General features: G+C 39.8%; 1 protein-coding gene across 1 annotated transcript; it reads right to left on the bottom strand.

Moving 5' to 3' along the window:
* Positions 1-33,223: 33,223 nt before the first annotated feature.
* ccser1 (coiled-coil serine-rich protein 1) lies at positions 33,224-139,320 on the bottom strand. The gene is given in 12 exon segments (XM_034118086.1): positions 33,224-37,571; positions 82,995-83,075; positions 87,154-87,231; positions 96,543-96,620; positions 101,510-101,684; positions 119,167-119,272; positions 121,857-121,947; positions 130,030-130,214; positions 132,750-133,173; positions 133,937-134,008; positions 134,010-134,967; positions 139,116-139,320. Coding segments are annotated over 11 exon segments (3,027 nt in total). The 5' UTR covers positions 134,943-134,967; positions 139,116-139,320; the 3' UTR covers positions 33,224-36,767.
* Positions 139,321-144,179: the final 4,859 nt, after the last annotated feature.

Genomic DNA, 144,179 nt, shown 5'->3' with positions numbered 1-144,179 from the left:
TTAATCTAACATTAAGCGCAAAGCAATGACTGAGTTGAACATATTGGTAGAGGAGCTAGAACGTTTTTTCTTTTTTTACTGGAAACTAAATTAGTCAAAAGTCATACAGTAGATGAAAATGAAAAAGCTACATAAACGACTTCTGGTCAACTGAAAGGGCCCAGACCTTACGACCTAATCAAAACATCCATTTGCCACGCCATGTACTGTATATTTAAAAAAACAAAACAGATATCATTCAGAACATTCAATTAGATGAATCCAGAGTAACAGTGTAACAAGAGCATGTGATGCAAATGTATCTCTTGGACCAGAACATGTGTGAATATTGACCAAGATAAATAATCTAGCTCACTGAAGGTGAAATACTTTTAAGATCATTTGTTTTACTTGGCCTCATAAATGGAAAATCTCCATGATAAAGTGATGTTGTAAACTCAAATGTTAACTTGACTTGCCCAACACAGCTCCTTACATCATCTAGCCAGCAGCAAGAGCCACATATCTAGGTACTATAAAGAAGCACTAACTCACTTCGGACAAAACTGGTTGATGCCGGCTGATGTGGGCTACATTTAGTGTCTCCAGGGGGGCAAAAGTGAAATAAGCAATCAGTCTTTTCTCTTATAAAAAAGACTTTGATTTGTTTTAGTTCTTCCAGTTTGGCCAAGCTACTCTTGCCTTTTAACTGTAAACATGCCCCATCAATTCAACTGCTGAAAAAGAAAAATCACTTCAGCACTAATTAACAGCTTCGAAGACCACTTTGGCCAGTCAGTTGTTCACTTAACTCTGGCCTAAGGTGATGGCTTGAGTGTCTAATCAGAAGATTCAATTAGCTAAAATACAGTGGAGTAGGTAAAACATATCTTGAATTGGAAATACTTTTATATTATTATTAAGTTATTTAACCAAGCAAGATATTAAAAACATTATTGTTCCAACTCTTCTGCTTGTGTTTACGGTGTGTATTATGAACTGTTGGATTATGTTGTAATGAAACAGCAGTGCCTCAACATTGTGACATTTTAGCAAAGGACCTCATGCAATGTGGCCTAGCCTGATTGTTGAGGAAATATTTCTTCCACATTTGGTTTGTATGCATTTGTTGAGTGCTGTAAGTCCTAATGTAGGAACAGCATGGATGCTAAAAAGCTGATGTATTTCTGTATGAGTGTTGTCTTATACTGGACAGAGCGTTTACCTAACACGTTTATAGCCGTTTCCGAGTTGTTATCACAACATCTAGGGGAAGTAAAGGGTCCCAGAAAGAACTCTTGCAGCCATACATGCAGCCAAAAGACCCCACACTGAAGATCCACTATAAAATGAAATGGTTTTGTATTTAGCCCATGTTACAACCTTCGACCAACCTCTTAAGCACCAACGGTTTCTTTCGAGACTGTGTCTCAGGGCATCTATATATATCTATATATATAAACATCTATATTGATTTCTGACTTTTCTACATCCAACTCACAGGTTTATCATTACTTTGAGAACAAAGATTATTAATTTAACCCTTTTAGAAGGGAAGATATGGTCATTTGTTCAGGGAATGTCATTTTTGAGCCTGAGACCTGAAAAACAGGCTCAGGGTTGAACAGGTTAAATAAAATCAGGCAAATTGTTTTTTTACCTACTGACAGACAATAGTCAACCGAATAGAAAACATAAACTACAGAGGTAATAATTGTGTTTATATTTAGATAGTCGTGTATAAATCATATATGCACATCAGTGAGATCTGGGCTCAGTGTATCATACTTATATATGTCCTCCAAAACTGATGCATTTCTTTGGGTTGCATGAAAACAGCCAAAATTACTCATGATGACTGCAATCTTTTCAGAGTACAAAAGGCCTGTTGAGGGCAAAATGAGCCTTCTTGTTTCTTATTCAGAGCTCACATCATGTAACAGGGAAGAAAACATAGCCAAGAGCTTGCAGATGGGTATCTCTTCCCGTCAGTGAAAGTGACATTTTTATAAAACTAAATGTTGGATGAACATAAATGGAAGTAAATTACATTGTGAGGATACAATGTCCATCTATGTCCAAACTATTGTTTGCTAAAAATATTGTGTGATCAGTGATGAAATTAAAAAAATTATACTTTGTTTTTTTAGCTTAAGAAGAGCAGAATATAATGATTGAGGGCTTGAAGTATATAAACCATATCTACACAGTGTTGCTGGTTCACAGTATGTGTTTGGACCAATTTTAAACCAAGACAGGGAGCAAAGCAGGTTGGATACAGTATGCTAAGCTATTAACATTCATACACAGTGAAATGCTTCTTTGCTCGAAGTTCTCTTTAAAGGAAGGTGTTTTATAAAAGGTCTTAATGGTCTAAATGGGTTTTCAGCACCTGCATTAGCTTGGGTTATGTCTGACTTTCTGCCTTTTTGTGAGCAGCAAACTAGACATACAAAAAATGAGTCTGATTTTAAGTGGGCTGGCAGGGTGTGAGCGGATGCGTGCAATCTTTAACTTCAGGCAAGAGAGATGGTTGAAACTATGTACCTAAAGGGACTGGCTGCATGCTGCGCTGAGTGCCTGACTTTGCTGCAAAGTGAGCAATGTAACAGCCTTGCTGCCATGCAGTATTATAACACAGTTTGCTTTGGATAGTAAGGGGGGACAATAAGAGTGATTTGCACAAAATGAATGAGAGAGAGAGAGGGAGACAGAGAGTAAAGGGAGGGGGGGGCAATTACAGGAAGATGGATGAGGGAAGAAGAGCAAGCAAGAGACAGATGGGGACAATGCGAGATGGATCCAACACATCCGCACTGATTTTGACAAATGGCATTGTGACGGAAAAAGATTACTATGATACAAGCACAGACTATGAAACTAGAGGCATCAATGATCAGGTGTCACAATGACAGAAATGGTTTATATCCAAACTTAAGTTGTAAAGAATAGTAAAGTAGACTCAAGTGGCAAGTAATTGAGAGCACACAAACACGCACACAAACACACATAAGCAAACGCAAACAAAAACACCACCCGGCTCCTTCACCCCTTCACTCCAAGCTTGCAGACATAAAGGAAGCGTGTCTGTCACAGCACACTAAGTCAGCAGCTAACAGCGACATTCTGACAGAGTGGTCTGGCAGCGCTTCAAAAACTGTTATTGATCTGTCTAGGAGGAAAGATGTTACGAGAACAGTGCAAGACATGACTAGGTAAAGGTATCATTTGTAGCATTGTTGGTTCCTTTTTTTAAACACAGTATTCAAAGCTAGTGCTCCTCCCTGGCTCAATAGGGAGAGCAGTGGTCCAGCAAGCTAGACTGTGAAGGAAGAGAGGAAGTGACTCGAGCAAGAACAATGCAGTGAATCAGAGAAATAAAACCTTATTTTTTCAGATTCTTTCACAGTGGTTACATTCTGAAGCACAGCTAAAACATGTTTCCGCGACACCCTGCGGGAAGGTGCCGGATTTTGAAATAATGTACCCGAAGCCACATTTTATCCTGCTGTGTGGCCTGTCTGCTCTGTGTGGGTGTGCATTTCAGCTACCAACACACAGCAACTCTGCTTTCAACCGAGGAGAGAGATGCCAGGGAAACACTGATGCACAAGATACCCAGTAATGTAACATCCAGTTATCTGCTCTTTGTATACACACTATATAAGCTAAAGGGTGTATGTTGAAGAATTGGCGATATTTGAAAACCTCGGATTAAGAACTGGCTGCACATCCTGCTAATTGGCTGATGGTTTACACACTTATGTGGGGCCAAAGGGGTCTTTGTTGATGCACAGAAAAGTCCTGAACACAGGAAATAAGAAAAAAGGAGAAAAAGCAGGGACGCTGCAGATAGTCACCCCAACAGGCTTAATGGGATATAAGTCTATACACTGTTGGAACAAATGCTGCATATTATACATATTCCTGGTTTTGAAACGCAAAGGCAACTTCCAGAAATGTATCTTCATTTTTCTTATGTCCTGTCACAGACACAAACACATTTATTTCCAACCTAAGGATAATATTTTAAACATAAATGCGGTTTCAAATAAAAATAAAAACAATGTACATAATACTCATATGAATCTCTCAATAATTATTGAAATGTTATATTTCTTCAAAAGATAGCCTTCCATGCATGTGCCTATACATTCATTCATTTAGAAACCTATAGCAAATGTCATGCTGCAACACGTTTTAAAATCAACCAATTCCAACAAGTAACCAGTACACATCTGCATGGGATATCTCGACTTGTCATTAGATAAAGGCAACAGGTGAATCTAATATTATAGGTCTTTTCAAGTTACTTTTTAGTACCAAGTTCATGCTATCTCCCTGGCATTATGGAGCCATCATTGATTTCAATGATTTGTAAATGTCATGAAATGACTTCCCTGAGTCAGTGACTTCTGATTAAAGAAATTGTCCGTCCTTATTAGACTACTCAGAATTTCTGTTTGAGGACAGCTAGCTACTGTTAAACTACCGCATACAGTATATAGTCCTGTGTGGTGCCGAGAGACGGGAGTCGGAGGCGGGGTATCAAATGAACAAGCTAGACTTTTATTTAGCATCTGAACTTCATGTCAACAACTTCATGCACGGGAAGAGAATACCGGCGGAAACAGAAAGTCCGCCTCACTAAAATGTCCGTGCGGAACAATACCCCAACCCATAGATCTGTGGGTGGATAATGTCAATCACCACACAAGCCCCCCCAGAATTCACCCATAGTCAAAATCCTCGTGCCTGGGAGGAAGTACCACCCGACCCCGGCGCGTACGGACCACAGGGGCCGAGGAGGGCGGGGCCGCAGGCGAGGGCAGGGGCAGGGGCGCCAACGAGGGCGGGGGCATCCCCACAGGGGGCGGGGGGCGGGTTATGGGAGGGCGGCCCCGACGTGGGGGCAAAGCCAACTCCAACGGCCTGGAAACGTCCACGTGAGCAGGCTTAACCCGATCAACGGACACAGTCTCAGGCCTACCACCAACGTCCACCACCAGGCTCTTGTCCCCGTGACGTATGACCCTGAACGGACCGTCGTACGGGGGCCGCAGGGGGCCGCGGTGGGCGTCGTGGCGAATAAAAACGAAATCCGCCGACCGTAATCCGGGGGACACCCGGAAAGCTGGGCTGCTGTGCTGCGACGTTGGGACGGGCACGAATGTCCCGGCGGTCTCCAGCAGGGAGGAGCGCTGCCCGGCCGCAGACCAGGGCACAGTGGCGGTGGGAATGAATTCCCCGGGGACCCGTAGCGTCTGGCCATAAACGAGCTCCGCCAACGAGGACTGCAGGTCTTCTTTGGGGGCACACCTGAGGCCGAGCATAACCCATGGGAGCTTATCCACCCAGTTGCCGTCTGTCAAGCCGGCACGCAGCGACGCCTTCATGGATCGGTGAAACCGCTCACACAATCCGTTAGCCTGGGGGTGATAAGCGGTGGTGCGGTGCAGCTTGACCCCCAAACCCACAGCAACAGCGTTCCACAGCTCCGAGGTGAACTGAGAACCGCGGTCAGAGGAGAGGTCAGACGGGGTCCCGAAACGCGCCACCCACATGCCGATGAATGCGCGGGCGACGTCGGAAGCTGACGTCGAGGTGAGAGGAACGGCCTCGGGCCAGCGGGTCGTCCTGTCCACCATCGTAAACAGGTAGGTGAAACCGTGAGAGGGGGGAAGCGGACCTACGAGGTCGACATTGACATGGTCAAACCTCCTCTCAGGAACCGCAAAAAGTTCAAAAGGGGCCCTAGTATGGCGGTGGACTTTGGCCCGTTGACAGGCCACGCATGAGTCGTCGACCTCACGTCCTTCTTAAGCCCCTGCCACACGAACTTCTGCGACAACAACCTCACGGACGGCTTCCTACCGGGGTGGGAAAGATTGTGAACCGCCTCAAAAACGGGTCGGCGCCAGTCCGCAGGGACCAGCGGCCGAGGCTGGCCCGTGGAGACGTCACACCACAGCTTCGCGCCCGAGTCACCTCCCGTGACCGAGGCCTTGAGGGTTTGGACCCCGTGGTCAGAGGCCTGGTCAGCGCCCATGCAGAGGTAATCAAGGCCCAGCTGCACAGCTCCGACAACCGCTCTGGAGAGGCAGTCCGCGACCACGTTAGCCTTGCCAGAGATGTGTCGAATGTCCGTGGTGTACTCGGAGATGTACGAAAGCTGGCGTTGCTGTCGGGCGGACCACGGCTCAGCCACCTTGGACATGTAGAAGGTAAGCGGCTTGTGATCCACGAACGCCGCAAACTCCCGGCCTTCCAGCAGGAAACGGAAGTGGCGAACCGCCAAATAGAGACCAAGGAGTTCTCTGTCGAAAGCGCTGTACTTGCGCTCCCTGGGAGTCAACTGGCGGCTGAAAAAGGCGAGCGGTTGCCAGGCGCCGTCGACCCATTGTTCATGCACCGCGCCCACCGCGTAGTCAGACGCGTCGGTGGTGATAGCGATGGGGGCCCCGTGCGACGGGTGAGCCAACATGGCGGCTTCGCTCAGGGCGGCTTTGGTGGCGTCGAAAGCAACCTCCCTCTCAGCCGTCCAGTCTATGGCCTGGCCGGGGGACTTGTCCTTGAGGGCCTCGTACAGCGGGCGCATCGTGTGGGCCGCCCGGCGGATGAACCGGTGATAAAACGTCACCATCCCGAGGAACTCCCGGAGCGCCCGAGCTGTAGGCGGTCGTGGAAAGGCGGACACGGCCTCCACTTTCGACGGGAGGGGGGCGGCCCCACCCTTGTTGATGAGGTGCCCGAGGAATTGGATGGAGGACAACCCGAACTGACACTTCGCCGGGTTGATAATCAGGCCGTGTTGGTCGAGCCTTGCGAAAAGGACCCGGAGATGTGCCTGGTGCTCTTCGGAGGAGGAGCTGGCGACCAGGATGTCGTCTAAATAGACGAAGATGAATGGCATGTCTCTGAGCGCCGAATCCATCAGCCGCTGAAAGGACTGAGCAGCGTTCTTAAGTCCAAAAGGCATACGCAGGAACTCGAAAAGCCCGAACGGCGTAATTACCGCAGTTTTGGGGACGTCCGAGGGGTGCACCGGAACCTGGTGGTAGCCCCGCACCAGATCCACCTTGGAGAAGACCAGCTTGCCCGCCAGGTGTGCAGAGAAATCCTGGATGTGAGGGACCGGGTAGCGGTCTGGCGTAGTGGCGTCGTTAAGGCGGCGGTAGTCACCACACGGTCGCCAGCCACCGGCTGCTTTAGGGACCATGTGAAGCGGCGAAGCCCAAGGGCTGTCTGAGCGGCGGATGATGCCCAGACGCTCCATGTTGACGAACTCCGACTTGGCGACTGCCAGCATGTCAGGGTTGAGCCGCCGGGCCCTAGTGTAGACTGGAGGGCCCACAGTGTCAATGTGGTGCTCTACCCCGTGTTTGGCAGTGGCAGCGGAAAAGGTGGGCTGCGTCAAGTCGGGAAACTCACTGAGAAGGTGCTGAAACTTGTCACCCTGTGAGAGTGAGCTGGAGAGCCCGCTGAATGACGCCTCGCCGCGGTTACATGTGAACGAGGCAAACGTCAGTGCGTCCACCAGGCGGTTGTTCTTGACGTCCACCAGCAGCCCGTGAGCGCACAGGAAGTCTGCGCCGAGGAGGGCGAAGGAGATGTCAGCCGTGACGAAATCCCACCTAAACCGCTGACCCTCGAAGCACAGGTCCACTGTCTTTGTGCCATAGGTGCGAATAGGGGTGTCGTTAGCGGATGTAAAAGGTGGGCCGTGACCCCCACCGGCGGCGTCCTCCACGGTAGCCGGCAGGACGCTCCGCCGGGCTCCCGTGTCACAAAGGAGTCTGCGACCAGAGAGGGTGTCCCTGATGAACAGGAGCCGGTTGGACGTGCCCACGCTCGCGGCCACTACCGAGCGCAGGCCTTGGCGTTTCCCGTTACCTTGTAGGTGCAGGGGGGACGGCACATCTTCGCTTTCGCCCCGTAGCGTGCATGGTAATAACACAGGCCAGGGCTGGAGTCGCTGACGTCGGCCCTGGAGCTCCTGCTAGGTGGCATGCCTGTACCCGGGAAGGTGCCGCTGTGTGTCGGGGCCAGCACCTCAGGGGTAAAACGCTGGGTTGCCAGGAAGAACCGGTCAGCCTCTTTGGCCAAAGCGCGGGGCTCGGTAATAGCCGTATTAGCGAGCGCTGTCTGCACATGCGGCGGCATGTGCCGAAGAAACAGTTCAATAAACAAAAAATTAGGCTCCTCCGTACCCAGCAGGCTGAGCATCATCTCCATATGGTCGGAAGGCTTGTTGTCCCCCAGGCCATGAATAGCGAGTAGGCGTCGGGCCCGCTCCAACCGTGACAGCTTGAACGTCTTTAGCAGGAAAGCCTTGAACGCTGCATATTTATCCTGGGCAGGGGGAGATGTGATAAAACCCACCGTCCGGGTCGCAGTGGAGCTCCCCAGCGCCGAAACGACGTGAAAATAGCGCGCTGCGTCATCAGTAACTCCGCGGAGGGCGAACTGAGCCTCCGCCTGAGCGAACCATGCAGCCGCAGATGTCTCCCAAAACTCCGGCAGTTTGAAAAAAACTGCGTTATTTGCCATGTTCTGAACAGTCTCGGATCCTTCAACGAGACTTTCGTCGGGGTCACCAATGTGGTGCCGAGAGACGGGAGTCGGAGAAAGTTGGATGGGGACGGGGATGGCTGACTTACCGGTATGTGAGGGTGCTTCATGGTGGCACTGCAGTGTGTCCAGTTTCTCCACCTGTCTTGAAGTCCTTAAGCCCAGAAGACTTCGCTGGCTTTTGGGAAAAGTGTCCAACTCTCTCCTTTCCACGTGTAGGCAACTATTCCAACAAGGTCCTATTTTTCCAGTCGGGTACAGCAGGTCCAGTTTCGTATTAATGGTGGCTAACGTGTAAGGCTTCCAGGAGCTAGCTGCAAAAAAAACACTTCACATATTTTCCTCAAATGCACTATGTTGCTGCTGGATATTAAGTAGTTCACTAAAACGCAGTAGCTGACATTTAGCATTAGTAACTGTTGTTTTATTTGAATGACGTTGCTAAATGTATTTGGTTTCATGGTGCCAAAAGTTGTTCCTGGCGTCCTGATACTCCTGAAGTTCGTTACTAATTAGGGGATGCAAAAGCTACAGGAACTAACGTGCACGAGCCCGCCAGCGCGCGACTTAAATAGATTCTGAAACGTATAATCACCTGTCAATAATTGCACCGCTTCTTCTGAATTGCTGCTCCAGGCTAGCCGTCGTTGCGCTCGAACAGTGAATTGTGAAATGCGTGATGTCTCAATCTTTGTTAATGTCAGAGGGATGATCGCTGATGAATAGACAATTGCCCATTCATGTTGAAAAGGGCTTTGCAAAAAGCTTCAGCTTCTTTTTCAGGATAAAAGAGCCATAACATTGGAATCAAAATGTGATTAAATGTATGACTGAATTCCATTCAATTTATCGTTTACCCTGAAAACAATACAAAAACGAAAACGGGTCAGAATATATATATTTTACATTTATAATGAACTTACTCTGCATTGCATGTATATGAAAAAAAAGTTGTCCTGCATTTAGTATCGTTAAGGAGACTCAAATAAGATTCAAATAGCAAATGTGAGATATATATATATTTGTATATAATATTTAAATGGTTTAATATGTTTGAAAACGTCTACCTTAAAATGCCAGCAGCACCCTAAACAGAGTAGTCTTGGATTCCAATGACTGCTGGGTCAAATAATGCCACTGTGGATTTAAATCCAACAAGAAATACCAGCAAAGCTGACGGGGGGGATATCAATGGCTGATTGCCCCTTTTCCCCTGCTTAATTACAGAATAGAACAAAACTGTAAGCACCATTATGCCCCAACTTCTGTTGTGTTACACAATGGACTTTAAAAAGTAGGCTACATATGGTACGACTTGTTTGCCAATTGCTACTCTATGGTCCCTTCAATCTGGTTTTCTTTCACAGAACAGTACATTTAAGAAGTGGAAACTGGTCAGCAAATATTGTGAAGCCAGCTAAATATTTGTCATTATTGACCAAAATACAAAGTTATGCCTTCAAGTTGTGCGTTGTGACTTGACCAGCAACCTACAACTAAAACATTGAATTTTAAACGTAATAAAATAGTAAATATCCTAAAATTTGACAGGCTGGAACAATTATCTATAATTCTTTGATAGTATATAAATCATTTTCTGCTGATCAACAAATCGGTACCACTTTACAATAAGACTACCCTTATAAAGGATTCATAAAGGGTTTATAATTACAGGCTCACTATTTGGCCAGATGACTAAGCCTTATATTGGCTACTTAGCGAGAATCAACTCAATGAGATGCCAAGGATGCTGGCTGATGAAGAAGACGAAGTAAGCTAAGTATAGCCAATATAAGGCTTGGCAGTACAGATAAATGTGGGCTCACTATTTGGCAAGCAACCGGTCACAGTTGCCCTGTTTATCTCATGTCTTATAAAAGCTTATTAATGATTTATAAAGTGTTCACAACCTAATTAATAAATGAATTACAAACTATTTTTAAACCCTTTATAAGGGTACACTCTAAAAATCGATTCATGGGGTTAGTAGATTCCACTTAAAATTAAATACTTTTTCAACATAACATTTTTAGTTTTTTACCTCAACTTATTTTAGTTAGTTTACAACTCATTTTAATAAGTCTGTCAAACTGAAAAAAAAAAAAAAAATGTAACTTACATAATGTAATGATTTTGAAAAAATATGTCTGCATTCACTCAACTATAGGGATATACTAAGTTAGAGTAACTCTATTGAGTTTCAACGGTTTAGTTTCCAAACTGAACACACGCCTGGACTTGCCCGGACTTTGCTGACCGCATGTTGAGTTGGAGCAATCTGCATTCATTCTGGAAGCAGAACTCTATATAGCAATGGAACAACAGCATTTTAACCTAATAATCTATCAAGTTACACAGGGTTGCCAACTCTCACGCATCTGGCGTGTGACACACACTTTCACTCTCAATCTCACGCTCTCACGCTGCCCAAACTATTTTCACGCCAAAAACAAGAATACCGAAGACTAGAAACGGTTTTGAAAACTTTTGTCACGTAGTGATCGTCTTCTCAATATAACATCTTTGATAATGTCTTCTGGCCAATCAGAATCACGATAACGGCGTAGTGTTGTTGCAGGAAGTCCCGACGGAGAATACTTTTGCGGTAATACATCTCTATACATCGATACAACATTACGTGTTGATAGAAATCAACACGTAATGAAATAAGACCCCACGGTTTGATGATTGATAGGTGTGTGGGCTGTCTTTCATTTTGACACACAGAAGTCAACTCTTTCACTTGTGGGGAAATTGCAGGATTGGCTCCAGGTCGCCCTTTTTATTTACTACAAGACAAATGTGCCTTTTTATTTCATACAGTTCAATTTGGATTGAGACAGGGAAATAATCTAAACCTCACGCGTGGCGTTTCACTGTCGGGGGGAGCGTGTATGTAATTGCATTGCAAATACTGATTTGAGCCCCACCACTGCATGGGTTAGCCCAGCGCCATATAGATAGAAGAGTTACGACAGCGGAAGTCCAAAATGCTTGATCGTCACGTGGTTCAGGGAGAGTCAGTAGGCTTGTTTGAGACAAGCGAGACCTGCGCAGACCTGCGCAATTGCGATCAACGTCTTGCTAGTGCGTTGCATGATGGTTAGTCATTTTGTCCGACTTGCTCTGGAGGCTCGCCTACATGAGACGTTGAAATCTCGCGGGACAAAGACGCCCGCAGACTTGAGAGCGAGGCGCTGCGAGGCGGCGCAGTTTGTCTCCACGGGCTGCGGAAGCGAAATGCTTGATGGGAAACGACTCGCTGGTATCTCGAGCTGAGCGCTCATTGGTGGGTTTTACCCAAGCCCCCAGGAAGTGCGCCGGACTCAGATGAAAATATTCGTGCTGGCCAAACGGCGGTACTACACTTCCTTTGTTTGCCAGGCCCGGAAACACTTTTTCCCATTGACTTACATGGGGAAAGAGTGGTCTGTAAATCGTTGGATACTTTTTTTTAAACTAAATAAACTACCCAGTATGAACACTTGTATAGCCCTTATTAAAAACATTCGTTCCTCAAGTTGTAAAAATGTGCAAATAACGTTATTCTGTGAGTTATTTCCCTCTGCATTATGAACGCGCATCTAACCCACGGGACCGCGCCGCCCGGCACGTTCATGTTACGTGTTCAGCACTACATGCGTTTATCTTTACCCATGGATGCACAATAAGAACGGACCCATATCGCCTTACTGCCATCCCACGGAGCTGTAATAATGGATATATTGCACATGTTTGCTGTAATTCATCATTTGTAAAATATTATACCACATGGGCTGTATGATTAAATCTTGTACCGTAAATGTTGTATTAAATAAAGTTAATATTACCGACGTAGATTAACGTCCCTGTAGCTTCTTATTGCACTAAGAAGCTTATTGCACTGTATATATATATATATATACATACATATGCATATATATATATATATACAGTACAATAATTATTTCATGCTAAATGAAGCTCTGCTGCTTGGATATCACTAGATCCTGTTACAGCGTAATATAAAGTACATAACGATTGATGTGTAAATTAGCATAATTACTAGCTAACCGCTAGCTGCTAACTGCCGCCTCGTTAATATCAAATCTATCATAATAACAAACCATTACCATGCTGTCATGAACGTGCGGTGCTGTTACGTGTACGCAAATTGACGTGCTTGATGTGAACGAGCATTTTGGGGGGCATGGTTAAAGTTGCGCATGCGCTATGAGCGCACATACGGGTACTTCTCAGGCATGCCGGGTAATCTGTGACGTTTCGCTCTCTCAAAAGTTGGGCCATTTTATCATCATGCGCGAATGAGCAACTCTCATAGGAATGAATGAGGCCCCGCCTCCCACGCTGTATCCAGTTCTTATTATACATCCATGGTTCAACCTGATCTCACCAGAATGCGTGACTCCACCACGACTCCTTAACACCGCATTGCGTGGTGGAGTCACGAACTTTGCTACATTTACGTGTCTGCACCACGCAAACAACCCCAATGTAAAGTGAATGAGGCTCCTTTGTCGTGGTGCACACACGCATTTCTACAACGTCCAGCAGTGAGCTTTTATTCTATAAAACGTTTTTAAAATCTACTTTATAGCTTGTAGTAACTCACAGGAGGCTTCTTTTATTTTATTTGTATTCATAATCATTTTTATTTTTCGTCAGAATGTATTATGGTGCATTATTCACCAATGTTTGTTCTCAAAAAACAATGCATTGTGTGTAATACAACTGTGATTTTTATTAAATTAGTTCGTTTTTAAGGAAGGCCAGAGCTTCAGCTGTGTCAAAGAGATTGTTCCCTTTAGTTAACGTTATTTAAAAGATAATTATATTCCTATTTGATTAAGTCCCCTTTATTGTATTACGGACCCAAAGAGCTGAGCGTCCATTCCCATTGGATAACAGAGCATTTTACACCCGGAAGTAAGTATTCTCCTTACTGTCCATTGATTTTATTTACAGTGATATCTGCACTACTCAACTCAAAAACACCAGATTATCCTTGTTAATTACACAACATTGATTGGTTTAAATTGTGTGCAATGCTTTTGTATTTTCCCCTTTCGATTCGGAGAAACAAATATTTGTTCGTAGTGTGTGGATGGCAGAAGGCACTACACTACCCAGAATCCTCAGCTATAGGACTACACCATGTGCTTAGAACGTGTCCTACCCCCCCCTTAGGTCACAGGCTCCTCCAACAGTGCAACACAATAAAACAGATAGGCTACACAGAACAAATAGTGCAAGTAAATACAAAAAGAAAAATAGTAAAATAGTAAAAAGTGAAATAGTGCAATAAGAGTCTATATACAAGTGATTGGAATATGATATATTAGATAAATAATTTCTAAGTAGCAGCCAGATGAATGTTATGGATGTTGTTTCTAAGTTCAGGTGTTTAATAGTCTTATGGCCTGTGGGATGAAACTGTCCCTGAGTCTGGTGGTTTTAGTCCGGATGCTGCGGTACCGCCTGCCAGACGGCAGCAGACAGAACAGTTTGTGGGGTGATGGGGGTCTTTTATAATCCTGAGGGCTTTCTTTAAGGTTAACCTGGTATTTTTACTCCACTACATTTATTTTAGTTACTTTACAGATTTGGATTAATGATGTGAAATATAAACAACCCTTAAATCAGACTTTAGTTACACCGGAGTAAAATTCAGTGAATTCAGCCAACAATCAGGCGAGATATTTGGTAGTGGGTGCTTGAGAAGACTAAATATGTATCTGCAGATCCCTAAAGCATATTCATTACTCGTTATTCTCTACTAATAGTTCATTAAAAACTGTATATAATGGCTATTTTGCACATCCCTTTCAAGATTTCAAGATTTTCTAAGGTTTATTGACATATCATATACACAACTACGGTGTAGTTATGCAATGAATGAAACACTTGGGTCACAGGTTCATCAACAGTGCATCACAAGACATCTATCGATATCTGTGTACCTCCACCATTAAACATATTCTGCACATTTCTTATACTATCTACATACATCTTATAAGAGTATAATTAATATGTATAATATCAGTTAAAATAAGTGCTTCAACATAGTTAACATTGAAGGAAAGTTGATTGTCAAGTTCCAAAACAAACCATGCAATATATTAGACGTTAAGTACTTTGTCAGGCTTAATATCTGTAGATACCCCCAAAGCTTTTTTCTTATTTAAAAGACGACCTTAACCTAAAGTATTCTTTAATGTTTAAATAAAGCCTTATAAGTTTGTCTGTTTTGCACATCCTCCTATCAGGCACTAAACTGTTTTATTGTAGAGATCACTTACAGTATCTTCTTGATATTTTCTATTCTATATTATTTATATCATTGACCTTCCACTTTCCCACTATATTAAGAGTATGTACTCTTAATATTGAAATGTTTTCATCAAATATAACACATTCAAAAGTGCTTTACAAAAATGAAAGACATTAAGAAAAAGGCATTTTAAAACAGTCAATAAAAAGCAACCCAATCTACCTGCATTGCATTACTCTAAACGTGTAATAACGTGCTTTAACCAGTAGGAGGTGCGGGTTTAAAAAGCTGTCAAGTTTACAGTGTTAACAAAATAAAATATACTGCTGTTTCTGGTTTAGTTTACGACGGATATATTCTGTTATTGTTTTGATATTTGTAACACAAAAGCGATGTAAAAAACCCACAGCAACACAGAAAAGATGGTCTTAACATGACCCAGCGGTCTAGTAGTTAATAAAAAACAATAATATCAAAACAAATTATTACTACTAACTTTATTGTGAAATTAAAATAGAACGGTAAAAGAATAGTTTCCGGTCCATTCTGAGGCCCGATCTCTGTAGATAAATAAAGAACTACGACAGATGTGTAATGTTTAATGCAGCCAAACCATTCATTACAATGCATTCATGTGATGACTTTCAAAGAGTAAAGCAAGCACTGCTGAATAAAGTATGATTTGATCTTTGACGAAACGTTTTTTTCATTGGAATGCAGTTGGAGGTCAACCAATCACAGAGCTTGAGGCAAAGCGGAACAATAGCTGAGGATTCTGGGTAGTGTAGTGTCTTCTACCATCCACACACTCCGAAAACATATTTGTTTCTCCGAATCGAAAGGGGAAAATACAAAAGCATTGTACACAATTTAAACCAATCAATGTTGTGTAATTAACAAGGATAATCTGGTGTTTTTGAGTTGATGAGTAGTGCAGATATCACTGTAAATAAAATCAATGGACAGTAAGGAGAATACTTACTTCCGGGTGTAAAATGCTCTGTTATCCAATGGGAATGGACGCTCAGCTCTTTGGGTCCGTAATACAATAAAGGGTACTTAATCAAATAGGAATATAATTATCTTTTAAATAACGTTAACTAAAGGGAACAATCTCTTTGACACAGCTGAAGCTCTGGCCTTCCTTAAAAACGAACTAATTTAATAAAAATCACAGTTGTATTACTTACAATACATTGTTTTTTGAGAACAAACATTGGTGAATAATGCACCATAATACATTCTGACGAAAAATAAAAATTATTATGAATACAAATAAAATAAAAGAAGCCTCCTGTGAGTTACTACAAGCTATACAGTAGATTTTAAAAACGTTTTATAGAATAAAAGCTCACTGCTGGACGTTGTAGAAATGCGTGTGTGCACCACGACAAAGGAGCCTCATTCACTTTACATTGGCGTTGTTTGCGTGGTGCAGACACGTAAATGTAACAAAGTTCGTGACTCCACCACGCAATGCAGTGTTAAGGAGTCGTGGTGGAGTCACGCATTCTGGTGAGATCAGGTTGCCATGGTTTTACCCCGTGCTGGGGATGAAACTCTCCATTGGCTCGGCAAAAGTGTGTTGTTGTTTTGTGTCAGTTTTACGTCGCCACTTCCATTCATTTTTCATCATTGTTCCACAATGTTTATCATCATTAAATTAATATCTATATATTTGTATACTATACTTGCACTGCTTACCGTTGTCATACTTTATATATCTTAGCATATTCATACACACTGTTCATACTAGGCTAGGCTACTGTGTATATCTAGTGTATTCATACCCCTCACTGTTTATTCATCATTCAATTCATTCTATATTTTATTCTGTAGATTGTGTACATTACTTTTCACTTTACTGCTTTATGCACTCCTGGTTAGAAGCTAAACTGCATTTCGTTGTCTCAGTACCTGTAATCTGTGCAATAACAATAAAGTTGAATCTAATCTTGAGCAGGAACAAATGTATTTACTTAGTACATATCTGACATTAACGATTAAACACATTTGTCCATTCTTTATCAATCAATCAATCAATGTTTATTTATATAGCCCAATATCACAAATGTTACATTTGTCTCAGTGGACTTCACAGTTTGTACAGAATATCAGTATGACAATACGACACCCTCTGTCCTTACGTTTCACATCATACAAGGAAAAACTTCCAGAGAAAAACCCACAGTTTAAAGGGTAAATGGGAGAAACCTCAGGGAGAGCAACAGAGGAGGGATCCCTCTCCCAGGACGGACAGACGTGCAATAGAGTGGCGAAGTCACGCCCACCTACTTCCGGGTAATGGGACCTTATTTCGGAAAAATTATGCATTGAAGTCAATGGGGAGAGAAAACTTATCTTTCGATCCCGTTTGAATTGTGCCATGAATTACACATATGATGTTTGTCAATCTTAAAAAATAATTTCCATGTCAAAAAAGTCACAGTTTGTCGTAAAACTGTTGAAATATAAGACTATGAAAAATACGTAACTAGAAAGACTACAAATCCTAGAGTCGCGTAAGTGATGTCACAATTGTTTTCCTCCACCATTCAGATACCTAAGATCAGCGCAATATAGATATAATCTATCTATATGGCGCTGGCTAAGATAAGATAACTTTAACAAGATGCCTGTGTGCTTAGTACCAGGTTGTTATTATACCAGCAATGGGTCTTGCTCGTTCTTTTGCTTCCCGTCTGATGAAACGACCAGGAGTGGCTTGATCAAGTTAGCTACCTAGCTAGTAGCTAGCACGTTAGTTAGCATTACAGCCTTGTCATTTTTATTAGCCTTAACATGAAGTAACATTAAGTAACCCAAAATGTTAAACAGTAAGAGTAGTAGTCATATTTCGTGAACCCTTTGAATAGTACTGTCACCGGTGTGATCATTCTATAATACACAATTTAAGCCCGGGGGAGAAATGCTAACGCTAACGTTAGCATCGGCGATCTTCTCTACTTCATGCTATCTGCACAAATGGTTGACATTAAACATTAAAACGACCAGGCAGTTCAGAGAGAATCAAAGGAAGGCAGGCAGGCAGCTTTGCATGACATTCTTCAGGACGTGTTTCATTGTGGTGATAGTGAGGGTAGTCAATCGTTTTGTTGACAAGACAGTAGTGACGGTCATCTTGGTGACGTGTGTTGTTGACCAGAGATGTAGTTCATTGAGCGTTTCACACAAACAAATGTGTTACTTCACAGTTTTACGACACATTTTTTTTTTTTTTGACTTGCAAAATTATCTTTTAAATTGACAAACATCATATGTGTAATTTGTGGCACAATTCAAACGGGATCGAAAGATAATCTTTCTCTCTCCATTGACTTCAATACATCATTTTTCCGAAATAAGGTCCCATGGAGGTCCACCGGAAGGGGAGGGACTTCGCCACTCTATGGATGCCGTGTGCATTTATAAATGCAAACCGAGTCAAGCCGACTCCGGAGGTGGCAGTATGCACCTTAAAGTTGTTTAAAATCCGCCAAAAAACCGAGAGAACAAGAAGAAGAAGAAGAAGCCGACTCCGAGCTGTCCGACTTCAGGCGAGCTTTTTGAGACCTCCCCCGGCTGCGATCGGCTATTCTCGTCTACTTTCGAGGCGAGCCGCAGCTCGTCTCAAACAAGCCTAATAGTTCCCCGGAAGTTCGTGGCGGGACATATGAATGCATGATTACCGGAGATAGAACTACGATTTTTGGTAATAAGTAGTGAATAAAGGTCTTGATTTGCAATATGTATACAACATACCGATATGTGTATGTATTTACATCAATATGTTTTAAAAAATAAATAGAATCTGCTAATATTTATGGGTAATATTAGGAATAGTGTGAACAGCTAGTTTACTTGTTAACATATACATGTTAGGCTGTTGCCTTGGTTAAAGAGCCTGTTGCTGTTGTGTATTGCTTTGAATTATTTAAAACAAATATTATCTTCTTAAACAGGTATGGTAGTCAGGTGCATCACTTCCTAATGTTTATTGATATATTTAGAGGGAGGGGATGGCAAGGAATGCTTCAAAATTTAGATTAGATTAATTTCTACCATTTTTTTAAGTCATGGTGGTTTCAGTAATCCCATGGTACTTGAGGACATAAGTAATCTAAATGACTAATGTCATCTTTATGACTTTCAGAAAGGACAGGAGACCAACAGGTGACTATCAATGGACTAGCAGCAACATGATTATGACATTAAATGTGTTGTTTTAGGAACATCCATTGTAAATACATGGAATTCAATAAACATTGAATAGCATGTCATGCAGTTTGTCTGTGCCTTTTCCTCCGTGTTGTCCTGGCATATCGTCTCCACCATGGTTTGCTGTGCTGCCTGGGGATGATCCAATCGCTCCGAAAAAGGAGTAAGAATGAGAATGTACGGCTTCCCCACTGACACAGAGAGGAGGGAAAAATGGCTGGCTCAAGTCAGCAGGAGCAATTTAACAATCAAAACAGACAGCCGCAACAAAATATGTGAGGTAATCATATTCAAACACTGCATTTGCACTTTTTCACAAAACGAAGACCACACCATTGGGAAGCTTAATGTTTGGTTTAATACAAATAACAGGGAAAGGCTTGAAAAACTCTGAGAGTTGAGACTCAGGGTGCAGGGTGAGGGTCTCAGTGCAGGTATTCAGGCTCTATTGAATCCCCCTCTGTTTCTTGTGCTGAAAGAGGGAGAAACAGACAGGAGAAAGGGTTATACACACCTGTATATAGCAAACCTACTGGATGGGAAATTGCCTTGGGGAGATAAGGTGTGGTCTTTGTTTCCAACTGAAGTTATGGAACTTTATTATTTGTGAGTTTAACAAAGTATGACAAATGGCATCAGTAATGGATGTGATATGAATTTGAATCTGCCCCTCCACCTGTAACATCACTGCCCCTCCACCTGCCAGCACCCAGCCAACATCCCTGCTCCTCCACCTGTAACATCACTGCTCCTCCACCTGCCAGCACCCAGCCAACATCCCTGCTCCTCCACCTGTAACATCACTGCTCCTCCACCTGCCAGCACCCAGCCAACATCCCTGCTCCTCCACCTGTAACATCACTGCCCCTCCACCTGCCAGCACCCAGCCAACATCCCTGCTCCTCCACCTGTAACATCCCTGCCCCTCCACCTGCCAGCACCCAGCCAACATCCCTGCTCCTCCACCTGTAACATCCCTGCCCCCCCTTACGCAAAGAAAATATATTTCCCCATATATTAACTGTCAATATATTGCATTATTTTGTTTTCTGATTTACTGGTTAATTGAAAAGATTTAATAAAGGAAATCTTGCTGTTGGCTACACCAAGTGATACTGATTAATAATCAACATGAAAAACATATTTATTCATATCTACAAAATATATTGAAAATATATTGAAGATATATAGAATAATATATTGTGTTAATATATTACAATATATATATATATTGAATAATATATTGTAATATATGTGATAATACATCAGTAATTGCCGCTTTCCATATATTGAGTAATATATGTAAATATATATAATATATTGGTTGTGTATATATGTGAACATACATTTACTATATATTAACATTTATATGGGGACATGTACTATATATATTCACAAATATATGGGGACATGTATGCGCTATATATTCAGATTTATATGGGGACATGTATATAGAATATATTCACAATTATATGGGGACATGTACTATATATATTCACAAATATATGGGGACATGTATGCGCTATATATTCAGATTTATATGGGGACATGTATGTAGAATATATTCACAATTATATGGGGACATGTACTATATATATTCACAAATATATGGGGACATGTATGCGCTATATATTCAGATTTATATGGGGACATGTATGTAGAATATATTCACAATTATATGGGGACATGTACTATATATATATATATTCACAATTATATGGGGACATGTATGCGCTATATATTCACAATTATATGGGGACATGTATGCACTATATATATTCAGATTTATAAAAGACCATGTACGTACCATATATTCTGAACATGAGTGCAATATATGTTCACAATGAGGAGAAATGCATGTTCTGATAAAAAAAATCTTTCATTTAATTTCAAACCTTTATTTATGCAGGTGAATCCCATTGAGATCATTGATCTCTTTTTCAAGGGTGACCTGCTACAAGTAGGTTCCACATGAATACATATAAACATAACAGAAAAACAAAAAAGGACATCATACAGCATATTTACAGTGACTACAGTTTACATAGCTAGTAACATTTACAGGTTCCAACAGTTTCCGATTGGATAGCATCTATCCTTGCTTTAAAAACATTTAGTGGAACCAAATTGCTCAGCTTCCATTCCTTTTGCAGACTGTTCCAAGTTAGCGGAGCTGCGCATCTAAAAGCTATTTTCCCTAAGACAGTCCAAGCAGTTGGCACATTTAATAAAACCACAGCATTCGATCTCAGGCAGTAGCCACTTACAATTCGCCGTGAGATCAGGGAGCAGATGTAGGATGGAAGTTTCCCTAACATGGCTTTGTATATAAAAATGTACCAGTGACTGAGCTTCCGTACAGTTAGTGAAGGCAAACCTGCCCTTGCATACAGGGTACAGTGATGGGTTAATGCTTTACAGTTTGTCACAAATCTCAGTGCACTGTGATAGGCGGCATCTAACTTGATCAGGTAATGGGCAGGTGCATTCATATAGATCAGATCACCATAGTCCAGTACAGGTAAAAAGGTCACAGTGACTAGCCTTTTTCTGGCCTCAAGTGAGAAACAGGACTTGTTCCTGGAAAAGAAACCTAGCCTAACCCTCAGTTTTTTAAGCAGGTTATTGACATGAAGTTTAAAAGTGAGACAATCATCAAGCCAGATACCAAGGTATTTGTAACAGGTAACCACTTCAAGTTTTATCCCTTGCGTAGTTACAATATCTAAAACAGGCTCTGGTGTCTTTTTAGTTTTTGAAAAGAGCATTACCTTGGTTTTATCAACATTTAAAAGAAGCTTAAGCGCTGAGAGCTGAGTCTGAATAATGAGAAGCTTAATTTGTTTTTTTCTATCAATGTGTAACAGTTATCAAAATACTCATTAAAAGAAGGACAAGGAAAGAATAAAAGAAAAGGCCTATAAACAACACATTATGTAATGACTCAAGAACATTTTCATGTAATTATGTAATAAAACCCACATTTTGTAATAATCTGCTGCATTCTGTAACAGCCTGAACGCAATATAAAATACATTTCCCTGCATTTTGTAATAAATTATTACATTTTGCAATGGTTATTACAAAATGCGTGAGTTGCCCTTTTAAAAAACTGTAATATTCATTATGTAACCATAACCAAACTGTAAATATATCCCAAAATTGATGTTGATATACATGTTGGCTAATGAATATGGTAACACTTGATCTAGTTTTGGCCAATGAAAGATATTCTACTGAAATATTTTTAAATTATGATTAAGGATGATTCATGGTTGAATAAATAAATAAACAGTTGTAATGTTATTGTTTGCAACTCATTTTGTAATAACCACAGCAATATGTAATAATATATTTCAAAATGTGGCGACATGTATTACATATTTGCATTGAACTTGTTTACTACATAATGGGCAAATTATTACAAAAGGAGGTGTTATTACATAATGAAGGGAAAATGTATTACATTTTGTATAGGTATAGTTAATAAATGATGCATTGTTATTTCATACAGGGCCAAAAAGAGCAGTCTGTTATCCTATTTAACAATCTTGTTTTTGTTTCACCTGGTGACAACTTTAAACATGAGCTGATCACTCATTAAAACAAGGTCCGGAACAGGGCCAAACAGTCTTGTACCCTATTTGATCGTCAATCTTGTTTTTTTCGTGCCTTTACTCACAAATTCTTGTGTTAATGGATGTTCTTATATCTGATGTCTTGGTCCCTGGATGGTGGTTTACTACAGCATCTGTGGAACAGAACAATTACAAATAATTAGAAGTTCACAAAAGACAGCAGGAATTATAACAATATCCATAATATCTATATTAAAGCATGGGCTGGCTTGGTGAATAATGTGGGAATACAAATAGTGGAAGAATAGGCTTTGTACATTTTCGTCTGAGTGTGGCGCTACTGGTTGGTATATTTTATGGAATTTGGACCAAGCATCTGCATCTGTGACAGTTCTGTTTAAAACTTAAAAAAATGTAATTGCATTCATCTTTAAAGGTGGGGTAGGTAAGTTTGAGAAACCGGCTCGAGATACACTTTTTGTTATATTCCATGGAATACTCTTAACATCCCGATAGCAATGAATATCTTAAGTGCTTTGACAAAAAATCCATAAAAAAATATCATCTGTGGAAGCCGTGGTACTGTAAAAAGCACATCCAATCATTTTAGCCGGCCCGGCTGAAATGACTGGATGGCCTACCTGCCTGTCAGCCTTCCATCTGTGCACAGACTTATCTCGTGCCCTCATTGGTCATGTGCGCGTTCGTGTGTGTTGGAGGAGGGGCTCTGTAAGGAAGTGGCAGATTTTTTCCGGCTGTGTATTTTCAAATTCTAGCGCACTCAAGCTGGTTTCTCCAAAATTACCGACCCCACCTTTAAAAGACTACTTTTATTGAATGAGAGTTTTACCTAGCACAATGAGCCTGGGGTGGTGGGAAGGGAGAACTGGGCCTCGGCATCGGCAGGAGTGGTAGTCGCCTATGAGTATTAGAATTTAGATGAACAAAGGCATAGAAAAACCCTGAAATATGTACTGACACAAAGCTACAACCCTCGATTTTGTAAGTAGTAGTAGTAAATACATACGTATATACAATATACAACAATACGCATAATGCAATTAGCAGTACCAGTAATAAAATAACTGAATAAATAGTAGTAGAACCTTTATTTAGCCAGGAAAATCAATTAAGAACAAATTCTTATTACAATGATGACCTGACCGGAGGCAAAAGGCGTCCTGAGGGGATGGGGTTTGGGAGGAAAAAAATAAAAAGACAGACTCCGGGCACTACAGAACCCAGGAGACAACACAATGACACAGAGCAGAGATGACAGGCATAGCAGTTAAACATATAAAATCTCTAAAACAATATTGCTGTGGTTCAATCTGTCATTAAAATAATATAGAACATTCATCCATTCAATCCTTCATGGCAAGGATAACTAAGCTGAATAGTGAATAAAGTGATATGTGAAAAGTAAAATGACAGTGAAATTAAATGACAGTGCGTTCCTTACCACTGCGATCTGGCTCCTCTGTCCTCGTATCTTTTGGGTCTGATTCCTCACTACTGATGTCTGCCTCTGCATGGGCCCTCTCTCCTTATTTATTCTGTCTCAGTCACCACTGCTATCTGGCTCCTCTGTCCTCTTGACTTGTGGTTCTGCAGGCTTAGTTCGACCTATGAATTTCAACAATGCTCCTGTAAAATATATAGATATATAGTATTATGGGTCAACATTAAAATAACATACACTGGAGAGCAAAATGTGAAATGCCATTGACTGTAGGCTACATATTATCCACACAATTGTCAGCAGGGGCAATAACAACTAAAATGTGAACTAACTTGAATGCATTAGTCCACAACACATAGCCTAACGTAGAGTAGAGAATGAATGAATGGTTTCTGCAAAATACACAGAAATAGAAATAAGGTTCAAATTACAATAACTAACCAGACGATGGTTATTAATAATAAGCAACAGCAATACTAATTGTTGCTAAAACACATTAGACACGTTGCAAACACACGGCTAATAAAAGCTAAGTTAGCATCTCATCCACACACTATCATAGCTTATGTTGATAATTTGTGATCTTCTCGCTCCCAGGAAAGAAACTTAAAATAACGAGACTAATGGAGTCTCTGAAAAGGTTCAAATGGGTAGTTTAATTAAGTAACGTGGTTAAAGAACAAGCATGGTGAATGGAGAGACAAAGCCGGTGTTGTCTTGAGGGAGGCTGCAGCGAAGGGAAGAGACTGAGTTATCTTTCGTCCTGCCTTTTTATCCACGTCTCGTTGTCCCCCGCTGTGCAAATAGTGGGTGGCCCCCTACTCATTTGCCGGTTCGATATCGCGAGAGCACAGATGATTTCGACATTGATATTCTCTGCCTACTTCCTTAAGCATTTTCTCCTCATTATCTCTGTCATGACTTTCTATTTAATACCTTATAAACAGCTGTAATACTTAGTTTAGAAGTCCTAGTGGTTCCGCTCCGGCACAGTTCTTATTTTACGGAAATTCCCTCTGACGTCATAGCTTCTCACGTATCTGTAAACACTACGATCAACTAGACCTTCATTTAATATTCAGCAGTAATAATATCTTAACGTCTATCGATGTAGTGTTAAAGTCCGTACGTTTGTGTGTAACACTCCAAGTCATTTTCACTTTACATTCAGAAAACGCAACATTAGTCACAAGCTAACCGGATAAAGGATTTTTCAGAATAAAAGCTTGGCATTGATTTCCTGAGAACTTCCGGGCTTTTCCACAATAAAACAGCTTTAAACTGACGATATGTTTTAGACTGAATTATGCTGTTTAACATTGATTTTAATTTCTAACAATCCCTCCTTTCACACCATTTAAGGTGTGAACACAATACTAAAAGTAATAAGTTCTTCATCTGACTGCTTTTAAACTGACGGTATGTTTTAGACTAAATCATGCCATAAAACATTGAATTTTAATTTCTAACACTTAACTTAGCTAACTAGCTAGCATTAGCTCAATTCCTGAACAACATAGAAACTAAAAACGGGACATCAAGACTCATTAACACACTGACTCAGCAGGACACTATGCATACAATCTTATAACATTACCAACACTAAAGATCTGCATATATGCTCACATTCTTCACGAACGCATTCTCTCTGTGACGATGGTAATTATGCATGTGACGATGCGCAATAATGTCCTGAACGCACATGTGTAACCAGCTCGAAGACCCGTAGCTGAACTACTTTAGCTGTCCCTAAATGTGCCTGACTAAAACACGAACGATATAATGCAGATCAAGGAGAACAAGGGGAATTTACAAGACATAGACTAACTGTGGTTACATTACTTAACTAGCTCATCATCGTCACCAGTCAGAAAATGTCCGTTAGCCGTGGGGCTAGTTTTCGCTATGTTAAACTCCATTGACTTATGCTAAAATGTTAGCGATCTAAAGGTCCGCTATTTTTGGCTGTTTTGGGTCGACATACGGATTAAGCAACTAGACTACTTATAGTGTACATGCAGAATTATTTCAATTTAAAAAAGTTTTAAATGCTCACACACATACCTGACTCTGGTGCTGTATTTTCCTCTCGTTTCTTTTTAATTTTCCGTTTCGAAGCACCTGATGAATGCTTTCTCTTTGACACTCAGCGACAGAATCAACAGACAGAGGCAGCAACGCAGATTTGAATCTGCCAATCAGATCAATCTATTGCTGGAGAGGGGGGGGGGCTCCCCGAAATCAGCCGGAAGTGGCGCATTCGAATACTGTTTGGGCTGTCTGCCGTGGGTGCGTTCCACTCCAAATAGCCGGTCGGCCGTAATATATGCATAGATATATATGCGTGCATATATGCATATATATATATTTATATATATATATATATATATATATATATGAATATATATATGCGTGCATATATGTGTGTGTCTATATATATTTATAAACTGTATATTATTTTCCATCATTCAATGGACAATTTGTACTTTTTTTATATGTAGGCTACCATCAAACATATGTTCATATATAAAGTGGGTAACTATACAAAACGAAGTGAGATAACTGTTTATGAATATCTGTTCAATTTTATGTAAACTCATGAAAGATAAATGAGTGTTTCAATAAAACTATTACATATAAATGTATAGTGCAGTTTTTGTTTTCATTGCAATATTTTTTTTTTATATGTATCAATATATAGCCATACATGGTCCATGCATATATTGCAATATATTTAAAAATATAAGGACTACTTTCCCATATATGGAAATGTATGATCCAATATATTGTATTATATTTACCAATATATTACAATATATTTTTGTTTCATAAGGCCTCCACCTGCCAGCACCCAGCCAACATCCCTGCTCCTCCACCTGTAACATCCCTGCCCCTCCACCTGCCATACAGGAGGTTACTAATATACACTAACAAGATTACTTATATAATACAGTGATAGAATACATGTTTAGTATGCTTACTTATATACAACAGTAGTATTAAATGTACCTTGTGTTTTCACTCTCCCTTTGCCATCATTTCAAAATGAGCTGAGCTGCAACATAATACAGACAGGTAATAATCAACAGAATACACTAAAAACACTCACCCATAAATTACGTTTTTGTTTACTGTTTGGAAGTCTCAAATATGCACTCTAAATTAATATCAATAGCGATGTATCACAAAAATAGCTCTCTTCCTTATTATTGTGTAACGTTAACTTTATTATACTAGTTTGTAGGCCTACTCCAAAATGGAGATCGTAATTTCTCCACCTCCACTCATTACAATCACACGTGCCCCAATGTTATATTTAACTAATATTATATTCCTCCACCCCACAAAAAAATCACGTTTAGAAGCCCTTTTTCTCTAATTCCACAACGTTGGATGAAATAACATTAGGAGAACGGATTAATAGCTGTTCATGGTTAACGTGTGTTGCTAACTTTATCCGGTATCCTAGCCTAATCTGTTATCTGTAAACGTTCCCTAAATCTACTGATTTAGGGATAATCCACTAACATCCTTTAATACACATGTTCATTTGACTCAGATGTGCTGATAATATCCGCAATATAAATCTTTAAACGTCTTCTTACCTTTAAAAGTCCATCACGAGCGGTCTATTATGCTGCAACTCTACTGTGCTGCTGGCCGCAATAGTTCCCCGGAAGTCAGCGGCAAGCTAACTTCTGGGGAACTATTGACGGCTCCACGATCCGCCATTGCTGTAAAAAAACTGGTCCATTGGAGTGAAAGGAGATGTCGTAACTCTTCTATTATACGGCTCTGGGTTAGCCCTACCATAGATTACCCAACAAAAATACTCTGGCGCCGCAACTGCCGACCCGTATTGCGCATGCGTAGATCTAAGATCCAGTAGAAATGATAAAAAAGTAAAAGTCTGCTGCTTATTGTTCTACTAGGCCAAAATAGAGTCCAAGAGTATATGAGAGTGAGAGTGTGTTAATTAATATATTTGGCAGTTTGGAGTAAGTCTGTAGATTTGTTTGTGTGTGTGTTTCATAGGCCTCTCACGATAATTAATTTTGTTGGATACATTTTCCCGGAAATTATTGCGATAAACGATAATATTGTCGGCACCGTTGTATGACCATTTTAGACCACTGACATAATGATAATATATAATAATAATTCAAGTACATCCTTTCAAACTGCTAGTCACATCCTCATGTAAATGGCAATTTATCGAGGTCAGAAAGGTTATCGAGTTCATTTTTATTTATCGTACGATAAGTAAATTAATTGCTTATCGCGACAGGCACACAATAAAACAGTGGAAACAAACATGTTTGACTTTCATTAGTGAATGAAACTGTGTGCCCTTTATAGTCTGTGTCCATTATTGTGTATTTGTATATATTGTATATATATCCTATATGCTAAGGTCCCGCTGCTGACACGATAGCAGTCATTTCGTGCGCATATGTGTAATTAAACCGAATTAAACCCATGATATCAAAATCTCACTCCAGCCAGGTACCCAAAGTTGGCAACTCTGAGTTACCTGGTAAGTAGCCATTTTTGTTCAGCTTAATTTACAACAGCTGCTTACTGCATATACAGTGTAACACAAGCTGTAAGGTAGTCATTAGCTACTTGTTTTAAGCTACTGTAGCATGCATAGCATACTGATTAGCTAGCTGTTTGTATCCTCCTGTATCCTTTGTTTCACAGTTGCAGTCAAAGTTCATTATTTGTCATACAGTATGTATATATTTATATTTATATATATATTTTTTTTTCTTTTTTTCTTGTTAGAATTAACATTAAAGTGGACCTATCATGCTATATTTGAATAATATATTGTAGGGCCATACCTATATTAAACATGTCTGGCACGAGGCACGAGCGTCATGTTACCATGCTGTTACCATGCCACGGCAACCTCTCATTCCCCTGATAGGTGGAGAGTTGCCCACATAGGCGGAGCTCCCTGTTTCTGACGTCAGAACAATTTCAAATCTGTATCAGTCTGTGTCAGCTCCGTTGCAGCCCCGTTTTTAGAGATTTGGGTATGGAGGAAAAGAGAGAGGGTTGTGTTTTCTGACACTTGGTGAGTTCCTTGACACACCGGGGACACATATTCATGTTTAAAAGACGTACAAAAGTGCATTTTGCATGATAGGTCCCCTTTAAATTTGATAAAAACTGATTTAAAATAAATATGAAACAACTGAAAATGCCCGGCATGTTCATTTTTTGCAAACAAGCCTTTGTTTTTCTTTTAAGGATGGTTCGGTGGAAAGAATAAAAGAGGTTGTTATCCGTTGCTTGGTGGTGTGTCTTCGTGAAAAGGAGGATCTCTTCAAGGAAAACTTAAGTAAGTAAAGACGATGCTTAAATCATACTGTAACTTGTAAAACACAATGCAATGTTTTCAAATCTGATTGCACCAAAAAACACTGACATTTATTTTCTAATCTACTTATTCCAGGATGGTGAAGTGGAAGTTAGCAATGATGCAAGAATAGTGATTGAAAGTCCTTCAAATCTCGGATGCGACAAGAGCCTGTGCGATGCTGATGGGGCTAATATACACATCCAAAAGAGATGTTAAAAACGTTGAAGCAGGTTCATGCCTTTATTTTTATTTTTGTATTTACTTTTATTTCATGTTTGAGAACATTTGTTATAAAAGGTCATTGTGTAAAGAACATTTTAAAATATACTGTTAACAAGTGGAACTTAAATGCGTATATTATTTTTGACTCAAAGAAATTAGTTTCTAATACTCAAAGAAATTAAGGTAATAATTTGCATGGACATTTTTGAGTAGTATGGACTTAAATAAATAAATTACAATAGCTTAAATTAAAACAAAATGCAACTTAAAGGTCCCCTATTATACTGTTTTTCATCAATATATTATAGGTCTCAGATATATACAAAACATCCCTCTGAAGTGTTTGGCTCGAAATACCAAACAGATCATGCATTGTAGCATCCCATAAACCCCTCTGTTTCAGCCCTGTTTCAGAAGTGCTGATTCTCTGTCTGTTAGTTTAGATGAAAATAAGGGGCCACTCCCCACGCCCCTCTGCGAGATATTTGGTTAAAAAGAACACAATGGTGCTCTATGAGGAGATTCAGGTGATCAGGTGGTGGGGGTTACCTTGGTTGGTTATTGGCTAATGGTTACACAAGCCAAAAAAATCGTTATGACATCATAAAGTGGCCAAAATGTGATCAGCTCATTTTCAGACAGGTTTTTATATAAATGGATCAGGACAAAAAGAGAGCGAATCTTTTTTCCTGAAACTTTCAGAATCTCTTTACACAGAGGGGATGGTTATGTATAAAATACATGAAAAGTGGATTTTGCATAATAGGTGACCTTTAATATCACTCCATCTTTACAATTAAAATTAAGTTGGTTCAACTTAATTTAGATTTTAAAGGTGAAAGCAATTATGTTTGTAGTACTGAACTAATTGAGTTAATCAGATTATAAATGGTTCTTCGATTAATTTAAAGGTGGGGTAGGTAAGTTTGAGAAACCGGCTCGAGATACACTTTTTATTATATTCCATGGAATGCTCTTAACATCCCGATAGCAATGAATATCTTAAGTGCTTTGACAAAAAATCCATAAAAAAAATTCATCTGTGGAAGCCGTAATACTGTAAAAAGCACGACCAATCATTTTAGCCAGCCCGGCTAAAATGACTGGATGGCCTACCTGCCGGTCAGCCTTCCATCTGTGCACAAACTTATCTCGTGCCCTCATTGGTCATGTGCGCGTTCGTGTGTGTTGGAGGAGGGGCTCTGTAAGGAAGTGGCAGATTTTTTCCGGTTGTGTATTTTCAAATTCTAGCGCACTCGAGCTGGTTTCTCCAAAATTACCTATCCCACCTTTAATAATCGATCAAATTGGAAATACATAAAAAGATCAACGCAAATTGTTACCTCAATTTATTTAAGTAGAGCCGGTGTATTTTTTTTTAGAGTGTAGTCTTATTGTAAAGTGGTACCAACAAATCAATGTAATGTTTAAGCACTAGACTTTTTGGACTGCAATCCCCAAAGATGTTCATTTTCCAGCTGCAGCGAGGGCTCCCATCAACAGAATAAATACACGTACTGTCTGTTCGTTGATCTCTTTCCACTTCAAAGCTCTGTTAATAAGAAGTGTGTTTACTGATGTGTTGACCTTCAGTCGTATAAATTACAGCAAGTTATTATCAATGTGATGGCTTCTAATCCAGTGTGTTTTTCTATGTCTGCTAGTCAGAAATTCGTTACCTCACCAAAGATAATTGAGTGACTCCAGAAATGAGAAACATGCACAGGTTTTCCCTTAGGGGTAAACAGTCAAAGTCTACATCCCACACATATAAGCATGCATAGAAACTCAATCTAATGTAATTGATTTTCTAAACATTCACATCCACTGCCAAATGAAAATGTACTAAATAGGTTGGAGGCTAATGTCAAATCAGGTAACATTACCTCCGTCTGCACACACTGCTGTGCACAACCTTTTAGAGTCAACTCAAATGATGTAGCTGGAAAAGTTTTCCTCAGTCTTTTAGATTGATGGCCCTTAAGATTCTTTATTCATCGCTTTGTTGTTCGTTCTACTTTCACTCTTTGATTTCATTCATTCCTTTCTTTAGAGATCTGTACAATGAAATCTACCCTGCCTGAGAGATGGAGCCTCAGTCCCATAGATCCACCGCTTTATTATTCACTGCTTCTTTTGGTGGTTGCAAAATCCGTCTTTCATTTTCATTGCTTCAAAGTGTCCATGTCATTTTACAGACACACCTTATTTTATAATGAAAAGTGATGGAATATTCACAATCAAATCATAATCTCCCAAAATGTTTCCAGCAATTTATTTATATTATATATGAACAATAAAGAGACGAGGACAAAAATATTTTTGATAAAACATTATTCATGTGAACAGTGAGTGTAACAACTGGCAAAGTAACACTTTGGGTAAACACACACTGCAACGCTTTTAGACCTGAATACGCCCGTGAAACAATTCTACACAAACTGCTCATTAGGAATCTGTAAAGTGAAAGAAATCTGCTAAATGAAGACAGACTTTTCGATTCCTGGATTACCCCAAATGCATGTATGGGCTAGTCGGTCAGAGGATTACAGTATGAATCTACCCAACAGTTTTATATAGTTAAACGCACAACTTCAGCCTGAACTGAAAAAGCAGCTTTAACCCTCCTATTGTCTTCGTTTTCCCCCCCTTACTTTGGTGTTCGCAGTCAAATTTGACCGGTCCTGTTTTAACTGCTATTACATTAACACAAAAACCATTAATCATCACCAAATTTCATTTAACACACTTTCAAACTGTAAATATTGTATCAGACTACTGGTATACATGAAAAACTGCAGTAAATATACAAAGAATAGACACTGAACATGTATTGCGTGTGCCAGGTGTAATCCATGTCGGGGGATGGGCACTTAAGAGTGGGAAATGTGTCAAATTGCTCTGTGTGTGTGTGTTTGTGTGTGCCAGGTGTGATTCACATGGGGGGATTGGGCACATAAGGGGGGAAAACACATCTAGAGTATGTGTGTGTGTGGGTGTTTGTGTGTGTGTTTTATCTGATCCGGATGGTTACTAATTCCTTTTCTTTATGGCGGTCATTTTTGACCGGGAACACCATGGGTGTTACAAAGTTGACTAAATCATCCAAAATTCAATGACAGTGGTGGTCAGAAATGTTATATGTTCAAATGTCTACTGTGAAGGATATCATAAAGCCTTAATGCAATTGAATGTAAAACAAAAGTTATGATTGATGAAAGTAGTAAATCGGTCAGATTTGACCCGAAGACAACAGGAGGGTCAACTTTTCTGACACAGTTAGGCAAAAGTCATGTCTTTCAAAGAAACCTGAAGCAACAATAGTCATAATGCAAAGGCTGGGTTTTTTCAAAGAGGGTAAAAGGTAAACCAGCGACCCAACACCTAGGAAGGAATCAACTGGCCTGTACATGAAAAATTGAGCATAGGGTCTAAGTTTACAATTAAATATATTAATTTGATAAGATTCATTTTCTGATTATAAATGTTTGCTAGAAGCACTTTGGTAAGAGCTCAGAATTCTGACTGCATTTGACATTATTCAACAAAAGCAAATTCCCTTTTTTTAGTTCAGGCTGTTATGTGGCAACAAACAGTGTACTGTATGTGGACGCTATTCTTACGTGTCATTTAGCACGAAACGTTTGTGTTGATGAACATTGAACATTAACAGTTATAATAATTATGTACAATTTTACAGTTCAATTTCATTATTACAGCAATGTGTAAAGAAAAAATAAACGTAATTACAGTAAGAATGTAAAAAGCTAGGACAGTATATGTGATTCATTAAAATTATAATAACATCATGATTATTATAATTGTCATTTCATGACCACTTTTAAATCTGTTAGTGCCAAGAAGGAAACTGATTCTATGGCAATAAATACAAGTAAGGCAAAAAACAATAAATAACTTCCCAAAAAATAAAATGTAGGTTTTTAAATGCACAACATGCTGCTAAGTGAGAGGAAGAATTGAGGTCTGTGAGGTGCCACATTTCATGATTGTAGACCCTTGTTCCCACGCGGTGAAGTTCAATATGAGTTCATTCTTACATTAACACAGGCATTAATGTCTTAATAAAACCTCACTGACACATGTGAACTGCCATCTCAGATAAGTCTCATAATCATCATACATTTGATGGATTCCCAATATGAACAAACCCAGCTAAAATGAGCAAAGCTGTTGGAAACACATGGGAAAAAAAAAACATTTAATTATAATTTGAGTGGGCAGTGCAAACAGAGCCAAACAACCCCCTATGACATTTCACAGTGTCAAAAGCATTATGATGCACGCATTGACGAGTGATGTAAATAGTATTTCTTAAGAGGTCAGCCAGCAACACAGCATCGTCATCCTCCACATGTAAACAAGCCAAGCAGGGAATGTTTAGTTCCCCATTACAGCTGCGCCTCTCAGTCCAAGTCCTCTGGAGCCACATTACTGCTGGCCGTCTACACTACCAGGTAGTTAATTGCATTCATCCGGTGTAAAATGACTCCCTGATTAGACAGCTGGAATGAAAATTAGGCCCCAATGCCCAGGACTGAGAGCCACCGCACAGAGTGTGTTACAGATACACTGTATAACAATACAAGCCCTGGGTTAGTACACTAAGCAGGGGAAAGAGAAGGAGGGAAGGAGAGACCTGGGACATGATAGTGGGGAGAGGAAGATAACCGATTTAGTAAGAGGACAGGAACAAAAGGAGTTTGCATGCAGTAGACTGCGTGCTGGGGGATAGAACAAGGGAAATGTATAGGGAGATGTTGAAGGGGAATAAGAAATGGAAGAAATAAAGACAGAAATAGAAGAGACAGAATACAAAAGGGAGGGAATAGTTTGCAAGTGAAGCAGACCAGAGGGAGAGTAGTAGTTTCCACCAGTGGGAGCAGAGCTGTCTTCATTTGGGCTTTTCTTCACCTCTATCAGGTCCTTGCCTCATGAGGTGTGCATTACAACACACACACATACACACCATTTATACAGCCTCCCTTCAGCCAGCTGCTGTTTAGAGACAGGCAAGGGCAACAACTTCTATCAAGTCTAACATTTTCTGAACTCCTGGCCTGTACTTAGCAGCATTGCAGCCTCCCGGCTCCCGGTGGACATTAGAAGATTTGTTTACCCCAAAACGTATACGTGGAAAAAAGGGCTGTTGGACAGTTTACTCGGCAGAGGAAATATATTCAACAGTTGCAGAGTGAAGAGGTTGTTTTGCCGCCCAGTTGTTCACATTTCTAAAAAAGGTGGTTTTGTTATTTCTGAAGTTGACACATGCTCCCAAATTGTAAATAATGATACGACTCAGCAGTTCATGGCAGTTATAATATATGTAAATCTTATTCAAAGGCATGAGTCATACTGTCCAAAAATAACAACAGGATCTGCCTTATTATACCAAATGCTATGTGTTAGGTCAGCTTTTCAAAAGAACACATCTGAGACCAGGAAGATAATAGAGGGCTGGTATAAGGACTGGGTATCAGCCAGGAACCCAGTGCTGATGCTTTTTTAAAAGGTATAGTTTGTCAAATCTGATTATTTCTTTCATTATTTGATCAAGTAAACAACTTTCTGTGCAGTATGTGTTCCTTCACTTGCCTCTGTATACAGGATGTCAGCTCACTGTAATGCCATTATTTGAAACCTTATTCATTTTTTATTCTAAAAATGAATATTGATTCTGTCATTTAGCAAAGCACCAGTAGGTAGCCCTGGTCAATACCAAGCCCTGATGAAGAATTGACTGGCTTCATTACAAAACCTTACAAAAAATACATAATGCTGGTTGTGCCAAATCTTGCTCCATTTCATTGCCTGAAGTGTTTTTATTTTGTTAGATAATGTTCCGTAGTGCTAATTACTTTGTGCTACTCAGTGTTATTTTCTCATTATAAGTGCCAAATGATTCACATGGCTGCTATCTAATATTAAAAGGAAGCTTTACATGTCAGTACTGTACTAATCTAACATTGCAGATACACATTGACTCCTCTATATAATGTGACATATTTTTGCGACATTGTGATTCTATAAAAACAGTGGTCTAGTATTAAGCCAAAAGTACTTCTAATGTGTTATTAATGCATCAAACATTTACCTCTCAAAACACTCCTGTTTAATAAGTTTCGGCATGATTGATTCCCTTATTGAAACACTGAGTAGAGAGAGAGTTGATAATTAAACGTTATTAAAAGTCACCCATATCCCTCTTTTGTTGCAGTACAAAATGCTCACCTGTAATCTCCTTACAGTTTAAAAAGCATGCAGTATCAGGGTCATGGATTTGGATGATCATCTAAACATGTATTTTCTTCTGGACCTCCATCAGTTTACATCCAGGAAAATGAGAAGTTCATTGGATAAAGGATTTGGCAATGTGAGAGTATAATCTTAACAGGGCAAATTATGACCTGTCACATAATTCATTAAGCAGCACATGGTTCAACTTTTAAATAAAAAAATCATCAAATAAAAGGATAACAAAAAATCTTTAAAAACACAAAAACGAACCTCATCTTTGCACTTAGTTTTAACACCCTGTTATATCTGCAGTTTATGAGGCAAATATTTCACAAATTATGTCTGTGTGTATGTATTTCTAAGTGTGTGTGAGACATCTGTGTCTAAGTGCATGGATAAGAAGTGATGCGTCTCTCTGCACTTTGTGTGTCAGTGGGCGTAAGCACATCTAAACTGTTGGAATGACACAACGTGGGTGTTTTGATAGACAGGTGAGTGCCTTTTTTTACATACTCACAGCCTGGTGTGTGTGTGTGTGTGTGTGTGTGTGTGTGTGTGTGTGTGTGTGTGTGTGTGTGTGTGTGTGTGTGTGTGTGTGTGTGTGTGTGTGACCTGGCATATGCATGTGTTTTAGCAAGCAAATCCGAGAACAAAATGGCAGCAAAGGGTAATTCTGGATTGTGATACAAGCATGATTGTAAGCGCATGTGGAAGATGATTCAGGGGGAATTGGGACAGTGAAACACAAGCAAACTGGAACCAAAGGAGCAGCAGTTTTTCTCTAAAGACACACATTTTGTCACTAAAGTCAATATGGATGGTGTAAATGTTTTTGTGCCCTCAACTGTCTCTCTGCGTCAGAGCTTGCAGTTCGGCAGTCTGTAGGGAATGTTGGAGGAAGACATTTTTACGGCTGTAGCTGTGCAGAGACAGAGGGCCTCTCGGAGGTTGCCCTAAACGACCCGTAAACATGGAGGAGGAGGAAGAGGAGGAGGAAGAGGATGCTGGGGAAGGAGTAGAAGGTGGAGGGGAGGCCTGGATGGAGCATGAGATGCTCGGGGAGGGGCTCCCTCTGCTTACAAGACTGTGGAGGCTTGAGGACGTGCTGGACCCGGCTGCACGAGGGATATGGCTAGTGGGGTGGTGCTCTCCTCCCCCTTTCCTAGCCCCACCTGACAGACTCACTCCACCTCCAAGAGTTAAGGACTCTGAAGAGGAGGACACCCCCTCTGGCTGCTTGGAGGACATAGATGAAATTGTGGTGTGATTAGCAGCCGCTAAGCTGGAGCCTGGGCATTGATTTGGACTCAGGCCCGGATGTGAAGCTTGGAGTTGAGCTGGAGTAGTGAGTGAAGCTTGGGCTGATGCTGCAGAAGTGGTGCAGGAGAAGTAGGAGGAGCCTGGAGCCAGATTGGTAGCAGGGTTACGGGCTGCGGATTGTGCTAAGATCCCCTGGCAATGGCGCTCCTCCCAGGCAGTGTGTCGCTCCGAAGCAGGAGGGCGGCTGTGCAGAGATGGATAGTAGTGGGGGGAGTGCTGATTACAGAGGTCCCCTCCGAGTGCTGCCCCCACACCCCGCACTACCCTTCGGTCCCTTGAAGCCAGGCTGCTGCCGAGTCCTGACCACCGCCCTGGATGACTGATCTGAGGGAGGAAGACAGAGAGAACCAGGAAACACATGTTAATTAAACGTAACCATTTACTCTGCTTTCTGTCTGTCAGTGAGAGTGAGCTGTGGACTATTAGATGGATTATCCACTGAAAAGAAGAGCGTGCAGAGACAGACAGACAGGAAGGCAGCATGAGACAGAACAGTTGAGTGTTCAGTATAGATTGTTAATTGGGTGACATTTGGAGAACAATCTTTCTGGGCTCCTGCAGCTTGTTCTAATTGTTTCTAAACCAACCGGAACCCTGCTCACAAAAGAACATAAACACACGCACACGCACACACACACACACACACACACACACACACACACACACACACACACACACACACACACACACACACACACACACACACACACACACACGGCAGTGTAACAAATGCAAAGGACTGCAGATGTGCAGGTATGCAAAAATCCCTGCTTCAGAAGCTATAGATCTCTCTCTCTGTCCCTCACTCACTAAGACACAAACATACACACACACGGGAAGATGGCACATAAAGCTAGATGGCAGAAACAGGAGCCACCTGTTCTCTTTCACAGTCCACTGCATCTCCTTATGCAACATATCTCATCATGGTTCTCCTTCTATTTTCCTCTCTTAATCTCACACACACACACACACACACACACACACACACACACACACACACACACACACACACACACACACACACACACACCACACACACACACACACACACACACACACACACACACACACACACACACACACACACACACACACACACACACACACACACACACACACACACACACACACACACACACACACACACACACACACACACACACACACACACACAGCAACCCGTGGGACCAAGTCTGTACTGTTCACTAAAGTAGCACAATCTGATCTGACACTGAACCTCATGGGAGAGTAAGCTGAGTTGACATTTGCCGACACGGTGACTGTGTGTGTGTTCTTGTGTGCGTATGGGTGAGCCTGTGTGTAACTGTGTATGTGCACATACTGTATGCAAGATGGGTGTCAATATGCATGTCTGTGTACTGTATAGTGCATACATGCATGCATTTATTAAGACGTCCATGTGCTTGTTTGTGCATGAATGGGATCATGTTTTCATGTGTTTGTGCACTCAAATTCTAATTAAAACTAATGTTATCACTTCGTTAAAGTTGTCACCAAAATGCTTGTGTGTATGAAGTAGCAAACAGCTAAATTATTAAGTACAGTATAACCGTGGCATGCTCATTCAATAAAGATGTTCTTATTAATATTACAATAAACCTGACATTAAATTAAAGAGGGGGAGTCTAAATCATCACAACTTTTCCTTTGGTGAGGTATGAAATACGATCTATCAATCAAAGGCCACACACGCCTTTGCGAGTTGACATTGGTCATTTTGTCAACATATACCCCTGTCATATTTCCCCAGTGTGGACCTGCATCAACACTCCAGAGAAGCAGTAATTGTGTTGTACTTCCTGCTTGAATTGTGCCATATCGGCTGTGTTACATGACTCCTATTTCTGTCTGTATGACACCTCTAGTGTGTGCTACAGGTGTCAATCTACATCACAGGATGCAACATATACTAACACCTTGGAGGCTCCTTGTGTTTTTCTGGTGCACAGATCAGTACTTTCTGTACTGCCAGAAATTGGAGTACATGTTGGGTCATAAGAAAAAATAATCAAATCCCTTTTGTACATGGTACACACCATTAATGCGTAATTGGATGGACAAATTATATTTAATAAAGTAGTCATTTTCCTGCAGTCAAAACAGAGTAGTACTAATTACACTATGCGGTTGGAAAATGATGTTGGTGCGATGGCTTGAGAAAGTTTCCACCGTTCTGAACACCACCAGATTTTAACATCTTACTGTGAGGTGCTATTACTGGCTTTTTATGCATTTCAAAGTAGGAAAGGATTCCATTAGCATTTAGCTGCCACTATGTTGGGCTCCAATTTAGTTTGAGGAGGTGTATACAGAGTGAGGTCATTATGATAGATGAACAAGGACCGAAGACTAAAAGGATAACAGGGCCAACTCACTTTGAACTTCTGCATCTGAAAATTGTATGCATGATCAGGGTTTGGTTTAAAGAAGGCTTTTTACCTTTATAATTACGTGAAGCCACTTACAAAAGCAAAGCTGACATGTTTCCATTTGGTTAAAAAAACGTGTGAATACTGCATGTCGCTAAAGTTTGTATTTCCTCCCCCACAGAACACAGAGACAGTTCCTGTCATGCCCATATCATCATGATATGGTTTTTTAAAACACCTGAATCATAGCCAAACAATCTGCACTTTAAAAGCTCAGTCTCTGTGTCCTTTCATGTCTAAGAAATAAATAAAGACCCATCACAGTGCTCTGCCAAAACATCAAACAGTGTGCTTTCTAATGGGCTCTAATGTGTGGATAAACACTACAAGACTTCTCACAGATTGCTTGATCTAATTAAAAGGAGTGAGAATTTCCATTCCAGCAACATTTCCTACATAGTGGTGCTGTGAAAAAAAACAAGTGTAACGCTATGGTGTTGTGTATCCACCATGGTGGTGCGAGTTTATGTAGAGCGGCTTAATTAGGGCTAAATCTCTAATCATACAAAATATTCTGTAGTGCTTTCCATCCTCAGACATTTGAGAAAAACAACAGAAGGTAATAGTTAGATACAAATTGGCAGACTACTTTGAAAGGAATAATTACCAGGCCGAGTTCAAAGAGTTGGTTATACGTAGACACATATGGTCCATATCAAAGGGGCATTGTTGATCCAAGTTTGGAAGAAAAAAATAACTTAAAGATTAATCAAATGCAATGAATCAAACAGAACATAAATCTGGAGTAAAGCTGGGGCGAAGTTTGTGCACAAGAAGTGCAGATAACAGATGAAGAGAAAAAGGTCAAACACAATGAAAGGAAGGAGTTAACAAACAGTTAAAAACCGAGATAAATAATAATGCGAACTAGAATAGAACAGAGAGAAAGAGAGCAATTCTGATTTACAAACTCAGGTGTCCTTTCTCAAGTACACGCTCTGCGGCACTCAGACGGCCTCTTCTGCAGTAACAGAACAGCCAATGTGTGTGCGATCACTGGAGTCACACACACACACACACACACACACACACACACACACACACACACAGGTAAATCATAGTGATTTAAGGGGGCCCTCTTCTGCAACCTTAGTTTTTATTGGGCAGTGAAGAACACAGCAATGTGGTAATGGCCAAGTTTGCATAAAAGACCTCCTTAAAACCCTGAAACATCTCTGTACAACGCTTGTTATTGCCTGTCTTAGTCATTTTTATAACGTGATGTGATAGAGTGGAGAATTTATTTCCCCACAAAAAAACCAAAACAAACTAATTAAAGAGAGGACTGATGTAAGGTGTAACACAGGCCACAAGTAACCACTAAGTATCCCTACAATTGCAAAGCATGGCTCAGTATCCCTGCACCCACACAACGTATCCTAATGAAGGCAATGGGGCTGGAATGCAAAAGGACCCCAAAAGTTTCCAACTCTTTTTGTGACATTAAAGAGGTAAAAGTTTGTAAATGTGAATTCTTTATATTCGTTGACGCCCACATACTCTGTGAACAAAGTAATCCTGTGGTTCTTTGAAAGTGTGAAACGCCGGGGTGTTCGGTGTGGATACAATAACAGTGCAGAACACCCACACAGATGGTACTTACAAATCCTATTTAGACTTTAACCAAATACATCTTCCACTGTGATGTGTGAGCCCAAACCATCAACATCATTCTGTCTACCTTTAACAGACAAGTATGAACAGTCTTATTCATACTTGTTTGCATAGTTGTCCAGTGTGATAGAAAGTTAACATTATCAAGGTGTAAGAAACCGAGGGTCCAGACTCAAAAGAAAAAGACATAAAACAAAAAAGTTCTTATTTGCAACAAGACCTGTTTGTGTTGAAGTGGTAGAAAGAGACAAAAAAGCTGAAAAACATGATAACACTATCCTCAACTATCCTCTTGTTAGCTCAGAAAGTATATTGAATATTCACAGATACGTTTCTGCAGCAGAGTCTCCCACATCCACTGAAGGCACTTTGCAGTATAAACCTGCAACAAACAATCAAACAAGGGGTGAAACTGCAGAGTCTGGTGTCTCAAGGCCATAGCATACCTTTACTTTGAACTTGAAGGTTTTCATCAGTACACAACCCCCATAGGAAGCAAGGCTCTTGTACTGCCTGTAGCAACATCCTTGCTTCCTCTTCCCTGTCTCCATCTTGACTTTGTTGAAGTATTTCATCCTTATCTCCCTTATCTATTCCCAGCCACTCGTCACTATTTCCCCGGTTCCTCCAATTTCCAAAGCGCTGTTGCACTCTCCATCTGCCTGACATTTTTGTGCTATAAGAATACGGAAGCACAATAACAATCGTGTAATACGGTCACACTAAATCTGCTTCAGATCAGGAGAGCAGTTTTACAAATGTTAGAAGATGAGAGGACAGGACCAAACGGGTAAATAACATTTGGGGTCATCACTAATACTGTGAATGACTGGATTGGGCAGGAAGTGCAGAATAGGACAAAACAGGGCCAACGCAAGAGCATTTCACATTGTTATGCTTATTGAAATGAGCAAAACAAAAGGGGACAGGGTTATTGCTGCACATTGTCTCTTTGTTAGGCTTTCCAATTGTGTACATTTATTAGGTTTAGCCTGTTCATAATTATGCAGGTTCTCCTCTGTCAACCTGTTCAGGACCCATGTCAAAATAAACTGAAAGTGTGAGTCCAGGCAAGCACATAGCTACTAGTTCTACTCCCCATCCCCAACCTGTATCCATCATCTTTGTTTCCCTTGTCTCTCTATTAGCTTCTCTGTCTGTTTTGACCTCCCTTCTTCTCTCATATCTCACTTTATCTACCACCTTTCTTTTGTCCCTTCTTCAGTCTTTATCCGTTATGTAACTTGGTGCTTAAGAATGCCAGCGGCAGGAAGGACTGAACAGAGCCTGACAGCTGGGAGGATTGATGGTACACTACTGCGGTCTGGAGACCATACACAGAGAGAGAGAAAGAGGGGGGTGGAGTTTTATTCTTTCTTTTTTGGGTGGTGACAGTGGGGGAGGAATTGCAGCTGAGATGATGAAGAAAGATGGAGGCCGAAAGTTGAGCCTACGTCGCTCCAGCTTTCAATCCAGCCCACACTGCAGCAAACTGCCAAGCAGCTGGTTGGATGTCACATCCCAGACCTTCCTGTTGGAGGCACACACTGAGAGGCAGGACACTAATGTGATGCACTGCACAGCTAATAGTGTCACACTGCTCCCAAGCTTCAATCCTGTCAATGTACTACTGCTAAATTATCCACATTAAGCTGATATGTATATCAAATAACAGCAGCCAAACACAGTAACCTACTGCACCCATAAGAAACAAGAAGAGTTCTAATGTCTGTGAAAAGAAAATGAAAAGAAACAAGAAGAGTTCTGTGTCTCTGTAACTCAATAAATATTTAGACTTGAAATGCCTCAGACAGGGCATCTCCGCTGCATATAAATGTGGCTGAAGGCCTGAATATATTACAATGTCTGAGACTGAGTCATTTCTTCCCATTTTCACTACAAAGAAATTCGTGAAGGAAAAACAAACTTATTTACAGCAATAGCCTGGGGAAAAAGTTGCAAATTGTACAACCATATATACAGAACATAAATCACCACATGCACTTCCACATGTTAACCCTTCTCTTGCGTTAGGTCATACCCCCCTTCCCATACTATTTTCGGTCAAAATTGACCGGTGTGTTTTGCACAGCGATATCTCTGGAACCCCTTATCCAATTGTGATGGTTGACATCTCATTTGAACAGTCAAAGCAAGTAGAATCAAGGGGTGACAGACAGAATGACACCAGGGGTGAATTTCATGTTATAATTTTGCAGTAAGTTCAAAGATAGTGCTTACTGTACATTACTGTATATTATAAAAATGCTTGCCATGTAGGCTGTGTTTACTGGAGATGGAAATGTTGTAGCTGAGATTCTTCCCGTTCCAATGCTGTATGGGATGTATTGATTTGATACAAGCAAGCCATTGTTTCATTGTGTACTTGTAACTACAGTATATGGTCCGGACCCACCAGTGGGCCCATCAAGTTCAGCATTCACTGCATTCACTGTGATGGATATAAAATAAGACACTGATACTTTTCCTCAATGAACATTTAGAGAAAAATAAATATTCAGGGCTCTTCTCCCTCAGGGCTCCTCTCCCTCAGGGGCCTCTCCCTCAGGGGCCTCTCCCTCAGGGGCCTCTCCCTCAGGGGCCTCTCCCTCAGGGGCCTCTTCCTGGTCTGTTGACTGTTGGTCAGGCTCATAGTCTGGATCGCTGTTGTCTTCCATTTCTGAGACATCGTCCTCTATGTCTGGTTCAATCTCCTCTTCATCTGGTTCAAAACATTTGTCCAGAGCCTCTCTGACAGAAAATCGCCTAATCGGTCGCCTACTCATTGTGTCAATGAGTCAAATGTGAGCAAGGCACAAATATAACTGCATGAGAGACAGTAATGGAGGGGCAATTACTGCGAGAAAGTGAGAGGTTTTTCTTTCTTGAGGGGCACAGAGCTCGCACCTGTAAGAAGGTATGATACATTGTATCATACAGCGCGAGAAAGTGAGAGGTTCCCGTAACTTAGAGTACATTGTTTTGTCTGGAAGGTGTGGGGGGACATAAGCACAAGAAGTGTGTGTGTGTGTGTGTGTGTGTGTGTACATTGCGAGAGAGAGAGAGAGAGAGAGAGAGAGAGAGAGAGAGAGAGAGAGAGAGATTGTGTGTGTGTGTGTGTGTGTGTGTGTGTGTGGAGATGTTTTCCATCTGCAGGATCAACATAATACACTCATACCCATTCATTTCCTATGGTGGTCAATTCTGACCGAAAACATCATGGGTGTTTCACTGTTGAATAAATCACAAAGAATCAAAGCAAGTGGTGATCATCGATTGTATATGTTCAGAGGCCTAGTGTGGAGGATAACATAAGGTCTTGAGGCAATTGGATGAAAAACACAATATTTATGATCAAAAACAAAGTCACTCGGTCACTTTTGACCCGAAACGCAAGAGAAGACAAACTCATACAAATGGCATGAAAACTCTACTTGAACTAGTAAAGGTAAACGTAAGTGCTTTAAGGTAATATTAACTATTGCTGCTAACTTACTGCCTCTTTGAGATCCAAATCTCCCAACAGCTTTGTTCTCATTATAAAACTGAAATGTTGATGTTGGTGCACGCAAAAATCGCTTGGATTTCTTTCCTTGTCTGGTCCAAATACTTCAGATTCAAAGCACTTTATACACACTGCGCAGCCACCTTCTCCACTCAGCACCTGGGGAGAGCATGACCGGTGAAGCAAATACTGTATAATCATAATGCAAATGAGTCCAGCATGCCCTCTGATGACTTTTAATGACTTTACGAGCAGTCAGTCACCATAGTTCCTTTAAAAACAACAAGAAAAGTAAGACAAGCGATTTAAAAATCTTCACTTACAAGAATACTAACAACCTGGGGTCATGAGCTTACTTTTAGCAAGAGGTGAACAACTATTCTTTGCCTACTTAACTGTTAACAACCAAGCAAAGGAGAGAAGCCAAGGAGCTGTCGTTGACGACCATCTAGAGGTCAAGTTTGAGTTTAAGTTACATTTTAGATATTTGTAATGACTGTTTTTGACTGCCTGAAGGAAGTTGCTGTAGACAGTTAATGTGTGTCTCGCAGGCACACAACTGATTGACAGCTGATAAAACGTTGCCCAGAAACAGCGAGACGCCTCTCACTGACAGGACGCCTCGGTGTGACCTGGGTCAGAGCTGCAGGGTGGGGAGCATTGAATTTCTCCTCCGTTTGAGGCGTCCATTGAGCTCCCTGCCAAGGACTCGAGTTGCTGAACTTGTGTGTGATGAGTGAGTCTTAGTCAGTAGTTATGATTTTGGATGCTGAGAAGTACATAGCCCATGGACTAACAATTGTAAAAAGGCAGGCTGGCAAGTAATGAAGCCAGTGCCATGCTGTGGCCAGGAGGCCTAATGAGGTTTCTTGAGCAGCTCTTATGGGCATAGATGCTGAGAGTCTGGCATACCTCATCAACCACCATCCCCAACAGGTCTGTTTGTGCACGCACATAATGCATGTGTCCGTGCGTGCGTGTGTAATCACGGCGAAACTCATCGACCACCAGCCTGTGCCAATATGCTTGGTGAACATTGCCCAAAACCACAAGCAAGAGGAGTGGGATTGAAAAAGGAAGGTGAATGAGCAAGTAGAGAAAATGGAAGGAAATAAGAGAGCTTAGAGGGAGGGAGAAATGGAGGCCAGTCGAAAAAAAGAGGGGAGGGGGAGTAGTAGAGGAAGAAAAGAGGACAAGGAAATGAGAGGACGGAAAGGTGAACAAAAGAGAGAAAAGATGATTGACCTAACAAGGAGAAAGGAGTGGGTCAAAGAAAAATGGGGAGGGGATGAGACTGGGGAAATAGTGAGTTAATATTACAAAGAAAGAGAGGAAATGAAGAAAGGAGAGGGAAAATGGTCATATAGATGAAGATAACAACAGGGGCCAAGTAAGAGTAAAAGATGAAAGCACAAATCCAGCATAACATAAGATGAAAGAGGGAGATAATAGGAAAGCTAGAGTCTATAAGGGATGAGGAGAATTGTAAGAGAGGAAGCATCAATACAAGGCAAGTAAGAGACAGTGTTGGAAGTCAATGCCAAGCATCCTTGTGGAAAAGGACACAAAACATCAGGACACAAACATCAATTTTAAGGATCCCATTGGTATCGGAGAAACAGTAAGCTTTGTGTGCCAATAAAACCCTGCTAAATCATCTGTCACAACATGTGTTTTGTTCTGTCAACTTAGTTAACATCGACCTCACCAGGAAGTTCAGCATGTGTATGCCAACATCTGTGTAGGTAGAACACCAATGAAAGTTTTGTTTAGCATCATCACAAATTATATTTTAAAGGATTAATGGGAATTAAATGCTTATCACATGCTGCAGCTCATTTTGGCTCAATGGGATTGTCTGCCTGATTTAATGCCTAATTTGAGTAATAAAAATGTAATTATCCACAACACAATTACCCATTAGGCTTCAAACAACCATGTATCCATGTCACCCTAAACATAAAAACTGCCTACTGCAATCCAATATTCTCTTTTATAGTTGCATCAATAAACAACAATGGACAGCTATCCCCATTATCCTGGATCTTCAATCTATGACTAGTTATACCATAATTCCCTTCCTCGTCCATTTTATTTAGTTCTTACTCCATTAGATGGCATCTCCAACGAGCTGCTTTAACCGCCACTATTGTCTGTTCAAATTAAGGACATGCTCCATTTTCATTCTAAGGATTTTGACTTCTCTAGGAGGTTGCTGCCATGCCAATTCTATCTAATCTGCTCTCCTATCCAAAGACATGCAGGTCAGTTGAATTGGAAACTCCTCATAGCCTGTAGGTGTGAATGTGTTTGTCTGTCAACGTGTGTTACCCTGTGATAGACTGGCACCCAGACCAGGTGTAACCAACCTCCAACCCCATGTGCTAGGAAAACATCCTGCCACCCGTGTCCTTCAGTTGGTTTAGTTAATGACTAAAAGGATGTGTTACTCAACATGATTTTGCCCGCATATGAGGCTATCTGTAACTGGATTGATTGATGCACTAGGCTGCTCCCCCAGGTGTCAACATGGTCCCCACTGGTGCTGTCTAATTATTGCAGAAGCTGTGATCTATGCTCTGCATTACTCTCCACCTAATATGTTCCTGTAAGCTGTCACTACTGCTCACCATAAGCAGACAACTACTGTATTCCTCTGGACTAGGATCCACTGCTCCATCCACTTCTAACCTTCCACTCACATACTGTGTTTCAGAAATGTCACCAATGTTCACTTAGTACCCTAAACTGGCACTGCAACTTATATCTGAACCTCCAATTATGCTGACAGTATTATTTACTGAGGGTTATCCTCACAATAAGATAACCTGGCCACACCAAGAGCTGGCCTCTTGTCAGGGTACATTCCCTTGGCTTGACATCCCTTGTCTAGCTGAGACCTGGCAGTAAACAGTACCTGGGATTATTCCACCTTAATCAGGTTACCACTGTGTGCTGGCTTCTCATTCTTCCACTGCCCTCCAGGAAGCGGGGGAAGGAAAGCTGTACTGTCCCGCTCTGTGCCAGAGGCTTCCACTCTAACCCTAAATTGTCTGAATGCATGCCCATTAATCACTGACTTTCAAAACCCAAACATGTTATTGCACTTCTCATAACCTTCCTTATATTTTAAAACTCTGGTACCATGTCTCTCAATATGTTTTTTATCTGTGTCCATAAATCTTATTTTGACTCCCTGTCAAATAACTAAAATGTTATTTTATGTAAACTCCCTGTCAGCCTCCAAACATCTCAAGCACTCTTAAAACGTATTCTGGCTAGTATACTGCAAGTGCCTCTTCTCTGGACTTCTGGCAATACTAACAGGGAAACGTCTAACTCTTCTGCCTGAATTCTCCCTTGTGACATTTCCTCTGCACACTGCACCCACTCTCTACCAGTTACACTCAACAAACTTAAGGCATCTGCTACTGAAATATTTGCATTAACTTCACTGTGTAATGTGTTCCTTTAACTAAACCTCAGTAAATGCTCTCTACAAAACTTAAAAACAACTCTTTCAAAAAAGGATTGTATAAAATAGGTCAAGTTAAGACTTATAGTGGCTTTTTATTATCCACCTCTGCCTCTGGCTCATTGGGATGCTGGTATTTGAGAAAAGATGTCAAGCTGATTGGAACAGTGACCTGTATTATGTGTGTGACGTTTGAAACTGTTTACTTGTGTTTTCATGTGATCAACGATAAGATGTTGTGGCCAAACAAACATATCAGAGACTCAAAGACATCAATCAAGTATAAAGGCTTGACAGTTTGAGTTTGATAGGATAATCTGACAGCCTGAAAGTAGGGAAAACAATGGAGACTGCAGTAACGACAGTGTGGTGAGGACTGTCAGAGTGATGCATCATGTTGGAGAGCCAGGGAATTGTAGCAGTAGTGCTGCTGGAGTATTAATGTGTACATCTATATACAGGCAGTGTGTGAGTACAGTATATGTATGTGTGTGAGAGAGCAGTTGTGGTTGTAACACAATGGTGAGCACTGATGAAACCTGAAGCTGATGGGAGCCGAAAGTATTTTGCTCTATCTGTGTATATGAAAGCCTCCCCCAGACGTAGCAGCACACACTGACTGATTACAAATGCTCATGCACACCCATGATATTATGTGCTCATATTGCACACACATAAGTTGGCACCAAGCCCTATTACCAAAACATACAGTTTCACTCACACACACAACTACCCTCCTGTCAGTTGGCGCAGCGGATAAGCAGCTTTCCCCGATTCTCATCTTCTTCTGTGTGACAGCCCAGGAGAGCTGAAACAATACGGGGAAGTTGAGAGGTGGGGGTGTGGATGTGAAAAACTGAAATTGAAAAATGAAGGATGAAGAGGAAAGTGCAGAGAAAAAAAACGTAGTCGATTTTCTGGGAGGCCTGATGATAATGCTGCAGCTGCCACCTGTGTCATCGCACTGAGAAGGACTGTCTGGCCTGCTGCACCCACACTCCACTCAACAAGACACAGAGCAGGATAAAGAGTTGTCCCGTGATACAGTTATGCAAGATATTTAACAATAGCGGCTCTAATGGATCCACTTGGTGGCCAAAAGTACAATGGTGACTCTGCTGAAAACGGAAAGAAAGTACATTTCTCTTTTTTCCTTATCTTTTTGGGCTGAATGGTGAAGATATTTTTGCTCTACCTGCAGATAAGAGTATCAGAGAAATATGTTTATTTCCTATAAAAACATTCAGCTATACAGCATTAGGGATTTGTTCTTTTCTGTATTGCATACAATTGAACAGGCTCTTTTTGGTGTCCATTTGCAAGCAGCTCAAAGCTGATGAGGGATTGATATACCACACAAAAAGGCAATGAGACTGAAGTGTCACAAAAATGGTTGCCAGTGCCAAGCAGAAAATATATTGTTGGAGCTTGATTTCAAATAACACACTGAACCTAACACCATGAGATACAACCACCAGACTCAGGGACAGTTTCATTCCACAGGCAATAAGACTGCTAAACGCCTGAGCTCTGTTAAGTGCCTCCATAACCCAAAGCATTCATCTGGTTGCATCTTTAGAATGAATTTAATTTATTATCATAATATTTATAGTTAATTGTATTTCACTGTACAATATTTAACCTTACATTCTGTTTCTTTCACCTGCACTATTTTATTCAAATGTATCGTACTCTGTTCATTTGCACAATTTTTATTTTTGTATTATTATTATTATTTTGTTGTCTTATGTCCTTTATATAATATGTTGCATTGTTGGAGGAGCTCGGGACCTAAGATTTTCATTGCCATAACTACACTGTAGCTACTGTGCACATGATAATAAAACCCTTGAATCTTGAATCTACAGATGAACATATTGCTAGCAAGCAAAATGTTTGGTCATCATATGTTCCTCAGCTCAGACAATAGCTTAACAGTGAATGCCCTATGTGTTTGCTTGTTCTTGTTCCTGTGACCTTGCACCAGCAAACTAGTTATTTATTTGTGTTGAGTTCCTAAACAAAGCATTGGTTTACCTCTTGGGTGAATTTGGCCTGGATTCTCATCTCCATTATGCATCTGTCAGTGTGCCATGGCAACACAACGTTTATCAAAGAAAATAAGATTAGTTGATTTGATTGGCTATGACTGTTGCCAAGTCCTAACAGACCAACAATTAATTGTTCCTAATTCAACCCATTTCACATCTATGCCTCCACTGCGCCTCGGCTGCATCGGCACCTCAGGTCATGAAATTAGCAAGTACCTGTTTGTCACAGATAAGTGAGCATGACCCGTGAGCTCAACCCGTGGGTTTGTGAGACAGCATGCGACGTGAAGCGCCTCAATTCACAAAAACAAACAAGCCCCGTCAGTTACTTTAGGTGCAGGCAAAGAATACCAAAGGCAATGCCAGCAATTGTTAATAAGACCATTTATTTGGTAAAAAGTAGCTTCAATAGAAACTGTTCAGAGTGAGGTCTGTGGAGAATAACAATTTCAAGGACATTTCAACACAAGTCAATAAATGCAACCATGTTTTTTTTAAACAAACCTTCATGGTAGAATTCTGTATCTTAGATGCAAATTATACTAGGTTAAGCCTAGCAGAACTGCAATTGTACAGCACCTGGAAAGAATCCAAAAACATTATTTTTCCAAACGAGACACATTTTCCAAATGAGGTTGGACACGGAAAATGAGTTTGCAAAAGTTATTTTGTTCCAATTATGTTTTAATGAACTATTTTTGTTCTGAATAATGGAATCTGTCCTCATATAAAAGCCACAGAGATCATTAGCCTACATTCTACATTGGTATTGTCATTGTTTCTGCACTGTGTCCCATTTTTAGCCCCGTTATCGGTGGATACATTAAAAGGCAGTATTTAAATCACTGCTTACTGCGTAGCAGGGTGGCCACAGACCAACCAACCTCACTGGCAGATTATCTGCAGAGAGCCACAGGAGCTACAAATACAACCTGAGCCAAGCTTTTTTTTTAGGATCTGTAAAACACAAATGATGCTCTATTCATTCAAGACTGAGAATAGCGAATACAATTCAGACTGTGTTCAATTCAAATGAGTCAATCGCATCTGGTTTAAAAATATAACCACACCCTATATGAGCAGAGGTAAAGCAGCAGATAAATCTGTGTGATGCTGTATAAGATTCAGGAAATTAAAAGGTAAATTAATCTATTAATAACACATATAATTTAATATGTATAATGAATTACAAATCAGGCTATTATACTGGATGGCTCACAAATTAAATCAGTAGCTAAATATAGTTGTTTGTTTAGAGGGACACTTATATAGCACAAACAGAGAGGAGAGGACTGAGGAAAGAAAAATATCTCCGACCTTCACGGCCTCTTGGGCTGGATCTGTAAACTGTCACTCGTAGTATGCATGGTGAATGTTATGCATATCAAGGTCTGTGTGTGTGTCTACAGTATGTTTGTTCACACAGGTTTGTGTGTTTGGCTATATAACCCGTGTGTTATCAGAGACTGCAGAAAGTGTCATGTTGCATACATGTGAGCACCTAAGGGCCTTGAGATTCCGTCACTGACTATCTGTCTGTCTGTCCCTCTCCCTAAACACCAGGAGAAACTGCAGCACAGAAAACACAGTGAGGCACAACAAAAGGAGAAGACAAGACATGATATGAAAGAGAAAAGGAACAAAAGACAGAGATGGAAAGAAAAGATTCATTTTATGATTAATTATCCTCATTGTATTTTTAAAAAACACTGGAGGAAAGAAAACTGTGGGAACTAGATGAATACACACAGACTCTGACTCATTCACAATCAAGCAGAGCCAGGTTTAGAAAAGTTTGAGCAGCAGCGTTTATGAAAGTTTATTAAATACCCCCGAAGTTCTGAGGACGGGACCAGAATATCAGAAAAATCACAACTAAGTTTTCAGTTGAGGTCGACCGCCCCTCAGCTTATAAGGTTAGTACCCATCATGTCTAACTACTTTTGCTTTGCACAGTCTGTATTTTGTTATCCTTCATGAAAACAAACTCGACCCGCATTTGATTTTTGATGAGACTGCCCTGGAGTTTAGAGATCTGCAGTGTGAAGGCATAAATTGCCACGAGCAAAGAAAAACAATTTCCTATTCTCACAACCCCACTTTAATAGAAATACATTACTAACATAAAAACACTAGGACACACACATGCACACTTCTCTGACAGGTAATGTGAATGGCCTTATGCATGACTATTTTTGTTTGTAGAATGTAATGGAAACTTCTTCATTAGGTAGGGTCATATGGAAACAAACACACATTGTAACAGGCTGGTCACACTTTAAGAAACAGACTAAAAAGGGCAAATATTCAATGAATAGTTTAACATTTTGGGAAATACGCAGATTTGAGAGGGATGAAAAGCTAGAGGGAAGTCTGGACTCTCTGTTGGTCGCCTGGCAAACACACAATGAAAATGAAGCTCCAGTTGGTCTGCGCCCACCAACAAATACTTTAGTATTCTTCTCAAACAACTAAATGTTTTTACACTTTGCTTGGATTAAACAAACAAGATATCATTTGTATCATGCACAATATGAGATGATTTGCCTCTAGGGTTTTCTTAATTAAAACAATGGCAAAGGACAGAGTTTGGTAGCGTTGTGAAGTAGATCATGGGAGTTAAGATCTTTAGCATCATTGCATACAGCTTCTTTCAGGTTGGCTCCCTATTGTTCAAAGTTCAGGAGACTTTACTGGGGCCAATGTATCTGCAGAGGTCTCTTTGAAATGGTAAAGAACACAGAATAAACCAGTATCACGTAAAAAATCTGTGTTTCCACTTATTTTAAAGTTGTTAGGAAACAAATAATTTGTAAATTTAAGAATCAAACTCAATGGTAGAACACAACTGGAAAAATGTAAGAAATCAACACAATTATACGGCATAGGTCTAATGTTTTTCTAGAAATGTTTCATGTCTGTTTCCATCTTTGAGCTAATCATTGGGCAAAATGACCTTGAGTTTTCTGCTGTCCATACACACCATACAACATACTGCAGTTCAATGTAACCACCCACACATTAGCTAACAAAGAATATCCTATCAACTGAATACAATTCTACATGCTAACTCTCATGGACACATGACATCAACAGAGAGAAAGACACAACTCGGAACCACACAATTGTGTTTGTTTGTGTGTCTGTGTGTTTAGGAATATTTAGGAATATTAATTTACAATATTTGTTAGTGAGATATTCCATCTTTGTGTTGTGTGCATGCGTGTGTCTTACTATTTTGCCTGAAGGCCATCCGGAATGAGCAGATTCGAAAAGAATAGCTCATCAATATTCATATGAGTTTATGCTTTCATTAATGTTGCAGCAAATTGTTTCAGATCAAACTCACAGCTTGTTTTTGCGTCCACACTACTGTATCTCAGAGAGAAAGAGAGAGGGAGAGAAATTATGAGAGAGGGTTAGAGATGGAGAGAACAAAGAGACAGCTAGAACTGCTGCAGATGGCCCTATGTTTCCAGCAGATGAAAAGGAGACTTTGAAAGAAGAGTGGTAAAGATCATACAGATGAGTGGAGAAGGAGAGGAACAAGGGAGGAGGTCAAGAGAAGAAAGTGGGAAGAAAAAATGAGAGGAAGAGAGACCGAGTGGGAAGGAGGAGGAAGGGAGGAGAAGAGAGTCAAGTTCTAAAGGTATCTGTCCTACTTTGGTTTGACTAATGAACCCAAAGTGTCCTGAATCTGTCCTGAATCACCGGAGGCACAGTGAGACCACCCTGCGCTGAGTGTGTGTCTGTGTTTCCTCCCGCATGTGTGTAAGCATAGGGGACATCTTGATGTGTTTGATTTAATATGCTCTCTACTGTTTATTGAAGTAGTGTCTATGTGATCTCAAAGCCCTGCTGCATGTGTTTAATGAACCACTGTCACTTATATTCACCTGGCTTTATACTAACATGTGTGACACACACACAAAGCAGCACCATGTATCATTTGATAACAAAATTGTTGTATGACCCGCACGGATCAAATTAAAGCCTGGGGTGCCACACTTGCAACAAAATCGCAGTATGATCCAATGTCCAGGAAAAGAAGACACATATACATGTCAGAGCACAAGTAAAGACTAAAGGGTCGGGTTGCATAATAGCGATAATACAGAGATGCCAGCCACCGAGTCAAACTCTCATATCAGCGTTTATGTGTTTGCATATCCCAAGCGCCTTGACATGTTTCTGCATGTGCGTGTTCATGCTTCCTAATCTCTACCCTCTTGGCACCTCATGCATAATTAACCATGTTCAAAGAGGACAACTATATGAGTTAATGAGTCATGTAATTGGCTTTCATGTGCTAGATGGGATACTGTATGTACTGTAACTCAGAGAAAGAATGTACTATTGCATCTTGGGTTTGAAATCAACATGCCGAACTAAGACAAGCTGAAGAAACTAATACTGGCCAGGATTTCAAAGTTTATACAGTGAGTTAAGTCAACATAATAAATACATGTTACATTTGAAAACATTTCTCAATATTGTTTTGACTAGCCTTGGTTTTTAAGAAAAGGGATTAATTATGTGTTTGACTTTTAGAAATGTTTGTCTTAAGTGTTGAAGATAAAGTTTGATAGTGGAAAAATATATTTAAAAAAAATCTCTGAACAAAGTGTATGCTGTCACGCTGATGCCAATCAACAGCTACCATAAAAGAACATCTTGGATTTATAATGAATGAAATGTTGTAACCATCACAATTATAGCTGCAAACACATTGCAGGTGATATAGATCAGCAAAGAGTTGAGAAACCATTTGAAGACAGAAATTATACATTTTTAGATGTTCTTGATTGCTTGAAATTCAGTTATAAATGTATGTTGTATGGTATATCTAATTACCAGTGACTCAAGAACTAAATGTTTTGTAGTCCTTTTCCTAACAAAGCCTGGAGGGAAACAGGCTTCAGCGATAGCAGGCAATCTGTGTTTGTCTGTGTGTTATCACTATATTCTTCATGTGGGTTAAATATATGTCTTGCATCCGATGAGCAAGACATGCTGGCATCTCACCAGTTCTTTCTACGAATGCAAGCACACCTGTTTCGATCATCTTTCCCTATTTTTATATATGACAGCACATTCTTATGAATTCAGATGTATGGATCCTATATTTATGCGTGTATGGAGCCTCTGTTCTACTCTACATCCACGTCCGCTTTCTTTCTATGCTAATATGCAACTCCCATGGCTTTCTCTGATGCTCAAAGATGATTCTCAAGCTAATTGCTTTTCGTAATAGTTGGAACATGGTTTATTGTGTGTGAGTGTGTGTCCCCATGTGTATTTGATCAAATGGGTGTACAGATTTACAGAGATATGATCACTGTAACTTGTGATACAGGCTTTTGGACTTGTTTTCTCATTTAGTGTTTTCTATCAAAATTGCTATTTGATGTTGCTCTAAAGCCTCATTGTAATGTTTTTTTAAAGATATTAGCTGTTTGCCATAAGACTGAAGTATGAAAATATAATTTGGGTATTCCACTTCTATTTTCTTCAAATGTATTGAATGTAACTCGTGGGGATTCCTGTGTGGTAGAGGGAAATGAAGAGCATCATAATATAAATAGATTTTCGATTTCTCGCTTCTCTTTAGGGCAATATAAAATCCTTTACTGGTGTTAATGGATCTGACAACAACATGAACAGAAATAATGAGAAAACCCAAAACACTCAAACCTTAGTACAGACGTATCAGACAGAGCCATGAAGATTTAATATAAGAGATATCATCATGGAAGAAAAACTAGAGACAGAGGCAACGTGTGGCAATGCCAATGCAACACAACATGATGTCACTCTAAAAAGAAGAACAAATATATAAATAAAATAGATGCATTCAAAGTTTCAAAGTACATTTTTAAAATGACAAAAAAAGGATTATGGTTTCAAGCAGTATGTAGAGCAGTGTAGAGCTCTGATATGGGCCTCTCTTCAAAGGCAAATGGCCTTTCATCTCAGCCTGCGGAATCTCACAAGCTCTGGTGCGCACACACACACGGTGCCTATAAAAAGTATTCATCCCCTTTGGACTTTTCTCGGTGCGTTAACATTTATAAAACTGAATCACAGAAGATGCAATTATGTTGTTCTTGTTTTTTTAACACAGATTTAAAAAGAAAAGATTATTTTTGTTCTTGAAAACAAATCTATACAAATGAATATAAATTAAGAAGGCAATATAACCCACTTTATAAAAGTATTTGCTTACTCCGGCTCATTACACCTCTGTTTACGCAGAGGGTTGAGAAATACTGGACCATCTGTGCGATCACAAGGAGAGTGAGGGTGATGTCAATCAAGCATAGTCTGTTTACCCACACAGTACTAAGAGGACATATAAATATTGATAATTAAAGGATCTTTAAATATGCTCATAAAAATCTTAGTTGCCGTGACGACACTCTCAATTTTGCTGCATCACACCACTTAATTTCTGCCAGTTATTCTTGTCAGTCATCATTCCGACACGCACGCATCAAACAGGGTTCAGATAAGTTTTTGACAGCCTCCCTTCAGCCCCAGCTTGAACAAATGTTGCACATTTGGTATTTATTTATGTGTGATATTTGGAGGATTCAATAGATGAATGTGAAGATGTGCGATAGAACAGAAACATGCGGTGACTGGCTTTAATACCAACACTGATAACGTAAAAGTAACCTCAACCACACAACACCTTACTTTAAAATACTTATCTATACTGCTTTCGACTGTTTTGAGCTGAAATCCCAGCAGTGCACAGATGAAAGGATCAGGAAATCACTTAGCCTTCTAATCATCGACTCTACCTGTTTCCTAACATACATTGATCTTTAAAAACAACACTGAAAATTACATTACTGGATAATTTAGAATGACAGGAAAAGAACATCTTTGAAAAAAATCCATATATGTTCACAAAGAAAGTACTAGAGCTGCCGTTTTAAGTGACATATCTGACATCCAATTAACACTTAATCATTCAGGAAACTATGAAGTCATGAATAAGAACATCCAGCGGCTTCTTCTATTACCTGAGTTGTGTTCCAGTGTCTGCTGGGGGAATGATTTCTAGAGGGTCTTCAGGTTAAATGCCCTGGAGAATTTTAATAAGCAGTGTATCCTCCCACTATAAGGACTTCTGTTTTCTTTCAGATGGTGCCTATGGCAACTCTCTGGTTTTCCGTCTCTGCCCCAATTCTCCAGCTCCTTCTAAATATGTGTCCTAAATTCTCTTCCTTCCTGACAAACTGTTTGCCCTAAATTACCTACGCTGCACTTGTTTTATTTCCAACAAACAAACCCTCATGCTAATCTTTTTCTGTGGGGGAGTTAGTAAATGTTCCCGACAGGTGTTATCTCTTTGCAGCCTTGTGTCCTTTTAAAATAATAATAAAAAAAAACTACATGACATGCATTGAAAAAGAGTTCAGACAAGGACACGTACCAGTTATCCACCTAACCTGTTATTTGGATTTTGTAATTACAAAGACTGCTGTTCTTCTGATTCTCCCCAAATCTATTTCCCATTATGGGCCCCCATTGAGTACACCCTTTGTGTATTTATACAGGGAGAGTGAAAAAGGTCAGATGACTTAAAGAGCATCCCTTTCAAATGGGGGCTGTAAAGTAGTTTGAGCACACTGTTAAGCTAACAAAACAGGCTCATTAATGTCTTAAAGAAGCAATTGACTTGTTCTCATATAATCTTGTAAAATGTTGTCACAACATCAAGTGAAATGACAATAGTCTAACATCCAAACAAAACTGTGATAACAATTCATTGTTTATAGTCCATATATTTTCTAATTTAATCTCTGTTACACTGTCTGTCTGTCTGTCTGTCTGTCTGTCTGTGGGTGTAATATAGGGGACCCAAAGACGTCCATTGACAAAGTTTGTATAATTTGGAATCTCGACACATTGAATATCAATTTACTGATAATAAACAGACAGCGTTCTTTTGAAGAATGGAGGAGAGTATGTGTATGGTGCCTTAACAGTCAGAGGCTCATTGACTGCAGTTCACTCCTGCTGCTAGATGCTAGATGTAATAACAGCACAGAGCAGGTTACAAGCAGCCCATCTTGGGGCCAAGCAAACGGTCCGCTTTCGAAAGGGCACCCGCTATGAACGTGCACATCCTGAAAGTGCACTGTAATATGGTATTAAAGGGGTTATTTGTTATTAATAAAGGCGGAGAATTATGATAACCTATGCAAATACATATTGAAAGGGCAGTCATATGGGAGTCATTTTTATTAAGAATATCTATTGATCTGACCTTTTAATAGTTTTTCATCCATTATCTAACACAGAAACTCATTAAAGCTGTTGAGGCCCATTTATTAGAGAGCTTAATTAGCCTTTCTAAAATAACCACATTAGCCAATGCAAATCAAAGAGGACTGAACTCATTTCAGTTTGTATTGCATCACTTCAAAGCAAGAAGTAATCGAAATGGATGTACTGTACTGACAAATAGAAAGTACTGAACAACAAGTACTCCCAGAGGTTATTCAGGGTCAATCCCACCATATGTTTAATGTGCAAAATATGAGAAGATTCAGGCAGAAAATATGACATTGAGCAACCTAACAGATGCTTCCAGATGCTCTGTAATTGAACCAAATGTGTCCTGATTTATGATTAGGTAAACTCATGCTGGCATCCTGCTTTATGTTACCAGAGCAAGTGCTGAAAATCAAGCTGACTTATCTTACACAGAGCTGCACCAATGATACATAATTAATCCATCCACCCACCATAAGCCGCCCCCTCAAAATGACAGACAGAAAGAGTTCAGAAAGCAGTAAGACAGAATCACTAACAGACCCCCGTGTGTGACTTTTCTCATCAGTTCTTAAATTGGGGCAACCACCTGTTTCAGGATCAGTTAACTTGAAATGTTACCCCCTTGATACATTTTGACAAAGGGGGAAAAAACCTAAACTATTAACACATCTATTGTTAATGCTCTTTTTAGCAATTGCCTGTACGCCTTAAAATGCATAACTATACATATGCACTCAAATAAGAGTCTAATGGGGCACTTGGCATCTGGCCTGCAATTTACTAAATATGACACATTATCCTGGGTTAAAAATACATCAATTGTATCCCTCCATCTCTCGCTCTTGCACTCTATTTCACAATTCTTTCTATTCCCACATTTCTTCTCCCCTGTGTCAGTCTTTCACTCAATAGACACCATCTTCTTTCCTTTTAAGACATTTGATGCCATACATTTAGCTTAGTCCATGTATAAGTGAGTGAGTAATAGCCCCCATATATAGATGTTTATTATTTTGAGTGGTGGTTTCTTTCATTACTTGGTCTGAAAGCATGGTCGCGCCGTGAATATCTTCCCGTTCTTTAAAAAGGAAGGATATTAAAAGCATTTCTCTTCAAGTAGATTTTTCATACCATATTCGCTTAAACTGATAATGAATTTGCTGCAAAAAATAGGGAACTCAGTGTGTAAACATAGGTAATTTATAAAGCAGAAATTATACATTACATCATTTGTATTGAGGCAGCAAATTAGATGTTATTTTTTAATGAATGTAACCACCGTTTATGATAGAATAATTGCTTGTTCAGAAAGAATATCAGAAAAGAGTAAAAATGTCTGAGGCAAAGTTGGTGTCTTTAAATATCTGCGCATAAGTGTGAAACCTTTAAATGTTATACTCATATTAAAAAACAAACAACTCGAAAAAATATATGTATTGTGGAATCTTCAATCAGAATGTACCAAAAATGGGAGCATGTGTGCGTGTGCTACTGTATAAGCTTGAACAAGTGCCAAAAAATAACACAAACAGCAGCACAGGGTGTTGCGGTATGACAGATTAATGGTGTCTGATAGTGAACCTGTCTGTGTCTCATACCCACACCTCTGTCCCTCCTCTCCCCATGACCCTGCTCATAACTGCCATCTTGTCTGTATCTTTCCCTCTCCAACTTTCACACTGATCCATCCATCATTCCCCTTAGCCTTACCCTAATTAATACCTTTTCCCTACCTGCTTTGCTCTCCCTCTCTCCCTTATCCATCCATCCATCACCCTGCCCAGGTCATTACCCACTGTGATGATGATTTTGTTGCTCTAATTAGCCTAATTATGGATGTCAGTTATAACCTGGTCCTCTGCAGGGACCTTGTGATCCTACCGTGACTCTATATCCGACCTTGGCCATTGAGTGTGCGCATGGGTGTGACACGTCTGTGCTGATGGCTGACCTCAACACTGCACTACAACTTCGTGTGACTTTATTTCTTTTTCTTTCAATTTCGTTTTATATGTCACTTTTACTACTTACTCCCATAGCAGTCAAGTACAATCTTGTTTTTTGTTGCTTTTTTAATACATCATTTAGTTATATGTTGTCCTTTTTGAGTAAAACTGAAAAACCAATAAAGAGAAAAATAAAAAGTACAATATAATACTTTTACTTCTCAACCACCCAATTCAGTTGTACTTTGTTTTATGTTGCGGCTGTTTCACATTGTACTTGCTCTCTAACCTAATCTGTTTGATTCTATTCACTTCGGGGACCAAAGTTGTGAATGTCCATTTCTATTCCATTTGATTTGATTCAATAGAGGAGTTTCAGTAAACATCACACACTCAGCTTACAGTAAGTGGAGGCCATCAGCTCCGGATGAGAACAGCATTTCTTGTAATAAAGAAAGACTGGCTTGACTGACTTTGGGTCTTGAAACTGTTCTGTACATTCACATAACTGTCTTGGTCACTGGCTAACATATCAGCAGGTGTGTCTGCCTATCTGTAATAAATATAACTGATATTAAAGTAAAAATAGTAGTCAATAAAAAAAGAACGTGAGTCATGTTCTGTAAATAAAAACAAGATTGCGTGCGTTGAGATGGTGGTATTGTGATTTAAAATATATATGGGCCTTGCCTTTGTGCTTTTGACTGAAATGTGCAGCAATTGCAGATTAACATTGGCAACTCTCCAACTATTATGTGTAATTAGAACAATGTGTATTGCATTATTCTGGTCCTTACAGCCATGTGACTCCAGCAGGTCAGATGTGTGAATATACAGCCTACAAAGTGGATCAATACTACACATAATAAACCTTTGTAATTACTATTCTTCCTCATTATCTTAGTGTATTCTTAATGTTGAGCCTCTAATATGTTTTGCCATTGTAATTGAATACAAAAGTAATTTCCAGATGTATTTTTCCAGGCTATATGGTAAATCCTGAACTGTAATTTCTGCACAGGCCATTTTAAACTGGTCTTCCATGACAGTCTGTTCCATTCTACATGCTTTGAAAGTGGCTATTAGCTGGAAGCTGTTTCACCTATCCTCCGTGCTACATGCTATAATTATGATTAATTAAGTGCTTTACTACTTCATACTGGCACAGAGCAGTATGTGTTTGTGCTGGAATTCATGTCTGTGTTAGATTTTTTTATGGTGATGTATGTGATTTGTTTTATGTGATTTGTACATGTAACTGTATGGGTGACTGAGCAGGGCCTATTTCTTCACTGCATCAATCTTCATGAAATGATTCCTGTCTAAATGTCTACCATCTCTTCCATTTCTGTTCTCTTGAATTTTTCCCTTTTATTTTCTCTTTCTTGGCCTCAAACCCCCTGCAACCACCCACCATCTCTTTACGTCTGGCCCTCCCTCCGCTAGCTCTCTACTTTTCTTCCCTCTCTCTCCCAGGCATCTTTCTGCTCTCATGAAACAGATGTCCCTTCATTAATAAAGACTTTTCTCTACCGCAGTAATGAAGGAAGGACCAAGCGTGCATAAAAAATAGGGAACACGATGAGACAAAGAAATAATATGAAACATGGTTGTGTGTGGTATGCTACAAACAGCAACACATTGCACTACATCACATTCTCCCTGTGAGCAAACCCACCAACATGCAACCATGTTGGCAGGCTATAAGTCACTTCATTACATTCAATAGTTTTAGCACTATTCCTATTTTGTTGTTGCTGTTACTGAATGTTAGCATAGCATTTCCATGCCCCTACACATAAACAGGGTTATACATTTTGCATTTAATATTGAGCTATGACAAACTAATAGCCCGAAATGGTCTTAACTGCCCAGCTAAACAAGAGTGGAAATGATAACCAAACAGAGAGTATACCTGCGGCTGCAGCACAGCGTGAATCCCTCATGCCCAGGAAAGTTGACTGTAGCTAAAGGAAGTGCTTGGTTAGTTTCAAGGGGAGTTTAAGTAGCCTCCTGTTGTGCCTTGAAGATAATCTCATGTATTTTCCCCACATGCTGAGAAACACCAGCTGTTCTCCCACTCTCACACACCAACACATCTAGAAAATGGACACCAATACACATCTTTCCTGAGGCAAATATGCTTGATAACACACGCACAACTTTCAATAACTGCTCATGAATTTATAGGCTCTAAGCTGCATGCGCTGTCCATCAATTCTAGAGATGGATCAATATGTGTTTGTATAAAACACTTTGCAGTAAGTGATGTATCTTAACATAGCCACAGCAAATCAAGCAACCTGTTAGCTGACAAAAAGGTGGATGAAAAGAAGGGTCAGGGGACATTTTGAGATCTACCACACTCAACTTGATATGGTTCAGTTTGATCTCCCCCTGACTCCCTTTAATTCTGAATCCAATGCCCCCGCTCTTATTTCAAAGAGCGACCTACTGGCTTTGTTGTGTTTGAAAGCTGACTACCATTGTCTATGTGTTTGGTGCGACACACTGTTCAGTTGTTTTCTTTATATTAGTCACACTTAGTCAGCAGCACATCTTTTATCTAATCATCAGCTGTTCAAAACATGTCACATCATTCACAAAGGGCCAATAAAATGTTAACTTTCATCCCACCGAGCACACTGGAGACACACTGAGTGACATGGCCTCGCTGTCACTGTTGAAATACTTCCATCAGAGGCAGATTTACGAAGCCCCACAACGATTAAGCTTACAATCAGATCATTTATGCTCTCATCTGTAGATCATTTGCCCAAAACTGAGCTGTGTCTTGACCAGACTGACTGGCCAATTTTAAAACAAAATCAGACAAACAGTTTCCTCCAATGAAGGCAAATGCACAGAAAGGGCACTGAGCTTATTGTTAAACACTGTCTTATGTATCTAATGGAAATGTCATAAAAACTGCTAGATGACAAACAAATACTAAAATATTAAATGTTGTTGACGACGTTGCTTTATACACAATTCTCAAAATAACCTTTTGCATTGAACTTCTGTTGACAGTGTGATCTTTATTAGAAGCACAGCGTCTTCAGCCCACACAACATTAGTTGCCTCACTGGGAGAGAGAACAAAGACAGAATAACACTACAGTATAACTTCTCCAAAACAATACATGCTCCTTTTGATTAATTGATGCATTTAGGTACATCGGATGCACATAAATGCGGAATGATGTGAAAAGTCAGTTCAACAACAAATTTAGAAAAAGCTACAGTGACAAATTTGACTTGAGATGAGATATGACATCCAATTCTGCCAACAGGGCAATCCAATCACATCAATGCAAATCAGATACCATCACTCAAGACAGCCAACCTGTGGCTTCGCTCACTATGAATTACCTGTAGACAGGTAGTTAGAGAGGATAATACAAATCACTGCTGAGTCAAACAGACTCATTTCTATGAATCAAAGAAGAATCACGTACGACGGACAACAAATAGGAAATGCTGATTAGGAGTGAAAAAGAATTGACAAATGCTGATTATTAGGATTATTTTGAGTAACATCTTGACATAACGAGATTATCAAAGTCTAATGTTGACATCACATTATAAGTGACAGACGATGAAGCTGGTAGCTGAGTTAATAAATCTATTTGAAATATTTCACGCTATAAAAAGGCAGTTTTCAATTGACATGCAAGTATGGAGCCTGGTAAAGACAGAGTAGACATCAACATCTGAAACACATTACATATTTTATTCTGTTACAGTTAGAATCTACCCACATAAAAAAGTGAATTAATATATTTTTTAAAGTGTCTCAATAGTTCAAGTGGCTGTCTTGCTATAATCCATCAATGTCTTTTTCTTTTTCTCCTCTTATTCTGTAAGCTCACACATTCTGTTAGACTATCCAGATGGAATTGGATTTCCATCTTTGTGAGGAGAGGAGAGGAGAGGAGGAGAGGAGAGGAGAGGAGAGGAGAGGAGAGGAGAGGAGGAGAGGAGAGGAGAGGAGAGGAGAGGAGAGGAGAGGAGAGGAGAGGAGAGGAGAGGAGAGACTTGGCAGGGATGAGAGCGCCACTTGAGAGCACTGAGACCTACATAGAATTAGATTGCTTTGGAATACACCCATGAGGTCACATTTATCATAACGAAGGTAAATCAAATGTTCAGCTGTCTTGATTGGAGAGAGAAACAGGCTAAGCAATGAATGGAAAGCTAAATGATGGATAGATGGCAGATGGCACATACAAACCTGGGCCAGTTGTGAGCTTTCCCCTGCCTAGAGGGCGAATAGACCATTACATATTCTAAACCTGCCAGACTCAATCAATCAATTACAAAAGATAATGGAAAGATAAGAAAGAGCAACATACTCACTAAATGTTTTTTGAAATATTTTAAATAAAGAAAACATTTTCAGAACCAATTTTGTAGTTTGACCCAACCCAGACACCCATACCTGTTTCATTCCTCCGTCATACCATGCTGGTCACTGCGCCCGGAAAAATGGAGGGAGACATATGGATGGAGAAACAAAAGAGGAGACACAAGAGACATGGTGCAGTGAGATGAGGTAGGTGGAACATGAGCATGTAGTACACATAAATGGCTACAAACATATGGATGAACACAGATGGGGAGGCACACAAAGGAGCATGGAGATATGTTTAGTACATAGGAAACAAAAGGGACAGGTGTGGTAACAATGACACAAGGACAATTGAACAGTCTATGACTCAATGAGGCACGTGTCTTGTGAGTATACCAAAGGCACTTTGAAGAGCAGAATTAGTAGGAGCTGAAAATGAGAAGTCATGACAAAATGTTTTGATGAATGGATAATCTTTTTTAATTTCAATATTTAGTGCTAGACGCAGACAAAACACAGTAAATCCTTCCAACTAGTGTACATGTTTCACACACTAGTTACTCTCAAAGCAAGCTTCGCCAACAAAGCCCCAGAAAGTGTGGTAATTTGCAGAAGAGTGCTCAAGAGAGGTTCTGTACTTGTACATGTGTATGATGTGCAGAGCAAGTACCACAAGGACACTACTTGCGACGGTAAGAGAGCCCTTGGAGATGTGTGTGATTGTCGGTTATGTGTGCATGTGGCATACATACTGTATGTATAAAGGACATTTCGAAGCCTGAAAAAGTAGCCTGTGTTATACATGTGTGATATACATAAGGAAAAGGCTTAATCCACATTCAAAATATAGCAACATTACTTTTAACAGTAAAGTGTTTAAACATTGTGTTTAAAATATTAAAGCCGTACACAAAGACATCCACTCAAAAGAAAATTAATGCATATAGTAAAATGTACGCAACATAAGCACATACAAAATGCATCAGTAGTCATTTGTAAAAGGATATAGGACAACTATAGAAAACTGTGTCAGTGGAAGTGATGGTGATCTAGAAATGGATGTGAGAAAGAAGACTGAAGACAGAGAGAGAGCCAGAGAGCGAGGAGCCATGAAAGGCAGCAGCACTTGGATAAGATGCCAAGGCAGTAGGAGGTCTGGAGAAGGGACAGAGAATGGTGGCAGATGAGAGGAGGATCAAAGACCAGGACGACAGGATAAGGAGTGGAGATGCCAATTCAATTTCGAATTTCTGAAAATGGCCTCATACAATATCTATAGGTGATTAGACACACTCAGTATTTTAGTCTGTTAAAGCAGACAACAGCAATAGTGTGTTACTGCCGCCAACACCACTGTAGCTAAGATAAAATGGGGACAAAAATATACTGTTCCAAACAGGTTAAAAAACCCTACCCATAAAATGAAAAGCATGAAATGATGCGATAACAGTTAAATATGCCTACATTTAGGGCATATGTTGTGGAGTGTTTGGAACACACTGCACAGAGGGATGGACAGCACAGTAGATTATGCTGCAGGGGTTTCTGATGTGTTGTTGCAGTGAAACTGGGATGTAGAGAGAGTCTGCCGCTGTCCTCCTCCACAACAGGAAACTACAATCTTCTCAGTGGGATACTTAACATTAGGCCGTAAATGTTGGACAGGATTTTAAATTTGCTAGAAATTGTCATCTGGTGCACTCTGTCAGTTATGTGTCATTCTCTCTGCATGTGTGAACAAAAACTACTAACAGTTTGCAATTCAATCGTGCTTCCTTTAAGCCTTTGCCAATGAAGTGACGAAATGTTTTGGTAAGGGAAATATGAAGCAATACAAATGGCTGTTGCTAAAACAATTAAATGAACTATCAATTTGATTACAAATGTATTTGATTTGAATCAAAGTATCTGATTACACTTAATAAATTATAAGTTTTAGTAATCATAAATGCCCCCCTGAAAGAGTTGCCTATATCTAATATGTAGTAGTGTAAGGCTTATAGTACACACACAAAATAATTGTTCTAATTATAAATAATAGATAAAACCAGTGTGGCTATTATATAGTTGCTCTAACTTTTGTTATATGTTTAAGCAGCGTTGGAGCCATTATGAATGAATCATTCCAGATGCCTGTAAGGGTGGTTGCCCATCGGGCAGCAGAGTGAGGAGAAAATCTGTGATACAATTAAGTTAGATGGACATAGTGTGACATTATATAAGAGCAACATTTGACTTGCTAATACAAATAAATAAAACGTACAAAATATCATGGCACGAGGAAGTGAGGGAAGGAAAGAGAGGGAAGCCTTTTGACGCCTGAGTTCAAATGTTAATTTGGTCTCGATCTTTTGGAACATATCAAAAGGAGATGAGAGCCAGCAGTCTCACAGTCTCACAGTCTCACAGTCTCACAGTCTCACAGTCTCACACCCACCCACCCACCCCCCCCACACACACACACCCACACACACACACACCCACACCCACACACACACACACACACGGCTCCTAATTATGTTAACATGCTACTCGAATAAATGAATATGTGACCACAGATATGGTGTTTGGGGAGCTGGAAGGAGCTGAAGGGAGAGAGAATATGATGTAGAGGGGGAAGGACAGAGGGGCAAGAGAAACAGGTGGCGGTTACAAAACAAGGAGAGAGGGGAAGATATTCAGTTTTAAAGGAGACGAGAGGAAGGCAAGAGGCAGAAAGAACCTTCATTTTCTGAACCTGACTGCATTACAGCAGACATCATCATTGCACCCGTCTAATAAATGTCATAGATTTCATGTTTATTATATTAGACACATTTCCCAAAGATTTAGCCAGGTGTAATTTATACATTTGGTAACTTGCTAACACACTCAAGACACACTCCTCCCTCATCATTAACCTGTCTACTATTTTTCATAAATCTATTACTTTCACCTTGTCTTGTTTTCTTTTGGAACTAGAGTGCCTTTCACCTGCTCGCTTTGCTCCATTTCCTTTTCATGCTTTGCTTTTAATTGTCTCTCCCACTGTAACACTGCCCAATCCTTTTAAGACCATTTTAAGATATCCGCACATAAAGGGAAAAGAGATTGTGCCTTGGAGGTTTAACTGTGGTATTGAAACTGCCACTGGACTTGAGCAGTGTGGACCCTCAAATAGCAGCTCAAGATTAGCTTGCATAGGCTTTATGCAGTTTTACCATTCTCATGAGGTGTCTGTAACAAAACAGCTGATACCATTTTTATTCTTCCACCTTTTTCACCTTGACTTGACTTCTCTTGGTCTTCTTTACTTCGTATCTCTCCTCTCCCCCCTCCCCTAGCCTGTCCTGTTCCTTTACCCTCTCTGTCACTCTTTTCTCCTGGCCTTCTTAGATCCTCTCCTCATCTTCATTTTTTTCCTCATGTCCTCCCTTCCAGTGTCCTCTCCCCTCCTGTCCTTCTGTCCCCCTCCCGCCTACTCCGGTGTACCGAGTGTCATTGTTCGGATAATTATTTATTAACGTGTTTATGTCGCCACCGTCCCTGTCTGTTGCTGCCATCTGTGCCCAGTTAGGTGCCCGCCTCCCTGCGCCGCTCTGCCCTGCCCGTGGGGGAGAGAGCTATACATGAGAGCACAGATCAGACACTCCCACACAAACGCATACACACTCTCTTTCTCTCTGCTCTTCTTTCTTTAACGCACAAACCTGCACACTCACACCTTCTGCTGACAGCCCCCCCCCCTCTCCTCTGTGCTGCCCCTGGGGCTAGGTGGGGTTAGCTGGGATGAGAGGCACGCAGCAGTAGCCACCACAGTCCCTTCTGTCCTGTCCTGCTCTGTTCTGTCTGCTTTGTTCTCTGTCAGCAAGACGAAGGAGGTGTGAGCAGGAGTGGTATTACCTTGATTAAGTTATTTAGAGGACAAAAAAGCCAGGAAGATATAGACAACTAATTATGCATTGGTTAAAGGGCAATACAAGGCAATTTAAATTCACATTGTTGTCGCTTTGTTTTTGTCATTTATCCCCCATAGCTTATAATAAAACTAAATAGCTCCATGCCCGGGTTATTTGTAAACCTAAACAAATCCAGATTTGGGCTTCTTCTTCTGGTTCGGAGGTTTTGCGAAAGGATATTTCTATCAAATGTAACATATTGTGCGATGATGTATGACATGCTATTGCAACCTGAGCCCAATCCTTAAGGATTAAAGCATCTGACTGAGTGTCATCCTCAACATGTTGTAAAATGACAGAGAGAAGAGGAGGATGGACAAAGAGAGAGGAAAGGAAACACAGGAAGATACAGACGGAAACCAGGAGAGAGAGAAGGAGAGCAAAAGATAGATCGAGGCCGAGAACGCCTTCAGGGCTGCAGGGGGGATTGTGATCATGCATCCTGGATCTCAATAAGTAAACAGAACAAATATTCTCCATGTCTTCTCCTCCTTCTCTGTTATTCTCACAAGCCATTCCAAGTCCCCAGTCGTCCATTCTCTCATCATGATCTGATCGCTTGGCTTCTTGGCAGTCCGTCTCTCTCATCTCCTCCGCTCCCCACGGCAGCTTTCTTTCATCCCATTTTTTTTTTCTCCTTTTCTTGCCACATTTCTTCGGCTCTCACTTCAGCAATTTCTTGTTTTTACATTCCTACTTCTATCCAACTTATTTTTCTCTCTTTACGTCTTTGTATCTGTCTGTCGATGCATGGGTATCCCTTTCTCAGAGTAGAAGACTAGGAGGGAGGTTGGCAGAGGAGGTGGTCCTGGTAGCCTCCATCAAGGATCAGAAGGCAGTGTGGTACTTCCTCGGGGAGAGTGCCTCATTAGTGTGAATGGTACACAGGAGAGCATGTAGAGACTGTGTGTATATGTTTCTGTTTGAGTGCCTCTGTCTATAATTAGGAGTCACAGCGAGTAGCGCTGTGGATCAGAGTTAGATAAGTGCTCTGGCAGCTAGCCAGCACTGGAGATAGACTCATGTGCGCAAATAACACATGCATGCACGCACGCACGCACGCACACACACACACACACATACACAAACCCGCAGCTCCTACCTCTCTGGTTCTTATATGGCAGTGCAGTGTGCTTGTTGGGAATCATTTGGCTTCAGCCTCTTCTCAAAGTACCACCCGCAGATGGCAGGGGCCAGTTGGATGTTTCCAGTTTTATCCTGACAATATCTGTCTCTAGCTGGATATCCACAGATGCACACACTCACACACCTGTACTTTATCATCTGTCTGTCTAAGGCAGGCAACAAGGGAACTACCCCCCCAAAAAAGGATCAAAGACGTCCACACACACACACTGAAACACTCAAAATAGGGAATTGCTCCTGCCCTCGTTCAACACCAGAAGGGACAACTCAGGCAAATGTGCAAACCACACGCAGCACTATTCCTTCGGCATGCGTCCTTCACCTGGGTAAAGGAATCTTTCATCTCGGCATGACTGCCACTGGGCAGGCTTGCATTCCCACACCAACAGGCACACACAAAGACAAAATCACAAACAGACAAACACTCTTTCACTCTCTCCACCTGCATCCCCTTCCTCAATGTTGATTTAGATGAACCACCTCCGCCTCTCCACAAACATGTACACAGCAGCATTGACTTTGCTCAGCAACCAACACATGCAAATGTATGTTTACAGTGCATTAAATCAGAAAGAGTCAACGTATTTAAAATTCAAATGATCTGATAAACGTTCAGAAAGCTCAAAGCCTCCTCTGTCAGCCCTGTTATGTCACACTGCAAAACACTTCACACTAATGTAATGGTTTACGGCTTCAGTCAGAGTTTTTTAGAATAGATGTGACTGTGAAGCGTTATGATGCCCTAATTCTGAGAGGAGCTCAGCTTTAGTAAACCAGTAGTAACCATCACATATTTTTTTGCTGCACATTTGGCCCCAAAGATACGCTACTGTAACCCTAATGACTGCTTTATGGCGTTGTCATTTGCAAAATTGCCACCAAGACACACATAAAAACAAGTGCAATTTGCATTCGATGTTGTGCTTCTTCAGTGAAGTCAGGGTGTTTTTCCATTAACTTTGAATGCATCTAGCGGACATTATAAGAACTGCAGCATGGGGCTTTTCTGGCTTGCCCCTCGGTTTCACCTTGCTGAATAAATGAGGTTTAGCTCATTAATGTTGTTTGTCCTGCAACAGGTCCAGAAGTGACTAATAATTCAACAGCACTGCATTACTGTCAGTCCTTGAGGAGTTTAATGAGCAAAAAGAATCACAAAGACACACACCCACCCACCCACCCCCCCCCCCTACATACACACACACAAAAGGATGATGAGGGAAAATCTTGATGTTTGTGCAAAAGAAACACACCCACCCATGAAGACAGACAAACACACGTAGGCATTGAAGTGCTCTAGATGCCCTTGCAAAATGGAGAAAGAAAATGCAGCTTTGATGGCTCCTACTGTTTCTCACTGTATCGTTATGCATTGACCTTCAAACAGGTGAGTTTTATCCCTGTAAAGCAAAAATGTGAACGCACATACACACACACACGCACACACACCAAACTCGATAAACGAATCCTTAGCACTTAACAGTTAACATTAGACGTGCCCTTTTTGAGTGCATGTATGTGTGGTGTGCATGAATGAATGCCCATGTCTATTATTGTGTGTGCATGTGTTATGTCATGCGTGATAAAGTGTGGTTGAGTGGAGGGTTGTCTTGATAAGGTCAAAGGTCACAGGGGGCAACAAAGGTTTTCTAGTGCTGTGACAGGTGGGGTTAAGGTTCACAGTGCATAGCAGATGGTTTAAGTTCATTCTCGAACAGGAGGAGGAAGCTGGGAAACTATATTTACACAGCGGTGCTATTATTCCTACAGCATGCTTCAAATGTAGACAGAGTTTTACAGACTGGGGGGGGGGGGGGTAGGCAGGGAGCAGGGAATAGACATGAGAGAAAAGTACAATTTGTTTAGCTTTTCCCCCTAGAGGCATTTTCACTTTGGGAAATCCTGAACTCCCCTGCAACAGTCAAATATTTAAAAAACAAACCGCATAACACTAGCCCTACCCTAATTCCACTGTAAATAAAATATTTATTTTTATTATGTTAGAAGGCTGCTGATGAATTTCAATAAGAACATTTCCATAATTGGAAGTGTAAATAAAGTGCATCTTTAAAACCATGGTGACTGCATGCTATGAATTGCAAATCACTGATTGGTTGGTTAGTTGTAAGTATGCCTATAAATACAGGATGTATGTACATAGAATATTGGGAAAAAAAATACACATTTTGGTTGTCTCAAATGAGTTCAGGAATGCTTGATTTCACATTTTAAGCACTTGAATGCCCTGAGCCCGAAGTGTTCTTCACATTGTTCAATATCTGAAACCTTTGTAATTTGTCAAGATCCTTGGCTTTAGCAGAAATTATCTGCACCATCGGATTTCACTAAAAGAGAAATTATCTGTACCACGGACGTAAGCTCGAACAGAGACTTTTTTCCCACTCTGACTTTAACCACAGAAGATATTACATTGATCTTGCATTGGCTTCTAACAGACGGAGCTGTTCTGTGCCAGTTACTTAAACAAGAAAATACAAACATCCTTTAGGGTCACCATCACATAGGGAAGGATTAGTTACAGTAAGATAGGTACGGTAGGCAGCATTCTTGTCTACATTACAGGACAAGGCAGTGCAGGTGGCATTCTTCACTCAGAGGGTCTTCATACTCGGATTGATTAATACATAAGCTGGATTGTGTCAACCCATTCCCTATCATTTCACTTCACATAACCAGCACTGGATTCTGTAGCAATATCCATTTTAGTGTAATTCAGTCCCCTTGTTTGTTTTGTTTTCATAACTTTAAACACTTTTTTCAGTACATTCATTCGTATCATTTAATATTGAACTTAAGTGTGTTAAACCAGAAATGTATACACTGAAAAAACATTAAAGTGTATAAGCTGATTTATGAAGTAAAACAACAGGAGATCAGAGTTCTTTCCGCTTGTAGAGCGGTGTATATTAATCAAGCCTTAGTACAAAGACCCTCTGTTCTCCCATCTAGTACGGCACATTAAGGTTGATCACTACAAGACACAGTCACGTCCAGTGATATCAGAACAGAGACACTCACTCAGTTGTCTCCTTGACGACAAAGTAGCGCTCCCATGCGCCTTGATGCCCTGGAAACAGAACACATGTTGACACAAAGAGCAACCAATAAAAAAAATCAAAACAGGGGACGGAGACAGAGAGGGATTGTTATTAGATCAGAGGAGAAAGCAATACTTAACTTGGTATTCTTCCCAGCAATCATAAATCAAGCTCCAACACTTCCTGCACCCTAATATGTATTTATCAGTGGCAGAGTGTCCTTTCTCATTACCTGTAAATAACTTCTCACAGGTCTTCGCAAAGTGAACAAGTATATATCCAGTGTCCTTTATGCAAAGCAGCCTACAAAGTTGAAGGCTATGAAGACATGGCCCCTGTTATAAGTCAATCTTCACGTTCATGTAAAAGTCACATGCTTAGTTCATTCATTCATGCATCCACTGACTCACAGCTACAGTACATGCCTGCTAGTGTGTATTAAAAGACCTGGCAACGTGAACTGGCTACACACTGAACAAGGATTCACTCGCCTATTTTCTGTAATATTGATGAAAAGTGTAAGGTGCTTTGCGTCATTGACACCACTTTTGATGAACAGAAATAAAAATAGAGCGAGTGGGTGACAATGCAGCGAAGTATAAGGTTTATAAATACTGGTGGTCTGTTCTTCATGTACCCACACAGGGTTCCTCTCTACAGTATGTACCCACACTGCCATTTGCTTGCCAAAAACGAATGTCATAATGGTTCCACAACCTTATGCTTAAAAGCTTTGCAGGAATAGGACACCCTTTTTAGGCAACTGAGCAAACGTGTGCACAGTGCCCAAATAAAAATGTTTCCATGGTATTTTCCTCCACACAGTCAGATATGTTATCCATATTTATTTAGCCCGAGCTGGCAATGCTGTATTCTTGCTGTATTTACAAACAGCATGAAGGAATTTGATTAGTAAGCATTGCATCCTGTTTTAAGATGCCACATAATTGGTCATCCTGCTACTGTAACAGTTATTTATTTTAAGAAATCCAATATGGGGTTTCCAGTTCACTTTCGGCATATTAATAGGTCAATATAAAAGTCTGTTCAGGAACTTACATTTAAGCAAACACAACATGTTAATACTGCTAAATAATGTTGTGTTAAATATACTTTTGAATATTAACGTATTACTTAAAACCATAAATACTGTTTGGATTTTTTAAAAGTACACAGTAATATAGTTAAAGTAAAATAAACTTGACTTAAAGAGTGTTAATTGAGACTGACACAAGAGAGTAACTGTGTAGCCATTCAGCTTAGCACAAAAACTAGAAACAGTGTTAAACAGTTGGCCTCGCTCTCTCCGTCTACGAAAAGTTTAATATTGTTTGTTAAATATATACAAAATAAATTAAATTCCAAAGAATAAAATGTAATGGTTTTACCATTTTAAATGTTCAATGAGGTTTGTCAATGATTTAGGATGATAAACATAAAGACTGTTGGAAAGTACAGTATGTGCAGGTAAGTATTCACCGACTCATAATTCAACTATTGAAATACTAGCCAGTATATTTCATGTCTGCTGATCCAAAGAAACAATGTAATGCTCTCTGTTAAGCTATATCTTACTACACTGGTTCTCCACCATTTACACTAGTACATTAAGTTGCATAGTCCATGCACACACAGCTATAATGGCAGAAGGAAGTAAATTTGAAGGTCATATCAAGCCACAATATAATACTCTATTCTACTGAAGACAGCCTTTACATCACTTTATTTCCATCCATGCCTCCATCCATCCATTGATGCCTCCATCGATGCATCCATCCATCCATCCATGCCTCCATCCATCCATCCATCCATCCATGCCTCCATCCATCCATCCATACATCCATCCATCCATCCATGCCTCCATCCATCCATCCATACATCCATCCATCCATCCATGCCTCCATCCATCCATCCATTCATCCATCCATCCATTCATCCATCCATCCATCCATCCATCCATCCATCGATGCCTCCATCCATCCATCCATTCATCCATTCATCCATCCATCGATGCCTCCATCCATCCATCCATCGATGCCTCCATCCATCCATCCATCGATGCCTCCATCCATCCATCCATCCATCCATCCATTGTAATTACAAATATGGTTTTGATGACGATCTTGTGGACAGGACCAGCAGTGTGTTCAAACCCCCCCAGGAGTGTTTGTATAATGATCACGAGCCTCTCATCTCCTGGTCACCAAACCAGGACCGTGTCACCTTTGATCTTGTGACCTCTTTAATATTAAAGGGCCAACATACTTTAAAGAGCATCACCTCCATACTTGCTATCACAACTCGCCCCTGGCATCAACTTTAACTCTTACAGTGAATTCAAAATAACAGGGCAGCACTATCTGCAGCATGAAATCTGTGCAAAAATATCAGTCGCCAAACTTAGAACTGATTTAAAGTTACAGTCAAAAGAAGAGGAGAGGAAAATGAAGAGGAAAGGAGAGGCTTAACAAGAGATGGGGCGAAACATGTAGTAGAGGACAAGCAGTGACAGGGACAAGGCAGGGGAAAGAGTAACGACAGGAAAGGAGGGTGGCAATGTGAACAGAGAGGTGTAGAGGTGCAAGGCCAACAATAAAGATGAGGATATACGTAGTCAGAGCGAAAGGATGTCAAGGAACACATGGAAGACGGAGAAGCAAGGAAGGAGGGAAGCAGGGAAGGAGGAGAAATAAGGGAAAAGACATAAAGAAAAGAGAGGGAAGAGAAGGAAAAAGTAGGGACGGAGAAAAGATCAAGATGGAGAGAGATCAGAGCAAGGACAATGGAAGAAATGAAAATCGAGGTATTTTTATTTAGTAGAGGGAGAAAGGTTTAGGGAAGAAAATATGGAATAAAAGAAGGCTGATATGACATGAGTGACATACAAAGAAAGAGGGCTGTATAAAAACCGTGATAAAAATCTATGTAGGGCAGAAAACTGCCTCTTTAGAGCTCAGCCTCCATCTCCTCCTCTTTCCCTCCATCTTTCTTTCTTATTTCTATCCTTGGGAGCACCATTACTCAATAAGGACTACAGCTGTACAAAATGATCTAGTTTACAGGAATAGGAGTTGGAGACCTACATAGCCACAATCAGCACTGGACCCTCCATCCTTCTGTTTAAATTGGCTCCAACGTGGAGAGCACTGATGACGTGGGATCATATGATGTATGTCATCATGCATATTGATTCAGGATTCCCCAGCCCAAGGAATATACGTAAAGACCCAGCAGTGTTGCTCATTAGGAGTGCTCTCTCTGCACGGGGTCTACTCAACATGATCTGTGTCACCACCATACACAGCTTTAATAGCTGGACATAAGTAAAGGCAAGTTAGACTAAAGCCATCTTTTCCCCTGACCCTCTGGATCAATAACACCGGTCAAAACATCCCCCAAACAAAGATAAAGAAGAAGAATCAATGGCCATTCTGCTTTAGTTTGTACAAGTGGTTGGACCATGATTTTCACAGCTGAAAGGTGGCATGAGTTACGAAAATGTGAAAGCTTAGCAGTTAACTATTAAGGAGCATTCAAGGAGATGAAGCAGGGCTCAACTCAGATTATCTACCCTTTCGTTTTCATTGAACCGATTTAATCCATGATTAAAGCCTGAAGAATCTCTTCCTCTATTCTATCAAGTACCTTACAACCCATTGGGGAAAGTTGTGGATATATTGTCATGATGATTAGCAAAAAGATTGTGACATAGAACCCTTGCTATTTCCCTTTATGTTGCATTCAATTCCAAGATAAAAGACCAAAGGGACGAAGAACAGATAGAGTCTACTCGCCAGGTGAGGACTTTTCAAATGATGATCTGACCAGGAAACATAGACTGAAAAGACAAGTGTCTAAACATTCAATGCAGAGCTTGTTCTCTCAGATGAAAAATGAACACCTGTTTTTTTTCCAAACAGATCTAAAGCAGGTCCAAAGTAGCCTCTTTGTGCTTCTTTCTTGATAAATTCATTTGTATCTTTAGACTACTGTAAATGGTGCTGCACAGGGACTCACAGGGAGGGAAAACATGTCCTTGCTCAGATATTTTCATCTCATCCTGTAGAGTCACACAGGGACATATCTGATTACCCATTCTCTATTATTCCTGCCCTGTCTCGGAATAACTGTCAGTTTTTTATGACTTTCTTACATGTCTAGTTAAATCACACAGCAGTCTCTTAAATAAAAAAAACAGATATATCTGCTATAAGAACAGGGACAGGCAGCACAACTAGGTATAACCCATACAAATAAAGTTGGCATCATTTTATATACCAATTCAATAAAAAATTGTTAAATTTTTTGTACATTTTTCTTACAAATAGTAAAAATAGTTTCATTATTTATTTTATTTTCCATCTATCAGCAATCTTCCCTTTTCCACAAATGTCTATATTAGTATATTTACTATCTATATTTTTCATGTTTTAAAACTATGACTCATCAGGTCTTGAGTTATACGAAGGACCATCAGAAATGCATGAAACAAGTCTGAATTTCTTGTTTAATTGTTCATACAAAATGACTCATCCAGCCTGAAGAGATGATTCATCTCCACATAAGGACTCACTTCCTCCATCTGCACACTTATTTTAAAGGGGACCTATCATGCAAAATGCACTTTTGTACGTCTTTTATACATGAATATGTGTCCCCGGTGTTCCAGGGAACTCACCAAGTGTCAGAAAACACAACCCTCTCTATTTTCCTCCATACCCAAATCTCTAAAAAAGGGGCTGCAACGGATCTGATAAAAACTGATCCAGATTTGAACACTGTCCTGACGTCAGGACGGTGGCGCTACGGCTATTGGGCCAACTCCACCAATCAGGAGGAGACAACCACGACATTGTGCTGTTGCTCACAGAATCAACCCTTGCAAAAACAGAGCTAACATTTTTCAAATTGAGCGAAATGAGGCATGGCTAAAATGCATGATCTGTTTGGTATTTTGAAAAAAAAAAAGTATAAATATGCCTTATATAGGTATGGTCCTACACTATATTATTCAAATATAGCATGATAGGTCCACTTTAAAGGAGAAAAGCAGAATGAGAGACAAAGAGGGAAGAATCTACACGGTCAACTTAAATGTTTTTCCATTCAAATGTAATAGCCCGCAAACTGACGATAACCAATCCTCAACTACCGCTCCGCTTCCCTCATTCTTTTCAGAAACTACTAAAGAGCGGATGAAGAGAGGGGTGGGTGTGAAGCCAGGAGAAAAGGGAGAGAAAAAAAGTAAAGTTGCACAAATCTAGGGAGAATAGAGAGCGTCAGAGAAGAGAGTGAGAATGACAGAGAGAGAAAGGGAACCAGAGTGAGCTAACCATCAAGAGCGTTTGATTCCCTCCATAAAATGTTCCTTTTAAGAATACCCATGAAATTAGCTTGCTGAAAGAAAGCAATCTCAATCGATTCAATCCCCTCTAAAAACTGCCACCATACCTCCAGCGCTTAAGAGTCTCTGTGGGACATAAAAAGATAATCTCCTTTTTCCCCCTAACCCTCTTTTTCTCCTCTCTGTCTTGCTCTTTTTCAGTTTCGCTTTCACCTTACCTGCAATCTTTATATTGGCACACTGACAGAAAGAATAGATCTGTAAGTGCAGAACTAAAAAATGGAGGGCGATCCATACTTCTCAACGTGAGTTAGACCCTGTCACTACTCTGCCAGTAGGTCTTACTAAGCAGCACTCTTCACAAGGACCCAGAATATTATGTTTGCATATGTAAAGCCCTCTGTTGTGCAATTATTTAAAGACTGTTTTGTGATGTGACCTACACAGTGTCAACATTGTTCCTCCGGGTAATATGTGAACTAAAAATGGGAATATGTTGTAGAATATGTGCTGAGGGATTCTTTGGATTGAACTTTTAACTAAGGTTGTATATCACATTCACAACGTTTTATTATGCATTTGCTTATTCAGCATTCTCACTAATTTATTGTTTTTAATTTGCCTTCATATAAAAATGAAAATCAACTTTGGTTTTATTTACAACCAAAGAAGGTCACAGTGGCAGGACTGACATCTGGTAGATTGAGAGGCTCTGCAGTGACTTCATTATACTGCATCTAAAATTGGTTTAACTATGCGCAAATCAGGAAAATATGTTTCTTTAAGAGAAATGGAAAATAGGTATGAGTGATAGATACAGTACATTTCCCTTCACCAGCAGCAGCTGTGAGAGCTAACAGTATGCAAATCTAAGCTGTCTTTCATGCGAATTACCTGAATTCATTCTGAATTTCTTGAAATCATGCAAAAAACACTTTGAGAGCACAAGTTGACTTGTCAGTGAGGAGTGCTCTCCAATCATCAAAATACTTTCTGGACTTTCCTAGAACTTTGCAACACACAAGGTAGCCCAGTTAAAGCAGAATTACAGAGGCACTTTGAAGCAGGTTGGCCTGAAGTTGTGCGGGGAGCCAGGAGCTGTCCCTGGGACTGAGTGTCGGACGGGGGGAAAACCAGGGCACGGAGAATCCCTGAAGGATTCCTGGAGGCCTGGAAACCTTGGTGAGGAGAAGAGAGGAACTTCTTAAAGCTAACTTCTGCACTTTCAGGGATTAGAGAACAAAAGAAGCCAAAAGAAAAAGAGGAGGATAACTAAGTAAGGAAAAATAGGCGGACGTTCCTGAAAAGGAAGCGAGTAAGGTAGAGGGAAAGAGGATGAGTGAGGTGGTCGACCTTGTGAAGTGGTGGAAGCAGTAGAAATAGATGCCCCACTTGTAGACACACTTTCTGTTGCTAGCTGACTGTCCTCGATGCACTGGGGTAGCTAACCTATATAGGCCTGCTCAACACTGCAGCATCTCCCACACACTCACAAACACACAGGAACACACACTCAGTCTCTCTCTCTCTCTCCCTCTCACTCTATCTGTCAAATACACAGGCGGGGAGGGGGGAGGATCAAATCAGGCCGCACATGATGCAGCTACTGCTGAGTTAAGTCACCTGTGCTGTTAGCCTGCTTGCTAGCGGGCAGCCAGCTGCTTCTCTAATTAAGAGTCCATCTACTGAAGAGCCCTGAGCATATGGAGGACACTATGGCAAGGAACTTGTTTCATAATAGAAAGCAATGCCATAGGGTTCAGTACTTGCTATCCTAAAGTTGGACTCCCTGTATTAGGAATAAAAGGTTTTAGTCCAGACAATACACTATGCATTGACGGAGTTTTGGGATACAACGATACCGCCAACATACTTCCAACACTCAGTGACAAGTTTGTTCAGTTAATAATCGCTTATTCTTATTATTTTAATATTGACTTTCGTCTCGACACTTAGTACATTTCTAATGGACTATTATTGTATATCTGGTATGCTAATATCCACCTGCAGCTAGATGAGACACTTAGTACCACTACTTGAAATCACATGATTACTTGCAATTTAATCAAACCACTTCACCTCAGAGAAGTGACAGTTAAATTAATCTTCAAAGATTAAATATCTCATTATATACAGTGTAAAAAGGCAGCAAACTGATTGAAATCAATCAGAATGTCAGAAAAAAACCTCCAGATCTAAGGCAGGTTATCCAACATGACATAATGATTCAGACAAAAACATTTGGACAAAGAGGTCAAACAAAGTGGTTCAAATAAATGCATCCTATCTGGCATCACCATACTTTGCCAAATGAAGCATACAAACACACACATACACACAAACCAATATTGAATGAATTATAATGTCTGAGCCATAAATGCAACCTGAAGTTATTTCGACACCTTTAACAGCATTCGTATTGACTTTGCTGTCCAAGGCCAGGACTAATGGCTGCTTCACCACACACACACACACACACACACACACACACACACACACACACACACACACACACACACACACACACACCACACACACACACACACACACACACACACACACACACACACACACACACACACACACACACACACACACACACACACACACACCACACACACACACACACACACACACACACACACACACACACACACACACACACACACACACACACACACACACACACACACACAATGGGAAGACACACAGCTAATGGGCAGACATACAAATGTGCACCCTAACATATAATGCACACACACAAGCCTGCACCTTTGCTTGCTGTAGCCTCCAGTACCGAGAACAACAGGCTATATTAGGAGAAATGCATTAGTCAGTAATGGAGCACCATGTAGAAATGTATGGCTGTGTGTGTGTGTGTGTGTGTGTGTGTGTGTGTGTGTGTGTCTGCGTGCGTGTGTGCGTGTGTGAGGTAATGTTTGAGCGTTTGTGATAAATGATTGAAAGAAAGAAGAAAGAGACAGAGAGGGAACTTTATAACAAAAGACTGATAAAGGAATAATGAAGACTGTACCATCATGCAGACGCAGTCAGGAAAGGAGCATTCTTCTGAGGTACAGTGAGGCGTTTCGTACCACCACTACACTGAAATGTTGGTGTCAACATTCACTATCTACACCCTGTCTATGATCGGTCTTCTGGTCATACACAAGCTACAGGGTTATGGAGTAAGAATCATGAAACTGTGACACATGTCAAGATAAAATAGCTCCACTGGGAATCTGAAGTCAAAGAACACACTCCTTTCTTAATGTGGTTTCCAAGGGAGTCTGGCAAAAGTAGCTTTTGAAGGAACAACGTAATGTGGATGAAAATAATCCGAACTGCTCATTTAGTATAACTGTGAGTTTATTTTATAGAACAGTATGTGACTCTACCCAGGGAACTACTCCATTGTAACACTGTGAGTAAGGTACATCAGGAAATGCACTTTTCTTTAAAAGGGAATAATAAGCAGTTAGTGTGATATACCAGGCTTCAGCAAATCCACTGATCAAATGTGCAGTTATTAGCGAATACATTTAATTGCTCATAAGCATATCACATTCTTTGTCTTAATCTGTCTGCAGGTAAAATAACCTTAAGTAAGTGCCAATAATTTAAGTTCACAGTTGTGAAAAGGTTACTTGCTGTTCTGCAGAAGATACATGAACAGGAGGAACGTTTTTTTATGATTCGTGCATTCATTTTTTATTTGACATTAAACATTATCCGTGTGCATGCGATGTGTAAGTCAGTGTGGGTTGTGTGCACCAAGCTCAGACAATGATATAGCATTTCCACTTTTACAACGGTTCTTGCCAACTTTATACTCAGCAGGACTAAAGCCATAAAATGAACTTTAAGGGAAGATGAAAAAAGTGTATTAAAAGAAAGGAACGAGGAACAGAGGAACAGAGAAACAGAGAAACAGAGAAACAGAGAAACAGAGAAACAGAGAAACAGAGAAACAGAGAAACAGAGAAACAGAGAAACAGAGAAACAGAGGCAAAGCTCAGCTCCTGTTTCCGTTACAGGCGGCCATTTTTAGGCAATCATCCATTAAATCTGCTGCGTTCCCATACTGTCAGCCCCTAGTGAAGCCAGAGAGGCCATGTCAACTGAGGGCTTGTTGAAAGCAGAACAACACCCTCCCTCAGCACTGTGGGACTTAGAGGAAGGCGGGGAGGAGCAGGTAGTGGACTATTATATGAATGTCACTGCAGTACAACATCCTTAGAATGAGTAAAATAGATTAAAGCTTTAGCTCAATGTGAGAAGATGCTTTTAAAGAGAAAAGAAGGAAAGAAGGGTAGGGAGGGGCAGCTTTGGCTCTGCATAAAGTACATTGAAACATATAGGATAACAAAGTAAGAGGATAGAGAAGGAAGGAGCTTGCAAGGAGGCTTTTGTTAGAATTGAGCTTCATTTAGTGATTGTAATCTTATGGATGCAGACGATCTCACACAAAGCACAATTCCAGTGTACGGCATGTGGTGCAGAGAGCCTTCTTTGTGTGTTTGAGTCTGACGGAGCCAAAAGGAGGGAGCGTGTGGGGTCTGTGCGTTTCTCACCTCTGGCCCCATGTGTTCCGTCTGTGTTGCGTGGTCAGTCATTTGGCAGTCTTTCATCTTCAGGGCAGCTTTGGCACTCTCCTGGGTACAAAACAAACACACACCCATCAAAGAAAGTAGATCATCACACAAGAATAAATCAGAACAACTAAATGCTCTCCCAGCAGATGTATGCCTACACTCACACCACTTGGTTTGCATGCAAAACTAGCTATCAAAATGAAAGAATAAAACTGCAACCCTATGAACCTCAACAAAGCCGAACCCTGCTCTCCACTCTGCCACCTCTCCTGGAAATCCAAGTGGACATAAAACTGGGCTGAATTGCAGGAGAACTTTTTTACAGCCAGAAATTGGAGCAGGGACTCTTCTCAAAGTGCACCAGTTGAGAAAAATTCATAAAATCTGACAGCTAGTATTGGCCAGACTGCTGGAAAGGTCCTTCTAGGGAGATAATTAATAGGTTTCCTCTGGCAGATTTACAGTGGGAGGTGTAGAGAGAAAAGTGTTTGCCCTGTCCTTTAAAATACAGCACTGTTACCTTGACTAGAAACCTTCAGACTTGTCTGCTACCTCTGTGTGATTATTTTGAAAAAGCGGGTTGCGAGTCCCCTGAATGAAAAGAACCCAACACTATTTCCACCAGGAGCATTTTATGACAATGTAACTTATCATTCTGACATGCTCGCTTCACGCTGCTCATGGGACAGGAAACAAAAAAAGTTGAAAGGGATTATCAAATGTTGAGAAATGCGTTCACCTTGATTAAAAGGAACCACTCAAATTTGGACAAGGTGAAAAGGAGGGTTAATAGTAAGAAAGTTCATTTATATATCTCTAAACTCAAAACGTATGGTCGTGTTTAAATCAGAAGCGAGTTGACAGATTGCGGTTCAAATCTGTTTTCATTAGTCATGCCCATGCCCACGTGAAAAGCAAAGGAGGCTTTTCATAGCTAAATGTTGCAGTTGGAGCACGGTCCTTCAACAAAATGCACCAGCAGAGAGAGGAGAGAACTCATAAAAAGTGACAGCTAGTGATGGCCAGCCAGCAGGTCCTTCTAGGAGATAATTAATAGGTTTTCACTGGCAGATTTACAGACGGAGGCAGAGCGAGGAGAGCGCTGGCTATGGGCTGCCCTTTCCTTCTAAATGCTGCACTTTAACTTCTCTGCGCCAGGCAACGTATTCCTTCTCTCACATATACACCCTCACAAGTATGCACAAGGACATCACGGTCCTACATTTAAAGCCTTGTCAGAATGACTTTTGTACCAAGGACATACAGAGCAGTTAAACATAAGGTTAGCAGTAAGGATACAGTCTTGCATTAGACAATTGATCAATATATACACAAATAGATATAGGCACACTTTTGCTCGTAAAAACATGAAAGCAGTACATGTTTGGAAATCAAATCCAGCCAGAACATCTCTGACAGAGTGCCAAACAGATGAACACACTCACACACACATTCAAGGCTGATTACCATCCGTTTTTGTTTGTGCATGCACAAGCATTGTGTTGCCAAAAGAGTGATTGATGGATCTTTGTGTTAATGTGGAGGGGGGAGAAGTGGAGAGAAAATCAATAGAAAACTGCATCAAAATGAGGATACTTAGTGGATAAGGCATGTAAAATTATGTATTTATGTTATAATCAAGTCCTAAACAATGATTGGATTGCACTAACAAGTATTTCTGTGTCTTAGACTCCTAATGTTTTCCAAAAGACATTAAAAACACATCATTGAGCCACACTGCTGCATTGCCTCTTCCTTACCATGAAAAGTTGTCCCTATTACAAATGCAATGTATACTATTTTAGTAATGCTTGCTAAAAAAAAACAGTGCCTTGCTGTTTTAGGAAACAAGTCATCCTTGTTTCGAATTAAACTATATGTATTTTAAAAAAATGTGCATCTTCAGCAGGATTGAAAAGGCTTGGAGCTGGGAATCCCAAAGTATCTGGAATTGTAATTGAATGTAAAATGTATTACAGATCAATATAGGCTGATGTCCGGCAGTGGCTCAGTCAGTAGGGGCTTGGACTGGGAGCCGTAGGGTCGCTGGTTCAAGTCCCCGACCAGACCTAAATATGGAGTGTGGACTTCTACTTGGAGAGGTCCCAGTTCACCTCCTGCCCTGCCGTGGTGCCCTTGAGCAAGGCACCGGACACCCCCCTTCCCCCCCACTCCCATTGCTCCCCGGGCGCTGTACAATAGCTGCCCACTGCTCCTAGTACTAGACTCCTTGTACTAGGATGGGTTAAAAGCAGAGGCCAAATTTCACTGTGTGTGCTGTGTGCTCTGCATGTGTGACCATTAAAGAGGGTTTCATCCCTCCCTATTCTTCTATTCTATGTGGTATAGGTGTTTTAGTGTGAGTTTACAGTATGTTCCATTGCCTGTAGACATTCATTTTAAATAGATTGTAACATGAACTGTTTAACAGTATCAATATATAAAATAAATCTCATTTCTGGAGTGAGTATTTAACAAGAGAAAAACTAAAGGTCTGAAAAGTGGAGTTACAAAAGACAAAAATGTCTTCTGGGGAAACTACCTATGCCTCTAGCTGTCTGGGTGACCGTTTTAGTCAACAGGTGTGTCTGAGGTCTGAATAAAAATGTGCTGGATGTTGGTATAAACTCCTCATTACGTGAACAATGCTGAATACAGCCTATAGTGAGGAGTTTAGTTTAAGGGCTAAACTATGTGATGCGAGCAAGAGAAAGTCATTAAACACACAAATGCCAAATGAGACTTAAGTCAGTCTGTTGGACTGGCATCTCTTGCAATAGCTCCATAGCACTGGCACATTATCTTGCAAAGGCCTAGCATAATGTCTGCATTACATTGCTTTGGCAGAACAGCTGACAAATTGTGTAGATGACAAATGATGAAAAACGTTTGCCGTATGGACAATATTTGCAGATGATCCAACAAGGGGATGACAAAAGAGTGAAAAGAAACACAGACAGCGCAATATATTAAGCATTTAAATCCCTATATTTCACAAGCATATTGTTTTTTTACAAATAATTAGATATGGAAATGATCCATGTTTCCCATCCATGCCTACAGGGGTAATAGTTTGAAACATTATTCTTCTCTCTCTGCTGGACGTGAGTCCCAATTATAATTCTGCTATTACATTAAGCTTGGTGGGAACAAGCAGTTTACATTAACAAAGATGGAAAAGATGGGCCTTCTGGTGGCACGCCAGACAGTGTTTGAGCCAACTAAAGAACTATTCACAGATTCATTTTCTCTCTCCTTCCTGTCACTCCGCCCTCTGCTGTATGTACTCTCACACAGCAGAATATCAAAAGGAAAACTGACAAAGGGTTTGTCAAATTCTTTAACTAAAGTCAACATTTCCAGTTCTTTGAAATGTTGTTTAACCTTTCCAAAAAAAGAAGGATTTGTTTTTGCTTAAAAGGGAATGAAATATTGTGGTTCAAAGGCAATTCGTTTTTAATTTATACCCTATAACAAATCATTCAAAAACATTCAAGCTGTTTTAATTATTCATTTTAAAGTTTGAAAGGCACCAAGAGAAATAAACTGTGACAGTTTGAATTAAATGTAAACCCTCCATTCCTCAATATTTGAGACTATGAGTTGCTCGTCTTAAAATGATGTGAAAAAGATTTAACATTATTTTGGAAAGTCATTTTACTCCATTGGATTTGTGTTGTAATGCCTCTTTAGTGCACAGGCTTTATACACATCTTCAGAACCATCTTCTGGCTGGCATGTTAAACCATGTTTTTACAGAAAAAATGGAGCAGTCCCTTCTTCTGCATTTGGTAAAAGTCATTTAACTAATCGGGAGAACTATTAACTAAATACTAATGATGCATTTAAAACTTAAATAACTTTTCAAACCTTAATAGAACTCCAAAAATGTGGTAACATAATATAGTACTGCACTAGGTTGTTACTGCTGCTGTTTGTTTTTTGTCTCTTCCTAGTCTATTTTTGTTTTGTGGGTTTTATTATGTTGTGTTGTTTTGTCCTTAATATGTTGGTATTGTCTCACCTTGTAACTTCACGAAAAATACTGATAATGGTTGGTTTTGCTTTCGCGCAATGAACTGAACACAAACTTGCCTGTTATTATTATATTGTGTATTTGCTGGATAGTGGATCTTACCAGTTCACTGTGGAGTCTGAGGATCAGTTCATCTTTCTCTCTCAGTTGTTGCAGCAAGGCCCCTTCTCTGCTGGGATCCTAAACACAAGCAACAAGACACCATGTTACATATTACTTAGGACACTGCAGACAGCAGTGATTTATCTTAGGGTCCATATTCCCGCAAAAGCAATACATAGAGCCTAAGAGGATGACAACATACAAAATGTGTTTGTGCCTGTGTGTGTGTGCGTTTCTCTGGCTGTCCCCATAAAAGTTAACGTTGGTTTTGCAAGTGTTTTATGTGCATTTATGAGCGTGTTTGTTGCTGTTCTTGCTAGTGCGTGGCTAGGTGTCATAAAGTTGTCACGCATGCAGCATTGTGATCTCCTCTTCTCTCTACGTGTCTGCGATAAACTTGGTGTGTCCTATGGCGGCACCCCAGAGCACACAGCACTTCAGTGTGACCTTGGGATGTCAGGGGACATTGCTTTGGGGACGATGGAGAGCAACAGGACAGGAGACAGGAGAAGAGGGGAATAATATAACTAATCAACTTTATTAGTATGGCACCTTTCAAAACCACAGCTACAAAACATCAAGAAAATACATAATTATAAATAAATGTCATTATGAAAGTAAAATTATAAAATGAGTTTGACGTTTATGACTATAATTGTGCTATATGTTGAAAGGATAAGATATGTCTGAAAGGACACACTCCCACAATATAATAAGACTTGGCATTTCCTATCACCAGGCCTATAGAAGATCCTAAGGTGTAGCAAATACCGTCTATAAACTGTTTCACTTTGTTGAATGAGTTAATGTGTGTGAGAAGAGTAAAGGACAGGAGACAGGTAAGGACGGAGGTAAATGTAGAGATCAATGTTCACAGACTGCATGATTTTAATTATTAGATCTAGATTTATGTATGTCCCTTTTTTTTCCAGTGTATACACATTCATATTATCTTCATAATTGTTTAATTGTAAAACATTTCCTCTTTTTATTTAATGTACTTATTTTGATTGTGTTGCAGTTGCAAAACACAATCCTTTATCTTTCATTTCATTTCCATTTGATCTGTTAATGTGCATGGATATTCTTTTATAATGCTTTCATATAAATGAGCACTGGCTCAATAATCATATTTGAAATATAATTGTGCTGCAATTGTTATTCGAGTTGTTTGTTTCATTTTTCAAATGCACAAATGAAGTTCCCCAGGCACATCTATTTGACATGACTTGTGTTTCAAAGTTGATAAAGTGAAAACAGCCAAGAGAGAGCTGCCAGAGCATCTCAGGCTACACACTGACTCGTGGGGAGGTTGAGAATAAAACATTTAGCTGTTTTCCAGACCTAGCATTTTGATTAAAATATTAACTCAATTTGAATATTGTGAGGCAGATAAGTTGTACACAGAGTGAAACAGAGAAGGACAGAGGGAACAAGGAAAATAAGAGGAAAGGAAAAGAATAGAGTGTGAGAGAAGGAGCAATAAAATGGAAAGAGCGAAAGGACAGACGGCCATTACCTCTTCAAGGACATAAAGGCAGGAGACATAAAGAGGGGCAAGATAACAGGAGGAAAATGAGGGGGAAACGGGAGGAAAGGGGGACAGTTAGGGAGAGAAGGAGAGGACAGAGAGGGCCTGGGGCTGAGCATGATGGTCAGAGACCGTGGGGAGCCATCGAGCTAAAGGACAGACACAGAGTCAGAGGGAGACCACAGGGAACCATAGAGCTACTACGACGTCCTCTAAATGACCTCATGATGCACACACAGAGCTAGCCTTCTGCCGAAGTCAATTCCATTTTTATAAATGTAAAAAATAACTTCAAAAATAAGCACATCAAATGATTATAATGGCTGGATGATCAAAACACTTGTTGAGTGGTGAGAGAGACTCATTTAGTGTCAGTCAATTGTCCTCAAGGGATGAGTGCTTTATAATGTCTTCAAAGTAAAACACCAGTGTCTTATCATGCAACATAAAGAGCATCTGTTAATGTTCGATAGTTAAAAGTAATGCTTTCTTTTATATTCCAGTGGGTTTGACTTGATGGTTAAAATGGGATATGCATGTAAATATGTCGTACAACCTCCTCTGAAGGCAACAGTGTAAATGGAAACGGAAAATGCTGTAGTGACATTTTGAGTTGACCAAAGTTGTTTTTTAATGCAGTGTGTAAAAATGATTTGTAATGATTTAAATAATTATAAATCCTAAATTAAAAATGCATGGATCCAGATAAGTAGAATGAATGGATCGATGGCTTAACAGATAGAAACATAATTCATTAATTGAAGGTTTTGCTCAAATCAACACATGCGTATTATGAGATGAAAGGTTGGTAATACTGCAGGTCAGTAGGGACAGTGTTTGCTAGGGTTTGTTGGTGTTGACGTACACTACGAAATTGTCTCAGAAAGTTTTGATGGGTTTTGTTTTCTGACTTCCTGATTAAACAGGTCTAATTGATGTTGAGGTATGTGTGTGGGCTTTACAAAATCACAAGATAATGGTCAAGGAGGACAAAGTAAACATTTTGCTAAGTGCTTCTAAGGTGATAAAACCTATTAAAGGCAACATTTCCCACTAGGATATTGAAAAACAATTAAGAAAAACAAAACAGTTTTGAATCAAAGTGGCCTCTGTTTACATGGCTTCAGAGAATAGGTGCCAGGTGTTAGAGATAATAAGGATATGTTTTCTAAATGCTAGGACAGCATAAACATACTAATATGAGATGCTGATGGGACTGAAAAAACATTTACATGCTGTGACAATTACTACATTAGTTGCCCTCTTCAATTAACCTCAGCCAAAAGGAACTGAAGGCGGTTCCAAATGAACTGTCTGTCTAGAACAGCACAGTGTGTTTGCCTATATACTGTGTGTGGGTGTGAGTGCGTGTGTGCGTGTGATTCAGTAGTTATGTTTTGAATGTCCATGAGTATATCTAAATCCATGCTGACTTGTGTAATTTGTTTACGTGTCAGACATGACCTCAAGAGTATAAACAGAAATAAAGAACTGGCGATCGGTTTAAGCAGTGGGAGGAAAAGAGAGGGATAAGACAGAGAGAGGTAATGAACCTCAGCTAGACGTGTGATGACATACATTTAATGAAAATGTTACTTACTTTGTTGTTAGTCAATACCTACAACTGAACAGCCTTACCATGTAATATCCTACAGAAATCATTCAAATATGAGAAGACATTAGCAAACCTAAAACTAAAATGAGAAAATGTTGTTCTGCTTGCTGAAAGAAGCCCCACATTGTGCATTTAGTCACCCATCAGGTATAATTCAAACCAATTTGTATGGCTGAATTGAATGGAAAAGGCTGTAGAGCACGCCAATGTATTTCTAATGTGATTGGAATGGCCTCAGTGGGGATAAATCTGATCAAAACCATTGGACTGCATCCACTTTATGGGATTCTGTACAGAGGTTGAGGCCACTTTATGTTTGCAATCAGCAGCAAATTGAAGAGGGTATGGATATGAATTGCATTTCCCTTGTTAGCAGAAATTATTCAATTAGTTTAAAAAAACTGAGGAAGACACAAAAAAGTGATGGTTGTTTATATATCATTTCAACACTGTCTTCCTTCAATTTGTTAAACAAATTGGCCATTTAAGAAAAATAGGGAAAGAGGTTTAAGAAATAACAGCAGGATCAAATGCATTCTCGCTGTTGTCTTTATACCGACTGAGATTTGGAAGATCAGAAAGGAAGGTAAAGCCATATAATCATCTCCACCATTAGTGACACTATATATTGGGCTACCAGCAGAACCTATTCAGCCCTGCCAGTACCTGCTCAAAGACTCCAACAGGATGACAAGGAGGTGGAGGTGTTTAACATGCAATCATTTTTCAACACTATGTTAACCTATGCCTGACAATATTATAATAATAATACTAATAATAATAATAATAGATTTATTTTGTAAGCGCTTTCACAGGTGCTCAAAGTCGCTTTACAGAGATAGTGAACAACAAATAAATATAGTTAAAGTCACATTAAAATCAATCAATACAACAACAATCACACATTAAAAGCCAGATTGAAGAGGTGAGTTTTTGTAAGTTGAAGATTAGCTTTAGACTTTCAATTAAAGGTCTTAGCTACAGTGTATCCACATATCGTAACCCCAAAGGGAAGCGGTTCCTATCAGCAACTAATAACAACACAAAACTAAAATATTGTGTACTAACACAGGATGGCTAGTAATGTATTGTATAAAAATGGAGCAAAAAAAACAAAACACATAAGCAAACGAATACAAGACAAAACATTTACAAGGCTCCCAGGCATCAAGTAGCCCCACTCTGGTTTGAAAAATATTTCTCCATGTTGCTTTCTCTCTTCTTGCCTTCTGTGTTTATCAATTATCAGTCTGACTGACTTTAATTATGACTTTATCAGCACACTATTTATTCACACTGATAGAAGAAGGCAAGACACGTAGCTTGAGTGCAAATAAAAAGAGAGAGAGGAGCTGATGAAAAATTAATCAGCTGATAAACAGATACAATATCATCCCTTTAAGAATTTACAATTAAAAGAGTGACCTTTTACACCTGTCTATATGAATTGCTTCTGTTGTCAGTAGACTATAAAGACAGGGCCACCATCTCTTCAAATATACTGTGATTCAGGAGCTTTGAGTATTTCTGGACACATGTGTACAGGACAAGCTGTTATGCTGTAACTGTCCTGTATAAACCAAAAGACATGTTGTGTGTGACGAGCAGGAGCACTCGTGTGATGCTATAGGTACTCCAGCTGTCTGAAGCACCTCAACAGGCAGTAAAGCTGACACCACGCACAGAGAGTTAGGAAACCTGTCACACCACTCCTGTAATATTTATGTTGTTTGAAATATAAGAGAGATTTGTCACCTGCCTAGACGTCCTTAAAAAACAGCAATACCCCCAGAGCTGGAACTATCACTGAGACATATTAAATATAGCATAGGAGGTTGTAAAAATTAGGCTAATCAAATGCAGTGAAATACTGTACTGTATTTCATGTTGCTGAGACAGGAACCCACAGACAAATCAAAGGTAATATAAAACATGAAATATTAGCGGACCAGACTAGACAGACTTTAACTACTGCTTAGATCAAACATCCAGTCAGACTCCAGATATAATTCTTGAGTATTTTGACTATGAATAATTGTCTATGTGTTCTGATTTCATTAAGACTCTTTGAAACTTAAAAGGCACCTTTTAAGATGCTTGGCAGGAAACATTTGCCTTCTGGAATCGTTATTATTGTTGTAAGGACATTTTGGTGTCAATATGTTTTACTCTAGCTGATGCTTCAGTCTCTTGAATCTTTTTCTTTAGTTACTGCTCACTCCAGATCTCTGCCTTCCTCTTATCAGCAGGTGTCATGGATGGTTCCTTCAGAAAATGTTTTTTTCATTGAGATGACACAGCTGTTTAGTGTTAGCATGAGGTAGGTCTGGTAGTACGATTTAATCTTCCCTTTTAAACAACAGCCACAAAAGTATAACTTGTCCCAGAAAAAGAGTGGTCTAATGTATTAGAATACATTATAGGACATTACCTTTTAGGATGTGGGCGTAATGATCCTTTTGAGATCTAAAATCCTTATTTAAACATTACATAATTCATATCAAAACAGTTTTATGGAGGAAAAGATATTTAGCAGAAAATAAGTAATTCAGGACGGAAACTCCCAAGAATTTTCTCTCTGTGTGAGAAAACTGGCCATGCTAGCTTTGAGTGTGAGGCCCAGACAACGGGCAGAAACTTGTGTTTGTGGAGAGGTTACCAGGAATGAGAGAGACACAGATGAGACTGGCCGGCTGTTTTGCTCTCCAACTTGTTCTATAATGTAATTAAATATAGTTCATAGATGCATGAGCCACACAAAATATCCCCTCCCTTGGTAAAATGTGATGTCTATAATGTGCTTCCCACACAGAAGAACTATATTTTGTTGAAGCTTTTTTATAAAACACAAATACATACTGAACAGTATGTACTGTATATGCTGTGTCTCTATTTTATTCATGAATATAACATTATGTGTGTGCCCTTTAGTTACTGATTATACATCCTATGCTGTCCATTAAGGCTCTACAGAAATGCATTATATAACAGAACTGCATTCATTTCAAAGGAATACTGGTGAGTAATGGAATGATATATAAAAATAAAACACTATGTTGCAGCGTGACACACTTACATTGTTTTTTACACAAAATGTTTGCCAACAAGGCATGGATAAATATTTTGTTGCAGACAGAATTGGACAACGTTTATGAAGTTGATGCAAACGGATCTCACAAAGGAGTGGGATCTTTAGGGGTATGTGTTTATTATTGTCTGTTGCATGAGTTTGTTTCGTGTATAGTTTATGCGCCCATGAGACTTGTATCTTTACATGGTTTTGTGCACAGTCTTTTTAGCGCCCTCACTGACCTAGGTGTGGGGAACAGCCTGTAATTATAAATAGGCAGTCATTACAATTATACATTATTCATTTCTAATTATGCAGCATTTGACACAATGATACATGTCTGACTATAAAAAGAAGTTCCTCATGTCTGCTATCACAAGGTGAACATACACACATGTTACTTAATTAGCTACAAAAGTTGCTATCCTAGTTGCTGTTTTTTAAACTCAGGTGGTCTGAATAAACCTCTTGTAACAACTCTATTCATCATTTTTACCTCAGTCTTTTAAAATACAGTAGAACACTTAAACTGGGACAAAATCTGTTTGAAATCATGTCATATGCGTTGAGTCTAAATTAAACTGGGTTGCACTGTGATACTGCAGTCTCTCAGGTGGCTACTCCAGATTATTTTTACACCCACGGAGTCGTTTTCTTGAGCGCCAGGATAACGTCTCTGCTTCTCGCCCCTCCCTCAAACCTTCTTTTTCTTCTTTCCCTCCCATCCCTCTTTCTCTTTCATGCTCCTCCTCAAACTCTTCCTCTCTCTCTCACTTCCATCTCTTGCACTCCTATATAAATGTTTCCTTTATACAAATGTATCCAACTTAATATCTTCAAACTAAATGCATTCCGTTAGTAAGAACTTGAATTTTAGCATTCACATTTTTCCCTTAGCCCCTTGCTCCTGAGCCTATCTTACAATCAAGTAAAACAATGTAAAATGATCAGCATTGCAACTGTTTCTCCGTATTTCCCTCATGCAATAGGCCACCTCCAGAGGTTAGCCTTTGCCTCCCACCTGCTTACTCATTCTCTGCTATAAATACCGATCACACTTCTGCTACCTCTTAAAGTCTCCTACCTAACCTTTTGTCCTTTGGCTGTTGTTTTTGATGCCACTGACCCTCCTTCTCTCAATTTGGAAAAACCACAATCCATTTTCCAATCAATCAAACCTGTTCTTAAAATCGGATCTTAAAGGTGGGGTATGTAATTTATTTCAGAAACACTTTTTGTTATATTCCATGGAATGCTCTTAACATCCCGATAGCAATGAATATATTAAATGCTTTGACAATAAATACATTAAAAAAATGTCATCTGTGGAAGCCGTAATACTGTAAAAAGCACGACCAATCATCTGAGCCGGCCCGGCTAAAATAACTGGATGGCCTACCTGCCTGTCAGCCTTCCATCTGTGCACAAACTTATCTCGTGCCCTCATTGGTCATGTGCGCGTTCGTGTGTGTTGGAGGAGGGGCTCTATAAGGAAGTCTGAAGGAAGGGGCAGATTTTTTCCGGTTGTGTACTTTTCAAATTCTAGTTTCTCCAAAATTACATACCCCACCTTTAAGGATATTTTTTAGGATCTTAAAAAAATAATCAAAATAAAAACAAGTTTCTTTCTCCCTAATCAAGTTTCAATATTGTGTATTATGTTAAAACATTTTCTGCATACAAGCTACATATGAGTTAATCAATTTTTATAGCTGGAATATTGCAATTACTTATTGGTTTCATGTCCAGTCTTTATAATAGAGGTTTGGACTGTTTCATAGAAATGTAAAAGACATTTGCCCAAATATGTTTCTAACTTTTCTATTTAAACGTTCCTATGTTTCCATGCGTGAAGATGGAGAAACAGAGCAAAGACCCTGGAAGTTTGAGCCAGGGCAGCTTTCTTCATGCTGGGTAACACCCTAGATTTTGAAATGTTTTCTTATCCTCGCGCTGCCACTGATACTCCATGTAGGTCAATAAAGAGGGCATGTACTCACACAAGCATCCACCCTCTCTCACACACACAAACACGACTACATTGGCACTGTGTAAGGGACTAAGGCCTTACCTTGTGGTCGCATTATACTGCACTACATTTTATAGAGATGTTACTATTCTGTACATCCCGTATGTGAAAGAAGGGGGGGTTGAAAAAGCAGCACAGAGTTGAAAAGGTTCGCCCCTACTGCTTCTCTCTCCGGTCTAACAAGAGCTATGCTGCCATCCAACTAAATCCCAGAGAAAAGCTTGACAAAAGCTCTCCCTTGGTAAACCTAAATCTTGCACACACGCACACACAGAGACACAGACACACACACACCCTGCATTAATACATCTTATCACACATTGCTGATGGACTAGGTTGACAGAGGGGGGTCTTGGGCCTGTCAAGCAAAGCACTTCGCCCCTTTCTCATACCATGTATCCTCACCTCTCTTATTGCTTTTCGCTTCTTTATTTTTCTTCTTCTCCCTCCCTGTCGTGCTCCTATTTCTTCCTATTTGAACTCCTTGTGATTCATTATAAGCCAACGTGGAAAAAAAGGCTGTTAATTGTTCTGATGATGGGAAAACTGGAGGAGACACATGGATCAAAAGAGGATTCTGTTCCTATTTTTGATCACAGACCGACTGCTGTGTTCTTTTAATGAAACTAACAGGCTCTATGTATTTGATCAGTGTTTGAGTAAATGTGTGTAGTTTCATTTTTGGCCATCGAAATACACATCTACAGAGCTCCACAAAACTGCTGTATGTTGTGTAAAAAAAGGTATGTTTTTGTAAAATATTAAACTGGGCAGAAACGTATTAGACACTTTATCAATCTTAAGTGTTATGCTGACAATTCACAAGCAGATGTGGATACGTGAAAGAAGACTATAATATGGTGTGTGTTCTGTAGTAGTAATTACAACGAATTGGTTTGGGACCACCAATTTGGAGCAAAACTTAGGCTTAATCTGTATATCTGCTGGCGTTAATAGTTTATTTAAGTGTTCTCATACATTAGGTTAAGTGCAGATGTTGCTTAAACTCAAACTTGTTAACAGATTCCAATGATTATTGGAAAACAGTCAGCTCAAGCCAGACAGTAAATCTCTCTCCTTTTTATCTTAAATTCAGTATTGTTGAAATGCCTAAAGCAACATACAATGGTCTGCTTTATGTTACCTTAAATGGAAGGGACTTTTCACTGCAAGGGCTTATGGGTAGAGACTGGAGGCTGCTTGCAGGACTTGTCTCAGTGCTCTGAAAAAGACAAAAACATAAATGACATCAAGATGAGGTCTTTAAGATACATTGTAAGTGCTGCTGGTCAAATAGTGATCTGCATAGAATAAACAGTCACAGTTAATACTCCTCTGTTTTTAACAAGATAAAGGAATGTGCAAGTATTTTCACTTTCAATACCTCCAACTAAATGTGGTGATAAGACATATTGACAAAAACATTACACAATTAAGTCTGGCTTCTCATTCAATAAGAAGCAAGAGAGAGGTAAGATAGACCAGTTATATCAAGATAGGTGCTCATTGGAGCTGCAGCATCCTCAAACCTCAGTGAAGAAGTCATTTTCAACAGAATATCTGCAGGGCAATAATACATCTTGTCCCTTAATCTTTGAAGCACCTTTTGTTCCTGAACATGTAAGACAATTGGTCCTATCCATCCCTCTTGTGACTTTTCTCACCAAGTTTCTAAATAATCCATGTTTTTTAACGCCAGCTGCGATCAGACTCATTTTGGCTCTGCTTCTCCACACAGGTGTCTAGTGGGCAGAGGGCAGGGGCAGCTAGAGGGGGTTCAAACATACACACACATAGACACTGCACACAAAGGGTGCACAAGCTGTCACGTGTACGCAGACACACACAGTCCTTAAAGAGAGCAGACGGTGGTCTAAATGTCACCTGTGGGGGCTTATGATAGGACAGATGGTAACGCTGGAGAAGATAACGTCATGTCTTCAGGCAGGACTGCTGATATTGATGTAATGCAGCATGGTGATGACATGACAGCACTCACAGGAAGGATACGAGAGGTCACATGACAAAGACGTGACAAGGAACGAGAAAAGGTCAAGTTAAGAATGAGCCTAAAACGTGTTCAGCCTCCACACTTCAGAAAAGGTAATCCTTCTTGCAGATTTATATGCAAACCAACCCCTCAACAAAAGATGCGGCTTTGGCTAAAACCTTTTTGTTTGTGTATGTTTTTGGCCTAGTTTCAGGTTTTGAAGGTAGCTCTGAAAAACTCCAGGGACCAAATCTTTGCACAGCATAAACTTGATGGTTTATTGGTTTGGCTGACCTTTTAAAGAAGCATACCTCCCTATCAGAATTATAGGTGCGCTATGGCGGCAGGCCCTCAATGTGTCATCGGTGATCAATGCCTTTCCCCATGTGGAGAGACAGGCGCACACTCACTGACACCCTAACACTCTCTGTCTCTCCCTCTCTCTCTATAACACACACACACACATTCTCTTTAAGGTCACCTCTGTCTCACAGGCCGTAACACACAACTGTCCTCACAATTAGATGTGGTTCAGTAAAAATCCTTTCAGATTAGAGAATGAGGAAAGCTGCCTGGGAGCTCTGGATTTAATGACTTGCACTACCTAGAAGTTAAATGTCTAAAGATGATGAATGGCCCTCGAAAGGAAAGCAGGTTTTTTTTAGCTTGATACACCCCTTTAATCACATTCACACATCAGTTGAATCACAAAATGAAAATCTAACAAAAAAAACTCCAATTATTCCCAGTCTCTTTCATTGACATTTGGCCTTTTTGTCTGAAGGCAGCATTTTTAACAACAAACAGCAATTCGATGTATTGGGTTCTTTGAAAAACAGAGTGAGTGTTTTACATTTGAAATATCAGCACCTGCATTGCTAACTTACTTTTACTTGTTGTTATTAATAACTTAGCTTTTTCCTTTTTCATAAAGCTGGTCTCACAATGGCTTCAGAGATGAATGCAACTGCTTTATATGAAATAAACAATAGATTTTTCAAATGCACTTTATCATACAGACAGCTATCTCTATAAGATTTGGTGGAGGCAGCAACAATAAGCTGCTGCCACAAGGCGAGCAGCTGCCTGGGGGTTAGGGTCACTGGGACGGGTCGAGGGGCTGCAGGGACAAAGGCTAACAAGGCCTGGCAGTGCATGTGCAATATTATTGATATTGCAAAAAACCTCATACCAATTGCCCACAAAGACAGCAAGAACATGCAATAACAGATAGGATGTCACTGTTTTTCTAGAATCCATGGCTGACATTGACAAATAGGGATCATTGTGTAGGGCAACATAAAGGCACATGGACAGTGGCATATTAGATATGTATCTCTGTGCAGCCGACAGCATGAACTGCTGAGAGGGAAACAACTTAAGGATGGATTGATTTGTATTACTTTTACTATCTGTATTATTATGTTGCATTGTTGGAGAAGCCTGTGACATAAGATTTTCAACGACATAATTACTCTGTAGCTATGTTAGTTTGACAATAAAGAACCTTGAACCTTGAGTCTGTACAGCTGTTTTAAATATGCTAATCTGACTAATATGGAGCAAATACAGTAAGTAGAGAGAGATGACAGAACAGGAAATAGAGAGATTTAAAAAGTTCCTCAGTCCATCTCTAACTTTTGATAATGGATGTTGTCCTTGTTATAACTTTTTGAAAGCAACTAAGAAACTGGTATGTTATTTTATGATTTGTTATCATTTTATTTACTGCTACCAGATCCTTCTGCTCACAACTGTTGAATTATATTAGACTTCCTTGTTCATAAAGCTGGCTAATATAACTGGACTTTTTTTAAGCTTAATTAAGCATGTTCTGTCTCAGTTAGCAACAACACTTAATTAATTAAAAAGTATGATGGACAGTCTAGCTCGAGGCACTACTAATCACCTAAATCTGGATAATGTATGAAGTTAGCAAAAACTGCTGCACAATCCTAACCATTTACCAAGTTATTCTATTGTATTGTTTAAAACAATGTAATTGTATTTGTGGGACACCGAAACAAAGGTTCTTGTTTTTATTATAAGGTTGTTCAACAGTGATATAATACAGTCTATGCTGCAGTAGTGGCTGATATAGAGTATAACAGATAGATCAAATCTGGGATAATGAGATGAAAAGTGGACTTGGAACGCCTGGGTCCATAATTGTTAGTTTTCACTACATGAGTCATTAGGATAATTCTCTGCCTCTTTGAAAGCATCGTCCAGGTTTTGTTTTTAATAATGATTGGACTGGAACGGCACTATATTATGTGACATATCAAGTTGACCAGTGTGTTGAATGCCATTAGAGGGAAGAGAAGATGAGAGAAAATAAGTTAAGGTTAACAAAAGAAAAGAACAGGCTCAATACCAGAAGGTCAAGCAAATAAAATGCAAAGCATACAGACATACCGATTCACCCTCCCCTCGCTGAAGAATGGATTACATCTCTTGATGGAGGGTAACAAAAAGTTAATGACACCACAGAGCAAGCAAAGAGGGCAAAGTGTCGCCTCTTTCATATTCATGTTCTGCTGCTGTGTAACCTCTCTCACTCTCTCCTGCACTCGCTTTATTCTCCCCATAACCACTCTAGTCTCTCTCCACTAATTATTATCATATCATTTTCATGTCCCATGTCTCTTTCACAGTGGCTCTGGGAGGAAAAATACACAGAGATGAAAAGTGAAGAGAAAGGGAGAAAGTCGTACATAAGCCTCTGAGGACGGTAATTCTCAGAGAGGCCCTGACAGCTAGCTTTGATCTTAGCCTCGAGGTACTAATGGTGGGGTATTAGGGAAAGTCTGGGCACCCTTTTACATGTCTTTTTGTGCATATGTATTTTTGAATGGGGTTCTGTATAACATTGATGTATTTGGTAAGGGTCAGTCACTCTTGTAGATTTACAAGAGAACAGCATCCAGACATTACTAATGGCTTGTTTTTCAGCTCAACTTCCAGAGAATATGGTATTACTACTAACATCCTTCTAATGTACCTAACATTTATAATGACAAAGTGTATAACAAGTTCTATTGAAGCTAAAAAATACCTAAGCCATTTTCCAAATGAGTGTAATTAGCGTTTTGGACTGGCGCAAACTCAAACTAAATATGGAATTTGCAATCAGCAGTTGATTGAATGTTTCATCATAATGACTGACAATGTGCCCCAAGTCAAGCTCTGTGCAAATTGCAATTACCATAAATATAAAACGCCAATCACATGTTTATGTTCTTCAAAAATAATCACAATGAAAAAAAAGAAACACCCTGTAATATTATTCTTTTCCATTTCCATTCTGTTTTAAATAACTCCCACAGTAGAAAGATTGCATGACTGCACAGGGCCATCAATATAGCTCCCTGGCTTTTACAGTTAAACTTTGTGCAGCTATTGCAACGTGTCAGTGCTTTACTAAGTGACCATTACAGCTAATCACATCAATAATGGTAAAGTGTAATTTCCCTGGTTTCACGCGACATTCGTAAATGAGATGGCCTGATAGCCTGAGGTAGAACTTTAGCTATAAGCAGACCAAAGCATTTAAAGAGCAGAGGGATACTCTGGAATTACATTACATTACATAGCATTTAGCTGACACTATTATCCAAAGAAATAGGAGGATTTATGTGTAGAATATGTGTGTGCACGTGTTTACGTGTGTGAATATAAAGAACATGATGACAAACACTCAAAGACTGTAAACCGTTAAGTTTTCTCCTCCAAATGTCCAATCTGCTTAATTTAACAAAACAAAGTGATTACAGGGACAAAGGCGGAAAAGCATCCACTTAGAGATGATTTCATGGAGCTGAAATAGAGCGTATTAAAACAGGGAGGAAGGAATTTATCAGTGAAATGTTTTAGTTCGAAATGCCAATTGCCTCATTATTTGCTAACCCCTCACCCTTGCTGGTTCTAAAACAATTTAATACATATATAAATTGATCGAAAGAGGTATTTTAATGTGGTTCAAGAGGGATTATAATGAATTTAAGCTTCTATTCTAGGGATTTTTCTTCTTTGTGACAGTCAATGTCTTAATCCAAGTATAAAGCCACGTTACAAAGGGTCTGTAAGCTTGTGTGCAGGTGTGCGTGTTCATATCCCACCTCCTGCAGTGTCCGTCTCAGTCTCAAAAGCAGGGTTTTGACAGAAGTGCAGTCCTGCTGCATCAGTCGGAGAGGAAGGGTCTCCAGACCTGGAGGTAATGGCTCATCTTCCCTTCCCAAACCCAGCCCAGAGCTCCAGTCAGCAGGCAGCAGGCTTGTCGGACGGCAGGGCTCCCTGGGGGAGAGGTAGAGCATAGGGAGGGGGGAGAAATAAAGAGATGAAATGTGAAAAGGAGTGTGTGAAAACCTGATCATTGGTCTGTCTGCACTGCTCTCCACAGGCAGCCAGGGGGATCCTGTTCTCGCCTTCGGTCGTTACTGATGGTAGATGATTTCCCCAAAATGTTGCTGCTAAATATATGGTGCAAACATGGTCCAGACAATAACTTATATGGATGTGGAACATGTGTGACAATTATACAGTAATCGTCACTCATGAGGGGGTTATTCTAATAATGGAAATTCTTGTGAGTGTTTTCTATCCCAATCCATGATAATATACTTTATTATCCAATCCGATCTTTTTTTTAAATCACCTATGGTTAAGTTTTGTGAATCACCCACACAAAGTAGCTTAAAATACAGAAAATATATTTCTACAGAGGTGAGAAACAGACGGGGGCAACAAAAGGTCAGATAGAGAGCAACTGCTCCACCATAAGGGCTCCATTTGAATGAACACTCATTTCTATAATAAGTCTCTTTTAAAGATCGGGAAGGCAACATTGGAGAAACCATCAAGAGAAAGATAGATTTTTTTAAATTATCCAACCAAAAAACACACCCTAACTGTTTTCCAATAAAATAAGCTAACATTAATAGCTTTGAAAATCGCTAAGTCTAGCAAGATAGCTGCCAACACCAACAGCCTGTCCCTTCAGGCCTCCCTCCAACACAAAATCCTCTAAAATGATCATTAATTATCACTATGAATGTAAACATATCACTATGAATGTAAAAAACCAACATGTCTATTGTATTTATGTTGGATGTCAAAAGATTTTGAACAAATATAACAAAACAAATTGTTTAAACACATTGCCTACCCTAGTTTGATAATGATATGAAACTGACAACAAAGCACACAAACCGACAAAATAAAAGCACATAAATGCCTGCTTGTGCAGACACAAACACTAATGCATTCATAGATGAAAGGAGCCAAAACGAACAAGTCCATCTTCTTATTCTGCATCCACCATCATTATCAACTCAAAAGGAGACTTCTTTGTCAAGAGCTTTGATTATTCATTACAGCCCATCAGCCGTGTGAGCTGTGTGATCCTCCTCATATTTTAGAGGATTCTTAATATTGTGTTTTGTATCATCGCGGTGCGTGTGCGTGTGCGTGTGCGTGTGCGTGTGTGTCTCTCGGTTGGAGAGCTGCATATCAAACACCTTTCTAATTAACAAAGCTTTTTAATGTTAAGCACAGCAGACCTCCTGGCTGTTTGTCAGAAAGAAGGGGGGGGAATCTCTCCGAAAATGACTAATGATACAGTAAGTCACCTTTTAAGTCCTGATTTCGTTACAAGCCTCCAAACTGATGGGACTCTCTATTCACAGCTGTGGCACTGTTGTGGTGGTGTGGGGTTGGATTCATACACACATGAACACAAACAGCAGCAGGAGATCAAAAAAGGCACTGTTGTAATCAGCTGTCCCATTTGAGAACACAGTCCATTAAGCAGTAAACGGGCCTCTGGAGCAGCATGTCTCTGGTGCATGGTCTTTGTTCTTTGTTTCACCTTCAACACATATGTAGTACAGCGGAGGACGGATATAAGGAGGAACTTCCAACAGGAGTCCCAGTTACTCAATGTCACAGCATTCCTCATCTTTCTTTGCCTTCCAGCCAACACTAAAACTCAATTGAAGAAGCACAACTAAAAACACTGACCTTATCTATAAAGCTATAGCTCCATTGCTCGGAGCCTACTCTACTTGTCCAGTCACTTTAAGTATAACAAGGAGCATATTTTTTAACTGCTTACAATGTTAGAATATATTTTTTACCGGATAAGAAAACAGTCAAAGATCAAGGACTTCTTCTGTTTAAAAATAATGACTTGACTAACCCTTTTGTGACATCTTTGCCTGGCCACTTATACATGAAAAATGCCAAATAGATTAGAAGAACAAATGAAACAGATTACTTTATGACAGTTTGTGCATTATGAATGTAATTGCAAGGCTGTTGTATGGCTGGATAAATGAGATATTTACTACAGTACTTTACGATTATGGGGTAGTAAAAGACACATTCTGAAAATCCATTTACATTTTCTACATTCTCATTTAAGGATTAGCATTTACCCTTGGTTAATAGTTGTCCATGGGTACATTTAGAGCTCTTTTCACACTGCAATAAGTACACAAGAACAATCAATCTAAGCTGTTAAATTATGCTTTAGGAGTCTGTTCTGGTTATGTCCATGGGAATAAAGTTAATAAGCATGGTTAGCTAAATATTCAAATGTAGACCATGGTAAGAGTAACATGAGATCCAAAAGAATCAATCAACAAATTATCTGAGGTTTTTTAAGTAAAAAAACAAGCTCAACACTGAGTTATGTATGCTTAAATGTCAAATGACTAAAATCTGTTGAGTTTTAAACTTCAAAGCCAATGTATTTTGAAAGAGTACACGTATTACAATGCATAGATTATGTTTCTCTCTTAGAGGGTTAATAATAAACTTTCATTTGTCAATCTCACAGAATGTATTATGGGATAGTGCTTCAAATGCAATGTAAAAATAATGTGTAACCAACTTATACATTACAAATACACTACATTCCAGCATTTCTTTGCAAAGTTTTGATATTTTGACCGTAGTACATAAAGGGGGACTGTGTATCTCACCTTCTTTATTAAATGTTCTAAAAGGTGACTGACTTGAGAAATACCAATCTCCTGTATAAAAAACACAAAGAGAACCAGCGAGTTCACTGGCATATCAAAAAAAGGAGGAGAGGGATAGCAGTAAAGAGAGCCAGGCATAGAAGCAGAAATTAAGAGCTCTTTTAGACCATCTTCACTTTGACATTTAGAGCGGAGGGGAAAGGAAATAAGATGCCTTTAGTCCCATTCTCCCAGAAAAATCACCAAGTAAACATTAGTGGGGAGCATTAAGTTAGACAGCAAATTCTATAGAAAGAATTTGGTCTTAGAGCAAAACAAGACGGTATCACTAAAATATCAATCAACATTAGCCACTCCAAAGACTCCTTACTAAAAGTTTGGATAGAGTTGCACCCTCAGATGCCCTCTTAAATTGTTCTGTACTGGTTCAAATTCCCATCAGTGTTTCTTCTTCTAAATATCATACATTCATTCTCTCTCCTTTCTTCTCTTTTCATCAAAATTCAACCTGCTCTGTCCAAGCTCCCCTCTCTCTCTTGCTTCTCTTTGATCCCCTGCCCTTCCTTCATTTACCCCCGCCCTGCCCTCATCTTCTGTCTCTACAGCTCCCCCCCCTTGTCTCTCCGTCTGTTTTTCCCCATATCAGTCTGACAACCGCCACACTAAAGTGAGGCAGTATCAAAGCCCCCCAGGGATTCTGCTTAGCACCTCAGACAAATGTCGATGAAGCCTGCTGTCTTTTAAGAACAGGTGAGCTCTGTCTGTCAAGAATCCACTGGTGCTTTTCCAACCCTTAAACGGTGTTCGCTTTGGCTTTTGTTCTTGCCTGGCATCTCAGGTTAGAGTGAACTTTCTCCATTTTATAGCTGTCTAGCTCAACTCTGCTATCTAGAATGGATAAAATAAGTGAAAAATAAATGACATGTGATCAATCATGTACTCTTCTCTCTGACAGTGTGTGTCAAGCGGTAGAGTGTTGTTTGTTTTCTTCTTAGAAAGTTGTTTTTTGTCTCGTTTTTCTTTTTTTATATTGGAGTGCTTGTCTTAGCATGACACTTGTGACCTTTTTTTAGCTTTCACCAGAGTTTCAGGTCAGGATGCCCTTTTACCTCTGTGGTACATTGCACATCAAACCCACAGAGTGACAGGAAAATGATTGGGAGAGGGGTTCAAACAACACTCGCCTCCCCAGAAACTATAATCATAGAGGTGCCTTTATGCAAGGCATGTACTGTTCCAGGAGACATGAGTGGACTATTTCTGGGTGGACTGTAAAGGGGTTTTACTGTGGGAACATTTACAAAAAAAAAGTAATACCACTAAATCTCACCTTTACAGTGTGTTCTGGTGTTTTGTCATGTCTGATGTGGTAGAAAAGGGATTTATTGGGTAATGCCTTCTTATTTAGCTTTTTTAATAAAAAATAAAAAGATTGCCAACCTTATCCCCTATGAATAATATCCATTAGCACCTGATTTCAAATTAAAATTAAAGTGGACCTATTATGCTATATTGGACAAATATATTGTAGGGCCATACCTATACAAAACATGTCTGTGAAGTTTTTTGCTTAAAATACCAAACAGATCACCCATTGTAGCCATGCCTCATACTGCTCATACCCCTCTGTTGCAGCCCTGATAGAGAAACGCAGATTTTGGGTCCTTAGCTTGAAAAAATAATTAAGAGGAGGCGGAGCTAATGCCTGATCAGAATTCTACCGGAGATAAAGTTAAATTCTGCTGTGATAAAACGCCATCCTGCTCTAAACCACATCAAGGATTATTTCTGAAACAGTATGGAGCTCAAATGCTTTTTCTCTTGCGGGTTTATCACAAGGTGAGTTCTTTTTTTATTTCTTGCTTTTTAAACACATGTGCTCTACAGTACAGGTTAGCTCTGATTGTTAGCGAGGCTTGCTAATGTAAACAAAGACGAGATTACGTCCAAAACACGTCAGGCATAGTTTCTGATAGCAACTTTCTGTGGGTCCACCGCCGATTTGACGTCATATCGGCAGCAAATCTGTATCCGCTCGTTGTATCCCCGTTTTTAAAAGATTTGGGTACGGAGGAAAAGAGAAAGGGTTTTATTTTCTGACGCTGCGTGAGTTCCCTGACACACCGGGGACACATATTTTAGTGGGAATGCTGACACAGCATTACTTTTATCATTCATAACTTTCATAATTCCAGAGATACATCCCATAATTCATCACATTTTTAACATGGAAGTCAATGGAGAAACTCTTCAGACTTCAACAATCTTCATGCAACTTCAACTGCTAACTACCCCTTCTTCAACTGCTAACTGCTCCTTCATACTTTCACTCAGAAACCTCATTCCAACTTTAAAATGTTACACATCTTTCTGACATTATTCGTGTAACACAACTTTTAAATCTGATTCTTACTTTTAGAGATATTAAACATTGTTCAGACCTTGGTAAAGAGGCCTTCTTCAGATTTTAGAGTGCGTGATGTCACAGCTAGAGTGGAGGACAGATTTAATTTTGCCTTCATATTTTCGTTTAAACCTGCCATAATTCCCAAACCCTACATTCCTGAGACATAATTTTTCATGACAAACGTAGGAAAACATCTCGTAGTTTGAAAGATAAAAAAAAAATTAAGCAAAATAATTAAACAAAATGCCTCTTGAGGGCATGAAGTGGCAAAAACGTTCACATGTAAGAGGTTTATCTCTCATTCAGAACAATGAAAATGCTCTCCTCTCACTGATTACTGCACATCACCATGGACACCTTTGATCTCTGGACACGTCGTTAGCTCAAATATAAACACCTGTGTCATGGAACACAATGATGTCATAACTCCAACTGACATGCTCAGAGCAGCAGACTTCAGATAATGGTTAATGGTCCTGCCCTCAACAGCTCTACGTCAATTATGGGGTGTCTTCATATGCCGTTTCACCGGTCCATACCTCAACCGCTTTACGCCAAATCTGAGATCTCACCATAGGCTGTTGCCATGGAAACGCATACCTCGCCATAAAACACGATGTCGCTGTAGCTCCAATGGACACGGTCCGGTCGTCCCACAATCTTCACCTGTATATCACCTCTCCATGCCTCAACAGCTCTACATCAAATCTGACATCTCACCATATGCCGTTTCCATGGAAACACATCCCTCGCCATAAAACACGATGTTGTCGTAACGCCTATGAAAAGGGTCAAAACAGCACCACACTTCAGATAATGGTTAACGGTCCAGCCCTCAACAGCTCTACGTCAATTATGGGGTTTCATCATATGCCGTTTCCATGGAAACGCATCCCTCGCCATAAAAGACGATGTCGCTATAACTCCTATGAAAATGTTCAAAAAGTGCTCAAACTTCACACGTGTGCTAACAGTCCAGCCGTGAAGACATCTACGGGACAGTTTTGAGATTTCTTCAATTGCCGTTGCCATGGCAACACAATGCTCGCCATGAAACACGGTTTTCTCATAACTTCAGTGAAAATGCTCCAAACGGCCCAAAACTTCACAGGTTTGGTAACGATGCAGCCATCAACGCATCTAAGCGTATTATGGGATGTCATCAAATGCCGTTGGCATGGCGACAGATCATTCACCATCAAGTTAGTTCAAAAGTTCCAAGCCTTTTTACTTTATTTTCTTCTCTCATCACACATTGAAGCCCCCAGTGTTCATGTATCATTTCAATGTAAATTCTTCACTTTCTTCTTACACATTACATTTCAGCATAGCAGTGTAGCGTCAGCTTTTCAGCATAAAGCATTCCCACTAGCAATTTCTTCAGGAATTGCATTCTCTAGTTATGTATAAAAGACATCAAAAAGTGCATTTTGCATGATAGGTCCCCTTTAAGGAAGATGGTTGGGCATGCATATTTTTGACTTTGACAAGAGACACTAAGATTAACGTCCTATCACATTCTGTAACAGATGTCAGTTTTTACATTTTCAAAATTAAACCACAACGACCAAGAGGGATGCTGGAGGGAGCACAACTTGGGGAGGCTGTTAAAATGATAGCAGCATTGGCAAGGCTGCAAAGTGTTGTGTGTACGTTATATGCAAGTGTGTGTGTCTATGTGTGTGTGTCAACATCCCAGAGTATATATTTTTGACTGCAAAGTCATTTTACAGTTAACCACAAGTCTCATCTGCAGGTAATTTTCACACACACACACACACACACACACACACACACACACACACACACACACACACACACACACACACACACACACACACACACACACACACACACACACACACACACACACACCACACACACACACACACACACACACACACACACACACACACACACACACACCACACACACACACACACACACACACACACACACACACACACACACACACACACACACACACACACACACACACAGCAATGTTAGATGTTATACAGGCAGGGAGGCCGTTCCTCTACTCAGGGTCATCTATCTTTTCACTGTCATGAGCCGATAGCCCGACACGCTCGCTTCATTTCTCCTTTTTTACAACTCACACTCTCTCTCTATCACACACACACACACTCACCAACAGTATTACATACACACACCGCACCTCTGAGCAGGTTATATGTATGTGAGTGCAGGGAACAGGGCTTTGAGATAGGAGTCAATTATAAGATTACACAAATGGACAAAGTACTAATTTGAATTTACAAAGATGTAGTACTCCAGCTAGTGGCTAAAACTGGTACTGCATAATAATATCAGTGTAAAGCTAAATATTAATATAAATACATAAAGATACATAAATATTTGTACAGATCTTCTTATTTTCTTTGTAGTATGTTCAGTGTAATTACACAAATAAATGTAAAAGTAAACAGGGAATTCATTGTACTCTTGTTTTTTCCTCAGAGTATATTTTATCTTTTATTCTTCTCTCACATCCCCTCTTATCCTGTTTTCTTCTTGACATTACATTTCTCTGTTTTCCTCTATTGTCCTTCTCTCGCTCAAACCCTCCTCTCGCTCCCCTCTCAGAAGCCATTTCTCAATAGCAGCGTTAGAAGTGATCCATTTCACCAACCTGAAAAAGCCAATTATCTGCCTTTTTATGACTTCCATTATTTTACCACTCACAGAGTGTTTTATTGCCTGGCTGTTGGCTCCCAGCACTGACACATACTGTACCTGCATGTCATCCACACAAGAAGCGAAAATCTCACACACACACACACACACACACACACACACACACACACACACACACACACACACACACACACACACACACACACACACACACACACACACACACACACACCACACACACACACACACACCACACACACACACACACACACACACACACACACACACACACACACACACACACACACACACACACAGGTTTACATCATGTTCAGTTGGCGCATTAAGTGACAAATAATGACTGCTAGTCAAATACATTATGTGTGATTGAAGTGCATTATCTTTAGCAGCAGTTAAGAAGGGTGGGCTGCACCCTTGTCAATCATAAACATGAAGACTGCATTGTCTGAGGAATAATAACAGTAAAAGACACTTTAACACTGAGACACGGTTAGAAAGGCACTCCGTCTCCTATGCCAACTTTTCTGTCATTAAAATTGTACTGTCAACATTTATGGGGACACTCTAGTTAGTGCGTGTGCTTTTAATGCAGACATTTGTGTGTCATGTGTGCACATGTTAAGTATAACACTATACCGCCGCTATTGGAGAATGATCGCCCCCATTTGTCACTCCTTCTTTCCATCTGACAGCCACAGTGTGCTCATCTGCATTCAGCACCTGAGGCTACGGATGTTTAATGCTGCCATTAAACTCATCTCCGACATAAAGTGCATCTGTGACTAAAGAGTGAGCACAAGCCAAGCTCCAGGCAGTGAATCTAATGGTGAATTCAAGTCTTCAGACACAGAAAGGGAGCGAAAATAAAACTAATTTAACATTGCAGGGGTAACTTTCTGATTAACCTAATTGTCCTCTCTGCTTTACTGTGCACTCTGACTCTGCGCTAGTTTTGCAAGAAATCTAAGCAGTCTGCCTTTTCTCTTTTTAACCTTTTCTCTACTCCTGCCTCTAACAATCTTTCAATAATAGCATTTTCAGTGAAAGGGATCTCAGGGAGTTATCATATTCACTAATTATTATAAAAACGTCTTGTTTCTTGGAGAGATCTATTTAACATTGGTCCCAGTTCTCACATTACATTTTCCTATTTCAGAGAATATTGCTATGCCAAATTGCCCAAAATGTTGTCCTGTATTAATACCAACAAAATATCCACTTAACATTCTGACCTTTTAGTACAAAAACCTTGTAAGGAGTTCTCCATTATGCATGAAATACGATACGTTGATTACTCTGTTGACTTTATCGTGTTATGCACACAACGATTTATTCTACTCTTTAATGATGTTTCCTCTTCTTATTCAAAATAAACTATGCCTGTTGGCAATTGCAATTAAGAGGATTGACAAAAAAAAGCATGCAAGCCAAAGGTGACAATGGATCATGAAAGCAACCACTGGTTGACTGAAGCTGAATTCTTTTACAGACCTAAATCCACAAATCCATTTTATAAAATGCAAACTCCCCACCCAAAGGGAATTATTATTTTGAGGGCAAATAAAATGTTTATCTAATCTATTCATTACTTGAGGATATGATAATTGTACGCTATTTACTCTAATACCATGATAATAATGGACCAGAATTTCAATTACCCTATTATCTGGTGAGATTGTTTTATTCAAGAAGCCTGACCCTGCAGCTACGAGAAGATAAATGTGCAAAAGCTCAGGTGAGGCTTGCAAAAGAAAAAATACAGTTACACTACTGTGGTAAGCTTATGATAATGTGTTTTTGCTCAAATGAATAATACGTGTCCGGTTTTGAGTGGATAAGATTATAATGTGGATCCAACATTGCTGTTCAACAGTGTAATGCATTATAGATGTAGGTTTTCTGGAGCAAACCGTGAAGAGAAAACACTGTGGATCTGTACACCTAAGTTTACTGTGAATGTCCAGTCTGGGATATGTTTTCATTGAGCAGACAAACACAGCGGGCAGCTAATGTTTTATGATGTCACCCTCCTTTTTATCCAACTTCCTCTCGTCACTTCTGCCTCATTTCCTTTCACAGGGCAAAATATATTGAGCCATATATGAGTCATAACTCAGATTTGTTATTTTGTAGTGCCATTGTTGTCACCACATGAAAAATAATAGCAACACTTAACAAAGGAGTTCATTTTGACTCATGGTACCCATGATTTAAGCGACAGTGATCCTGTACGCACAATGTTATTGTCTTCGCTCAGGTCAGATCCATTTTAAATTGTATTCTAATTGAAAAGTACTCTGAATACATTTTAGCCAATATCCTGTTTCAGCACATTTAGTCTTCATGTTTTCTGAGTTGGTCCAAAAAGACATACTTTCCTGTTAGCAACCACTTGCAGACACTGTCATTCTGATAAAATGAAATGGAAATGTGCCAAATTACGAGGAATAAGCCTCTATAATCCAAGATATTAAAATGAATGTCTGCTCCACATCTTTATTTTTTTAAAAGCTGTTTCCATGGCAATACTGAAATATGCTGTATGTTTATGTTCAGAGGGATATGGTGAGCAGGAAATAAGGAAAGGTACAAGTTGCCTTATTGGGTATTAGACACTGTACACTGTATGTGTAAAAGGCAATGATGACAGCAAGTGGAATGTTGCTTGGATTGTATGGTATTAGCTGCATCTAACACAATTAAACAAATATTATAAATACGTGATCCGCCTGTTTGAAGAAACACTTTCAAGTGACTGGAGAAGAAGCTAGCCTGCTTCTGTAAAAATATTAAAATACAAACATTGACATCTCTACTTACCCCATTTGGTTTAAACTACACACAAACAGAAAAGTAAAAACAAACACTTTCAGGATGAGTTACATACAGTACTATGACTGTTTCTAGATGAACAAAAAAGCAGCTTTAGCATCAGCATGGGTTGCCAGATATGCTCAGTCAGCACAGGTTTTAGTTTTGCTCTCTAAACAGGAACAATGGTACCAAACCTTGCCACATCAATGTGAAGACTTCAACACGCTGTGCACAGTCAGGAAAAGCTAGAGCAGGTAACTCCCCCTGAACCACAATTTATTGTTTTTAGTCACTGTTCAGAGCAAGGCTTGCTGTCTCCTCCAACTTCAAGTCTTTATCTGAAGTTAGATAACATCTTTGTGCAGTGAGATGAGACTGATATTGATCCTATCATCTAACTGTTACTCCCCAAAAGGTTGAAATGTTCCTTTAAACTTGCCATTTCCTTAGCCAAGCATTTTTCCTTCAGAGCCTTGTAGTTTTTGGTGATGTTGATACTACAGAAAACTACAAAGCTTACACATGAATAAGAGCAGTTATGTCAGCAACAAATTCTCATGGGAAATATTCAGTATTCGCTATGTGTGCCTTTTTGTCTGCAATAGAATAATAGAAGTGAGAATGCGTTCGAGAAAGCAACAAGCAGGCTGGGAAAACCAATGTATCACTGCAGAACGCAAATGTTAGCATTTTGATTTTGTCTTTCTTTGAACCATTCTGTGATCTCAGCATGCTGTACAGTATCACAATCATGTTCAAGACCAACATACAGAATTTAGTCCACATAAAGGACAAAATAAAGAGAGAAGATGGACCATGAATGAATGAATGGCCATTAAACAAAAGAGCATCCCCATCTTTCCTGTCTAATTAAAAAATACTCCATATGCTGCAAAAGGACATTTGCACTTCAGGAAAACAAACGCCCATGTCATGTAGTACAATCTGGTTACAAAGGAGGCAGAGTGAATACCACTTCAACGAGTCCTTTTATTCCTGGAACAGACCACTAAGTAATGGAAAGCAACAGAATGACTTATTCATTGCCAATCTGATGTTTTTCTCAAATCAGAACAACAAGTTCCCACTCAAAGCAAGAGAAAAAGAAGAGAAGCCAACTCTAATTAGTCTCTGTGTGTTGAACAATAAACCCAAATGAGTGATGAAAATTAGACGCTGACCAAAAGCAATGGACTTTGCATGACAGCCGACTACGATTCTTAACATGTTTAGCCTATTAAGTTTGTCTGACAAACAACAATTAACTTGACAGTCATATATTTTCCTCCAAGGCTTCTGAAGAGCAATGTTTAGCTAATAGAAGTGATGCATGGGCACCTACTGTGAGAAAAATAAAAGTATCTCCTTAAAATGGCTGGCTCGGGAACATAACACCAACAAGTGGCCCTTCAAATATAATGTAAAACAGTCCAAAAAGCACAGATTAATATAAAATGAAAGACTGTGTTTTGTCTCCACTTGTGTGATGAATACATTCTGCATCATTATTTCCTACCTCATCCAGCAAGAGGAAGGGAAATCTACTCTGCGTCCCCTCGACCTCCCTCTGTATGCTGTGTGTGTCGGTGTCTGAAATCATGCTGCAGTGCATCTTATCTGTCCCCAGCTCCACTCCAAGGCTCAGCTGGATTATTTCTGCTTGTCTATTTTTATAAATATGCATCTGTGCATGTGAGTGAATGTTTAATGTGAAGTGTTTGCCTCTCTGTAGGATGAGATGTGTGTGTGTTATTTAGTCTTTACTATCTACAGTCAAGTGGGATTAGACACCATCTTGGGTGATGTACTTCATGAATCATATTAACATTAAACACATTTGTTCCCCTTTTCGTGTGACTGTGAGCAAATTCTTTATAATCACGGATTACATGTCTCTGTGGGAGATAACTGTATATTACTACGCACCATATCTACCTGAATTTGAGGAGGAGGGTTTCCTTTTATATCACTAGACACCCTCTCTACACTTCTATTTGCTGCTTAGTGCTGTCTTCCCAACAGCCTCAAGTATAATAAGTGCCAGTATACTATGTCTCTTGCACTCTCCCTCTCTCTTGCTTTCCATAATGCGTTTAATTCACAAGGCCCAGCTGATTCTCTTTCAATTGATCCTCATCTCTTATACTCTAATTCAACACAAAACAGGCAAACACATCGTACTGTAGCTTGAGGCACGTGCTAGGCTGTTTGTTTGTTTTGTTCAGCCCACTTCATTAAATCTGTTAAATGAGAGTTGAAACAGCGTGAAGTTGACAAGTGTATTTTGGGAATAAACTAAATATATATTTTGAAGTCGTCATTGGGTATAATTGGGAGCTGTCCACATATGTTAACATGGTTCTTATAAGTCTAATGCTAATGTCAGAGCATGTGAACGATATAGCTGCAGATTAATCCTCAAATCAGAAGTAGAGATGCACATTTTGACTTTCATGATTGTCCACTGCGAATCGACAGACAAGGACATCTCTGAGTGTTTGTCCTCTGCTCAGATTACCTGTCTTCTGCATAGCAATCAACGGCAATGAAAAAGGGAAAGAAAAGAGGACCACTCAACAGGCAGACTGCCGTTACCATAGCAACAGGCACACTGCTACTGTTAAAATTGTATTTCCTCCTTGTCGTTTTCAATAGGAGAGACAGGGGAAGAGCGGATGACTTAATACAAAACATTAAAATATATATCACACAAACAAATATTATGTATTCCACCACACCCTTCACAATCTCTTCCAAACTAAGCCACTGAGGCAACACTCATTATTGTAATGTAGTGAAGATTGGCAATAATATCCAAAGTAAGTGCTGCAACTGGCAAAAGTTCCCCAATGTATGTACAGAAACAAAGCACATGGACTGATGCCAAAAACATGTTTTTGGCTCATCTACATTCTGAAAATATGAAATTCTAAAAACTGCCATTGAAGTGGAAATATCCAGGGTTGCAACAATCGGTCCATTGAGAGAATATGTCACTATTTTCATTGAAAGAAATATAATTTAAACCAAATATGGGGAACAAAATGTGCTGGCTCTAACTGCTCAAATGTGAGGATGTTGTTCTTTCATTAGTCTTTTGATGATAGAACTGTAGGGCTTACAGGCATTTGGAGCTATTGCTGCAAATGTAATTGACAAAGCTTTGGTCAATTTATTATTTCAGAAATAACCAGCAGTTTATTCAATAATAATCAAGGATGGGAAACATATGTCTAAGTAATATCCCTAAACCTCATACACTGCTCTCTGAATTCTTACTTTCTTAGTTTCGTCCAAAGCTGTCAATACAATTAAAATACTATTGTAGAGTATACTGGTTCTGTGTTGACTGATCCCTGTTCACCATCTACTGTGCAGCATGCACAAGATGAGGGGTGATCTTTATGTGAATATAGGACAAAAGTTTCTGATGTTTCTAGTTTCTCTGTTTTCCCAAACTCTCTCTCTATCTTCCCCTCTGTCTCAGTCTTTCCTCACCTACTGTTTTAACAGACTTCTAACTACAAAACACTAAAACGAATAATTAGTAAATGGTGTTTGCTGCTATTGCGTGTTTTCTTTATAGATATTAATGTTAACAAAGTATGGAATAGTAAGTAGTTGAAGTATTCGTGCAAGTGTGTGTGTGTGTGTGTGTGTGTGTGTGTGTGTGTGTGTGTGTGTGTGTGTGTGTGTGTGTGTGTGTGTGTGTGTGTGTGTGTGTGTGTGTGTGTGTGTGTGTGGTGTGTGTGTGTGTGTGTGTGTGTGTGTGTGTGTGTGTGTGTGTGTGTGTGTGTGTGTGTGTGTGTGTTTTGTGTTTTCTTGTGTGTGAATAGATGGGAGCTTGCTTTGCCTCCAGCAAATCAATGTCCCCTTGAGGGAATGTTGAACCTGAGACAAAGAGCCGAGACAGACAGAGAGAGGAAGCGCAAGCCCTGGGCAAACACACTTTGTTCTCTTACCCTTATTCTCCAGTTTGAGCTACTTCATTCAGACTTCAAACACATTTTACAGTCAAATGTCTGTGTAATGTAATTGAACAGGAAATCAGTGCAGGTGCTGAGGTATCACAGTGGGAAATTAACACATGCCAGCAGCCTCACAGTAAGACTCTCAGACCTTGCTCCATCATGCAACCTGCCCCAGTGTTTCAGGAGCCAACACATAAAACAATGTTTTCCTGACATAGACTCCAAACGGTTATTTCAAATAAAAGATAGTGTGAAATTCACTTTGTAAAGCAAAATAAAGAAGAGTTTAAAATACTTTTTTTTTTAGCCTCAAAGGTGTGATTTGTTATTGAAGTGTAGCTGCTCTTTCCATCCAGTCGGTTTATAAAATGTTTTCTGAGGGCGACTGTGGCTGAGAGGGAGTGCGGTCGTCTTTCAACCAGAAGGTTGTGGGTTCGATCCCAGCCAATGCAGCCAACATGTCGATGTATCCTTGGGTAAGATACTTAACCCTGAGTTGCTCCCGATGGCATGGCCAACGGTGTGTGAATGTGTATGAATGTTAGTTCCTAGAGTAAGGTGCACTGCTTTGTATGAATGGGTGAATGACATGTAGTATGTAAAGCGCTTTGAGGGGTCTTAAAGACTGGATAAAGCACTATATAAGTAAAGTCCATTTTTTAGTTTTTTTACTCTTCTGCTCTGCCCTTCAGCTTCAAAAAACTGCTCCCTTGCTGTGAGGAAGTAAGGACCACACACTTCCTAAGCACACTATATCATATCACTGTCTCACTGTTCGTACTAAATTATGAGATGTGTCTACAGTTTGGAGAATTGAGTCATTCTGGAGTATAGGCTCAAGACCTTTTAGGTTGTTATAAAGGAGCTATATAAAAGAGAAGCTAATGAAGTCATCACTCAGCTATATAGTCTAGTTGCCAGCTCGTAGAGTCCTATTGTGAACCCGGATATGTTGAGTTCCCCAACGTTTTATGTTAGAGATGTATAGTAGGGGTCGCCAGCACAAAGACACTGCGGAATCCTAACTTGCATATGTTGGGCAATTTGCACAATTAACATTAGTTTAGTTGATTAGCATTACATTGCAATACATTTAAAATAGGTACAAAAATGGCCTGGCCGATTTGGACATTTCTGGAGTGGACATTTTCAGAATCCAATAAGCAGTTTTAATAATACAATTGTAAAAAGTTTCTTGAATTCCAAGGTAATGGATTGTTTTGTTTTGAGTAAAGCAAGAAAGGAAATAGATCACATTTAAGAGGCTGAGGACAGCATTTTCTACCACTTTTGAATGTAAAATGATGTTAATCATTAATCTATTATCGAAATAGTTGGCAATTATTTGTTGTCCATTGACAGAAATCGATAAGTTGTTGCAGCTCTCCGTCCATTTAATGTATTCATTCCTCTCCTTTCATCTCCGCAAAAGCAATACTATCGTACTACACCGTCTCTGATTGATTGGAAAGGGATGGACCCATTTCCTCATATTATGGCACTTCTGGCCTGAACTACGACGTTGCGTTCCAGGCAAACTCAGTCGAACAAAAGAAAGCTGGCTTCACACACATTACTTGACCTCGCATACAGAGAGGAATAATGCAAATATGTATTTTACATGTCTGGTATTCCTCTTGTACTTTCATAGACAAGTGGGACTTCAGTATAAATGAAACAACTGATGAATTGTTTGACAACAACCTTGAATGGGTTGAAAAGGTAGATTCAACTTGCATGATTCACTGACATCGTCTAGACAGGAAAAACAGCTCTCTACTCAACGCAACATTCAAAGAGTGTAAGAAGCGTGCTTAAACCTCGGAAAAAAAAGAAGCCAAGCCAACATTCAATCTTTCAACGGTGTACTATAAATCCTCCAACCTTTAAAACCACTCACACACGTTTACCTGCACTTTCTCTGAAAACAAAGAAGCTTGGAGTTAGTTTATTAAGGGGAAAACAAAAATATATGTATCCATTAACTCTATGGGTAGGATTAGAGATAACATGTAAGTTAACCAGGGATTAGAGAAAGGAGAACTGAGAGTATCACCGGCTGCTGGCATGTCAGACACATCACCAGACATTACTACTGGTGATACACTCTGATTACACAGTGGCACCATAATCACACACATAATGCCTTATGGACAGAGCTGCTGTGTGTGGATATGTCGATGCATTTTAGTACAGATGTGCAGGGGTGCCCACATTTCCTTTTGCCCAGCAAGACCTATCCTGTATCCTGAGTGTAGATAAGAAACAAGCAGCCAAATCAAATCAGATATGGGACTCTCTGGCTGTGGTGCTACTCACACGTACAAACAGAAACTCTAAGTGTTCTTTTTCAGCCGTCGGCTGCGGGGAGAAAGAGGAGAACAGAAAGACAGCTTGCATATTTGTGTGCTAGAGTCTCGTCTAATCTCGAAGGGAAGGAAAGACATAAAACATGTTACGCATTTACAGGGAAAATTCAAGATCAGCAATTCCAAGAATAGACAATAACTCTCCCGCTTTCTTTCTTGGTCTCTCAAGTGGCATTGGAGTTTGTGTTGTACAAGAGAAATATATTGTAGCTATAATGTAATAAGATATACTGTAGAGAGGATAAATGGCTCGGAGACAAATGAAAACAGGTACATGAGCAGTCCATATGCTCAGATGCTATGTGATTAAATCCTTATTCTTTTTGGCAGCCAATACAAGACAGTCTTTTCCATCATGACTGTGGTTCTGTTATGTCTAGCTCATACACACCCATACATCATTTGGAAAGTATTTGTCTTCATTTTCTTTGCAAGACAAATCGCCAAAAACTTCCACATAATTACATGTACAGCTCTTTTGCAGTTGTTCTCCCTATAGCTCTACAGGGAGAGAAGACAACACTGCATATTAATAAAGATATACATATTTACCTCTGATTGATTTCTTTCCCTGGGATGCGATCTCCTGATGGGTCGAGGGGGGAGGGGAGCAGGTTGAGGCAGGAAGCCAGGGACTGACTGGAGTCTTCTCTGGACACTGCACACACACCCAACACACAATTAGTCATTACATTAAGATGATTTTCACATCTTAGTGGACACCCTTAAATAGGCCTATGCTGATCACAACATATTTTACTCATCAAAAATAATAACTTTTACATCTCCTCCAAAATTTTATTAGAGTTATAAAACACCAGTCATGCACATTTTAATAGCATATTAAAATTCAGGAGTGATAGGTTTGAGTAATGAAAATACAATGAGTTGTTTAAAAAAAAATGATATTTCTTTTTAAGTGTAATTTTAATGGCACATTTGACAGAGCAGTGTGAAAGAGTTTGGAATAAAAACTGGTGTTGAAGACAAGATTTGGCATTTCTTCGTGTCTTTGTAAAGGTCCCGCTGTCTCCCTCTTCCTGTCTCTGTCTGATTCCACAGGGCATGAGTCACAGTTGGATTAAGAGCACACAGCCCTGCAGCTGAATACTGTTGGCCATACATTGCTGTGAAACTGCTTGCTTTTTAATAAAGGCTTCAACAAGCCACCTGAGAGAGGTAAGAATAAGGAGTGTCAATGAGAGTGCATGTGTGTGAGATGAGTGTGTGTGCAGTCATATGTGTCCGTCTGCCTCTTTATATGTGCATGTATCTGGTCTGTAAGCTCTGTGTATACCCACTGAATATGTATGTGGGTTCTTAAATGATTCTATTTAAATAGAGTGTGTGGGAGAACCTTACTCTCCCATTGCCAGCACAAAGTCGAACTCCCTTGACTTTATGAGAACAATCCATCAAACCTTTAATTTCATGCTACAGTCTGCAAACCATTAGGTCTAATGACTTAGCATACAACCGTGTGTTAGTGTGTGTATTAATGATGATGCTTTCTTTCGATCTGCACCAGTCAGAGCCTTCAGAGGTGTTTTATATGTATGTGTGTGTGTGTGTGTGTGTGTGTGTGTGTGTGTGTGTGTGTGTGTGTGTGTGTGTGTGTGTGTGTGTGTGTGTGTGTGTGCGCGCGTGTGCGTGTGCGTGTGTGTGTGTGTGTGTGCGCGTGCGCGTGTGCGTGTGCGTGTGCGTGTGTGCGTGCGTGCGTGTAAAAGCTGTGCAAGTGCTGGGGCAAATCCGCTCTTCCTCCCAAAACCCTTTCTAACCCCCATAAGCACAGGATATTCAGTTTAATATGGCTGAAGTGCCTGTTGTAATTCGCAGTTCCTCGCAGTTCTGCTGAGCATTTTACTTTATTTGATTGCAACTGTAATATTCATGGAGTCCATCTGGGACTTGAATGTAGCCTAGAGATAGATGAATGTAACCTCACATTTATATACTTGACTGAGATCTGTTATATAAGAATCAAAGCCAGACGTGCTCACACACATATAATGAGAGTCAAGAGAGAGTGAATGAAATGTCTTTATATTTACAGTAAAACTCAAATTCTCAATGACTAAACTTCTTGAAGCACAGACATGGTAGGGTAACCGATTCACGTTGAGTTAAAGATAATACATTCAATTTCCAAATGGTTTTACAGCCTGCACTTAGTGTCTTTACAGTTGGAGATGTGTTAATATGAAGCAAACATTTGCAATCTGAAACATAATCAATACTGACAGTATTTGCAAGAGTCTGTAATTTTGCCCAATTACCATAATGCCCTGCGAGTTATGATTAAATAAGAACAGTGCTTTCAAATGCAATCAATCATTTGACTTCACTACAGTACGTGTACTCACAACCAAAAAAATAGCAAATCGCTTCTTATGTCGCAGTTATGTCTAAGAATTCATCATTATATTAACACATTTCCTCGTGTTGTGTTTCCAGCCACCCACCACACTCATTAGATATAATCATGTTCTATGTGTTATATGGAAGGAGGTTGGGGTTACAGTTTGCTGCACTGTGGCAGAGCAAAAGCAATAAGTCTCCTCTGTCACTTTTACACAATGAGGCATGTCAGTTAGAGTGTAACTGAAATGCCTCCACAGTGAAGCAGGTAAATCGTGGTAAATGAGGCAGCTACATCAAAGTAGGTGGCACATGTTAAAAGAACCAGGGAGAGCACTGGTTTGAGGGCGATGCAGTAGAGGGGATTTAATTAGAAAAAACAGACGGGGAGTAAAGAGAAAGAAAGAAAGCAAGTAAAAAATAAATAAAGAACGGGTGAAGAGAGGGAAAGCAAAAAGGAGGGTTCAAATAATCAGTGACACAATGAGGAAAAATGAGCAGATACAAGGAGAGAATTTTGAATATAAACGATTTTCACTCCTGATTTAAAATAATTTATTTCCAGGAACATTTAGCTTCTTTTAAAAGCAGCCATTACTGTATGATTTTTGAGAAATATAACAAAAACTAAAAGACTAACAGACCTAGTATTTGACCCAGCTGTGGATAGTGTTGAATTATGCATTTGACTTTAACCCCTTCAGTATTTAAATAATAGTTAAGTAAGTACCACTGCATAAATATGTGGACACATGTTTGCTTGATGAAGTTAAGTGTGGAAAAGTGAGCTCCATCTGTATCTTTCCTATTCTTCACCCACGCAATGTCCATGAAGACATCTGAGTTGAGACGCGGATTTCCTTTAGTAAAAACATTTGAATTACCATGTCGATGTCGCTGGTCATCAGAAAGGTCCAGGTCCAACATAAGATCATCTTCATCAAGCTCTGACGAACCCAGGTAGTTCAAAACATCCTAAAGAGAAAAGACAAAAAAGACAAAACTGAAAAAAGCAATCTAAAGATAATAATTAGAAATACTCATTATTATATTTATAGTAATATGATTATGTAGGTTGAAAAAATACTTTAATGTTGGAACAAACAAGTCATGATGATTAACAGTTTTAATACAATTTTAGCAAGACACTCATGAATGTCCTACAGGTTAAGCAAATCATGAAGAAGAAAAACTAAATATATACTAACTCAAATAGGGCTAAAATATGACAACATTCAAGCAAATTATATAAGGATTTGTATCAAAATAATCCTAATTCGCTAAGTATAGTAGTCATTCACAAAGATTCCCCAGCCAGAAAACCCAACATCAACACTTGATAGTTATTTATTGATGATATTTCTTTCACTTTTCTCCACTTGACGAGATATCCAGTCCCTCACCATACTGTAAGCATCTAGGCTCATGAACACATATTGTTTCTCCTGTTATAAGGGAATCATTAGGGTTCAGTTAGTGAGAGCAATGAATGTGCCAAATCAGGCTGTGTAACATCTGTCAGCATCCCCCATGCTTCGTAAAGGAACAAGTACCTGCTGAACAAGAGCAACTTTACAATCTACAATCCTTGGTTGCAGACAAATTGTTAGTTTAGCTTAGGAACCTTCCTAACGGAGTGAAATGACCCGGAAGTACCTCAGTGGCCGCCATGATAAGAGCTGTTTGAATTCTCTAGTCTAGATGATAGGAAAGGAGGTTTTCACAACATTCGGCCGTTCACAGAAACAACCGATCATGACCGAGAAATGATATCATGAAAGTTACGGTACTTATTAATAAGCATTTGACAACTTATGTGGTAAGTTGCCAAAGTGCTTTGTTTTGAACGTTCAACACTATAATAATCAAAAGGAGAAATATGAACGTTACTTTTTTACTGAAATGATCAAATAAAGTCAACACTTCATAGTGTTTACTGAGCTCTGAGGGGTTTCTTGAACTTTTAAAACATTTTTGAATGGTGATATACACAGTGATAGGTAAGGACTAACAAGTTTATAATAAATACATTTGTATTTACTATAAGATCTTTTCTTACAATCATACGTATTGGGATCATGTGGATTAATACGTGTGGACCGGAGGGTGACAAGCATAAGTTTCACTTTCCTTTTTTATTTCAATTCCAACCTTGGTCATGAAGAATATATGTTTCTCTGTTGTCCCCACAACAGAGAAACATAAGAACGCGGTGCAAAGTATCTAGATGCGTTTACAGTAGACCGCCGTTCTTATTATACATCCATGTAGTTCGCTGTATAGAAAACTGTAGTTTCCCCACAGCAGATGCACATTTATGACGTCCGCTGGCGCATCATAAATACGTTGGATAGTTTAGTGCAGTGGGATTCTCAAAGCACAGCAGTCTCTTTGACTAAATCCTTTGAATTCTCCTATCCACTATTCCTTAACCCTGTGACGTTTCACAGAGGTCAAGGAATAGTGGATAGGAAAAGACGATAAGAGCTGATTTTTGGACAATTCGACTGCAACCCTTCTCTCTTCTCGCTCCATTAAAAATAGAGCCATTACCTACTCATATGATTCCTAAAATTGTTTACACAAACCCAACTTTCCAAAGCATTTGTCAGATGCCATTAACCTGATTTTGTTATCTATAAAACCTAATCTAACTTAATGTGCTGTTTAAAAATGTTTCCATCTACCTTACAGGGAACTAGATGTTCTCTGCAAATAGCATCAGGGACAATGCTCTTCAAAATCCAACAATAGCTTTCAATTCAAATAAAACCTTTTACAAACCTTCCCCAACCCTGGTTGTAACAGTTTGAAAACAAGAGGCATGTTTTAATATTTCATGGTAGTATTTTGGATCTTGAGATGTTAGAAATTATAATTGTATCTTTATTCCCTATCGCTCAATCGGGCTACAGCTACCTGTGATGTTTCAACACTGAATGCCCCACCTCAAATCTTTACTTGTTTTGTTAAATGCTCCTTTGTTCTTGGCTTTATTTTGAGGTTATAATGATGCCCTGTGCTCTCTAAGGTGCAGCTGCATTTCGAAAGTCAATGCTGCCATCTCATGGTCATCAAAGGGACCAAACCATTGTAGAAAAAAATATATAGCTACATAAATAAATATTGGCAAACTGATAAAAACCCAACACACCACTGCTAAAAAGAGTGTATTTGTTGCAGTTGTACATATATACAAATAGATAAGGTTATGTAAGAATTGGCAGCAGGCAGGATAATTGCTAAAAAAACAATGACTTGTTTGATCATGTTCCCTTATTATCACAGACACATCCAGGTGAGGTGTAAAAACTCTGCCAACATGCGCTTCCCTGGTATAATACTCTCACAATCAGCAGGTTCGCTCCAATTATTCTACACCTAAAAAGACCTGAGCAATCCCTGGGTCAAATTATATATATTTGCAAATAAGTACGCAGATTTGATATAGACAGCATACCGGTAATAATGAGCACCACAATACTTTCTACATCTCATAAAGTGCCCTGAATTGTCCTGATGAGGCATGTCTCAGCAGCCTGATAACCTCACAAGACCAAAATAGCTAATTATGCAGTAGTGGAGTAGTGCTTTGACCTTGTTCTGACTACATTTCAAAACCTGAATCAACGTTTTAGACAAGATTTTGAATATTTGCTGACTACAGGATTGAACTTGTATGCACTCAAACAATTAAAAAGTTAAACCAAAGTAAATATCAGGCATCGGAAAACTACATGCAGCAGTCACATGGAGTATCAGCAGAAACTCCATTAACCAGCTCTGTTCAGCCCTCATCACTGTTGTTTGGACATAAACAACCTCAGTATTGATCTCCTCCCTTTCTTGTACAAGAGACTTGATGCGTGTGTGTATGTGTGTGTATGTGTGTATGTGTGTATGTGTGTGTGTGTGTGTGTGTGTGTGTGTTAAATCAATGTTCTCCAAGTACATAACACGTGAGGCCATTGTGTTCTGTGTACTGTGTTAATGTCTAACACTATATTACTGTTTTTTCACCAGCTGCTCGGCGCAGTTAACATCAGAGAAAGACCAGAATGCATTTCAACGTAATGCAATTGAACAGAAGAACTCCATCCAGGCATTACAGCTAATAGCGAAAGGTATTGGAAAAGAAATGAAGACCCATTCTGTGTGATACTACTGCACAGACTCCATTTGAAGCTAAATTACCCATTTTAATCTGCCCCTCTAACCACAGAAATCTATTAATATGATTTTACAACCCAGATATGTAACCTTTTTCCCTTGCTTATGTGATTTGAGTGAGTGTAATCCTTGAGTTAATAGAGATAATATCAGATTCAAGTCTGATTAACAGATGGCTCCATCTCCTAACCTACAAGCAGAATAATAATCCCAAGAGATAAGAGGATGCAAGAGCTTTTTCCAGTCTTTAAAACTCACTGGTTTATATTGAAGGGAGAGGGGCAATAGCTACACAACTGTAACGTTTTGTGACCTTTTTGCACGGTTGTAACACTAATTTGCGGACAAAATCTTTCCACATTCAGAAATATAAACACCAGTCAAAGTACTTAAACCTCTTCTGTGATAGTTCCCGCTACAATAGCAGTCTCCATGAACACCGACAGCGAAGGGCCGGTCACATTTGGTCATATGTCGACATTTTGGAACCATTAGTAGGGCTTTGGTGGAGAATATTTAGCAGCAATAAGGCTCGTCGAGATATCAGAGATATGACAGGGCCCTACCATTCACCACTATAAAAACAACACGTAAAACCTTACAATCAGGCCGATGTAGTACATAACCAGGGTATTGAGTCTTCCTAGAGAATCCATCAGTAAGGGTTTTTCCTGTCCATAAAATTGACTGGTTTCTGTTCATACTCTGAGGAAATCACATACAGTCTATAAAAACTACATTTATTCAGTGCCCTAGGGTGATAAATGCGTTAAGATCAAGGGAGAGAGACTTGGCTTTGTAGCCAGGTATTATGGCTTCTGGCGATGGAAAATATACGGACTAACAAATGACTTTCATTCTGTCTGAGCAGATGATTCGCAGCCAGTTGTGTTTACAAGGTGCCTGAGGGAACAAAAGATTGAATGTCCAGTCAAATGGGAAATCTGTTGAATGCAAAGAAACCAATTTTTAACCAGACTGTATCTTTATTATTATTATAATTATTGGCAACCATCTTCTCCTATACATACAGATTCATCTCTCATCCCAGAGCTAAGCAAACATCCATTTCAAATTAAATGTGCAATGCCTTTTACAATTTAAGAGAGATACTACATTTTAGTGCTTTATAGAGTACTTTGGTAGCAACAGTATCCATATTTTCACTATGGCCATTAATTTGAGTTACATATTTAAATGAAGGAGTCCTATCACGTATTGTAAAGTATACAACTTTACGAGATGATGTTGTGTGCGAGGCTGCCGAGGCAAAAAATGTGACTACAGTGATAACTTATTTCCTACCTCTGCAATATGTCTGGATGTGAACATGATTTCTACAAGAGAAAGCACCTAAAGCTGGAGTTCTTCCCAATATCAATATTGTCTTTGAGCTCTTTAGCCTGTCAATGAAAAATGTCACTGAATTAAAGAAAAGTTTTGTTTCTACAGCAGAGGAAGTCAATTTCTCTCTGATAGCTAATGAGCTCCTTACTATCAACTCCATTTTAAGTGTACATTTACTGTTTAAGTTAAGTTAAAGCCTTTTATTGTCATTATACACAGAGTATAACGAGATTCAGAGTGCAACTCTGTCCCGGTGTGCAAAATATTAATATAAAAATAGTATATAAAGTGCATTAAACATAACATTATGTGTGGTGGTTAAGCAGCCTGACGGCCCAGGGGTAGAAACTGTTTTTGAGTCTGTTTGTCCGTGACTTGAAGCGGGGAGCCAGTGCTGAGGGTGCGGGTGGAGGAGCAATAAGGGCCTATTGTCACTGTCTGAGGACGGTCTGTAAGGAAATTATTTATCCAGGCGCATAAGATGGAGGGGAAACCTAGGCTTGACAGTTTTTCCACTAGTATTTCAGGTATGATGGTGTTAAAAGCTGAGCTAAAGTTTATTAGCCTCTATACAGGTAATGAATTTAAAATGAACACATTTAGTATATGAACAACAAGTTATCTTCTAATAATTGCCATAAAATATTAAACATAACTAGCTATAATTAGGGGATTGAATGCAATATGTGAACATGTGGTATACATATTCCAAGTCCATATTGTACAATAAGTGTTCCCTTGTTTTTAAGAACATTTTCTTTGGTAATATGCAAATAAATGCAGCATGATGATTATTGTTTATAAGAATAAACACCAGCAAACAGATGGTGCTAAACCACGTTATTTGCCAATTTACCTAAATTGTCTTGATTCATAATTAAATCACACAATACTACTACTGCTTATTTTACAGCATTTTGGCTCAGCTAACTTTTGCTGCCAATAACTATGAATGGTTATGTCATGATATAAATGATTTTCTTTTCATCCACCACTGTCTTCTGAGCTCATCTATGTGACAAGTTGGTATCAAGGAGCATAGCTTCAGAGAAAGTGATTTGAAATGTGATTTAATGTGTGTATGATCATTTGTACTGCTTTCATATGCTGTCCTTGGGCAAAACCATACTGTACAAATATCCTCATTGTTTTTCATTTAAAAACCCAACTGTCTGGTTGTGGGAATAACAAATTCTGTCTCGGATAAGAAGATAATCCTTATCTGTTCTATCATTATTTACCAGTGTCACTTATGATATGAAAACAAGAGGCATCTTGTTAACAAGTCTAGCGAGCAAGCTTTGAATGCAGGTGTGGATGTGCATAAGTAACAGTCAAATTAAAATGGATTGCAGTTGAACTATTCTGCCATATACTGAATGTCAATCAACCTACAAACAACTCAGATGAGAGAGAATTTCTTCAGAACGTCCTAAGTTATTCCTTTCAACTGGAATTGAATTTAATCACTGCCAGCCTGCCAAAATATTATCACTGTCTCACTGAGAAAAATATGAGCAACCAACAGTGTTTACGGGGGGGGAAATAAATATCTCTCGACAACCCGAATGGGATATCAAAATAACAATAACAACTGGAATGAGATCACCAAACAGCTCAAGCAAACACAGCGTTCCTCACAGAGACACCTCACAGTTTATCTCAACTTAGAAGTAAACTTATTACACATTTGTCATTGCAAATCAAATCTTTAGCGGCTTCAAGATAATTATATTCTCTCCTTGTAATGAATCAGTAAAAATAAACTATATACACCTAGCTTACCGTCTCTGTTTGGCCCTAAACTGTTGCACTGTCCCACAGGACTTCTTCACAGGTAAACACCACAGTGAGCCACACTGTTTATACAATAAGCCAACCATTTCTCTTTCTTGTATTCATACCCTCAACTGCCTTACTTATGTATTTACTTAGAAGAAGGCCTCTCAGGTGTCTTAGTTCAGACTTATTCATAAGCTTCACAAGTGCCCTCTGCAACAAAAAAAACTTATATCAGGCTGAAATAAAGAGGAGAAATGGAGGGACATAATTGAATTTAGACTCCAAGGCTCCTGCGCTTTAGGCACAATGTAGGCCCCTGAAGGGCCCTTCAAACGACAGAGAAAGGAAAAGAAAAGATTAGAAATCTGTGCCAAGGAGCAGATGGAGTCTGCAAAGAACATAGCAATGTGCTGTGTGTATACCTGCCCTCTAGATGAAAGCATACAGTCCTTGGTAAAGTAAAGTGGATTGACAAACCAACAGAGCTTCCCCTGTGTGTTGTGATGTATTGTAGAAAGCCAACCCATACACAATAATACCAGTAGCACCTGAAGCAAATGTTGTTAAAGCTTAAGCATGAATCAAAAGACGGGGGCAATGACTGTTGTGAAATATTTACTGAAGAAGTAATATTACTAAACTAATCACACTTGCCCGGGTCATAATGTCAGGGCTTTGCCTTACAGTATATAGCATTAAATATTAGAAACAAGATTTGTATTTCTTCTTATCATTTGTATTCATGTGTACACACAAGGTAACAATATAACTAAGAATATCAAGGGGTTTTCAGATTCTCATGCTTAACTTGAGCTGTTGAATATCAGAACTAATGACACAGACTTATTAGTAACCCGTGTGTGATTGCAAAGTCAGTACAGAACTGTAGATCGCCATTCAATGTGACATTTCTTGTCATGAGCAAATGTGTGTCTGTTTGTTTTCACCTCACGATACACTGTTCAGCGCCTCGTGGAAACGTTTAAGAAAGGCATCATGGTAATCCTTTTAGGATTATTAAGACGTTTGTTACATTAAGTGCTATTCTCATTCTATCTTGTTTGCTGTGTTTTGGGCGGATTCATTTTCTCTACCACACTTTTGTTTCCTTCATTACATTTGGGTCAATTTATTACTGCCCTGAAACTGTACAGCAAAGTATTCACATTTGGTCTTTTTTTTTTCTATCTTGTTTTTCTACTCTAATTGATTTTGTTTTCCTTTGTGTTTTGAAATGTTGTTCTAGTGCATTTCTTTGCCTTTTTTTTAAGTACTTTTACTTTCCTCTGTGTTTGAAAAGTTTCTATATATAAACTGGATGGGCACTCAGAGAGCTCAAGCCTCCGCTAAGGTCATGCCTTATCTTGCAATATTAATGAAAATGAAAAGTAATGTGTGTATCCGCCCTGTGATTTGGATCTGCTCCAAAATGTGTGGCACATACTTAACTGTTTAGTCAGACACATGTGTATTTTTGTGTGTGAGTGTGTGGGTGTGCGTGTGTGTGCGTGCATGTGGATGTGTGCATGTGCATGTGCTTGTCTTGGGGTTAGTTATGCTGTACCTAAACATCATAATTCAAATGTAAACAGTTACACACACACACTACATTGTATCTTTCATACACACACCATCTGTATCTGCTAAAGTGTTAACCCTAATTCAGCATGACCTGACAACGTAAAAAAGTAATATAATCTAGTAATTTTGAATTAATTTATACAATCAAACAAACACACACACACACACGAGACCTACCAGACTGCCCAGTTTGGAGGACGAGGAGTTGTTTCTGTGTTTGAGGAGGCCACATCCCTCCATGCCCGGGGCATCCTTGTGGTTTCCATGGATACGAGGCCCACCAGCCCCCTCAGATGAGGAGCGAAGACGCCTTTCCATCCGCATCACCTCATGATAGGGGCTGACACTGCTACACAGAGACGCTGCTGGAAAGAGTAATGAGAGGAGATAAGTTGAGTTAGAGTGAAACTGTTGAAACACTGACTCTAAAAGCAGAGACATAATCATCTTTTTATTATATTTCCAACGGGTAGCAGTCAGCCCAATTTCCTGTATGACGGTGGGTTATTTTCATGAAACTTAATGAAAAGAGGGCTCTTACTTATTGAGATTTTTAAATTAAGTAAAAATGTCCCTATCTAAAGCTCCTCAGCAGTATTGCTTTTGGTCAAATGGTATTTTGTGATCATCCGGTTTTATCTCGTTCCCACAAAATGAGAGAATGAATGATGAACTTCAGGGGCAAAACCCAGACAACTGCTATAATTGCTCTATTATGATCTACTAATGGATATATGTATAAACAGACAGACAATGCCAGGTCCTTCCATTGTGTGCACGGTTATGAAACAGCTCTTCATGAAAACCACTCGCTCCCTACCTGTCTCTCTCTTTCACAAACACTGACACATGCACAATGCCTACATGTACAAAGTGTGTGTGCACGAGTCTTTTTTTCTTGTCTTCTTTTGTCTTTATTCTGACACTTCCTGTCTCCGGCCCATTTTACTACTGTAGAGGCTCAGACCATTTCAGCATGAAAGGAGAACACATACCAGAGGACTTTAAACTGTTTGTGAAATGGATATGGTCAAATTTGTTTTTTGTGGAGTCCAACAGACTCCTCCCGTTATTCCTGTAGTTTATTTGTAGTTCCCACAGCTTGGAAGCTAAACATTCACCAAGTTTTAATCAATATTTAGCTACTGCCCTGCAATAATGAATTGCAATACACTACATGTGTGTATGTGTTCACAAAACAACGATAGGCAACTGATTCCGCACTAAGCTTTCATAATTGAGAGCATGTAACACTTAGCATTTCTACTCGGTTGTCAAAAAAGTGTCCACAAAAAAGGAATGCTATCTTAATTAATTTTTTGAGTACTTTGACTTAGGGCTGTGCGATTATGGCAAAAATCATAATCACGATTATTTGGGTCAATAATTGATATCACGATTATTAAATACGATTATTCATTGACTTTGAAAAAATCCATTTATTGAACTTTAAAACAAATACAAATAATAATTTGAACAGTATCTTTTTAACTGTTGATTACCCTGAACGTATAATTCAACTGAAAAACCAATACAAAAATAAATTAAATAAATGATACATTTAAATAAATAATATCAAAATAATAAATACCAATAAACAAGATCAACAAATATTTTGGAGCGCAATTCCCCAAGCTACTAAACATATATAAATATGATAAATACAAATAAATGAGACCAAAATTAATTAGATCAAATATGTTGCAGTGCACCGTCACAACCTAGCAAAGCAAAATAATTGTTTTTTTCGATTATGTTGTTTTCGTAATTGTGGCAGGCCAAAATCGTAATTGCGATTAAAATACGATTAATTGCACAGCCCTACTTTGACTATAATATTTTGATCATGATTAAATCTTGATATATTCATTAATTTGAACTTATCTTACTAAAACCCTCAGTTTCCTCTGCCAGCAGCACATTAATAAAGTGACATTTCAATATCAGCAAAAATGAAATTATCAGTTGCTTCAACTAAACTAATTTCTAATAGCACGGTTAGCTAGTCCAAGTGAGACCATTAATCAAGCCAACACTTGATTCACTAAATTATCTCTTTTCCTGAAAGGGTAATAAACTCAGCCAGAATCTCATGTTTCATATCACACATCAAAGTCTGATAAAAAGGTTAGGACACAGGGAAACATATTTTTTGGGAAACATAATTATGGGCTGTAGATCTCGGGAAGCCTTGGCTGAAAAATCTCCTCTGCAATATGTTACAACAGCTGAGGAAGTGAGGAAAATGGTAACACATCATCTCGGGTAAAATTATAATTTGTCAGTTTGACAAACTACTGTCAACCCACATCTGGCATGTATTCATTAGACTGAAGGTTTTTTTTTTCAGATTAACTGTCTGAGGTGATTGCTCAGAGTGACGGGCCGGCTATAAAGGTTTCAGATCAATGTTCGAGCTTCGAAAATGTATTGTAATATTTGGACACAACACAAGAGGAAACATGTTTTCTGTTGCTTTTTGAAATGCAAAATGTACTGATACATGAGTGAGTTAGATATCAGGTAAAGCATAAGAGTAAATAGAATAAAAAACATATGGATATATTTAAGTATCCCAAAAATACAAATATGTCCAACAGACACAAGCAACACGCACATATAACAAATATACATAGCATACATACTCCCCGCACAGCAAGAAGTCAATACTGTCACTGCTTTTTACATAAAATAGCTAGTCAATATCATAGAGCCGATATCACAAAAGAGTGTGAAGCCAAGTTTTGATGTCTGTGTGTCTCAGTTATCATGCGGGATCAACCTGGCTGGGCTCCCATGGTACACGGTACATGGTAGTGTATGTTATCTGTGTTTGTGACTGTGGCGATGCATGTAAACTTGTGATTTACCTAAAAGTGTTTGCATGAGTTTCTCACCTGCATGTGGTTTCCTCAAATGAGAGGACCTTGGCTCGTGGCAGCCACAGAAGCTTCCTCTTTCTTGAATGGAGCGCGTTCTTCTTGCCTTCCTTTCCGATTGCTCTGGGTTAGAGTGGCACCCCTCGCTGAGTACCACACATGCCTCGCTCTCGCTCTTGCTCTTGGTCTCTGTTTGGTAACCTGCCTTCCTCTTCTCCACTAACTCCTTCCTCTCCACTGCTGACAACTCATCCCTCACTTCCTTTCTCTCTTCCTCCCTCTCCCTTCTCTCTTCCAGTGATTGTTCCCGCAGAGGTAGGCAGGGTACAGCTGTCTCCGGCTCTGAGAGGGAAATGGCAGTCTCATAGTCTGTGTTGTTTGCTGTGCTGGTGTCCGGGAGTAAAGGTTTTTCAGTGCTGGACTGGGCTGGAGTGAAGAAGACCTGAGGAGAGGACATTTCATTGAGAATGTGTAGAAACAGAACAAGCTGTTGCTGTCAATGTTACATTTGAATACAAGAACAATTGTGAACTGAAATGGGTCAAAAGGTTTGCACAAGGATATATTTGTGTCCTCGGGCACAAGGTGTGAATGTTTGGGAAGCACAGTCACAGTATTTACTCTTGACTTAAGTGCGGAGCTTTGTCTTTGCAGCCTTTGTACAGGATAAATGTTTTTTTTCATCAGGAGCTCCCTCCTCTACCAGCAAAAAAAAAAATAGAATCAATTCTTTGAAGGAGGAAAAGTTGTGAGCACAAAGGTGTGAAATGTGGAGGACAGTTTTCAGACATGCATGGGTTTTTCTCTTCATGCCTTAGCACTTTCAATAAAAGGACTTTTATGCCCGGTGCTAAATTTTTATGCCACATTTCACAGATTCCACTCAGTGATCATAAATATTCCTCCTTTATGGTTTTTGTTCTTGACATCCAAGGGCACCTGTGGTTGTATTATCTATTCCTCAAGCTCTAATATCGCATTTTTTAAACAAATATTGTTTGCCAACAAGAAGAAAGATTTACTGATTGAATGATTTTGCATACTTAAGACAAGTTGCATTTTCATCTTAAAATTAATGGTGTTTCTCTATTATTCCCGAAACTTTTACATAAAGTTTACGGTTTGTCTTTGTCTTTAACTAACCCTAACCCATTTGATTCCAAAACCCATACATGATTGACAGCAAAAAGAAACAGGCACACTACCTGGGATGAAGAAACAACCAAGCTGAAGTTCTCTGGGGCAGGGGGGGGATTCAGGTGGGGATTCAGGTGGGGATTCAGGTGGAGCTGGGTAGACATCTGGCCCGGGCTCAGAGGCAGGAGGGGCTACAGGGGGTCCGGGGCTGGGAGCTGGCAGAGCATCCACCTCAGACACAGAATCCTCCGTGATGGGGATGAACTCTGAAGGGGTGACGGCTGTGGTTCGGTCCTCTGATATCATAGGGGACTGGAGTGAGCTTTCCCCACCGGCACCAAGCTCCCCTGGCCATGAGCCCGGGGTGAGGCCCCCGGCCCCCGGAGTGATGGTGGTGGAGCTCGGAGGTTCCAGATTCACCTCTGGAGGTCTGTGGTGGTCGGAGGTCCGGGAGAAGCGGTGGTGAGCGGAGAAAGATTTGGGCAGCAGCGTTTTCTTCCGTGACGACCGTTTGCTATTACTACCTCCACTGTAGTCATCCAGGAACCCAGAGTCGTCACCCTCATTGGCCCCTGAGCCACTGATACAGTTTGTAAAGACATTTCGATTGGCTGTGGAGGAGGAAGAAGAGGAAGCTTTTTCAAAATCCTCCGTCTGAGAGCGGGAGATCTTCTTTTGCTTGTGGCTGCCGAATCCAAAGGAGTGGCGTGACTTTGGGCGTCCACCACCTTCACTGAACCCCGTTGACGATGACGTTGAAATCTGCTGGTTATTTCCATTTGCGTCAGTGCTCTGTGTCAGCGGGGGGGTGAGGTTTAGGTTGATAGGCTTGACACGTGGATCGCTATTCCGTTTAGCTGATAAATTGAGGGATGGAGTTCTGAAAAAGCTGCGGCGTTTCCCCGTGCTGCCTGAACTGGAGTTGGTGCTGGAGGGTGAGGAGGTGTGGACGCCATTGCCCTGTCCACCTGAAGAGGGAGAGGAGGGGAGGGAGTCCTGCCTCTTACTGCTGCTGCGGCGGAAGATTGGCAGGCGGGACACAAGTGTGGACCGACGTGAGCCTGATTCACCCATCGAGAAGCAGCGGAAGTGGGGCACTCTGAGGAAACAAACAAACACAAAAAAACATTTAATGGATACAACATGCATCAACAAAGATTCATATTCAACGTGACCAATCTGTTCTTGGGAAGTATTAAGCCATCTAATAATTCTGACATTCACAACTTGTAAAGGAATTGTCTATAACATCATTAAGGCCATTTATATATATTTTTGTAATGATCACTACCAGCAATGGAAGCACATGCTGACTGTCTTTCCTTGAGAATTGAGTCCGTTTCTAACCGAGTTTAGCTACCGTTATAAACTGACAATTAAACCCTTTGTTCAAGCCAAGAATCAGATATAATAAGCGTAATTAATCTCTGCTCAGTCATGAATGATGAAAAACAATGCAATGAGGCTCAGCAGTTACACTACTAACAATACTTTTGTTTATTTGATGCTACCCATAAGAAATGCAAGCCCGTTTTGACCTTTCTTAATAGTATTCCACATTGGGAATAACAAGAACTGCCTCCAGTGTTTAGCGCAGGTTTCTTAAAGTAAAAACAAAGGTGACAAAAATGAATCATTATGGTGGGACTGTAATGAAAAGCCTTAACTTCCTTGCCTGTGGTGCAGCTACATTAGAGAATATTAACTCTCTGTTTCAACTGCACCGACTGTCTTTTAGAGTCAAAAGTAAGAGTATCAGGCTGAAACACTGTGCCTCATGTAATCTTCATTTACAAACGGCTTTATACAATTGTACACATAGAAAGCCTCTTAGTGAATTAATTAAAAGAGGGGTCATTGTCTGTAAGAACCGACTGAAGTGTTTAGTCAAAGATTAAAGGAAGACATTCATTCATGTTTTACTTGTTTCCTACAATGAATTAGCCAAACTGTGACTTGTAGTGTTTAAGAGGCTGTCACTGCGAGAGCCTCTCTGTGTAATAAGCTTGTATTGACACCCTTCACTGAAGTGGCTCATGAGTGTGTGAACTCCTTAAAAGTAAAATTTGATCAAGTTGGGATACAGACGGGCCCTTTTTTTTTTTTTAAGTGGACTCAGCTCACGTAATATATAAAAGCGGTAATTGATATTTATCTATGTACCTAATTTATGTCAACATTTAGAGTAATTATGATATTGTGAACAATTAAATAGTATATTCAAAATGCAGTTATACTATGTTATGATTGTCATGGATCAATTCAAGATATCTGTGCAAGTGAAATAATTTGCAGGTTAGCACCCTAGTCAAATATGTATTAAAACATTTCAGATTAACCAGCAGATCAGAAGTTACCCTCACCGCCACACAGACATTTGACCAGGTCATGACACTCTGGCCTGCCTCATGACCAGGTAAACATCGTCTAACTAATTATATAGAGATTAAAACAGATTGAGAACAGTCCTACCAGTCCGGTGCAATAGGAAAAACACTTTTAGGCAATGGCTTGTAGCTATCAGGCCTGGTGAACACACATCCAACGCAAAAGCATAACACAAAATCACTGCTGATAAAATGAAGGCCCACCCACATGGAGTGTGCCCACGCTGAAGCTCAACAAAGAGAAGGTTGAGAGGTGATAACTGCACTGAAACAGGTGTTTACTTCCCGATTGCCTGGCCACTGTACAAAAAACGATACTACCTGAATCAGAACTTCCGCTTATCTCAGTTCCTCTTTCTGCTCTGTAGTGCAGTATAACGGGCTGCTGTGTTGGATAACAAATCACAGAGCATAAACTATTCGATTTGCTGCTTCCTTGACTTCCATTCGAATGCTGAATTACAAATTGCCTGAACTAAATAAACGGGGCTCGACTATTCTTGCTCTGGACATTTCAGTAGTTTAATTTAAAGCAACTGTCCAAATAATATAATTATTGATGTAAAGCCTAGCTTGAAATCTTTTGTTCTTGCACTGCTGTATAGTTTGAATTGTCTTATAATCACATACGACTGCCTGAGTCTTCCCCTGTTGCTCAATAAACCAAACGGCTTCCAAATTCTATTTGAATGCACTTTTACACTGATAAACCATTAGACTATCTGAAGGTTTGAAAGAATAAACAGGTGTGTATGGCGTGTGTGTAGTGTAACTGGGTGTTTCCTATAAAACAGGTTTTTGATGCATTTCTGACAGACTAAATATTAGGCAACACTGTAAGGCTGAAAACATAAAGAAATATGATTCATACAAGCTTACATACAAGTTTTCTGATGTCTGTTAAGAAATCTTGAGATATTTTTAAACACACACATTGTGGCTCTACCAAAGTAAGATAAGAATTTGTTTTAGGCTGTGTGAGAGTTGCTTTTAGAAGGTGTGTGTTTTCATACAGGGAGTGATCTGGCTTCAATGATGGGCTTGCTGGTATTGTCGAACAAAAATATTATATCTGCATTAAGACACAATAAAAAATGGATACATGGATATAAGGGCCAAACATTTACAAACACTGTATTCTCTGTTCACTTAATTAGGGTACACTGAGAAATGTAAAATACCATGAAACAGAAATATAAGGTAGCACTCAACATACTACACTAATTCCTTTATGATAACTAATCTACCATCACATGATCTATGTAACATATAGTTTCTGCAACCTATGGAATGCATAGAATAACAAAACTGCTTAGCGTATAGCTATAAATATGCAATCCAGGACATGTGATCAAAACAACAAGCTATCTTGAGCAAGAAGTCGCCTTTTTACCCTAAACTCAAATGTGAAATGTAAACTCTCACCTTTAACCTGACAGAAAGACTGCTACTCTGAACACAAGTTAACTATCTTGTTTTTAAGAACACTTAACCAAACTGCAGACTGAAAACAGAGTTACTCAATTATACTACACATGTCGTTGTATGGACATTTGGATACTACATTAACAGTGGAAGATTTGGAGGCCGAGGAACACATGGCAACTTAAGAACGGCATGCAAATAGAAAAATGCAAAACAAAAGCCAACACTTGCTGCATGCTGCAAATAAAGACGGACATCAGCTAAAATGATCAATTGTTCACCATATCTAATACAACACTTACCTTCTCTTTATGACAGGCATGATCACGAAAATGATAGTGCACTAAACAGGGTTTTGGTACACGCTCAAAACAGTAACTTCTCTATTTGTAAACACAGTGTTTCTATTGGCCAATCATGCAAATGCGAGATCAAGTTCAAATGTATGTGAGACGGAGCATGGAAAAGTATTATTATCCATGGAAAATCAGCAATACATATACACAATATTCAAATCATAACCATATTAAATACAGTATAATAAAAATCAAATAACAATAAATAACATAGACAGCTGTTATATATTTTTTACAGATGTATCCACTCAAAACAGAGTTTTCTCTTTATGTATGACAGTAGTCCAAATATTTTGAAGCTAATATTGCACCTGTTTTACTCCCGTCAAATTCTGAAGTAGATGGGTAGACTCAGGATGGATCTACAGATTCGTTTTTAAACTTCTCTTACATTTCTTACAGTATTTTAGGAAGTGAGATTCTGTCTTAACTTCTCTTTTATGACAGAGCTCACTCCACATCCACAGAAGGACTTTTACATCAGTTTTCCCAGGCTGAGTGAAAACAAAGCTACTGTTTACAAGTAAATATTCCTTTAATGTGTGGCTCAAAATGTATTTCTTATGTTCAGAATGGTTGCTGACATAGTGGTACCTTGTGATGCATAGTGATTGTTGGTTAGCCCACTCCCCCTTTAAAGCATCACTTATTAATGAATGGGCCTTAGCATGATGCTGTTACTGTGTGCCTACCAACACTTGTTGTTACTGTTCTCTGTCAACCAATTAGCTATAGCCAGTATCAGATATTACAGCAGTAATGAGATGAGATGCGGGGATGTAAATGTGAGTAACCACCAGTAGCAGCAGTAGCAGCCAGCGGGAACCAGCAGCTGTCAAACAGAAACGTCAACAACGCTCTGAAGCCTGCCGACCTTAAATCCAGACTAGCTAGCTGGGTCAAATCACTGACAGTCAGCCGTCGGGAGTAAGCTCTGGGGCTAATGGCTGCTACGACATTACATCAATAAAATGCAGTGTATCGCTTTCTCCAGGCTGTAAAGGTCGGGGGGAATACAGTCGCGTGCACTGTCCGGTGTTTCAGGCGGACTGGCTAGCAGCAGCGGCACACACACTTACCTTGCGCAGAGTCCCAGCAGAGTCTCTACCGACGCCGAGCAGCTGGATAAATCTTCGCTTTGTGCTCACACGAGTTACCATAGCCTACATGGAGGAATCTGGAAGTGTACAATGGTCCTGGAATTGCACTGAGGTAGCACCTTGTGTTGCACTGACGCCGATATTACACCTCTGTGACGTGGAGGCTCTTTTCCTCCTTCGTCTCTTCCGCGTTGCGACGACAGGCCGCGAACGTGCACAGCGTGACGTCCTTCTTCTTCCTCATACTCCTCCTCCTCCTCCTCCCTCTCCTTCTCCCACAGATCAGCATCCTCCAGCAGGTGGAGGGATGGACAACTCAATCTCTCACTGGCAAATATAATCGATCCTTAATCCGGATCTTCTCATATGTAGCATACTAAATATTGGGATGTCTAATATTGAAGGAATTGCCCATTCACTTGTATCCCTTAAACAGAAAGTTACTCCTCTGGCATGTCAACATGCCAGTGTTTTGTATCAGATAAGAGGATTATTATTATTTATCCAACTCATTTACATTGAAGTATCACTGATAAGATAAAGATTCAAATTGAAAAGTTACTTTAAAATATAGTAAACTAAAGCTTTAGGCTATAAATACATGCATGTCAAAAACGAAAAATAGTACTTTTAGTGATAAGATTTAGGATTAAAGGTCCAGTGTGTAGGATTTAGCATCTAGTGTTGAGTTTGCAGATTGCATAAACTGAATTGACCCTTTTAATGGCAGAAGTTTTGGCTTAGATGTCGAAAGCACAGATGTAAAGGTTTACATTACCAAAGGCTCTATTCTACTAAGTCTCCAAGTTAGCCATATCAGTGTGAACATGCACAATACTAGATACATTTTACCTACATGGAATCCAACCATCAAAATCCTGTAATTTTCAAGTCGAAATGCCTACCACTATAGATGTCTCAGGGAAACTTAAGGTGGCCTTCAGGTAACCTTGAAAATGCAATAAAAAGAGCAGCTTCTAATCTAATTAAAACACAATTATTCGTTTCATGTCATATACTAATAAAAACATATTTAATTAGTTCTTCTTTTCTTTATTCTTCCGTCTTCCGTATTCTTCTTCTTATTATTATTTCACCAAATAGTTTGGCTCTCAATAACTTCAGCATACATTCAGCTACAGAAACCATTCAAATATCAAAATATTCAGTCTTTTCAGCACATGATGGGAAACTTTCAACTTTTTCAAAATATTTTATACTTTTTGAAATATTCAGCTTTTTAAACTATTTTTTTAACATGTAACTCAATGGGAGGAACCTTAAAATCCTCTTTTACCTACACCTTGCGCCAAATGCTACTCCTTCCACATACTTTCAGCTAGAGACTTTATTCCAACTTTAAAATGATCACAAGACCGTCAGCTATAAAACTATTTTTTCATATGTTTTACACTTTTTAACATCGTCATTTTTTACACTTTTTGAGATATGTAACTTAGTTTGGAGCTTGGTAAAGAGGCTTTCTTCAGATTTTAACATTAGTGTGTGTAGAGTGCCTCAGTGACGCGTCCTAAAAACCGGAAGTAAGTTAGCATTTTACCACTTCCGGTTCCTTCGCCAAAAAGCAATGCAATTTCTCCATAGGATTTTGGAAAATAGCTCGAAATAAGGTCTGTGGTTGACACAAATTGAAGAGACGGATCACGTTTTGTTCTACAACATTAAATACATCAGCAGTGACCCCACTGGTGATTTTTGAAGAGTTTACGTGTCTGAAAAACGATGGTTGTTAACATGTGGCTGAATAGGACTAGAAGTTGTCGAGGCTGTTGTACGTCATTACACCGAACACGTAAACACTCCCGCTAAGTTTGTTTTCCCCCGTGTTCTGCTTGAAAGCAAGTACCTGCCTCCTGCAAACTGTTCAAACAAACACTTAAACTTGTACAATTTTGAATCTGTAGTTTTGAATATGGATCTTAAGTTGGCGTGACGTTGAAGCAGCGACCCTGCTGTAGTTCGTTTATAGCATAACGTTAGTATTTTGCTTCTGGCGACTAGATTTATGATTCGAAAATTATAAAAGTAGGGTAGACATGTGGATATTATACGGCTGAACAAAACGTGATCCGTCTCTTAAATGTGTGTCAACCACAGACCTTATTTCGAGCTATTTTCCAAAATCCTATGGAGAAATTGCATTGCTTTTTTGTTGAAGGAACCGGAAGGAGTTTACTTCTGGGTTTTAGGACGCGTCACTGTGGCACTCTATTTTTTTTCATGAAAAACGTAGGAAAACCTCTCCTAGGTAAAAAAGATTAAGCAAAACAATTAAACAAAATGCCTCTTGAGGGCATGAAGTGACAAAAACGTTCAACATGTCTCCATTAAGGCCCATTGTAAATTCAGCCTGATCTTTCAGCAGCAGCTGCACACCTTTTGTAAATCTGCCAAAAATGCCACATTATTGACCCGAAAGTGCACAAAAAGCAGACTCCGACGCTCCTCACGGTCCTGACATCCTCCACGCGTTGACATTTTCACTAGCATGAACCACGCCACAACAGTGTGGTGTTTGTAGGTTTATTGCAAGAAGTAACAATGAATTGATATGGAGGGGTTGATGAGATGTACTGGTCTGGCGGGACGTGCTGTGGTCCGTGCAGAGGGAGACTCAGAGTGGGGGTACCGTCTCCGGCATGATCTGCTCGGGCTGATTGCGGGCCCCCAGACGATACCTAGAATTAAAATGTTTACAATATACACAGTTTAAATATAAATGGTGACAGGCAGAGGATGTTGGGATGAAGGGATGAGAGATGGAGGGATGTAGGGATGAGGGATGAAGGGATGTAGGGATGTAGGGATGTAGGGATGAAGGGATGAAGGATGATGGGATTGAGGGATGAAGGGATGTAGGGATGTAGGGATGTAGGGATGAGGGATGAAGGGATGAGGGATGAAGGGATGTAGGGATGAGGGATGAAGGGATGAGGGATGAAGGTGTTTGACTCTGAAGCGGGAAGAGCTGTGGGTCTTGTTGTTACCGGTGTGCTGCTGTAGGCTTTGTAGAGGTTGCGCAGTCTTGCCTTGTTGTCGTTTCGATGGAAGTGGATGCCATGTTCTTTCGGGAAACGTTGAAGTCGGAAGACTGTCCACTTCCTGAGTTCGAGCTCCATTTGCAGATTCGTCCGAGAGGCGTGTGGCTGTGCCTGTTGTGGCCCCGATTGTTTGCCCTAGCTGGCGGAAGAGACGAAGCCGGGGATCTATCTGGAGTTGGAGGTATTTCGTTGGGGGAGCTTGAGTGGAAGTGACGGCTGTTGGATTGTGTTCATTGTTCTCGCGTCCAGGAGGAAGTTAAAATAAGTGACTAATGGAGTCTCTGAAAAGGTTCAAATTGGTACTTTAATTAAGTAGCGTGGTTTCAAAACAAACAGAGCAGTGGCGAGCCGTCAGGGCCCTCGAGGCCCTCTGTGAGGGCCTAAGATATTCCAAAAAATAATATTTAAAAACATTTTAAAAATATATTTTTTTTTTAAATATATATTTTTTTAATATTATTTTTGTTATATTTTTCATTAGTTTTACCGAAAAAAAACTTGATTTAATTGTATTTAAAATAACATTTCCAAAGAAATAAATCCTTCGAATCTGCCTGTTCAGTCTCTGTTGAATGTGAAGGGTTACATGAAAGAAGCTCGTCTGGCCCTCTCTGCGATTCACAGAGGGCCCGCTATAGTAACTGAACGAGAGAGTAATGTCAAATGACAGTACAATTGACCAATCATATCTTCCCTCTAAATGGGTGGGTTTTATTATCGCGGACTTTATGACAAGTTCCGCCCACTGTGAAACTGTTCTTGTTTCCATAGCAACAACAACTTCCTGTCAACAGCGTGAACTCGCCTTCAAAATAAAAGCATGCCAAATTACACTTAAGACATACAACTGCAACGAAAGTAACAAACACAATGCAATATCCTTTTCAATGTCAAAGAACACCAATTGGGTTCACAGGTGTTGTTTTGTGTGGTAGAGGGTCGCTGTCATTGATGCGTTTTGCACCCTGGGCCGTTGTTTTGATATTCCGCTGAAGTATACGCTACGCTGTGACGTAATAACTCTTTTTTTTTCGAGGGAAGGGGTGGGGGTCAGAGGGCCTAGGTATAAAGCTCACGGCTCGCCACTGAAACAGAGTGGTACAGGAGCACAGCTGTGGTGGGGAGGCGGCGAGGTGAAGAAGGGCTGAGATCACGTTGTTTCTCCGTCTGTATCTGATTCATAGCTCCTCCTCTCAATGGCGGCTGTTGACGTAAGAGGGAACCTCCCTCCTTGTGTTCTTCTGTGTCCGATATCGCGTAAAACAGAGGATTTAGACGTAGTGTGTTCATTGTATAACTCCACACGCCTTTTCTCCTCATACACTCATTCATGACTTTTTATTTAATGCATTTTAACGGCTGTAATCGTTGTTAACGTACAACCGGAAGTGGACACTGTTGACAACGGCAACGCCTTTCAATACAGCTTTTCAAAGTAAACTTAACCGGAAATGTTTTAAGCTTACCGTGTGTTTAAGCTAAATTACGTTTTGCTACTTTGTGATTAGATGAACATACAAAATTGAATTAAAATAGTACTTGTTAAACACATTGTTTATTTCATTTACTGAGGTTTTAACCATTGTGTACATAAGCAGTGGAATAATAGGATATCTCTAGGTCATTAAACTGTCTTCAGTTTAATTTTATTAATACAAAAAATAGGTCATAGAAAATGTTTAATTGTGTATTTCAGCAGAGCAGGGGGTCATGGTGGTGCTGGACCTGGAGGTGCTGACCTGGTGGGACATCATCTGGGCTGGTTTAGGGGAAGAAGGAGAATATAAACTGTTATAATCACAGCTATTAAGATTAGAAAACTAATATTGTTAAGAATCAATTTATACAACATGCTGTTGTTCATTTAAAAAAACATATCGTCCTCCGAAGGATGCAGCCCCTGAATTGAGACACGGCCACAGTCTGTCTCAGCCTATTCTTTACTATCTGATGGAGAATTCATACTGACTTCAACACGTTC

Source organism: Trematomus bernacchii, unplaced genomic scaffold, assembly GCF_902827165.1.
Source record: "Trematomus bernacchii unplaced genomic scaffold, fTreBer1.1, whole genome shotgun sequence".
Lineage (NCBI taxonomy): Eukaryota > Metazoa > Chordata > Actinopteri > Perciformes > Nototheniidae > Trematomus > Trematomus bernacchii.
This window is presented reverse-complemented; position numbering and strand designations above follow the sequence as displayed.